Genomic DNA, 144,179 nt, shown 5'->3' with positions numbered 1-144,179 from the left:
TATGTTTATTAAATTCTTAAAAAGATAATAAAGAGTAACAAGTACAAGAAAATTAGTAACAAGAGCAAATTACGACAAAGAGCCAAAAAAGAGTGAAAATGGGGCTTGATTGTCAAAAATTGAAGCCAAAGTAGATTTCTCCTTAGATATTGGGAACATTTCTTCAAATATAATTACTTCAAATTACATTAAGCCACTAAGAAGATTAATCAAAAAAAACAACCAAGACCTAAGGTAAATATTGAAAAAAGTTGATTGGTTTTCAAAAATTAAGGGTAAGTAATCTAGGTGAAAGGTTGCAAATTATAAGAACTCCATTTTGGAGGCTATGTGAAGTGGACTCAATTTTTTTGACTATCAATATACTAGATTCATTTTTACACCTAACAATAAAATACTTGAAAAAGACCCTGATAATTGTGAAGTTCATTAGCATTTGGCCTTTAATATAGATGGGATTGAACGCTGAATGGGCCAATTCTATCCATATTTCCCGTAGCCAAACATTAACTTTTTAGCATTAGGATTTATCAAAATAACTTTTTTAATAGAAGCAGATAGAGATAAGATACTTATAAGGTGATCTTTGGTTCATGGGAAATTTAGAGAAATATCTTAGAGGCTAATTAATTAAATTTAATCTAATGAAAAAATTGGTGAAGGAAACCTTAATTTGGATTTGTGTATAAGATCCCTCGTAAATTATGCTTAGAAGAAATTCACAAAGCAATCAAGAATTCCCTTGGTGAATATTCAAGCATATTTCCTCTATCATGAAGGAGAAGGAATTGGCCACATATGTGAAGATAAATTTTAGGGAGTTGATTTGACATGTAATCAAATTTCAATCTTCAATGGGCATTAGGGTGCAACAAGTGGATTACAAATGTTTGTTAATTTGATGCTTTAATTATTGGAGGGTGGCCACATACAATTACAATTACATTTAATTCTCACATTCTGGTGAGTCCTCTTGACACACCTTTGACATCAATGACAACATATGTTCAACAAGCACTACACAGTGGATCAATTTTGAAGATGTTTTGATGTTATCTATTCACTGATATTTTCATTTTATCTATTTATGGGTTCCTCTTGATTATGTTACTTTTTTGAACTTCTAGAAAATTGGATATGAGGTGATTTGGTTTGTGATTCATTGGAAACTTACATGTATATCTTTGATTATCCTTATTTGACATTACTGCCAAAATATTGTTGAATTTGCATGTTGCATTGTGAGATCTATAAATTATGCAAGTTTGTAGGTTGTCCATACTCATAGGTTGCATATATGAATCAAATATGGGTTGTTTGTACCCATAAATGTTCTAGTGTGGATATAGATTTTGATTTGTGTCCTATTTTGGTCACATTTTTCATTATTTTGATTGTCATTATGAGGAGGAGAGATGGTGTTACCTAATACAATTATTTTGATTGACCTATAGTTATTGACTATGTGATGCAGACAAGTGTGACTTGATGGGAGGTTGATGTTGGAAAATTTGGTGTTGATCATGGTGTCATGGATAATTCTTGTACCTTCAAAATTTTAACATAAAACGGTTATTTATGCACCTGTGCATTTTCAATAGTATTGGATTAAAAATTGATTCTTTGTGGTGATGTATCTTCTTGTTTGATGATCATGATTTTATTTTCCCCTTAGGATCTCTTGGTTTTCACATGAGTTATTTGAATATGCAAGGGCCATTAGGAATTTCCATTGAGAAAATTGTTCTTGTGATTTCATGAATTGCTTACTTACATGGTTCAATGGGAACTTTTCATACTAATAGTTTAGCAGTGTTATATCTTCTTGGTTTAGAGATCATGGTTGTACTCTACCCTTTGGGATCTCTTGATGTTGATTTCTTTGATTCATTGGGACCATGAAGGATCTTCAATTAGGAGATGGTTGTCATGATGACATATGTTGCTTGATATCACATTTTAATGAGATAGTTTGGTGATGATTTGGATTCATTGAAATTAATGAAGGATGTTGTCCTGCAGTGGTTGTTTGTGGCATGGAAGAGTCATTGGATCACTAATATTATGTGTTGTAAGATTTCATTGAAATCTTGGGTTCTATTGACAAGATTGTGCAAAGATGGCAGGATGGACAAGGCTTGGGATTGTTTTCATAACATGTCCAGAAGGGGTTTACAGCCAGACGTGTTTACTTATAATTCTTTGATACGCAGCCTATGTGAATTGCATGAGCTGGAAAAGGCTCAAAAGTTGTTTAAAAATATGCTAAGCAAAGGCTGCTCCCCAAATGTTGTTACCTACAGCACTCTGATTGATGGTTTATGTCAGAGTAACAGGGCAAAGGAAGCATTTGCACTTATTTCTGAGATGGAAAATAGGGGACATCTTCCTAATGTAATTACATATAATTCACTAATATGTGCATTTTGTAGAACGAGAGAAATGAACATGGTAGGAAAGATTTTAGAGGAGATGGCGACAAGGGATTTGAAACCTGATGAAGTGACATACAACAAAGTCATTGATGGCCTGTGCAAGGCAGGAGATTTTTCTAGAGCGCATTCACTCTTAAATAAGATGCTAGATGAAGGCTTGACTCGTGATGTAGTCACTTATAGCTGTCTGATTGACGGCCATTGCAAAATTGGTGAATTGGATAAGGCCTTGAAGTATTTTTCAAAGATGAAAGTGGTTGGTATTGCTCCGAATGTTGTAACCTATACTATATTGATTGATTCTCTATGCAAGGAAAACAAACTTGACATGGCTCTCTCGATGTTGAAAGAGTTGATTACAAAAGATTTAGTTCCAAATGTTGTAACATACAATACATTATTATACACCTTCCGTAAAAGACATGACCTTGAAAAAACGTTTTTGGTGATGGATCAAATGAAGAAAGAAGGTTGTGCTCCAAGTGATGCAACTGTCAGGATACTTGACTGGCTGGTTAAAGATGGTCAAATGCAAAAATTAAAGGACTTTGTAAATGATGATTCTTTTATTATTTCTAGGGCAGCATAGTTCTCATGTTTTGATGAGTGCCAGCCATTCAAAATCGCTCTTGGATTTATATTTTCCCAGTTGTAGAAATTGATATTTATACATTAATTTTAGTGTTACTCATGTATAGAAGAATTCTCTTGTAAAGGGTGGGAAAGTTATTTTGATAATGTTGGTTATAATTTTAGTTCATAACTGAATTGTTCTTTCTTATTATTGAAGATTATTTTTAATTATAAGTAATTTCAAAATCATACTTAAAAATTATCAGCAATTTAAAATATTTTTATGATTTTATAGGTATAACAAAATATTTTAAGATTCTTCCATAATAAATGTAAATCTATAAAGATAGTTGTAAGGGTGTTTGTGACATACAGATCATTATTTTTCTGATCTTTGAAATGGTTTATGACAATCCATACTTTCTGTTATCTATTAAACTTGTCTATCAAGATTTCTTATTTGGATGATACGTTTTTGCTGACTTTGTAATCACATGTTTATCTTGAGGGAACTAATATAATATTTGCTGCTAACTAATCTGACAACAGAAACCAGATCGTGATTGTGTTTGGCCCTTATATTTCCTGCTAGGGCTGGATTTTGGTATTTTAATCTATCTGCTAAAGCAGAAATTGATTTGAGTCCTTTCTTTCTCTTTGTTTGATAGGAAAGATGTAAAATTGTTTCCTGATATAGGGGAAAGGATCCAGTAGTTGAGCATGTACCAATTGTTGTGAGGGTTGTTGATACCTTTTGTTCCAAAAATTGAACAAATAAAACCTATTGTTTGAAACAAAAAATATCAATTTTTGTTAGGAAATGTACCAATAGTTGTTAGGAAATGTACCAATAGTTGTTAAGAAATGTACTAATATTGTAAAAAGTAACTAATCAGATGATGCCATGTCAGTTGCACAACTATTGGGGTCTCTTTTGGATGCCTATTGGTCTCACTTTTTGGGGGGCTGTTTTGGACACCTTGGCAAAAAGCATGCTTATGTGGCATCATATTTGATGATGTGACCCTGAGACCTTAGTTATAAGCAGGGGACTTGCCAAGTAAGCTGCTGTAAAAATATCGGAGTGATTTGAAATTTCCAAGTAAGATTTTGAGAAGCGCGAAGTTAGGGTGCACAACTACTGAATCATTTCCCCTATTTTCATAAATCCAAGTAGTCTAGTTTGATCTCTTGTATTATGAATATTCTATTTTATTATTGTCTGAAATTCACAAATTAAATGAGGGATGTTTAAGCTATTCTGAATATGGCTGCACCTTTGACTTCAAAGAATTCCATTTAATGCTTCTCACATAGTTACCATTGAGCAGCTTTCTCATTAATATTCTGTGTGCCCAATCTTTTTCCTTCTTTTCATTGACTAATGAGTCAGGGATATAAGAATTTTAGTAAATCTCATTCCATTCTTATCCAGAACTGAAACTGACAGTTGGTCAATAGCTCTGCATTTTCTGTCTCTAAACCTGTCAATATGAAAAAGCTTAGTATTGAAGGAGAAAGTTAAATTTTCGGGCTCTAGAGAATCAATTAAATCTTAAGTTGATTCAACCATCCATACCTAATTTTTCTGACTCTTCACGAACAATATGAGGCTTGGATATAGATATTCGAAGCAATTTGATTTTTTTCACTAAAAATTTCAATATTGAGATTTATGTGCCAGCTGATTTAGGGAAAAACAACAAAACCCTATCCCATAAAAATTTTCTTATCCCTAAACTATAATTGGATGCCAGCTGATTGAAGGAAAAACCACAAAACCCCATTCCATAATTTTCTTTTTTGATAAGTGCCAAAATGATTATTGGTGTCAGGTGGAAACCCATTTATGTGTGATTGTTGGCCAACGAATGTTAGTTTGTGGTAGGATGATAAACCATGGATTGTCTTAGTTTGGTGAAAGGTCAATCGCATGCAATTATTGGCCAATGAATCAGAGCTTGTAGTAGGTTATTAAATCATAGGATGTTAAAGCTACATTTTGCTTTAATCAAAGAGCAAGAGGGAGTTGGCAATACAATTGAGAATTGAGATCAAAGTCTCATCTTTTTGGTCCATAAAAGATCTTGCAGGTCACTTACGAGAGATCAAAGATTGTGGTAGATAATAAAGAATGAGTTGTCAAAGAGACATTCTTCCTTATATAAAAGAGCAAGAGAAAGTGGACAATGCAATCAAGAAATTTAGATCAAAATTTCATATTTTGGCCAAGAAAGGATCTTGTAGGTCAATCATAACAACAACATCAAGCATTTTTCAATCTTTGGTGACATTGTCTTTAGAATAAGGCAAGAGCCCTTTTTCTTATAAAATAGCCAAGGATTTGGGCCCATGAGAAAGGGCATTTTAGAGTGAAGTGAGAGAGAATGTTGATGAGCATATTGTGTGTTGTATTCTTCCCTTTGACCTCGTAAAATTGCACTGTGTAGGAAATAATGAGAGGCTATATGAAGCACTTTCAACTTATATAGGTCATCATTATGAAAAGTTACCTCAAATAGCCTCTCACTATGGATGGAAAGGTTAAAAAAACATATGAGTCACCTTTCAATTTATAGAGACTATATAAAGCTAGGTCATCCATCATTTCTATGGATGGAAAGATTGCAAAAAATGCCTCAAGTAATTTTATTGCGGTGTGCCTTAAAGAGAATGTTTTAAGGGCCAATATGTGTGAGGGTAAAGTGAAGCATGCAAACTTTATTGTGAACAACTTAATGGAGTAGATTGAGACAAATTAGGCTTAAAATGTTGTCCAATTTTTAATAACAATTTTTAAAAATGGCAAAGTTGTAGGGTGGTTGTTCAAGGGGAGATATGACACATGTTTTGGACACCATGTGTCATTTACTTACTTAATTGGTGATACATAAACTTTTACATAGATAAGTGGATGAAACAAATCTACATTGACATTGATGAAATTCATATATGTGTAATTAATCATCATATGCCACAAGCCATTTTCACATCTTTCTCTAAGTTGAAGTCATCAAAGATAATTTTATGAAATTTTAATATATATATTTTTCTTTCTTTATGGTATAGAAGCACCTTTGGTAGTAAGGCAATATTGCATCGCAAAAAATAGTGTCAATTAGTTAAATAAGCTTGAAATTACTAGCATTTTTGTTTTGTTTATCAATTTCTTAATTGAAGAGCGCAAGATTACTCTTGTAATCATTCATTGGAGTCACTTGGAATCTCCCACCATCCTATTCCCTCACTTGTTGCTATTAATCGATTATAACAAATCTATTGTCATGATAGTTAGTCAAACCACATGAAATAGTTTAGTTCCAACCATATAGTTGAATTTGTGCTATAAATCTGCAAAGATGTTAACAAAGGGAGAAAAAAGAGAATGATTTGAAGTGGGGTTAATGTGAAGAAATATAATCTAAAAGTAAACTAATATAATCAATCCATTTGTGGTTTGCAACTAATTTTTTCTTCAAATAGCATTTTGGAGAAATTAAATATATATAGTACTACATATTCTATATCCATAGCATCTCTACCGTATGTGTATACACCATAGAATTAGCAAGATGATTGAGAACCTATTGATGTTCAATATTGTTAGATAATATATGTAAAATAAAATTATTAGTATGAGTTTACAAATTTTAATTGGTGGAGAAACCAAATGGTTGCCCCCATTATTCGCACCATTAATACAAATCATATTTTAATGAGAGTGCCATAAAAATTTGAGTTTGGTGTCAATTATACTATAGAAATTGTGAAAAGCATTTGCATTAGAACCCTTACATAATCTTCTAGAGGAAGTGTCCTGATACACATACATATTAACAAATAGCTCAATGTTATGTGCAGTTGAGCTTATTCTCATAACCTTTATCATTCTTATACATACACATCCTCACAAGTTTAGTCCTTACCTTGTTCTTATAATCATATATCCTAATACATTCACCTTATCCTTCCTCTATCAAGTTTTGTTTTGGATTTATCACACTTATTTGTTCACCTACCTTAATACAATTGTTAACAACTTAGATTTGACTATTTCCTAGCCAAGGTAATTTGCATGGTCATTAGGTTAACCCGATTGAAAACTCAACACTATCTTTTATTTAAACAATAAAATTTTAAAAATGAAATCTAGCCACATGCTCTTTTTGTTCTACTAAACTAAGTTAATTAAGTATATGTTCATGTGATCTGAAGCTATGTGCCAATATTAAAAGCCATTTTTTTGCCATCATTTCATGAATGTCGAGTATCATTTCTCATCTTAAAGCATTAAAACAGAAATCAATACACAAACATTTGGATTTGATGCACTAAAAGGAGTAACAAATTTGCATAAATCACCCTAGGAGGTTTGCATGCTATATTGATTTTTTGTATATATTTTAAAGGGTTTAACTAGGAGAATATGTCACCTTGTCGCATACCAATATCTCTTCTAAGTTGTTTTCAAATACTATCAACCATTAGATACTGGAAATGACTGAAATAGATATAGGTATATTAGCTGAATAGAGGAGGAGTAGCAAACATTGTGTAGGATCATTCCTAAACTTAGAGGATGAATATATGGTTACAAACTAACCCAGACCATTAGGTTTGATTCTATGCAGCGTACAATATTAGCATCTAAGGTAAGACATTCATCTAATATAGAGTCACATTTTAGAGGGAAAATAATAATAATCTAGAATTTTCATTAAGTTCAACTTATATTATTCAATATTTAAACTAAACATCTTTATCTTTTATTTACTTTTTATAACTTTATATTAAATGATATAAAAAAATAACCCTTAGGCTTACTTTATCTTATTTTCTAACATATATGCATTTTATTAGTTTAACCCTAAAAGGAAACCTTTTTTATAATTATATGAACACATCTTTTTCAATAACATTTTTTTTAAATGATTTTAAATATTTTAGTGAATATGCCATTGTAAGTGAATGTATCTTGTAGCTATCAAAATTTGGTAATCCTTGGTCCTATTAAAAACTAAAATCTTTTAGTTGTAGATAATATTTGTATGGATATTTTTTCACAAAAAGATTAATATTTAAATAATTATTTATCTTATCATGTAAAAAATGCTTTATTTAATGTTGAGTAATCAACATACAAAAATTCCATTTTTTCTTGAAGAAACATGATATACTAATTTAAATGATGGAGGGTCTAGCATCTATAGCTAGGGTTGTAGACTATGGGCAACAAGTTGGTGGTGGGTCTATGAATGGGGTGAGTGTGATACGTGAGACTAGTGGTAGTACTTTGGGTTTGAGTGATGATGGTGATTAGATGCCAAATGGGATGGCAAAGGACAAGGAAGATAGGTTTGTGTAAGTTTTGGATAAACCTCTCGACCTAGGACATATGTTGCAAGTGGCAAATGCTTGGTGATAAGACTCTTAGAGGGAGGCCCAAGACTTTTGTCCCTAGTTTTGAGGTTATTCTATCTAAAGTGGGTTAGGTTGTGGGCCTTGAAGTATTTAGTGGTCAATCCTCATCTATCCACACAACAAACAAGGTGGTTCCCTAGTGTTGAGTTTCCTTCTTTAATCCTAAATTGGAATAAAAAAGTTATTTTTCATGGATCAAGGTTTCCTCTAACCCTTGTTCAAGTGAATTGTTCATTTCTATTTGCAATGGTATTGTTGAGAAAAGTGTCTCTGAGCTAAAGATGACTCTAGTCAAAAAAAAATTGGGTCCTAGATTGAATATTTAAATGGTAAGAGCCTAGGCGGGCAAAAAATGGAGAACGAAAAGTCAACTGAAGATCACTACCCTTACCAAAGTTTATTTATCACTCATCTTTGCTTGTGAAGAAGACCTCTATAAAATCCTATCTGATGGGTTGTGGCTTATCACGAAATGGACCTTCGCCCTCAAGAGATGAGAGTCAAGGTTTGATGCCTGAAAAAACTCTCTTAACATGGCATCAATGTGGGTTCATGTGTCTAGTATTCTAATAGAATATTGCAATCAAAAGGTCTTGAAAGGAGTTGTCAACTATTTTGGTCAAATAATTTCCATTAATCCTATGACCCTCACAAGAAGATAGATGGTCTTTGCTAGAACCTATTTGAGGCCTCTTATTGAGTACTTAGATGACCCAGAAACACAAAGGGCAAGTATGGCTTGTGAATATTTGAAGGACAATCCTCAGGGGGAGAAATTGGGTCAAACTTAAGGCAAGAAGATGTGTAACGGATAATCTAGAAGGAACATCCTTTTGGGGGATCTAATAGAGATGTCATGGAAAGCCTCAATGATTCAACCTAACCACATGCACCACCTTCGTTAAGGAAAATCCCCCTTCAGATATTTTTCTTGATTTAGAACAAGGTGCTAAAAAATATAAGTCCCTAGTTTTCCCTACCAAATATATGGAGAATATGGAGAAACTTGTGTAGGGTTTAGCTAGAGAAGCAAGATAGTCATTCATCTCTCAAGGAGAGAAAACAAAATAATAGAACCTCTCCTCTTCCTAGTGGGAACCAAAGGATCCACACTAGGAGTAGGAAAACGTAATTTGTGTTGATTTGTTTTTTAATTGTAACTAATTGTCTAAATATTTTAAAGGTTAGTCATGTCTTATCATGGAAAATTTCAAGTCAGTGGCCAATAAATAGAAAGTAATCATAAAATTACCTTCCTCTACACTTTAGGCTCTGCAAGACCTAGGGGTAACCATTTGACAATACCTACTAATTTCTCCAATTAACAAGAAGGGTATTGCATAACAAAACTGTTCTCATATGAATGCTCCAAGAAGACACATAAACTACTTAGAAGGCGGTATGTTGCTCCCAACAGCTCGATTTATATTTTCCCCAGTGTAATCGGCTCCCTTCTCTAGTCACCATGAGTCTGTCTTCGTGGCCTCAATTGACCGACGCTAATCATACGAATTCTCTTCTCCTTCTCTACTGAATGCTAAGTGTGTGTATTTACCTGTCTTTCATCTGATTCACCTTGTTAATCATGAACTGCATTCTCTTTTCTCCCTGCAAACAATGGCAGGTTCGATTCAGGTCGTGTGGGAAAATAAAGAAGCTTAGACTAAACTTAGCCAGGGAAGGAATTTCATCCTTACCCTGTTGTAGAATATCGGGGTATCGTCCCAACACTCCTGCAAAGCAAATCTAATCCAAGCATCCTAAAAACAACGACCTCAAGCCCTTTAAAAGCTGGTTGCGCCAATTTATTGCATAGCCGACCATAGGTTGGTGAAGAAACACAAAATACAAATAAAATTAAACTACTAAGCAAGTCGACCCAGGGAGGTTGACATAGTGAAATTTATAATAATTTTATTTATTAAAATTTCACTTTATTTAATTGATAAAAATTAAATAAAAGGGTGTTATCCAACACCGCTGATTGAGCCAGTTGACCCTACTTTTTCGGGCTCATCACAGTCCTCCCTTCCTCTAATTGCTTGACCACAAGCAATTGCAGATTAGGATGGTTAAAAACTTCTACTCCTTCCCAAGTGGCATCCCCCAATGATAGCCCCTTCCATTTGATCAGGTATTCTGGAACGATCTTATTTCGCAGTTTGTTCTCCCTTACGGTCAGTATAAATTCGGGCTCTAGAATCAACTTCCCCTCATAATCGAGTGAAGGTAGCTCTATTGAAGGTGTGATTTTCTGCCCAAAGGCCTTCTTCGAACAGGAGACATGGAATGTGTTATGGATCTTGATATTTGGTGGCAATTCCAATTCATAGGCAGCATGTCCTACTTTCTTAATTACCTGATAAGGTCCATAAAAACATGGTTTCATTTTTCAGCCCCGCTGCCTTTGATAGTCGATTGCCTATAGGGCTACAACCTTAAATACACCATGTCTCCTTGCACAAATGACCTTTCTGTCTGATGCCTCTCAGCATATAACTTTTGTTGATTTTGGGCTTGACGCAGGTTTTCTTTTAGAGCTTCCAAAATACCTTTACTCTATTGAACAACATCCTTAGCACTAAGAACTCTACTATCAGTCAGTATCAGATCCAAAAGAGAGGTTGCATCATACCGTTTAGGTGCTTTTAATGGTGACATTTTAATTGACATATGATAGGTCGTATTGTAGCAATATTCCCCCAGAAGTAACCATTTGACCCATAATGTTTGTTGCCCTGTCACATAGTTCCTTAAATAGCCTTTTATCCACTTGTTCACTATTTATGTTTGCCCATCTATCTGTGGATGATAGCTGGTTCTAGGGGTTAATTTTGTCTCAGTCAAACGAAACAACACTTTCCAAAACAAACCGAGAAATCCACTATCCTTATTGCTTACAATTATTTTCGATAATCCATGGAGTTTGAAAATATCTCTAAAAAACAAATCAGCTACCTGTGGAGCTTTAAAATCTGATGAAATGGCATGAAAATGTGCATATTTGGTGAGCCTGGCGACTACCACTTACAAAGAATCCTTACCTTGAATCTTTGGCAAATCAGTAATAAAATCCATGGATATACTTTCCCATTTTTTATTGGGGATTGACAACAGTTGTAATAACCCGGCCAGAAACACATGCTTTGTCTTATTCTGTTGACATACCTTTCATTCCCTCATATGGTGCATCACGTCCTTTTTTAATCCCTTCCATGAAAAATGTTCTTGCACTAGTTTATATGTTTTATAGAAGCCTGGATGACCGGCCATTGGGGTATCAATAGAAGCCTAGATGACCGACCATTGGGGTATCATGGCACGCTTTTAGAATCTTCCCCTTCATTTTTTATTCAGTCGTGATATAAACTCTTCCTTTGTAAAGAATTAGCTCATTAACTAATTTGAATTTATCATCTTGTACCTTACCCTCCATCACATCATTAGTGAATGGATTTTTGACATATTCAGCTATAATCAAAGCCCTCCAATCAGCAAAGATATCAAAAATAGCATGCAAATGTGGTTTTCTAGATAATGCATCAGTCACTACATAGTTGTTTCCCTTCACATACTCAATATCGAAGTCATAGGCCTAGAGTTTTCTTACCCATTTCTGTTGTCTATTATTCAAATCCCTTTGGCTAAGAAAATATTTCAAACTATTATCATCGGACTTAACTAAAAAAAATTTGCACACCAAATATTGTCTAAACTCAGCCAAAGCATGCATTATGGCCAACATTTCTTTGTCATATATGGATAACTTTCGCTCTCATTTTGTAAGCTTCCTACTTTCAAACGCTCTGGGATGTCTATTCTGAATCAAAAAAACACCTATCCCTTCTCCGGAAGCAACACATTATAAAACAAAGGGCATTAAGAAATCAGGTAAATATTTCTTAAATTGGGCATGAACTCATCACCTCTTTGAGCTTATCAAAGGCTTGTTGAGTTGTTTGAGACCAAACAAATGCTCGCTTCTTGGTTAAACTCATCAAGGGTCCAACGAGTTGTGAAAAGCCACTCACCAACCTTCTATAGTAGCTACATAACCCAACAAATCCTCTCAATTGTAATAGATTACTTGGTCTAGGCCATTCATGGATGGCCTTGATGTTTTCTTCATCAACACTCACTCCCTGCCTACTGATTTTAAATCTCAATATAATATTCCTGAAGAGGATAAAAATCTAAGGCCTTATGGTTAGTGTACAACTCAAATAAAACACAAACAAAGCATTCAAATGCACAATGAAACCATTATACCTTATGTCTCTCACTTCTTCCTCGGATTGAGCTTGATGAAGTAGAGGCACCCTTGTTGCTCCACTTGATTTGCTCCTCGGATGATGGATTGTGGATTGCTCTCCACTACACAACAAGAGGGGATATTGGATAGGTTTGATAGAGGATGGATTTGTCTTAGATGAGGAAAGATTTTGGCATTGTGAGGGTATGAGGGGAAGCTACTGCAGGGAGAGCGCATTCATTCAACCCCTATAACCAGGTCAGTGAACTATAGTTCAGACCCATTATTTGGTTTGGTCGGTTCATCGACAACTTGGCATTTCAGACTTGGCTGAGTACATTCCAACAAACTCTTCTCGATCTTTATTTGGGAATTAAAGTCGCACTCAAATATTCGTCGGGAACTGATGGAAGACTCGTCAAATACCCTAGTGCCAAGTAATATCTCTTAAAAGGAAGACGATTTGCTTCTGCACCCGACCGACTTTATCTCCCCAACATCGAAAATTGGGCTATCTTGCACCCCTACTATAATTCCCAACCCAACCAGGAACGTTAGGACTAGGATGAAGGTAATGGCGGCAACCAAATATTATGGACTCAACAAATTTCTAGTTTAGTGGGGGTGTGGAGGGGGGGGTCTGGTATAGTTATTCACTGATTAGTAAAGGTTTATTAATGAACGCATTAATGAACTGATGCCATTAAGGCTGATAAATGGGGTGGGTGGTAGAAGTGAAGAGGTTGATAAATCAGGAGGAAGAAGCTAAGGGGCATTCGTTCGGAACCGCCCTATAGAGATATGGTATCCCGAGTTCTCATTCTGGTTGGATTTAGAGCATCAGGCGATCTTTGTTCCCCACTAAGAACAGACTGCTAATTGAATAGGTAGTCTGGATGATAAGCAGCAATCGATCACAGTCCGCAACCGTAATATTACTCTCCTATTGGGTGTTGTATTTCGGATCACTTTTTTTAGAACATGAAAATAAAGCAGGGACGGGGGAGTGCCCCATATCATACAATAAGGTTCCTCTCCCGACGGGCTACTTTATAGAGATAGAGTTTAACTGGGGGAGTAGTATATATAGTCCCCTCTGGGGCTCGGCTCACCCCACTATATCTATATGGCAATGGCGCCCTCTCTTTATATTGTATACGTTATACGAGGCAGGGGTGGGAGGAACCATAAAGTTGGGTGGGTGGGAAGAAGGGCTAGAATCGAGGGGGGATGGGTTAACCATTAATTGTAGGGCCAGATTCTATATGTAACATGAGAGTGAGAAACTAGTGGCCCAATGAATCTACCTAAGGTGAGGGCAAGCTTCCTAATCCAGGCAAGAGAGATGAAGTTAGGGTCGGGAGGCAAGAGAGATTAAGTTAGGCTCGGGAGGCAAGAGAGATGTTACTTTCATCTGACCATCCTTTCTTAAGCTAGACTAGATTCCTATACCCCTGATAATTCTAGTTTTTTTTCTATCCGGAAGGAAGGTAGTAGACAGCTCAGGTTACCCGGCTCCTTCATTGGATTGTTGGGGGTGCCCTTCCCACACCCTATAACTCCTCTTTCCTGGAGGTGGGGGATAGCCCCGGGTGATGAAGCCTTGCCCCTGGGTTCAAAGCCTTAACTGGAGGTGAGGGATGGAATAGCTATTATGGTTCGTTCAGGGGAGCAGTCCCCCCTCCCATATCTATATAGAGGGTGCCCCATACCCAAACTCACACTTAGATGCCTTGGCATAGAATGACTATTATTCTAAAACACCCAACACCTCATCCAAGGGCTTTGAATTCTCTTCCTACGTTTTGTTGTAAATTAAGATGTCATAAAAAAAAATCATTTAACAAACTTCCTTAATTGTCAAATAAATACTTGATTCATACATGATTGGAAGGTTGTTAGTGCATTTGTTAATTCGAAAGGCATCACCAATAATTTGTAATGTCTATAGTGATATCATAATGTTGTCTTGTGCATGTCCTCCTCTCTAACCTTAATTTGATGGTATCTGGAGCGTAAATCAATCTTGGAAAAATATTTAGCACCATGTAACTCATCAATGAAGTTATCAATTTGTGGGATTGGGTAACGATTCATAATAGTTCTCTTGTTGAGTGCATGATATTCGATAGACATTCTCAAAGTACCATCCTTCTTAACCAGCACTACAGAAGATGCAAAGGGGTTGGAACTAGGCCTTATGTGCCCCATATCCAACAATTATTTGATTGCCTTTTTGATCTCTTCCCTAGATACCAAAGGATCTCGGTATGGAGTTATCATAACAAGTTTTGCTCCTTCCTCAAGCTCAATAATATGTTAGAACCCTCTATTAGGGGGCAACTCTGGTGGTATGTCTTTGAATACTTGGTTGTTCTTATCTAGAATAATTTTAATCTCCCTATTAGTAGCTTCCCCTTTCTGGGAGGTACTCACATTCGTGACAAGGAACTCAGCAGCCCATGTTATCTATTTTTTTCGAAAAACCATTTCCATCCTTTTAGTTGATATCTCCATCTTTTCTTTGCTATTTAAACTATGAAGGGTTACCCTTTTCCCATTGTGTTGGAAGGACATTTCCATCTTATGGTGACTGATCTCATACTTATCAATGGTATGCAGTCATTTTCACCCCAGTACTACTTCCATATCCATGTCAATCACATAAAAATTATCCTTCAATTTATAGTCTCCCATAGCCAACTCCATCATGGGAACTTTTTGTGAGGAAGAAAATGTGGTTCCACTAGCAACTTTTACTTAGAATCCTTCAATTGGAACTATATTCAACCCAAGTCTTCTCACCACTGCTTCATTAACGTAATTGTAGGTAACTCCACTATCGACTAGTATAAGTACTTATTGTCCTTTCAAAACTCCTTTAATGCGGAATGCAATATAGTGGGGTGCACCAGTGAGAGCGGCAAGTGCACCTCCCTCAAATTCCCTAGCTTTTACTATTTCATTCTTAAAATTATCCTCCTCACACTCAGAATAATTGTCAAAAATTACCTCAATATAGTGCACTTGACCCTTTCCTAAGCAACGGTGCCCCGGTTGCCATTATTCCTTGCACATAAAACACAATTTCCTTCTTCTTAGTTCGTTCCTACTAATATTTGATTGCTTCAATTTTGGTAGTGGCATCCTGGGGGGCTAGGACTCCTTTGGAGAGGTTTTTTGACCTGCAAGGGTGCATCTATCTTCTTATTGTTGAAGTTGTCCCTTGCTACCGAGTCTTCTAAGTTGAGAGCGGTTGTGATGGCTTCTTGAAATGTTGTAGGGTTTAAAGCTTTAAGTAAGAGGTTCTGACGGGCCTTTCATGAAAAGAACTATAAGCCTTCTATTAGTCACATTGGGTACTATAACCGCAAGCTTTTGAAATTCTGATACATACTCCTCCACTTTATCTACTTGTTTAAGTTGGGAAAGGTTCCTAAAATGTACTTCAGGGGCTATTCTATCGAACCTTTCAATTAGCCTTTGACTGAATTCTTCCATAGAGGTGATGGTGTCATGTCCTTGAGCCACCATCCCATGATACCACCATTCATGGGCAATTCCTTTTAAGTGCAACGTAGCGAATTTAAGGTATTCTTCTTCCAATATGGGGTTTAAGGAGAAATAAGTGTCTAGCTTCTGCAGTCATGCTCTCACTGATATATCCAATGAACCATCAAAATTTGGGATGGCGATTTTTCACAAACGATGTAGGATGTCTTTTCTCTCTTCTAGCCATTTTCTCTTATATCTTCCCTTTGATTTTAGACCACAGTATTCAGCGAAAGTAAGGTCATTTCTAATTGCTTCACTCAAGGAATGATATTCTACATGTAAGTGGTTCATTCCACTAAGAAGGTCTAATTGTTCATTATTGACTTCTTCATTTGTCAAGAACTTCACCCTAAAGGACCTGGTATTGAGTGAGATCCTCTCTTTGTCTATACCCACTTTCCCAAAAAGAGTTACTATCTTCTCCTCTCTCCTCGGTTGGTCTATCGTTATTCGACTGTTGTTTAAAGTTCTTCTGCAGTCGTGCTACTTCTCTGAGGGTGTCAACCACGGAACTATGGATCCTTTTCATCTGTATTAGTCATGTTGGACTCTTTTCTTTTCTCCCTCCCCAAATATCTTTGTGTCCTATCACTCATTCAATCTCCCACTAGCTGGCAAGAACCTGGCTCTGATATCAAAACAAGGTTTTAGAGGACAAGGACTTGGAAAATTTGAACAAGGAATTAGTCTCTCTATAAACCCTCCTACTCAAATTAATACTAAAGGTCTAGGACATTATCATGAGTCTCCTATAGATTATCTCCTTAGGATTCAAGACTTTAAGGATCATCTTGCAAGACAAAAGACTTGTCATTCTTCTAAAGGTCCTTCTTCTTTAAATACTCTCTTTTGTTCATATCATCAAACTAATGATCATACTACTAATTTTTGTCCTCATTTTCAAAATGGAATGCAAGGAGTTGTTGATAGTGGCATAGTTGAAATCATAGATGACAATCCTTTGTCTTCTAACAACCCTTGTACTATAACTCAAAAGACTAAATCTACACCTATTTATGATCGGGAACAACTAACAACTAGGATCTTTTGGAAATTGAGATATGACAAGAATATTGCTTTTCCTTTTGTAAAGTTCAGAAATAAGCATAAAGAAGGTAGTGAACGTTGTCTTTTTCATCATGGTGGTTATCATTCTCTTGGAAAGTGTAAAGCATTTAAAGGATTTGTTCAAGAACAACTTCATAGGGCTCGCTTAGCTCTCTCAATTGATATTGCTCTCTTTCTTGGTGAGAAAGTAGTGCCTTAGCACTCTTTTCACCTTCATGTTTCTTATCACCCTATGACACTAGTAGTTAACTTAATTTGGGGCTCTTTGTCATAAGAGGTGACGCTTTTTCAATATCAAACATCTTGGATCAGCAACATCATTCATTTTTATCTTTTTCTTATTATCTTTCCTCTTTCTAATGTTTCACTACTTCCTTTATGGATTGCATTCTCTGTAACTTGATGTCCTTTCCTACATGGAATTATGGACTTCATGTGAGTACGTGTGTCCCTTGGTTAGGACCTCTATATGGTGAAAATGGATAACAATAATAACGATATTGAAAGGCTAAATGAATTCAACCACAGAACCCTAGCCTAACAACAACAAAGATCCACCATAACATACGAAGATTACCTAAGACAATGCAAATCAAATGAAATCACAAAGATTATACCATCACATGTCCAATAGGGTTTGGATCTCCATTCTTCCTATCTCCATTGATCTTGCTTGATATATTTGCTCTCAAATTTTATGTGCACAAGAGCTCAACAAAGAACGGAATGTGGTTGCAAGTAGGATCGCATATGCCAAGTAGTCAATTGATCAAGTAGTTAGAATGATTGATTAGCCAGGGTTTGATAATGAAGGAAGCATCTCCTTATATAGAAGACACAATATGAAATGGAGGGATAAGATTGAGAGGTGTAAAAGGAGGTCGGCTATGATTAGAGGGTAGGTAGAGGAAATAATAAAATAATGAAAGGGTAGGTAGTGTAGGAATTAAGAGATGAATGACATGTGTCATGGGTAGAAAAGGTTAATGAATTAATTAAATAAATAAAGATTCATTTAATTAATAGAAGGAGTGAGATCAATTAAATAAATAAGATATTTATTTAATTTATGAAAAGGATAATTTAAATAAATAAATGTATTTATTTAAATGAGAAATAAGGCTAGAAGAAGATAAATGAATTAATTAAATAAATAAAGATTTATTTAATTGATAGAAGAATTAAGCTTAGATAATTAAATAAAATATTTATTTAATTAGACTGGACAATTTTGGGTGTCTACATTTTGCCCCTCTTTGAGACAATGCGGCTTGTCGCGTTGTTTCAAAGAAGATAAGATGAACTGATACAGAGTTGCCCCAAGATGGGAATGATATGCCCCCTTGAGAGATTGGATGAAAAAAATGTCTGAAAAGATCGCAGATAATCTCTCGATAAGAAAGACGGGATAGAATGGACTGACCGGATAAAGTGACAGAGTCACGGGATAATGAAAACTGACTCGGGAAACAAGGGCTAGGGCAGTCTATAAGATAGACCATGAGGGAAATACATCCTCATTGTCATCCACACATCCACGAGAGCAAAGTGCAGAGCGAAATAGAGCAGCAGCAGTCAGCAGCGATGGCCTTTGTTCATAGATTTGTTTGCGTTCGCCGATTTCAAAGGCCAGCAGAGGCAGGAGAGCCGATAAGTACCACAAAACCTCCTTATACTTGGATGCATTTATTGTTGTCATTAATGCATGGTAGATAGGGCAATAAATGCGCTTTAGGTTAGAGTCCAAAAATGTCAAAAAACGTCCAGGCACGTCTGTGTTGGTGCCAGGTGCGTCTATGTTGGTGCCAGGCACATCTATGTTGAAAAACGCGTCTGTGCAAAATGCGGCCGCGTCTGTGATGTGTAGGCGCGTTTATGCCAAGAAGGCACATCTGTGTCGCCCAAGTGTGTCTGTGTAAAATAGGAATGTCTATGTAGTCTTCAAGCGCGTTTATGTCAGGTAAGCGCATTTGTGTCCAAAAATGTGAATTTGTGTCTTCAAGGTCAAATCGGCAGTTCTGTGATGAACATACGTTGTCGATTGGATAAGCTTCTGAGAGGATACACTCAAGCAAGTCTTCTAGGGAAGACTAGGATAGATCAAGGCACTTTGTGATGAATAGTGAGTACCAAGATAGAGTACTTTGTGATGAACAGGGAGTACTAAAATATGAGCAGCACTTTGTGATGAACAGGGAGTGCAAATGTGAGCTACACTTTGTGATGAACAGGGAGTGCAAATGTGAGCAACACTTTGTGATGAACAGGGAGTGCCAAACACGTAGTACTTTGTGATGAACAGGGAGTACCACTAGGATAAATAGCAACACTTTATGATGAACAGTGAGTGTCACGAGGATAGATAGCAACACTTTGTGATTAACAGTGAGTGTCACTAGGATAGATAGCCAGATGCACTTAGATAAAAAGTAGCATTTTGTGATGAACATTGAATGCCACGATGACTGACATGATTGATTTGCTTGACTGTAGGAGTATTTGCCTATGCTGGAGTCACGGGAGAGATTCCCGTTGACTCAGAGGTTGCGACCTGAGTTGACAGCCGAGGACCGAGCTGTGATTGAGGCTATGGGATTGAGACATATTCTGTATGTGCCTGAGTTTCAGGCAAACATGGGATTGTTGACTGCACTAGCGAAGAGGTGGCACTCTAAAACTTGTACATTTCATTTGTCGATGGGTGAGATGACAGTCACCCTTGAGGATGTATACAGGATCCTGAGGATACCGATCGACGGGGAATTGATTCCGTACGATCGAGATGGAGACAAGGAGGCCCTGAGACGAGTGTTCCAAGACCCAGGACTGGAGATGAGGGCTGGACATGTGACTTGGGACAACATGACAGCTACAGGATTAGCGTTGCCAACAGTGATAGGAGGAGCGATCAGTGGGTTCTTGTGTCCTGATAGAATGACACGAGGGTTGGCTGTAGAGGACACAGGGGCCAGGAGAGATGATCTTGGGGCAGGTCCTTCTAGGGCTCAGACTCCGTCGAGGCCAAGCGGCTCTGAGGGAGGGAGTTCATCATAACCGTAGAGGGCTCCCTATGTATCAGTATTGTACCATTTTTGTATGATGATGTAGACACCTACGGGTGATTGTAGCCATATGATTTTGACATCATTGTATCATGACACTTTATATATATATATGAGATGATTCATCTTTGCGGCAGCTATATGCATGTGTACCTATGTGATGAGATGTTTCTATGTGATGCTTATGATATGGATGCAAATATGTATATGATGCAATGCAATATATTTTTTTGTTCTTTTATGTTTTATATGTGTATGCATGATGCAAATATGAATGTATGTAATGCAGATGAATATGATAATGCAAATGTAAATTGTGCTAACAGGTGTTGTGTGTAGGATGTGATGCAGTTGTGATATCTATATGTATGTATGAAATGCTTATATGTGGTAATGCAGGGGAAACTACATGAAATGCAAATGTTTTTGGTGTCTCATTATACTTAGACATGTGATAGTAGGCTATGCGGACTCGAGAAGGACGATGGAAGTCAATCAAGAAAGGGGGATGGAAGATAGAAGATATGAAAGTGAAAGAGCTTCTTGTGCGTTATCATCATTGAGCTTTATTATGGCAAGTAGGTTATGACAATCGAGGCATATGTTCGACCCAGAAAGTCATTGTACCTATTTGCATGGAGATAAGATAGTCACAAACAAGGAATGCCCTAGTTCATACTAGACTCACAGTGTCCTCATATCCTTGGACAAGTCATAGCATTACTAAGAGACAATCCACAGACAGCAAATACAAATAGGTGACGATACCCCATCCTCGCCTTTCTAGTCAAAGACATCCTGGAGATAGAATCTCTAGTCAGAGACATCCTGGAAAAGCTAAAAGACATGTCACCAAAAGATAAAATCAAAAGAAAACCAAGACTCGACACCAACATCCACTGTAGTCCTCAAGTTTAGTGTCTCTTGTCACTTGTATAAGTCTTATTTGATTGTGGTCACAATGTTTACTTTCACAAAAAGGATAGATAGCATGGAACCATATGTTGTCTGAGTCTGTTGAAAGATTTGATTTGTTGAAGCCCATTGTTGCTACTATGTCTCATCTGAAACTGACTGAATCCATGAAACTGATACTTTATTGCAGAGAAGATGAAACTTTATTGTGGATCTATGATGCAAATGTTGCTTTATTGTGGATTGTGCGCGGATAGACTAAAGGAAGCTCGAATAAACTGTACTCCTCAAAACATGTGATGTTCTCAGTTCCACACCCATCACTAGACGTAGGATTTGCCTTAGCCACAGATAGGATCTGATTTATTATGGATGGAAAGGGATGAAAAAGGAGGTTTATTATGAATGGCTAACCAATCTTGGGTAGATCAATAACAAGCCATGATGGGAATGGGTAAGTTTATTATGGATGAATTGGTCATGAGTGTGTGCAAAGTGAAGTGATGAAAGAGAATCTTGAAGGAGGGAGGAGCAATGTCTCTACGCATGGCGTTGGTAACTCAGTTTTCACCATGGTACTTGCCCAGGGCGCCACCGAAGTGGTTTTCACCGTTGGACGAAATGTTTTTCTTTACTTTTTTCGATTTTTCAATGTTTTTTTGTGTCACAAGGCGCCTGTTTGCCAGGTTTTCACCAAGTAACAATTTTTATATTTTAAAATTTTTTTGTATTTTTGAATTTTTTGATTTTTTTTGTATTTTTGAAATTTTTTATTTTTTTGTATTTTTGAAATTTTTTATTTTTTTGTGTTTTTGAAATTTTTTATTTTTTTGTTTTTTTTGTATTTTTGAAATTTTTAATTTTTTTTGTATTTTTTGAATTAGGATATTCCAAAGAGCTATGTGTAGAACTTGTGAAGGTGCATGTTGTTGATAGGATCCTCCAAAGGTTCACCTTCTGTAGTTGAGAGCTGATATGCCCCAAATCCATCTGTTGTTGTAATGATGTAAGGACCAAGCCAATTTGGTTCGAACTTGCCCTTCTTCTCTCTGTCTTGCTGATTTTTAGGATTTTCTCTGAGAACCAAGTCACCTACCTCAAATGTGTAAGGCTTGACTTTATGATTGTAGATGCATTGTTCCTTGACTGAATGATGTGTAGCTCAAGTGATTGTCTTCCTTGATGAAGGAACTGAGATAGAATTACTAGTGTGTGGACTACACAAGCCCGTATGCGTGTCACCTGAAGAAGTTTGGGCATCCCTGATAACAAAGTCCCTTGAGGAAGCTCCATTAAAGGTCCATGATGTATCACCAGAAGGTAAAGGATGTGTGGAACAAGTGGATGATTGATGAAGGCTTATGATTGTGAAAAGAAGTGAAAGTAGGATAGCATGATGGAGACTTAGGATCAACAAGTATGCTTTTTGATTTAAAATTGTAGAACTTTTGCCCCCAATTATTTTGATATTAGGGGAGATCAACTCTTGTTCTTTTTCTTTCATAGATAGGATTTTTATCCTTGACTTTGATTTTTGCAGAGTCCAATAGCTTCTGATTTTGATTTGGACTGAAGGAATTTTCTTTATTTTTGACTTTTAGGTTTTTCTTTTCAAAGCTTGATTTTTCATCCCCAATGAGTAAGGGATTTTGTAATTCTTGTTGATCTAAGTCTGGAAGTGGAGTGGAAATGGAATGAGTGGATGAAATGGTAAAGCTATGTGAGTTTTCAAGAGGGCTAGCAATACGCTCAATAGATTCTTTGTTGGAACCACTCTTAGGAGTATTGATATCAAGAGTTGCTTGCACCACTAGAGGAGATTTGCATTCGGACTTAGTAGCCACAACACTAGGTGGTTCACACCCAATTCCTTGGTCTTGCATATTGCTTGTAGATTGTTCTTGTCGACAAAATGTGTTAGGAGATAGTGGGAGTTGATCAACATGAAAGATATGCTCACCACATCCTAGGTCTTTAATCTTGAACTTTTCTTTTAGCTCTGCTTGTTTTGATGTAGAAGCTTTCAAGGATTCTGGATCCACATATGCTGAAGAAGGAATAGCTTCTCGATTGACTGGGATTGTTATTTCTGACCGAGGTTGCAGATTGTTGCAATATATGAATGGATTTGGGTCAGCTTTGATAGTCACTTCAACTCCATTGTGTGGAAACTTGATGCAACGATGATATGTAGATGGGACTGCGCTCATCTCATGAATCCATGGGCGTCCTAGCAATATGTTGTATGTGAGATCAAGGTCTAGGACTTGACAAACCACATCCTTCGTAACTAGCCCAACTCTAAGAGGTAAGGTGACTGTGCCTTTGGATGAGCGTTCTTCATCATCATATGCTTTGATGGTAATTTTGTTCGTAGAATTCACAGCTTTGTCAGAATATCCCAATTGTTTAATAGTGCTCAATGTACAAATGTTTAGACCTGCTCCTCCATCTATCAGGACTCGTTTGATTCTATGTTTGTGTATGAAGGCTTCAATGTGTAAAGGTGCATTATGTGGCTGACTTACAGAGGCGTCATCGGCTTTTGTGAATGTAAGGAAGTGTGGAATGGAAAGGTATCCCACCATGGCTTGAAATTGGTCCACGTTTAGATCAGTAGGAATGGCGGTGTCTCTCAAGATTTTGTCAAGAATAGCTTTATGTGCAGGGGATATGCGTAAGAGCTCAAGAATGGAGATGAGCGCGCGTGTCTTCCCTAACTGTTCTACAAGGTCGTACTCAGGTTTGGTTGATGAAGAAGCGGTGTTCTTGGCTGGAGCACCTTGCAAAGTGATTTTACCTCGACGGGTTGTAACATGACATTCAAAGGTAGGTTCGGAAGAAGATCCAACACCTTTTAGGACAATCTTGGGTCTCAGGATAGAATTCTCAGGGTTTTTGTCCTTGATGATAATGGTAGAGATGTAATTGTCCATTGAAATGTGATTGATAGTTGAATCATGGTTATAAGATGCTCTGTATAGTTGGTTTGGTCATCTGTGGCTGCAGCTTTTCCCTTGTCATGCTTTGGGAATGGTTACTTAAACATTTCATGTTCTTGATTGGATGAGTGTCCTTCAATCTCAATGTCACCTCTATCAATGAGATCTTGTATGATGTTCTTCAGTCGATGACAATTTCCTGTTTTATGTCCCTTGCTTTTATGAAATTCATAATACTCATCATCATTCCACCAATTTGGTTTGACCTTTGGCTCATATGGAGGTAGATCTGGAATTGTGATTACTTTGTTTGCCACTAGCTTTTTGAAAACTGACTCAAGTGGTTCTCCCAATGGGGTATACTTCCTTCGTGATTTAGAAGTTGTTTGAGTATTCACTTAATTGTTTGTAGAACTTGATCCAGAAAAAATGAATTTGGGTCGCACTGTGTTGGCATCAACAACACCATCATTGACTGTGTTCTTGTTTCTATTCCAAAATCTCGGCTTGTCTTTTCCCTTAAAGTCATCTTTGTTTTCCTTGAATATCTTAGTGACTCCTTGTTCAATTAGGACCTTCTCTGTTGCTAAGCCTTTTTCAATGACATCCTTGAAGGTGGACAAACAAGCTTTCCTTAGATCATAGCCAATGTCTTTGTTAACATTCTGGGTGAAGATCTCTACCATTTGTTTTTGTGGAATTTCACAACTGCATCTGTTGGCTAGATTTCTCCATCTTTGTAAAAATGATGCAAAAGATTCTCCATCCCTTTGCCTAGTGTTGCACAAAGTAGTGACTGATATGTCTATCTCTATGTTGTAGGAGAAATGTTGAATAAATGCCTCTGCTAGGTCACCCCATGACTTAATGCTAGGTGGAAGTTGGAAGAACCATTCCATAGCTTGATCACCTAAGCTTTGTGGGAATAATCTCATCAATTATGTCTCTTCTATTGCTACCTCAATGCAAGCTATGAAAAATTGTCTTATGTGTGCCTTAGGATCCCCTTTTCCTCTATACTTATCAAATTTAGGTGTCACAAAGTGTGTAGGAAAAGGAGGCATTGGAATGCTCTTGTCAAATGGATAAGGACATATGTCTCTCACTGTGTATGTTGGCTTCGGTGTATTTATGTCCTCCATTTTCTTTTGTAAGTCTCTGATTTGTTGCTCCAAATTGCTCTTAGGTGGAGATCGACTTCTTGGACCATACCCCATGCTTGAGGCACCAATAGGAGGAGGAGCATGTTGCATATATGGATGATATTGATCATACACATGTTCATATGGAGGAGGTCTATAATGATGTTGCGTATATGGACCACTTGGGATAGATTCATGTTGAGGAACACCATATCTATTTTGTCCCTATATACCATACTCTATAGGCATGTCATGTTCTAATGTGTTGCCCCCAAATTTAACACGGGGTTTCCTTGTGTCCAAATTTTGAGCACGCCTTTGAATATCCAATTGCTTTGGTGGTTGATCCTTAGCATTGATATGTGATTGATCATATTTCTCTGCATAAGACTTCCATAATGGTCTACGAAGGTGAGTATCATATGCTTGACCATGTGTATATGGGACCTCTAGTTTTTGAAACAAAGATGATGTGATTCAGGTACCATATGTGGTCCTCTATTGCCTCCACTATTAGGCCTTCTTTGATCCATGTTGGAGTGAGTTTGTTGCAAAGGCCTATTTTCCATTATTTGAGACATGTCAAAATCATGAGGTATCTTGGCTCCACTTTGTGCCATCATTTGTGAGAAGTATTGTCTATCCCTCCTCATTATTTCTTCAATCAATCGATTGAAATGGGGATTCATAATGGATTCTTCCACATCCACTGAATGTACTGAAAAGTTGTCAATATCATCATTGTGTGTATCATTGTTGTTTGTAGTGTCCATGTTCTCAACATTTGGAATGTTTCTATAGGCATCCATGTCAGGTAATGTAGTATGATCAGAATTGAAAAAGATATCATTGTCATACTCATAAGAACTCATGTTTGCGAACTCTTGAGCCTCTTTAGTTTCTCTCCTAGATTTTTGAAGACGGGTTTCAACCATGAACTAGGTATTGATCGAGATGTGTGAGACTAGATGAAAAATGGAAAAAGTATGGAAGACCAAGAAATGGATGGAATGTAAATGAATCTAAGGTGTACTTGCAATGTCCAAAGTGTAAGACCAAGTATGTATGTAGTAGAGTAGGTGTGACTTCCAAAGAGAGGATAGTTTCTCTTGATGAGGTAAGTTGACCTTGACTCTAAGTACGATCAAATGAGACCCAAAGGTGATAGACCTTGATTAGGGACCACTTAGCAAAGTGTTGTTGTATGTAGTGTGTTGACAAAGTATGATGAGGACAAGCAAGTGACCTTTTGACTCAAGTTTAGACAAATGTGAATGTAATGTAAGGTGTGAAGCAATGATGGACTTTGTGAGACCCAAAGACAAGTTGAATGCTAAATGAAACCCTGGAGAAATGACCTAGGAAGCTCAAGAATTCAGAAATTGATTGTGTTTGTTTGCTGGACTGTAAAACTTTTTCAATTCTAAACGCAGACGCACATGTATACTTTACAGACGCGTTTCTGAGATTTTTGTAAAATGCACTATTGATTATGGAAACACAGACGCATTTATGCCCTTCACAAACGCGGTTATACAACACAGATGCTATTATGTCAGACACAGGCGTGTTTCTGCAAAATTTGTGCAATTTTTTCCAATCTGTGAAGTTGTTTTTGTTGTGACCAAATCTGATTGTTTAACTATTTTTCGTGACAAGAGGACACAATGTTGGTGAAGACCCAATGTTTGCAAGTGTCTAGACTCAAAATGACTCCAAGAAAAGTGTGTTGTTTGATGTAAAATTGCTTTGCATACACTTGAAGACACAAAAGACACTATTTTGTTGTTTGGTCTTGAATGTTTGAATGTTTAAAATAAGTCAAGCACAATTCTTATGGCTAGCCAAGACAATAGTTGTTGATCCCACATGGGGTTTTACCCCCGAGGCTATGCTATTCAGAGCGGATACTTAGATGCTTGACCTCACTGGCTCCACCCTCGGCACTTACTTCTTAGGTCAGCCAAGCATCAATCCCCACGAAAACTCCCCGTGAGGAACTTTGTATCTCTACTAAGAACCATATGTGTGTGGGCCGCTACCAGAGGTCCGACCTCCTACCCCAACAACTAGAAGGATTTGGGCTTCTAAAATAAAAAAAGGTGCTAGTAAGGGCATCCGCTCGTGTGGCCATACATGCGGCACTTTCAGCTCTGTAAATACAGAAGGCTCCCAGCCGGTAGGGGTTACGCCCTACAACTGATCAAATAAATTTGATCAAATGGGTTTATGGGGAGACATAGTGTCGGTATGAACTAATCAGCACACATTATCCATAGTTTTCACCATGAATACAGTTGTTTATAGTGGTTTGGAAGAGGTGGGTTTTCCTCGCTACCACTTGGGTCGTTCTCTTCTCACTAGTAGTCCTAATGACCACACGGGAAGACAGACCCTTTAAAGATTAAACAAAAAAGAACCTATTGCTCAAGACACAAAAGACAATGATTCAATTTTAGTGCACCAATTGAAGTGTTTGCTAGTCTATGAAAACAAGGCACACAATAAAAATCCAAAAACCCTTGCCAAGGACCTGCAACAAAGATTTGTTAGCAGTTTGGATTGTTTGAAATAATCACCCCTTCCTGCAAGCACACAAGTTAGGTAAATTTTAGATCCAAAAGACTTTGTGAAAATAGGGGCCTTCAACCAAACGATTTTGCTTTCAAGACAAGCTGCACCAATTTCGTTAGATCTGAAAATGTTAGCTTGAAATAAACCATATCTGAAACCCTAAATGCAAAAACCCAAAACTAAATCAATAACTCAAAATTTGAAATCGGTGCACACAGATGTGATTACCCTCGACACAGACGTGACTTTGTGATGCAGACGCGGTTCTGTGAGACATAGATGCAGCTCCAGAACGCAGATGCGACCTCTGGACACAGACGCGGATAAAAACACCGCAGACGCGACTGAGGAACTCAAACACGATTTTCGGAACCTACAAAATTAAAATACTGACGATAACACAGACGTGATTCCAAACGTCGCAGATGCGCCAGAAAATCAAAAACACGATCCTAAAGTACGCAGACGCGAGAATATCAAAATGTTGTCAAAAACGTCAGATCTGCAACTTCAAAATACAAAATCTGCAACAAGGATGTTAAATGCAAAAAGGGACAAGAGTCCCACCGGGCGTGCCAAAATGTATATGGTGAAAATGGATAACAATAATAACGATATTGAAAGGCTAAATGAATTCAACCACAAAACCCTAGCCTAACAACAACAAAGATCCACCATAACATACGAAGATTACCTAAGACAATGCAAATCAAATGAAATCACAAAGATTATACCATCACATGTCCAATAGGGTTTGGATCTCCATTCTTCCTATCTCCATTGATCTTGTTTGATATATTTGCTCTCAAATTTTATGTGCACAAGAGCTCAACAAAGAACGGAATGTGGTTGCAAGTAGGATCGCATATGCCAAGTAGTCAATTGATCAAGTAGTTAGAATGATTGATTACCCAAGGTTTGATAATGAAGGAAGCATCTCCTTATATAGAAGACACAATATGAAATGGAGGGATAAGATTGAGAGGTGTAAAAGGAGGTCAGCTATGATTAGAGGGTAGGTAGAGGAAATAATAAAATAATGAAAGGGTAGGTAGTGTAGGAATTAAGAGATGAATGACATGTGTCATGGGTAGAAAAGGTTAATGAATTAATTAAATAAATAAAGATTCATTTAATTAATAGAAGGAGTGAGATCAATTAAATAAATAAGATATTTATTTAATTTATGAAAAGGATAATTTAAATAAATAAATGTATTTATATAAATGAGAAATAAGGCTAGAAGAAGATAAATGAATTAATTAAATAAATAAAGATTTATTTAATTAATAGAAGAATTAAGCTTAGATAATTAAATAAAATATTTATTTAATTAGACTGGACAATTTTGGGTGTCTACAGAACCTATTCCTTGTTTGAAATGGTATGTCTCTTATGAATAATCTCTCTTTGGAAGTTGTGTAATCCTTCTCATTGTCCCTACACTTGGGAGGCAGTCATTTCTCTCTCCTATCCTTTCTAAAGATCCACTTTTCCTTTGTTGAGTGATGTTTGCTTATGATTTGATGTAATTTCTTGTGTCAAGTTGTTTGTTTGCTCAAGGATTCCCTCTTATACAAGCGGTGTGTATCCTTGATTACAACCTCTTTTTCACTTGGCAATGTATATCTATTATAAACTTACCCTTCACATTGGGTCAAAAGTGTGTTATCCTTCATCAACAATCCCTTTCACCTAGCAATAGAGGGAAGATATGCATTCTAGTTTGTTCTCCTTCCAATCTGTTGATATAAGATGTTACGTTTTTTCAAGCACTCCTCTCGGAGGTAGATGTCTTTTGATCAAATATCTCTTCTCCTACAGAATCCCTTTACACTTGTTGCAAGATATCTCTTTTTCAACTATCTTATCCTTGCTTGTAAGAGTATTGTCTCTTTAGCTTCGATTTATGGCATTGTTCATTAAAGGATATTTCCTTGGTGTTGAAGGTGAGGTATCCTTGTTTCTATCTTCCTTAAGACATCAACATAACGCTATGTTGACATCTTCAGGGGGGGTCATACATATTGCCCTCTTTGTATCATATTGTATTATATATTTGCATGTCTTAAATGTGATGTTCAAACTTGGAACCAAATAAAACAAACTCTTATATGAGATGCTTCATGCATGAAACCAGACACGGCATTGATATATGTCTTAGACTGGGTGCACATTCCTTAAACCAGAGAAAACAAACTCTTATTAGGGATGTCCTCGAAACCAGGCATGTGTCTGTCTTATATGAGGTTACACATTCTTGAAACCAAAGCAAACAAACTCTTATGCAATATTCTCCTGAAATTACAAATTCACCCCTTGGTATTTGTATTTTCATTATATGTCTTAAACAGGTTGAAGCACACTCGAAACCAGAGAAAACAAACTCTTATACGGGGTGTTGTATACTTGAAACCAAACATCACTTGCACACATGCACGAGGATGAGTGGAAATAGAAAAACACAACTAGACTATTCCTACTCCTCTCCCCAACATGGATCACCTAGAAAAACACATCTAGAATGTGTATCCATGTTCTCTCTCATCATTCTTCTCATGGATCACCTAGAAAAATACATCTAGGGTGTATTCATGCTCCTCTCTTCTCTTCTCATGAGCTCATATCTTGGTTATTTTTATTTCATGGATGATGTATGCTTTTCTCTTCTATGTGATTGCTTGTATTCTTTAGATGGCATTTTTCAAGAATGATATTAGTGGTTGACATTTTGATATCTAGGTCTCTTCGACTAGTTGACTTGAGGTCTTGTTTTAGGTTTATAGCTTTTTTTATGTGTGTCTTTTTCCTTTTTGTCTTTGTTTACCTTTCTTTGCCTTTTTCTTTTTGTCTTGTTTTGTGTGCCCTTGCATGTGTTTGAGTGAGTTAAGATTCTAAGATTGGGGGCTTGGTTCCTCGGAATTAGTGATGCCTTATACTCCTTGTGATTTTGTTCCTTTCTTCCATAACCTTCACCTCCCTTTCGTCTACTTTACTATGAGTTTGCATAGGCTCATACTCACATTAAAGTGGGGGCTAAATCTAGCATCTTAAATTGTCACTGCGTCAATTTACACCTCATGTATATGCCCCTACTTTAGTGCGTCTCCTCGTCATCTCCTATTCGGGTTCGTCCAGTGCCTTAAATCCTATTTTGATGCCATATACACCTACCAAATGACTCTTTAGAGAGGTATCCTCCTCTTTGGGCCTTGATTTTGGTCCATGATTAGTGCCCTGGTCCTTGACAATGAGGCCCAATTTTCAAGAGAGGGATGAGACATATCTCTCTATTGGGAAATGAAATTGGTGGCATTATATGACCGTTAGAGGTCGGCCTAATTGGTAAATTGACCTAGGATCTCATATATAAAGGCATTAATCAATTCATTTCAATCTAAGACAACAAGCATCATAAGTATTTAATCTAAAGCATTCAAACATTGAATTATTCATCATCAAGCACTTCCACGGGTCTTCAAGGTTGCATGTTCTTGATTCATCCATTATGGAGCAAAAATACATCATTCATATGCAATCATGTGTGTGTGATTAGGGTTGTGTCATGTTCATTCCATTTCATACAACATATGTGATTAGATTTAAGAAGTAAATTATCATTATCAGCCATTGCAGATCTAAGGCATATCTATCCATCATTTATTTCAGTATATGCAATATTTCATTCAAGATTGATTCCTAAACTGGGGTTTGACTTATGTAAAACCCTATTCCAAACATATTTCCCTTCTCTATTGTGTGCAGGAATAGATATCAAGATTCAATCTTCAGAATTAGCTTTATTTATAGTGAGGAATCAATCCCCCATTGGAGTACAAAAAAATGCAGAGAACCAGGGCGACCACCATCCCGGTCCCAAAAAATTAGGAGGTCCTTCTGGGAATAGGTATGTTTACTCTTTACAATGCTCATATCCTAGTTCATCACTCAATCTGAGATTGTAGCTCATTGTTTGTGCATTTTTATCACAATTCTAGAACATTTACTCTAATTTCAGCATCTTCAACAATTTAATTCAACTCAAGGGAAAGAAGAGACATCTAAAACCCTAGGTTTTAGATCAAAATATAGATCTATTAGGTTTATATCCATCTAATTTCTATATTTCATTAATGTAATTGTTCCCTAAGTAAAAATTAGTGGTTTTCATCTTTCTTGTAGTGGAAACCCTAATTTTGCGCCATTACACCATGTAAAATTGTAATGATATCGTGTGGAACACTTCCTTGATATCTCCATATAATAACTTTTTCTTCACCATCATTTTCTCAAACCTTGGCTCAAATTCATCAACAATCGATAAAAGAAATATTCAATGAATGTAACATTTGAAACTAGCCAAAATATCTTGACAAAATATATTCCCCCTATTTAAGAATATCCCTTTGCAACCAACATTTCTTAGTACTTTTCTACATTTCTCTCAAAATTAAATTTCTTATTGTAAATCCATTCATATCCAACATTTTTCTTCCCTTAGAAATTGAACTAAGTTAAATATTTTCTTCTTAAGTGCTACCATTTCATCGTCTATGTACATCCTCTAATAATCACTAGCATTCAACTTCATTGCCTCCTTCACAATTATAGGATCATAAAAATTAGTAATCAAAACAAAAAAATAATAAAAAGCGCAGGTTGCACCTTTTTGATTGTCTCTTCTACTAATTAGACCTCCTTACAAATTGAGGTGGAGGTTCTTCCTCTTCTAAACTCTTGAGATTCACTATATCATCATCTTCATTGTGTCTAGCCTAAACCTTTTGTCTCACCTTCTGTGTACCTACCTCAATCTTTTGTTTTAGTTGCACTCATAAATAAACATCCTTTCTTGGTTTTGAAGCAATAGGAAACCAACTAATATCCTTAAGGATCACATGTTGACTATTTATTTATTTTATGTCAATTTGTTCCAAACCTTGTATCCCTTTACCCCATCAATATAACAAATGAAGATATAGTTTACCACTTCGACCACTTCTCCTTGGGCACATATGCATATGTCTTACAATGACAAAAAAAAAAATTCTAAAGTGAGGGCTTCTTACTCATTCAAAAAACCCATCTTAGGTTTCTACAATAAGAGTTGATATAGAATGTATATTTACTAAATAACAATTTGTATTAACCAATTTTCTCTTAATTTCTAATCCAAGCCAACTCATTTAGCATACCTATTTCCCTTTCCATCAAATTCATAATCATTCTCTCTGGAACTTCACTCTATTGAGGTGTGTATAGGTTTTTCATATGCTACAAATTACCATTGTCACTATAAAAACCATAAAACTCTACTTAATATAATTCCCCACCATTACATATTCTCAATATCTTGATCTTTCTTCTATCTAGTCGTGTAGGGGAAAAAGTGAGACTATGTATGGAAACCCTAATCCCACTCCCATACACACTCACGGAATATGAAAGAGCCTAGGGAGGTGACACACTTCGGGCTACTTCTTGTGTGGAAGAGAGAGCCAAGGATCACCTCTTAGGTTTTCTATTCCCTTGTTGTAAATGAGAGAGAGGAATGATTCAAAATGCAATCTAACCTAGAATGCAAGTAAGCAAGAAAACCCTAATTTGTAAATGCATATCAAAGGACAACTGATACACTACTAAAAAGTACAGATTAGGAGGCAAAATCAAAGGTGCACCTATGTCTGAAATTTGAGCATAAATGTCTGGGACAAGGGTGCCACGCCACTGTCCTAATTCTGCAAGTATGGAGCTGCAACTAATAGGGTGAGTTATGAGGCCTACAAAACACTGCTCTGCCAAATCCTACTAATAGAGGGTAGGACAAAGGAGCCATGCCCCTTTCCTAGGCAGGACCAGGGCGCCACGCCGCTATCCATGGGGTTTCTAGTGAAATTTGCACTCCCGTTTTTGTGCACTCCTCCAGTCTCAAAACTTCTAGTGACGCTCAAATCCGAACTTGTATTTGAATCTACAAAATAGGGTTTTGGGTGGCTATATGGGGTTTTTCCTTAGTCAAACCCCTATGTTGATGATTTTCACCTCCACAAATAGCTGATAATGTACTGAAAATGTGTGTACAATAACCTTGTTTCTATGCAAGATCCTAAAATGAAAGCAAACAAAGTAGAGTAACCCTAAAGAGTAAACCCTAATTCCTTATGATTGACAAATAAAATGCTCCAAATCCGTTATGCAAAGTGATCTAAAGCATGAATATGAATCAAAATAAATCTTATGCAAAGACATGAAAACAACATGAAACCATACCCAACCCCAAGGGAGGGATACAAGCCAATCTTCAGTCAGTGATTTCCTATTGTTCTCCTACATCTTCACAAGCCCCCAATTGATGAAATGATGATTGATGAATTAATGTTGAATGTTGTTGATGATTTCAAAGATCTACTATTTCACTACAAAGAAGGCTCTTTATGCTCCAAAAACCTGCTCTTAGATTCTTTGAAGAAGACCCCTTCAAATGAAGAAAGAGAGCTCTTAAGTATGAAACCCTAGATCTTAATTTTGTCTTTAGGCCGACCTATGATTTGAATTCCACGCCAATATTTTGGGGCTAAGCATTATTATATCATAGGATTATGCTCCCGAAATTTCGGGAAAAAAGTTGAGGACCATGTGCATTCCCGCCACGGTCCAAACAACTTTTCACCAAATTTTTGGGGCCATTAGATATGATGATATTATAGCACATCCCAAAGTTACATCTGATTTCAAAATGTTTTGATATGTGAAATTGGTCCTTAAAGGTCCCAATAAGACACAATTAGGGTTTATGATTAAATGATTCGTTGGAGGAATAAAATGAAAAGGGGCACACTTAGGGTAAAGGGCCCAGTATTATAACATGTAAAGTGATGGAACATGACCTTAGATTTAATTTAATTAATTTATTAAATGCTTAAAGGGGAACTAGAGATACAAGATGCAAGACACACTAAGGCGGGTACTAACCTAAGTGTGAAATTGTACCCCCTAGCAAGGGTGTATAATTTACGACACTACATTTAGCCCCCACTTTAGCGATCATATGAAACTACGTGCATATGCAAGGTAAAGTGCAGAAAAGGAAACATCATTTAAAAAAGGATATATCCATAAGTTGTTGGACAAAGCCTCCAGTGGTATCTGTAGTACACAGTTAGGACCCACACCATACAAAATCACATCTATTAAAATCATCTAATTCTTACTAAGGAAGGTGATGAAATTTGCGGGTAGCTATATGCCCCTCTTATTTCGGCTTGCTAATTAGTGAGATGAAACAGGGTATCATGTTTACCACAGCGAATTGTGATAAAGATTTTGATGAAGCAAGTTCACAACAAGGCTTGATTTCTTATCCAAGCACATTATGGAACTAATATGGAGCGGGAGGGCGAACTTGTGATTCCAACACCACCGACGGTGCGAGAATTAAAGCACCCTAGCTCAAGATATGCGAGATTGAAGGAAAAGTGCAAAAATTGGGGTTTTTAACTTGAAATCATAAAACGAAAAAAGTGCATAACTCATAAATATGAAAGTGACACCTTTATTTGTCACTTTTTGACTTTTGGCACTATTCATTGCAGAGGAGCCCACCTATTAGCCACCATGCCTCAACATCGACCTAAGCGACCTACACGGATGGAGATCCTGCAACAGTCCGTACTCGTCGACCAACCACTCGACAAGTTGAGTTGACCTTCCATTGACTCCATTTGACTTTTTCATCCTTTCGTTGATTTCAATATTATGATGTCATCACCAAAACCGGGTATGTGCCCCCTGTTCGGGAACCTAAGGGTCCTAGGGCACTCTGGTACCCCTAGGGCACCTTGGTCCCACCTGGGCACCCTAGTCCCAGTAGGGTGCCCCGGTCCTTGTCCAGGGTGACCAGTGGCGACATGAGATTGGGCAATTGAATGTTGAAATAGATAGAATGAATGCTTTGATTAGGTGATGATGATGATGATAGATTACTGATGATAGAATATTTCACTTTTGCAGACACTATCATACATATATGAGAATACTACTAGGCTCACCTTCTGAAGACTTCAGGAGAAGATCTAGAGGCTGAAATTGGGGGAGAAGGAGTTGCTACGCAAGGTGGGCTTGTTGTATGCAATGATTATGTCGGCCATCAAATTCCATTATGTGATGCTTATGGCATTGATGGAGAGGTGGAATGCAAACACCTCAACATTCCTGTTGCATGTGGGGGAGATGACAGTCACCCTCGAGGATGTATACCGCATCTTGCACCTTCCCATCAAGGGGGAGAGCGTGAGATATCAATTTGACTGCACTGAGGAGGATTATAAGAGAGAGCAAGTATATGATGCTTAGTGAGATGAGAGGTCGTATCGTGGTCAATTGTCTCCTACACCCAACCGGCGAGGTTCCATTACATAGGTGATTGATGATAGCTTCTATCGCATTGGTCGTGTGCCCTAATGGGTGCAACACACACATGCACGGAGGCCTCATGTACACTATCTGAGCGATGGAGAGACACAGGAGATTATACTCTTGGGGTTGCAGTATGCTTGCACATATATATCACAACCTTGGGGAGTATGTATTTGGACCGGGATGCATCCTGATGACATGCACACTACTACATGTGTGGATTTTTAACACATTACCTGTACTAGGCCCGTTGGAGTCCCTATAGACTTAGTCTTAAAGAAGCCTAGGGTATTTGCTTATCCACTTACCCATGAGTGGCAATTTGGTGATCTTTTGCATTGGAGATTCATCTTAGATATTGACAGCAAACGGAGTCGTATGTAGACCCTACCTTACGATGTACATGTGGGCAGGGATACACCAGCAGATGTTCTGCATGTAGAGGAACCGTCTACTAGAGTGATGGTACAGCCACATAGTCGTTCCCTTCTACTTCAACCAAGTCTGGCGGCAATTTGGGTTCAAGCAATTTGTTCCTACTGATGTGCCTATGTACATCCATCATTCTCACGTGATGTCGAGCCTCGAAGCCATTCCTAGGCCCACTAGTATTGAGATCGACATCATGGATTCAGATGAGTCAAATTGAGATGTTGTGACAGACTATAGGGATGATGTGGGTGCACACCAATGGTTCATCACATGGTGGGGGAGGACATATACTGGAGCCATCTTCCCACACATATCGCTGGAGGGAACCTCAGACCATGGAGAGAGATGGATGATGGAGGAGGACTTGATACATCCAAAGAGGGCTCAGATGATCAAGCAGATGATGTAGGAGAGTAGGAGGCAAGTGGAGATGGAGATGATCCTGATGTTGTAGAGAAAGCTCAAGATGGAGACGAGGAGGATGAAGAGGATGACGAGGAATAGGATGAGGGGGACAAGGAGGACAATGAATCAAATGCAATTTCTCATCACTTCAAGGATGACACCATAGCACTAGATCCATCGAGCATCCCATCAAAGGTGGAGAAGGACCCTATAAGGGGTCCTGATTCTAGTCCCCATTGGCCCATGCGCACTGTACAGAGACAGTATGAGCATGGAGAGCCTAGTGGGTCCCAGTCTCAAGTGGTATTTGTCCACGATCCCTAGTGGCTAGAGGGAGATCCAGGTAAGATGTTTAATTTATGCATCTTATTAGTTTAGATTTGATGATATAAAATGTTACTGATGAAAATCTCTCCCCTTTCCCTACAACTACTATCCAGTAGTGGTGCTCTCTCATTCAGAACGCGGTGACAGACCTCGTCATGACCGCACACATTCCCAGTTCCTTGTAGATAGCACATAGATCACAGAGGAATGTAGGACGGCATGAGGATCCATTCACCCCATTTTGGATGGAGATGGAGGTCATGTGAGAGAGATTATAGTGGACAGAGCGCGATCTAGTAGCATCGCAAATAGAGGCAGCCACATATCGCAGAATTATGATGGAGAGGGATCGCAGGAGCTCCTTGCAAAGTCACTCGTGGTCTGTATCATGATACACACCCATGGGCCCACGTCCACAGCCAGATCAAGAGGGGACATCTAGTCACCATCCTCCAGCTACTAGTCCTAGGGATAGAAGATGATCTTACGATGTCATGAGACTTTTTTTTTTTTATGTATATGTATTGATTTATGCTAATCAAACGTGTTATTTTAATACTTAAACAATGTATGCATTGCTTTGATCAAAAGTAACACATTTGGTGGTGAACATGTATGTCTAATTTAATTTCCATGTGATTGATTTCTCAATGCTTCATGATTAAATTGATACACGTGTGATTTAATTAAATTACTAAGTTTTTAATTAAATGCTACTTTGTTGATATAGAACAGGAATGTGTTAAGCTTAATAACTATATGACTAATGTGATTCAATTGATTCTAATTAAACTCAACATGATATAATCCAACTTAACACATAGGAAATTGTATAATATGCTAGCACATACAAAATGTAAATCTTTTACAATTTACATAAATGAATCCAAGACAAACAATAAAGTAAAAAAACAAGCTTGTCAAGAACGAAGTAATGTAGACTAAAAAATATAATAGCATTTTATACCACATACTTTAATGAAGATATGCTAACACATTATCCAATTTAGAAGAAAGAAAAGGTACAAAAAGAGAGAAGATAAACTAGAAAGAGATAAAGAGGGATAGAAAGAAAGAGAAAGAGGCTAGGCATGGTATCTACGAAGGTGCATAGAATTTATAGGTTCCTTTAGAGGTATACCTTCCACATATGTTATCCAATAAGCACCTGATCCATAGACCTTGACAACGATGTATGGTCCAAGCCAATTAGGGCTGAATTTCCCTTTGTCCCTAAGTAAAGCATTTGATTCTCATAAAGCACTAGATCACCTATCAAGAAGGAACGTTGAATAACTTTATCATTATAGCCCCTTTGAAAAGTTTTATGATATGCTTGAATATGCTCGAGAGAGTTTATATGTCGTTCATCAAGAATTTCAAGTTGTTGAAGTCTCTGTTATCTATAAGAATCATCATCCATTATACCCCTAAAAGAAACTCTCAAAGAAGGGATTTCTAACTCCAAAGGCATAATGGCATCAGCACCATAAACAAGATTATAAGAAGTACAACCCATAGCAACTTGTACACTTGTCCAATAGGCCCAAAGAGAGCAAGTTAATTGAGTATGTCAATCCTTACCATGCTTGTTCATTGTCTTTCAAAGAATCTGTTCAATTATTCTATTCGAAGACTCGGCTTGAACATTTGATTGAGGGTAATAAGGTGTAGAAAATTTATGTTGAATATGATATTTCTCGAGAAACTTCTACACACCCTTATTTTTAAATGATGTTGCATTATCCAAAACAAGGCGGAAGGTATTCCAAATCGGGAAATAATGTTTTCAAAAATGAATTAACAAATTACTTCAGCGGTAGTGGATTGAAGAGGAATAACTTCCACCCACTTTGTAAATTAATCAGTAGCAGTTATGATGAAGGTATGTCCTTGAGATGAAGGAGGAGATATTTTACCAACAAGATCCAAACCCCATGTAGAAAAGGGCCAAGATGCTACTTGAGATCAAAGTTCTTGGGCAGGGGCATGGATCAAATTGCTATGTTGCTGACACTGATGACATTTCTTAACAAATGTGAAGTCCTTTTCAATGGTCTTCCAATAATATCCCATTCGAAGTAACTTTTGAACTAAGGATCTATCCCCAAAATGCCCCCCACAAGCACCTGAATGTGTCTTCTCAAGCGCAATAGGGATTTTGGTTTTGTTGAGACAATGGAGGAGAAGACCATTATAACCCCTCTTATAAAAAACATTAGAAAGGATAATGTATCTAGTAGCCAACTTGCGGATCCTAGCCCTAGTATTCTTGTTCGAAGAGTCAAGAAAGGTATCATCATTCAAATATCTCATTATATGCAAGTACCATTCATCAAAATCTATAATGCAACAATATGCCATATCACTAGGATTATCAGCAATATCCGGGGTAGTGAGGTTGTGAATAGTGAATTTAAGATCTACCAGGGGATCCTCTAAAAATACAAGAGAGGCTACACATGCCATTGCATCAGCGTGTTGATTATATTTTTGAGGAACAGGCTCCATGGTATAAGATTCAAATTTATGTAACAATGACACAACTAGATCTCTATATTGTGATAATTTATCTTGCTTAGCTTGATAAACTCATGTCACTTGTCTTATAATTAGTTGGGAATCTCCATAGATATGTAGATGTTTTATATTTAATTCTAAGGTTGCTTTAATTCCCGCTATAAGAGCTTCATATTCAGCAATGTTTTTGGTACACAAGAAATTGAGATGATATGATAAAGGGATAGGATTCTTCTTATGAGAAATTAAGACCACCCCTGCCCCCGATCATGTACGACATCTAGAGCCATCAAATTACAATTCCCAAGACTCATCAATCTCAATAGAGAAAATGTATTTATCGAGAAAGGACTCCGGATTAGGTAGGGAGAAGGGTGAAGGATCCTCAACTAAGTGGTCAGTCAACGCTTGACCCTTTATTGCCTTCTGCGAGACAAACTTAAGGTCAAAATTGGTCAACATAATTACCCACTTAGCTAAGCATCTAGAGAGGTCAGTTTTAGAGAAAAGATGCTTGAGAGGTTCAAACTTAATGATAACATGAACTTCAGCATTCAAAAGGTAATGCCTTAACTTTTGCGTTGCAAAGACCAAAACAAGGCACTGCCTTTCTATTACAAAATATCGGACTTTGTAATCGAGTAGAGTGCGGCTTATATAATAAACTGGACATTCTCTACCATCCTTATCATGTTGTGCCAACAAGGGTGCAAGGGCATGAAGGGAAGAAGTTGTGTATAACAGAAAAGGCTTAGAAGGATCAGCAGGTCGAAGAATAGGAGGATTGGTCAAATAGACATTTAGGTCTTCAAATGCTTGACAAGAATCCTCATTCCATTGGAAAATGGTATTCTTTTTAAGAAATTGATTAAAAGGAAAGGTACAATCCGCAAGTTGAGAAACAAACCTACGAATAGCCTGGATCTTTCCCTGCAAACTCTTTAGTTGGGAGATATTCTTAGGAGGTGGCATATTAACAAAAGCATCTATTTTTTTCGTATCTACCTCAATGCCATGATATCAAACTATGAACCCTAATAGTTTTCCACTATCCACACCAAACACATACTTTCAAGGATTCAAGCACATGTTATACTTATGAATTCTCTCAAAGATTTGGTGAAGGATCTTAACATGATCTATACGAAGAACAGATTTAGCTAAGATATCATCAACATAATCTTCTAAAGTCTTATGCATATAGTCATGGAAAATGAGAGTCATAGCATGTTGATAGGTTGCAGTTGCGTTTTTCAATCCAAAAGGCATCATAACCCAACAAAACATGCCCCAAGGGGTAGTGAAAGCAGTTTTGTATTGATCCTGAGGATTAATGAAGATTTGATTATATACTAAGAAACCATCCATGAAGCATAAGAGGGCATGACCTGCTACGGAATCCACTATCATATTGATATTCAGGAGAGGAAAGTCGTCTTTTAAAGAGGCTTTGTTTATATCATAGAAGTTCATACACATCCTAATTTTAATATCAGGCTTAGCCACAACCACAATGTTTGAAATTCATGGAGAATAATCGATAGGACAGATGAATCCAACATCCAACAATTTTTCAATCTCAGCTTTAACAAGTAATGCCACTTTAGGATGAATTTTACAAATCTTTTTCTTCAGAGGTTTAGCATCAAGAATTAGGACAATGGTATGAGTGACAATCTTAGGATCTATGCTAGGAATATCAGAGTATATCCAAACAAAGATTTCAGGAAATTCAAGTAATAACTCAAAATATTATTTTTTCTCTTCTTCATCAAGACATCTCCCTATCTTAATGATTTTATCTTTAGCATAAGGATCTACCCTGATATCAATAGTGTCAATTATTAGGAGATTTCTTTGATGAGGACCATCTTTTAACTGAGGAAACTCTTTAACTATCTCATCATTATTTCTTTCTTTCCCAAAGTAAGCTTCCGCATTTAGACAATAGGGAAAGCCATGATTATAGTGATAACAAGGAAAGTTGTCATAAGCTCCTAAGAATTCAACTAAATAATCATCATTAGGAAAAACATCCAAAGCTAGGACACTAGAAGATTCACAGTCAATATACTCTGGATATTTTAGCGAAAGAGAAGCAGAAATGACATTAACACTAATGAATGATTTCTTAGAGGTTTTAGTACGCTTAAAAGGATCATAACCAAGCCCAAATGTCATATCACAGAAGTTGTTTTCCAAGGGAACCTTGATCCCCTGTTCTTGAACACCACATCCATTACCATTGTATCCGCATCTAGCTAGGATGTGAAAACCGGTACCATAAAGATTAGCCATTTCTGCAGAAGAAGGAGGATTTTCATAAAGTGAAGAGTCAAAGTCCTCCAAGTCAGAAATGGGAGATTAAGTCTAGGAAGCCGCCACAAAATTATTACTCAATGGTTCATACAAAGAAGATGCACCTTAGGTTCTCTAGGGGGAATTTTTTATTCCCCTATAAAAGTAGGATTGAAATCAAGGGATCCCCAATCATCTTCTGCCACAACCTTCTCAGGAGAAAAGGTATTCTCAATAGTAGAATCAGGCTGAGAAGATTCTCTCTTAAGAACCTTAGGTTCACTTGAGGAAGTATTGGGAATCGATTTGGATGTAGGAGATAAGTTTGATGAGGTGGTCACATTAGTAGGAGCAGAAGCTTTAGAGGAATTACCTAAGATATTAGGGAAGAACCAATTGAAGAGGATTTAGAATTTGATGTTTACAGACAAGCCTGGAGACTTGTGTCACCTAGAAAGGTATATGTTTTATTGTTGTAAATGAATTTAATTTGCCTATGCAGTGTAGAGGGGAGAGCTTGCATGCTATGAATCCAAGGTCGCCCTAACAACAAGTTATACGTCAATTCTCCAAACATGACATGGACAGGTGTGGGTAAAGTAACAAGACCTACCTTAATAGGTAAGTTAATAATACCTAATGAAGATTTAGCCACATTTTCAAAGCCTCAGATAGTAAGAGAATCGGGCTTAATAAGAGATGTATCAACATTGATCTTATGCAACAAGTTAATGCTATAAACGTTAAGGCCAGAACCGTTGTCCACTAGTGTTCGCTTTATTGCACTATCATTTATGATAACTATAATCATCAAAGGATCATATTATTGTTGAATTTCATTAGAGGGTAGCTCATCTCGTGTAAATATTGTAGACACTCAAAATTAATCATCATTCCTGCATCGTTAACCTAATTTTTAACATGTCTTCTATGTCGCATTTGATTTTCATCATATGTTGACATTATGTCATTCTTCTCATTTAAATTTTCTATTTTCCTAATCATTTAAACCATTTCATCATTAATCATTAATTTCCTAACATTAATTGAATAATCTTTATTATTTGATTAAGTTCAATCCAACTTTAATTAAATAATATTTATCATTTAATTAAATTCAATTTCATTTTCCTAATAATTGAATAATTTCTTTAAATTATTTAATTAGCTAATTATTTCATCATAATTAAATAATTTCTATTTATTTAATAAAATCTTAATTATCTTCTTCTAAAAATCAAGAATGGAAACAAATCTTTATTTGTTTTTATTTAATTAATTTAATTTCTAATTATCCTCATCCAAATTCAAAAATGGCAATAAATCAAGAAAATGATTTAAAAATTAAAATAAATCATTATCCATTTTAAATAAATTATTTTCTCATATTCTCCCAATTTTAAAAAATGGAAAGTATGTCATCATCTGCTTTATATGATTTTCAAAAATCCTTATCATATCTTCCTAAAAATTGAAAATGGAAATAACCATTTAGCTCTTATTTTCTTGATTTATCTTCTTGGAAAATATCTCTTTAATCTCAATTTAAAATTCAAAAAGGAGATATGTCCAGTCAAAATCCGCTTTATGCCATCTTTTTTAATCCATCTTGATTCTCCAATCAATCTCAATTTTTCTATAAATTTATCCCTTTTCTCATTCATTTTTCAACCACATTTTTTAGTATCCTTATGTTGTCTAATTTTCTATCATTTTGTCATCAACTTTCTTTCATTTGCACTTGTATTTGTAGGTGACGTCCACGTAATTTGAAGGAGAAAGAAGAACAATGAAAGGGAATGGAGGAAACATTTGTGTTGGTTTGTATTTATTTTAAATGTTTTGTTTCCATAATTTATTGAATGTGTTAGGAATATTCTCATAGCATTTAGCTTTGTGGTTGGCTAATTTGTGTTATGATGTACTCCTTAGTTAGAGATAGCAAGTTCTTGGGAAGTGATGCCCCTTGAACTCGAAGCTTGGTATGCCCGAGAAGTGAGTGCATTGTAAGGGGGAGCCAGTGCTACCAAGCATCTAGCTATCCGACTGAGTGTTGTATTTTATGGTTAGAGGATTCAACAGATATTGCCCTGGCCAGGCATATGATATGTTGTGAATGAGCATGATTGTCTTGGGTCTAAGTCCAAACATCTTATCTTTTGTGATTGTCAAAAGTTGAATCATATACAATTGTCACAAAACATCATTTGTCAAACATGTCCAAACATTGTCCAAACAAGGTTAAAAAAACAAGAGCATTCATCCAACAAAGTTCAAAACATGGCTTTCAAACACATTGAAAAACTTTGTCTCAACATTTATGTCACTTAGGTTTAGGTCCTTCATAGTCCATACTTAGGTTTTAGGACATAGTCATTGCACTCGATTCAGTCCATTTCATTGTTAGGTGTCCTCATTTTGAACATAGGTTTAACACCATTTTACTAAGTTTTGCATGTCATTATTAGGTCCTCTCTTAGGTGTCCTTTTGCATGTCATTATTAGGTCCTATCTTAGGTGTCCTCTTGCATATCATTATTATATCTTCTCCTAGGTGTCATTTTGCGTACCAAAATTAGGTCTTCTCTTAGGTGTCATTTTGCATACCAACATTAGGTTTGTATTTTTTATAATCATTGTCAAATACCAAAGTTAGGTTTCAACTAGGTCATATTCTTTGCATATCAAAAAGTCATTCCTTGCCTATGTCCTTTTGCACGTAGGGTAATATCATTTCATCGTCTAACCCTAAGTTTGGTCTTAGGTTAACATTATCATACATTTGCACCTACATCTTTAGTGTCATATCATTGTATCATAATCAAATTGTGTCCATATCATCATATAAGGTCACATTTGCATACCCTAGGTCTCTCTTCATAACTTAGGTCATTATCATATCATATTGTAGGCTTGCACCTTAGATCATTGTCCTTTTGCATTTAGTGTAAAAATTAGGTTTTTGTCATACTTGAGGATTCAATTCTTTAGATTAAACCCTAAGTTGTTGTTAGGAAGTCTTGACCTCGTCCAATGTTTTTATTCTATCAACATCATTTTGTCAAACCTAGATTAGTATCCAAGCATATAGGTGAGACATTGTCATTTGTCCTATTGTCATTTTGTCTTTTGTCCTTTTAAGGTCTAGACTTCATTTCAATATCCCAAGTGTCACATCTTTAGGGTTGCATTTCAAAGGTTTATCCAAATCTCAAAAACAACAAAAGCATAGGTTGCATTACTATTGCTTAAGATTGCATATCATTTCTAAAAATTCTTGAAATAATAACAAAAAAAGAGGTTGCACTTAGTTGCATAACATTATCAAACCATAAAAATTCAAAGGTCCAAAGCAAGGTCACATTTTCATTGCATTTAGTTGCATCTAGTTGTCATTCCAAAAATTCCAAAAGTCCAAAAACATAAGTTGCATTGTCATCCTTTTAGGTTGCATTTGTCAATCCTGTTAGTTGCATTGCATAGTGACATGTTTGTTGAAATGAGGTCTCAACCTTCTTATGAAGCCATGACATCACAATTGAGCAATCAATCATGTCAATCCAATTTCTACATGTCTCAGAACTTGGATCAAACTTATCATTGATGATTTAAATGTCCAAAAACAAAAACTAGAGGAGAAACTAGCTCAAGAAAAGGAGATATTGGAACTAAAAGTGAAAAACATTGAGAAGAATAGATCACAAATGTCCAAAATGTTTCAAAAATTTCCAAGTCGAAATCCAAATATTGAGCCAATTGATGTAAGATCTCTTATCGAACGATCAAACATACCAACTCTCCTCTCACAAATAGAGACAATGAAGCAATTTCAAGAAAACAGACAACAACATTATGTACCTCCACAACAAGAACAAGAAGGTGTTTACTATCAATCACATTTTCAACCATCACAACCAATTGTTCAATAGTTCCAACATTTCCAACAAACACAACCAATGGTCCAACATATACAACCAATGGTCCAAATTCACCAATATGTCCAACCAACTATTAATTATCGACAACAAACTCAGTATCAACAACTACAATCACAAATTCAAAAACAAAACTTGCAACATGTACCAAGCCAAATTTTAAACATGTCAAACCAATTTGATCAACATCTAGTTCGAAATCAAAACATGACATCTGTCATGCCCAAACTTTTGGGCACAAACGGAATTTTTTTTTATTTTTATTTTTTAAATACATAACCTAGTACGACTAACTTAATTAAAATAATGCAACTAGTTTAATCTTAACTATGTTTTGAGTGAATCAAACAACTAAATTTATTAGGCAATAAATAAACTAAGTTATAAGCGAGCTAATATTTCTCCAAGAGAGTTACTACTATCTTCTATAAATAAATAATTAAACTCTCTTAGCAAATAATCTCAAACTTAATTGATAGGAATATGTTAATGATCTCCTATAGTTCTTTAATTACTGAGGGTCCAAAATTAATTTACCCTAACTCTTGATTTAATAAATCTCTTAAATAAAATTTCCATTAATAAAAGGGTGTCTAATAAATTTCAAAATAAAGGGGCCAACTTGACATACATGGGTCATTTTAATCTCCTAAGATTCATCCTCCTAGGAGTTTAAGTTTAAAATTTCTTATTAAAATGCTCCTTCACTCCTATAACATTAGAAAGTGGATTATAAATGATTTGCGATTAAACATTTGGTTTTCAAGTATATATATATATATATATATATATATATATATATATATATATATATATATTCAAGGGTTGAAGTGATGGCCCTCTTTTCCTTTTTTTTAATTACTTTACCCTTTTTAAAAGAAAATTATAAAAGTCCCCATGATAACCCTAACCTTTTAAACACCCATCCCACACATATTTTATTTTAAAATCTATGTGTGTTTGCCCTAACCCGAAATTAGGGTTAGGGCATGTGTGTATAATATACATTTTTTTTTTTTTTATGTGGTGTGTGTGTGTAATGACTTTTTTTTTTTTTTCTTTTTGTGTGTGTGTGCGCGCAGGTGTGGGAGCGGTGGCCATCGAGTCCCCGAAGGGCAGCGGCCAAGAGAGAGTCGGTCACGAAATGAAGAACGGCGGCGGGTTTTTTTGTTTTCGGGCATCACTGTGTTTAACCATAGTGCGGCCGAGCACCGTCCACTGTGGGTAAACACAGTGGCGGCCGGGAGCCACCACCACTGTGGTTGCCCATAGTGGGGGACTTGGTGCCGTCAACTATAGTTGCCCACAATGGCGACACGATCGCGCCATCCTTTGTGCTTAAGCACAGAGGTTCGGCTTTCACCGAACCCTATGGTAATATTTTTTTTTTGTATTCATTAAACATATATATATATATATATATATATATATATATATATATATATATATATATATATATATATATATATATATATGTATGTATGTATGTATATATATGTATGTATATATATATATATCTATATTTTATTTTTTTTGGTTAAGAAATATATGCATTTCAAAAAAAATGACTTATTTATATATATATATATATATATATATATATATATATATATATATGTATGTATGTATTATAACACACTTAAACAACCTATGATTTTTTTTTTGCCTTTTTAAATAAATCTTAAAACACATACAGAAATTATTACCATTAGTTACAGCAAGGGAATGGGTGACATATTACTTTCTATTAGGCTGAAAATATGAGATTTATATTCTGTTCTTTTTTTTTTTTTTTAAACATTCTGAAAACTATTATTTAAAATACACCTAAAACAACAACTTAAATGTAATCCTTCATGGTAAACAAATTAAAACTAGGACTATATGCTAATCTTTTTTTTTGATAAAATAAGCTACTACAATAAGATTTATTTTCTGCATTAAATGGAAAAATAAATGACAGATTTACTTTATTTGCAGCAACATAAATCAACATAATGAACATGTAGTAACAGAATTAATTTATTTGCAGAATACACATAAATGCAACAACTTTATTTTCTTTTTTTTTAAATGAAGGTTTAAATACAAGTTCATATATTTCATCATCCCTTTTTTTTTGCAAAACTAACCAAATAGGAGAAATACATTTCTTTAGCAAATTAAAATACAAAGTAAATAATAATACAAATGGGTTTGAAAACCCAACTAGTATTTCCCTTCCATAGGAATATGAATGAAATAAATACACTTCTTTTCTTTTGGAAATTAAATACAACAATAGTTTTTTTTTTGTCACAAAATAACTACATTCTCTTTTTTTTTTTGAAAAACTTTTTCTGCAACTTAGAACAGCAACTATTCCCTTCCTCTTTTCTTTTCCATCCCAAGCAACCTGCAATAAAAATGCAACTTGACCATGGAGAGCTCACCTCCCAGCCTAGGCTTACTAGAAGCCACCCCCGAGCTTGGAGAACCAAGCACTAGACGGGTCACCAACAAACAAACAACACAACAACAAAGGCAAACACTTCAACATGCATTTTCCCATCCCAAGCTACACTCTCACCACAACTTGTGTTGAGCTTTCCACGGGTGGAAGTGGACCAAGTACCATTGGGGAGATTGCAAGCATAATACAACTCAAGCCACCTCATGGCAAACAAAATACAACAAATTTCATCTCCACACCTTATGCCCCCCCCCCCCCAAAGGCATAAAAGCCATATTTTCTCCCCTTATGACCCCCAAATGTATACACAAGGCTATGCAGCAAGGGTCACAAAGGGCACCCTTGAGATCACTCTCCATAAGGAGAGCCTCTCACCCAAGGCTGTCATACTTCTTCCACCCCAAGACCATCCTACTCTCCCAAGAGTAGGAGGCCTTGGACACTCCCCAAACAAGAACACATCAACAAGAACAGGGAAATGAAAATTTACATTTTTCTCCTACAAAACAAATTACATATGCACGTCTCCTCATACAAGCATTTCTTTCTTTCAAAAAAACAACATAAACAACATAAACAAAAGGAAGTAAAACCAACCTTAATCTGCCAATAGGTATGTTAGACTTAGTTGGGGATGAGTTGCCCAAATCCACACAAACTTTCCACCAACACTTCACCAAAATTTTGTCCTACAACTAATTTTCAGAAAAAGCATAATCTCCAACAATGGAGAGTGGGTGATTACTCACTAAGTCCCTAATCCATGCCTAAGAAGGCTTCTCTCACACTTCCCAACCCCTTGGGTAAGGTGAGAGTTCCCATTGGTTGCTCTTCCCAACCTCTTACATGCTGCTAAAAATGGAAAGGGAAAAGGTGAGAGAGGATGGGGAAGAGAGTTTGACATCAAAAGGGAAGGTTGTCTATCCTAGGAGGAACCTTCTAAGTTGAATTTTCGCTCACCTTGGGAAAATCACTTTTGGGGGTTACTAAACAGTCACGTGGGAGTAGTCACATGGTTAAAAATACCCCTAACCCATACGTCTACCCTTTGGACCTTTGGAAAAGCCCTAAAACTGACCCTAGGAGTCCATTTGACCCCTTAGAAACCCAATTGAAGTTAACCTACGGGTCAAACCTGAGTTGACCACTCCCAAGACTCCCTACCCAAGGCAAATTTGGGACCACACTCATGTGTTTGAATGGCTTTGGTAGAAACAAAACTCCCTCCAAGAGACAAGTCAAAATCAATGACACTAATCATCACATGTGTCAAGTGACACAATAAAATACAATATAAAAAATCACACATGGAATTTGTCTCTTGTAGGTTTACACAATTAAATAAAATCAAATTAACACACATGCATCATTTACTTTCACAAATAAAATACATTACAAATGGGGTGGTGTCTCTCCAAATAGACAACCCCTAGCTTAACAAACATACATTGGTCTAGATTTGGTTCTCCATATTAATTCCATGGTCACATGGGTAATTTTCCTGCGCATCTCAATTAACACATTAGTAATTCCAAATAATCACAATTATATATAATTAAATACATGGATTTCATTGCACATCAAACACTCATACATTTGACAATAATAATTCAATATCCCATTCATTCAAATTCGATTCCACATAAGCAATTATCATAATTCTCAAAATTCAACCATTCATAAAATAAGCATCCTTTTTCTATCATCAAAATGAAGTCCTGCAATTCCAATAATAGCATTCTCCATTTCAAAGTAGTTCTATTCTAGCAACATATAAAGTTTCATAATCATAATGCATAAAATGAAGCATCAATATACGTCAATGTGATCCAAATCATGGAATCATATAGGTTCTAAATCCATAATGCATAAAATAAAGCATCCATAATAGTCTCAATATGAAAATAACTGAAAATGTCAAGCTGAGTCGAGGTAGGGCCTCACAACATCAGACCAGAACCAACTCCTTGCCAAACAAGTTCAAATTCCAGATACAACTATGTCAAAATCTTGAAAGAAAGGTGGTCGTATTGCAAGGATCTTAAGGAAATTACCAAGTGAGTTCTTTGAGGAAGATCAAGATAATACACTTATGTCTAGAAATGCCTCATCCCCCCACAAACAAAATGACTCTTCAGTGGCATATATCCCTACACCTTTAGAAGTTTCACAAGAACCTTCCATATTATCCTCATCAAACACTACACCCAAGGATGAAATTATCATAGGGCTATCCATAATTGATTGCCAAGATAATCCAATTCATGATGCACATCCTTATCATGTTTCAGAAATACTAGACCCAATGCCACCATGCACTTTATTGCCATTACCTGTTTTAGAGGACCCCATTCGAAGTCCCTCTTCCTCATGTTCAAGTATTGATTCCTTGCCAGAATCCATCACAAATGTTCAAAGTGCATTTCCTTCATGCCAAAACATTGATTCGTTGCCAGAATCCTCCATGCATATCCAAAGTCCAACCTCATGTCAAGAGGATAATTTAGAGCATGAAGAAATGAGTCCTAAAGAAAATCAAAATCAAGATCCTGAAACCTTATCATCCCATCCAATTGTTGACCAGGATCCCATTTCCCCAGACACTCTCAATGATTCCCTTATTCCTGTCCATTCTATCCAAGACCACAATATCCTTTCAAATCCCATTGACATTCCACTTCCTAAGAAAGATAAAGATATCCCTTCCATCCTTTCTGATGATCCCATTGAAAGTCAAGAGCAAAGAACCTTTAAAAAGGATTCCAATGATCTTCCTCCTTGTCAAGATCAAATTATTCATTTAAATCCTCCACAATATCCTTTTGTTCCTCCATCTCCTTGTCTTAATCCTCCATATACACTCCAAGATCTCATTTCTTTTGATGATCCCATTATTTATCCCATTCCATCTCTTGAAGAGTCTATCATTGATCCATGTCCACCACACAATCCTAGTTCCCCTCGTGATCCTGATCCCCCTAGTGATCCTAATCCCCCTCATGATTCTAACATGTTGGTGCAATATTTTCATGAACCCCCTATATGCACAATGGGTTCTTCCACTTTGGTCCATTCTGATCCACTTTATGATCTCAGTATTTCTCTCATGTCATGTCCACCTAATAATGGACTTGCATCTTCCTCTAAAAGCACAAAGTATCCTACATGTCAAAATTTTCATAAAGGCGAAGGGGTAGACCTTCATGAGAAAGAACCCCTCCATATAAAAGATGATCTTAAGGGTCATGTCTACACAACTCACTCTCAAGATGTTGGTATCCCTCCATCAAAATCAAAACATACACCTTCCCCATCATACCTTCCATCCATCTTAGGTCCTTATCTCCCTTCGTCCTCTATGCAAGGTCAGCAAAGGCACACATCCTTGAGTAAATTTCATCAATCCAAAATAACTCCATTTCATTCATATCCATCTATGCATTCCTTTCCCCCTCCAAGCAATTTGGATGCCAAGTATAAAAGTCATAAGTCTAGCAATCCACATGTATTCAAGGATCAACATGTCCAATATAATCGACATGTCAAAACAAAGAACAATATGATCTATAAAGAAAAATAAATATCCAAACGGCCACAAAGGCCCACTAAGAAAAATAAAGGAAAGTCAAAATCTATATGGGTTCCTAAATCCCTTATGCAAGCAATGCACTCCAAGGAACTACAAAAAAATGAAACATCAAAAACCATGTGGATTCCCAGGAGGCTCCTTGAAGCGAAAAAAGAAAAACCCAGATTGATATCTGAAATTGCTATTCCTTCATCTAAACTTTCCAAGTCTATTCCTCCATCACCTTCTTCATCCGTTTTGGACCCTTCTGTACCAAAATCCATAGCCTTTCCTTCGTCAAAATCTCAATATCCAAAATACATTTTTCCTCCATTAGTCCATCACCCCTCAAGGTGTGTGCCAATGTCGATCTTGACAAAATTTCCATCCACTGAAGCCCAATTCTTCCAATACCCAATCCATTATCCAATGCATATTTTCCATCCTTCCATCCCTTTGGTCCAATCCTTTGCATAAATCCTTTCCTTAGTTTCATCTTATTTTCCATGTCCTTATCCTACCAACGTCTTTGATCATGCTTTTAAAGGTCATGGTCCTTTTTTTTCAAGGCTACTATCCAAACAACAAGATGCTTGAGTCCTTCTTCCATCCCCTATCATGTCTCCATCTTCTCCTGAAAAAGTCAAAATCCAAAAAAAAAAAAATTGAAAAGAAAGAAAAAAGAAAAAAACTAAAGCAAAAATAATTCGTCCACTGGTGAAAACCTAGCAAACGGGCGCCTTGGGCAAGTACCATGATGAAAACCTGGCAAACAGGTGTCATGCATAATCCATGAACTTCTTGCACACCACACTTGGGCGCAGGTTTCATTTATTTTATCCTATCTTCCTACTATCGTCCTTCATTATCCTATTGGCCTTCATTATCCTTTCACCCTTCATTATCCTATCATACCCCTGTCATACCCCTTCCTTGTCCTATCATCCCTCATGTCCAGTTTCCCTTTCCACCTTTGATCTTGACAAGGCTGAGAATCGTCATGAGCATCATGCAACTTGTTTGCAGCTTTTAGTCTATCATAGCTTTTGGTATTTATCCATTTGTTTATTACAACCTTTCATCCGTATTCCCTGGCTTATTGCAACTTTCTGCCACTATAACGTAGCCTATCCCAACCTTCAGTCCATGTCCCTTATCCATTCTTGGTCTTGCTTATCCTATCCATATCTTATCACTATCCATAATAAAAAGTCTTTGTCTTCCCTCTATCCACCAACATTTTAGCAAGCCTATTTATTCACCTGTCATATTCTTTGCCTTGCTAGACACTAGGGGCAAAATCATAAAAATCCAAAAAAATCAAATAAAGTCCTAAGAAAAAACAAATCCTAAAAAAATTGAAAAATGTCCTGAAACAATCCAAAAACATTCAAAAAATGTCTTGAAATAATCCAAAAACATCAAAAAATGTCTCGAAACAATTCAAAAACATTCATAAAATATCCCGAAAAAAGCCCTAAAAATCAAACTGTTCAAAAACCCTAAAAATTTCAAAACATTAAAAATTCAAAAACATTCGCTTTTGTTTCATTTCACCAATAAACTTTCCCCTTTGTACATAGACAAATATTTGTGTAGACAACAAACAAATAACATGTTACAACACTACGCTTAATGAAATCATGCATTAATAGATGAACTTTTCAATCAAACCAGGCATTCAAATTGATCAAAATTGTCATGTCAACCAATCAACATCAAAATTATCAGTCATTGTCAACATTATCATTGGTCTTATACAGGGTGTGGTATACTCGAAACCAGACTGTGTCCTGTCTTAGATGGGGTACTGCATTCCCTGAAACCAGGCAGCATGATCGTCCTTTTATCACGACACTATCATTTTGGCAACGAAGATTAGAATGTTTGTTTGACTTGTTTGAATTTGCGAGTCTTATCTTTTTATTGATTTATTTTTGGCTTTGACCATGTTCCTATGTTGCTCGATGATGTCACTAAGTGATTTAGAGTGGTTGGGATGGCTCATGGTCCTTTATTGTTTTGTCTTCTATCTGTGGAGTGTTTCATAACATTTTGTGACAAGTATGTCTTAGGATTTTTGAACCATTCCTTGTCTGTGAACATGTCTGTCTTACGCAAAGGGATTGCATTATCGCCCTAGCCTTCATTGTCATGGTGCGTCGCATCCATTTTGCCATATCAAATAAAGGATCTCACCTACTTGTTGCATTTGTGAAAGCAAGATTTCATCATATTAATCATTCTTAACTTCTCATTTGAATTTCTTTTGGCTAGCATTTATTCTACCTCATGAATCCTTCTATCTATTCATCAAGTCAATTATTGTTCTCTTTGATCAATTGAGAATTTCTTCATTTGATATCAATCATCCCTTGTCTATAATCAATTAACATTCTTCACTTCTGTCTAATCATTCTTCTCTTCTTTCGAGAGATCATATATTTCTTTCATACATAAACAATCTCTCGAGGGGACATCCTACCTCCATTCCTTATTTTGTTGGGGCATGATCATTTTTTCAGTTTTCTTTGAAACAATGCTCAAAATCACATTGTCTCAAAGAGGGGCAAAATGTAGACACTCAAAATTGGTCATCACTCCTGCGTCGTTAACCTAATTTTTAACATGTCTTCTATGTCACATTTGATTTTCATCATATGTTGACATTGTCATTTTTCTAATTTAAATTTTCAATTTTCCTAATCATTTAAACCATTTCATCATTAATCATTAATTTCCTAACATTAATTGAATAATCTTTATTATTTGATTAAGTTCAATCCAACTTTAATTAAATAATCTTTATTATTTAATTAAATTCAATTTCATTTTCCTCATAATTGAATAATTTCTTTAAATTATTTAATTAGCTAATTATTTCATCATAATTAAATAATTTTTTATTTATTTAATAAAATCTTAATTATCTTCTTCTAAAAATCAAGAATGGAAACAAATCTTTATTTGTTTTTATTTAATTAATTTAATTTCTCATTATTCTCATCCAAATTCAAAAATGGCAATAAATCAAGAAAATGATTTAAAAATTAAAATAAATCATTATCCATTTTAAAAAAATTATTTTCTCATATTCTCCCAATTTTAAAAAATGGAAAGTATGTCATCATCTGCTTTATATGATTTTCAAAAATCATTATCATATCTTCCTAAAAATTGAAAATGAAAATAACCAGTTAGCTCTGATTTTCTTGATTTATCTTCTTGGAAAATATCTCTTTAATCTCAATTTAAAATTCAAAAAGGAGATATGTCCAGTCAAAATCCGCTTTATGCCATATTTTTTAATCCATCTTGATTCTCCAATCAATCTCAATTTTTCTATAAATTTATCCCTTTTCTCATTCATTTTTCAACCACATTTTTTAGTATCCTTATGTTGTCTAATTTTCTATCATTTTGTCATCAACTTGCTTTCATTTGCACTTGTATTTGTAGGTGACGTCCACATAATTTGAAGGAGAAAGAAGAACAATGAAAGGGATGGAGGAAACATTTGTTTTGGTTTGTATTTATTTTAAATGTTTTGTTTACATACTTTTATTGAATGTGTTAGGAATATTCTCATAGCATTTAACTTTGTGGTTGGCTAATTTGTGTTATGATTTTCTTTGCATAATTTCCTACATCACAAATGCAATCTGAGCCTTAGGTGTTGTGATATAATTAATCAAGTTATATTATTAGATATCACAGCAGGTGGGACATTTAATGTTTTCAATGCATCTTGTACCATTCCATGATGAGTTGAAGAAGTTTTAATCAAATCCCAAAGGGATATCTTGGCAGGAGTAGGTTTAAGTTGTTCAACTAGGTCATAGTCCTTACCAAGAGTTTGTGAAATGTGAGGTGCTTGAGGCAGAATAGGTTGAGGATCAGGAAGAGAAGTTGGAATAACTAGAGGAGGATAAGGTTGCCAATTGTTTCTCGTATTATAGGTATGGGCAACTGCATTATAACTCTCCTTAGTTAGTTGTTTAGCATAGTTATAAGGACTCTTGGTGGGATTCCTTCCTTGAACTGTAATGATGGGTTTGTTTGGAGTACTAAAGGAGTCATGACTATATCCACCTTGAACCGTGAAAAGAGGTTGATTAGGAAGAGATGAAGTTGGAGAAGGACAAGCACCTTGGACTACAAAAAGAGGTTTGCTATGTTCATTCACATTGATCATATTGATTAACCTTTTAGATGTATTACTCATGTTTGAAGGTATAGACAAATACATAAATTCATTAAGGGCACCATCCAATAAAGCATGATCATGGTAATTGAAAGGTTTATCTTTGGACTCAAAAGGAGACATAACCTCATAAAGGGAATTGTGAAGGTCAACCATGTCATTAGATTTAGTGGAGGAGTTGATAGGAATGTACCCATGAGAGGAATCATTCAACTTATATTTCTCATCACCACGAAATGGCATAATAACAAGGTTGATAGGTTTTTGGTAAAATGAGGGTTTAGAAGGCTTAGGGTTCAAAAACTCATCTAGAGTTTCATCTAATTCGTCCTTACTAAACTCATAATCAGAAAAATTCAATACATAATCAAAAGCATGAACATCTTGCAAATAGAAATCTGATATTTTGAAATTGAAATGAAAACACACAATGCACGCAAATAAAGGGAAATCACTTTTTTTTTCTTGAATTTTTTTCACTTTTTTTTTGGACTTTTATGTTTATAAAGAAAAATGAAAATATAATAAATCTAGATCTAACAATGCAACGTAGTGAAAATGCAATTGTATTCACATCGGGTTCACCAAAGATGTGTAGGGGAAAAAGTGAGAATAGGTATGGAAACCCTAATCCCACTCTCATACACACTCATGGAATACGAAAGAGCCTAGGGAGGTGAAACACTTCGAGATACTTCTTGTGTGGAAGAGAGAGTCAAGGATCACCTCTTAGGTTTTATATTCCCTTGTTGTAAATGAGAGAGGAATGATTCAAAATGCAATTTAACCTAGAATGCAAGTAAGCAAGAAAACCCTAATCTGGAAATGCAGATCAAAGGACAACTGACACACTACTTAAAAGTATAGATTAGGAGGCAAAATCAGAGGTGTACCTATGTCTGAAATCTAAGCATAAATGTCCGGGACCAGGGTGCCACACCACTGTCCTGATTCTGCAAGTCTAGAGCTGCAACTAATAGGGTGAGTTCTAAGGCCTGCAAGACATTGTTCTGCCAAATCCTGCTAACAAAGGGCAGGACCAAGGTGTCACACCCCTATCCTAGGTAGGACCAGGGCGCCACGCCCCCGTCCTTGGGGTTTCTGGTGAAATTTGCACTCAAGAACTATTTATGTGCACTCCTCCGGTCTCGAAACTTCCGATGATGCTCAGATCTGAATCTGTACCTAAATCTGCAAAATAGGGTTTTGGGTAGCTATATGGGGTTTTGCCTTAGTCAAACCCTATGTTGGTGATTTCGACCTCCACAAATAGTTGATAATGTATTAAAAATGTGTATGCAAGAACCTTGTTTGTGTGCAAGATCCTAAAATGAAAGCAAACAAACTAGAGCAACCCTAAAGAGTAAACCCTAATTGATTATGATTGACAAAGTAAATGGTTCAAATCAATTATGAAAAGTTATATAGAGCATGAATATGAATCAAAATTAAGCTTATGCAAAGACATGAAAATAACATGAAACTATACCCAACCCCAAGGGAGGGATACAACCCAATCTTCAGTCAATGATCTCCTATTATTCTCCTACATCTTCAAAAGCCCTCAATTGATGGAATGATGGTTGATGAATGAATTTTGAATATTTTTTATGACTTCAAAGATCTACTCTTTCACTGCAAAGAAGGTTCTTTATGCTCCAAAAACCTTCTCTTAGATTCTTAGAAGAAGACCCCTTCAAATGAAGAAAAAGAGTTCTCAAGTATGAAACCCTAGATCTTAATTTCGTCTTTAGGCCGACCTAGGATTTGAATTCCCCACCAATCTTTTGGGGTGAAGCATTATTATATCATAGGATTATGCTCCCGAAATTTTGGGAAAAAAATCGAGGACCATGTGCTTTCCCGCCACGGTCCGACCAACTTTTCACTAAAATTTTGGGGTCATTAGATATGATGATATTAGAGCACTTCCCAAAGTTACAATTGTTTTCGAGATGTTTTGATTATGCGAAATCAGGCCTTAAAGGTCGAAATAAGACATAATTAGGGTTTATGATTAAATGATTCATTGGAGGAATGAAATGAAAAGGGGCACGCTTAGGGTAAAGGACCAAGCTTTATAACATTTAAAGTGATGGAACATGACCTTAGATTTAATTAAATTCTTAAAAGGGAATTAGAGATGCAAGATGCAAGACACACTAAGGCGGGTGCTAACCTAAGTGTGAAATTGTACCACCCTAGCAAGGGTGTACAATTTACGACACTACACTAGTTCTCCACAAGATCCTTGGCCTCTTAAAACATAAAAATTCCTTTTATTTATGCCTAAGAAAACATACCCATGTCTTTTTAGCAATATGATCCATAAAAAAAACCATATTTCATGAATTTAACAAGTGAAGATAAACCAACAAGACTCTAATCAAATCTAAAATCCATATAGATCTAGCAAAGATCAAGTAAAACTATTTATAATTTTTTCCATATCTAACATTCACAAAAGCTTATCTGACCACACATGTGCTCAAACAATACATGTGTTTTAAACTTTAGCATATGAACTAGGTTTTTCTTTATATGCATGCTAGGATGAACTTCAAGACTAAAGCCAATACATCGCAATGTTTAGATCTCCTACTTTCAAATGTGTTGAATATGCTCAAAAGTATAAAATTTTAGTACTTATCAGCTAACCTTTCCCTTTCTCCCACCTTTAGACTCTCATGCACTCATTGTAGTGCTTGTGGATTGGTACATGCTCCATTTTTCTCTCAAAGGTTCTCAACTCACACTAGAATTTACTAATAGTAAGGGTGAAAATAACATATTTTACCACCTCAAACTATTTATTCATACTCCTTCAAATATTTTTCACTGCCTTCATTTTGTTTTCTTAATTTTCACCATTTCATCATTTTTCACCTCCAATATTATTTATCATTTTCATAGTTTCTCACCTTTGTCCATCATTTTTATCCATTTTTCACCCCTTTTTAACCATGTTTTCTCCTCTTTTAGAGAGATCGCCCATGCTCTTTTATCTTGCCTACCCTCTTCAGAGGGCATCACCTACTCACTTTCTAACTTTATTTTTCTTCATTTGATTGTGTAATTTTACCTCTCTTCACCTAATTTACTACCTATATTTTACTTTTTCTAAAACAACACTTCATTCAACCACAATGCCATTTCAAAAAGGGGCAAAATTTAAACACCTAAAATCCATTTCTATGTTTTAATCAATTCTATAATAAATCTCATAGTTCCTCCAGCACTAATTGATTAATAAATTATCTAATCAATTAGCTTCTCTTCTTTCACCAACTAATTAAATAAATATACTCATTTAGTTAGTTCATTTTAATATTTTGTAATTAGATAAATTATTTTATTTCATCAACCAAGATAATGGCCCTCATCCTCCATTTCATTAAAAGATAAAAAATAAAATAATATATCCTCATCATCCTCTTAATTATATTTCTTAACATTCCTTAGGAATAATCTCTTCTACCGAGTGTTGAAAAAGAGATTTTCCTTTAACTACGTATATAAGCTTCAATTCCATACTCAAGGATCCTGGTAATCCAACCAGTTCTATTTTTATTGATATCCCCACCTCGGATGTATCCTCCTATGTTTAGATAGTGTAATAAGATAAATTGCACAATAGAAGAATATAATATGAAATGTATTGTAGTTAATTGATAATATTTAGCCACTTCAAGGGGGAAAACCTCTAAAAATATCCAAGAAGAACACAATTCATAATTTATTTGCCAAAATCTCCTATATATACCTTACTTTTTCTTTAGATGTCACCCAGGCTAACTTAAACACCTAATTATAACATATAAGATGAAATAAATATATATAATAATATAGCTTAATTAGGAGTTAGGTAACACAAGTCGGCTACACATAACCTTATTAACAATATAGAACTAAGGGTATAGCATGTCTTCCTCTTCAAAGAAGAACTATCTTCGAAGTTGATTAATTGTGGATTCTTCTACACAAAATCTTCATCTTCCCACATTCCATCTTTAATTGGTAAATTATTCTATTGAACAGAATATTCGATAGTCTCCTAGTTCTTAACTTCTTTGTCCACCTTCATATAGATTAGGTAACGTTGTTGTGTACACCTAAAATAAATCATAATTGACCACACTTAATTTCATCTTATCCTGGCCATTAATTAAATAAATATTATTATTTAATTAGTTAATTTACTCATCACCTTTATCCCACCTTGTCATAGCCATTAATAAAATAAATATTTATAATTTGTTCAATTAATTTATACATCCCCTTTATCCCCCACCTTAATAAAATAAATTTATATTTATTTAATTCAACCAACTTTTTATCCCCAAGATACTTTAACTAAATGAATTAATTGATACATAATTAATTGACTTATTTAGGTTAATTGATCTCTAATCTTGTCCATATGTGACAAGATTATCTTTTCAATAAAAAGCCAATTTTCAATTCCCATATCCCTTCAAAACTGCAAAAAGTCAAATCTAGTCTTTTCTAAAAATTAAATCTTGCCTCCCAAGATACCCTTTTTAACTAATCCCACCAAATATTTTGCCACCACCTTTTCCTATGTCCAATCCCTATCATGTGTCCTCTTAAACACCTTTTTTCTGATTAACCCCTTTTTAACACCTATCTAATCACCTTGCTTGACAGCTCTCATCAATAGTGAGCCCTCCAATCCTTACACCTATTCCTTATCCCCATGGGACACCTATCACATGACTAAAACATTACTACAAACTTGAATCCTCAATCAATCCTAGTCATCCATCAAACGATGCATCTTGGCTCTTATTTTTTTCTTTAAAAGTCTAAAACAAGAGACTTCTCCCATTTGAGCATCCAATCTTATGTTACTATTACATTTTTAGTTTGTCAATCTATCATCTCAATCATGTCATCATTATGTTGGATTTATCAGAAACTACACCCAATCTATCAACACACAATATAAGATTATTCTGAGGTTTAAATGTATTTTAGTTGATTTAGGATTGATTTCATACATATTTTTAGTTATATCACTTGCATTACACATTGTCTTTGTCGTTGTCTTTGTTTTCCTTGGTCTAGGTGTCCATCTCTATGTCAATATTTCCACCTAACTATCCCCCATCCGACATAATCATCTCCACCCCACACCCATATCAACTAGTCAATCTAATCTCTTATTCATCCCCTCATCTTGACATAGCTCATAAGTTTCATCTAGGCTATCCTCTCTTAGAATTCATCCATCACCTTATCATTACAACACTATACCTCATTCACATTGCATACCATACCCTAATATTGTCTTAATCCTATCTTTTCATCCTCATCATAACATTATATTTTTCCAATCCTAGGTCTCATACCCTCATTCTAATCCATCTCATATTGTCAACATGTTCTCATCCTAAGTCTACACAATATCATTCACATTCTAAATCCCCATCCTCACATCTAAGGTTTGATCATTCATTCATAGTGTCGTCGTCTCTCTAGTCATTCATAGCTTCATATCATAGACAACCATTATCCTAAGTCTATTTCATCATTTACATCATAGCCTAGAACATCATTTTGTCATTACACATAACCATTATCATAGGACTAGACTAACATCCACCCAGATCATCCAATTCCCATTATCTTTCCCATATCCTAGGTTGACAACCTTGCATTCCTATTATCACATAATCTTGATCAACCACCCAATCAAAATCGTTCTACTTCATTCCATTCTAATCCACTTTGTTCCATCCTAATTTTATCCAACATCATGACTCCTTGACCTCCCCAAATAAGACCAAAAGTCATAATTAAGGGTCAACCTAATAACATTTCTCATGATGAGGTTATTCTTTTTTACCAACCCAATTATGATCCCTATGGTGATAATAAGTCGTGTGGATCTTTATGTCATCAATTCTAGCAAACTTGCTCCAAGATTCCACAACTTACCCATCCACAATCAAATATCTTTTGCCTAGGAAATAGTTAGAACAAGTTGTCCCCTCCCATTTACACCCCCATATATTGTCACACCTCTCCTACTTTTCATGGGTAATCTACCTTATCCCTCATCCCTATATCCCTTTTATCCTTCACCTATATATACCTCCTATCCAACATCCATACCTTCATCTTCATCATTTTACAACATCCTCATCACCTTCACCCATAATCTAAATCCCTTATACTATATCCCTCTGAGATGTAATCGTAATCCTCCATTCAATTATAGTCCTTTGATACAAATTTTTAATTCTAAACTATTCCTAGAAGCAATGAATCCCAAACCACAATCAAAATCAACATCCAAACTTGCTAATACAAAAGCTTTCTATTCTCTTAAGTCCTCCAATCCTCCATCCAAATTTTCTACAGCATCCAAATCCATTTTGTCCCTTACATCCCAAAATCCACTATCCTAAGTCATCCATCATATCCTCGTTCTATTTTGGGCCCCTATATCCCAAAATCCATCCCTCAATCTAATTCAAAATCCACTTCTCTGCAATCCCACCACCCTTCAAGGTGTGTGTCAATGTTGATCTTGCCGAAATGTCCATCCATATATCCACAAGAATTCTAACCCCCCATCCATCATCCAACATCCATCCCACACCATCCTCATTCAATCCAATCATTTACATAAATCCTTATCAATTTCCATCATGCCATCATTCTACCGTCTACAAGCATACCTTTAATTTCCATGTTCCATTATAGCACATCTTCAAGGAATACCATCCATGGAGATAGATGTTGATTCCTTACTCTTATCACCCATCCATTGTCTTTCAAATATACTTGTTTGTGCCTTTATACCCATCCTTCTCCATCCATACTTTTTCACAAGTTCAAAAATGAAAAAAAATAAAAGAAATATTTCATCTAATGGTGAAAACCACTTCTTGTAGCACCTTGGGCAAGTACCATGATGGAAAAAAAAAACCCTCTTTATAATTCCTACTATAAATCATAGATTTTCCAAAAGATTTTATAAAAGCTTGGGAACATAAACAAAAGTGATTGTACTTATTCATATCAATCATAAAAAAAGATGTCCTCCATGTTCCATTGTGACCTCAAACAACTGAGTGACCAAGTAGATCCAGTTATCCATCTTCAACAAATTCATCAGATGAATGAAGTTTCTCAATTGCCTTTGTTGGCTTCATTAATCACCCAATACATAAAATAACAAGTGTTGTCTTTCATTTAACTTTTATTTGTTTTCATTAGTGTTTCTCTTTAGTTTTTACTTTAAAAAACACGCCATAATAATTGTTAAATAAGATACTTAAGTTACAAGGTTTCATTGATTTATAGAATTTTTCATTAATAAACATTTCTTTGATGTACAATCTTGAAGGTAATCTGAAGCATAAGGGAGAAGGTTTTCATTGGTAGATAGCAACAAAGGGGAAATGTTGAAATGTTACAATAACAATGAGAAACCAAGTTGGGAGGATGTCCACACTTCCAAGTTACAACTATTGCAATATGAAAAACAATTATGGAAACCTTGAAATAATTATTCATGTTCAAATCATGGTTTGGATTGTTCAATGTGTAGTGGGAGTCCCACTTTGTGTTTTTGTAACATAAGCCTATACAATGTGTCTGTTGGGACTAATTAAAATTGAGTCGAGTTTATAGGCCCATTTCAAAAATTTGCCCGGCATTTCCGAATGATTAAAATAAGTCAGTTTGAATGGCCTAGTTAGCAAGGGGGTAAAATGGAGCCAGTTGATTTTCATAGGGTAAGGCTCGGGATTCATGTCCTACACCTTTCATTTGGCCTATTCAGCGATGTGCAACTTTCAGAATTCAATTTGGATAAGTTTATGAGGTACCCATTTTTAGGGGTGAGCTGGAAGTGCATTTTAGGCACAAATGCAGATTTTATTGAGTAGCCTACTTTGAGCAATTATATCTTTTTCCCTGATGATCTTCATGGAGAAATTAAAAATGGATTCAATTGTATGCATTAATGTGAGTCAGCCTGCAAAATTTTAGGTCTTTACGAATCCATTTGCTCAGTTTTTGAAGCCAAATCCATTTGCAGTTTGTGTGGTTTGACTAGTCCCTGTTTCGATAGCTAGTCGGAGCCCTGTTTCGCACAAGTGTAAAAGTTGCCTCAGTAAGCGTCATGTCAGAATGTTTGTTCTGGGCTAATTTTGGTATAAATGATGAGCTACGTTTAAAATTTCAAGCCTTTATCAATCCGTTTGATCAATTTTCAAAAGGGTTCATTTAGCCATCATTTTCAGTTATCCGCACTTTCAGTGTTAGATTAGTTAATGTAGCCATTTTTGTAAGCACCGTTTGCATCCTGTCAGTCTGGTGATCGAACTGAGAATTCAAAGATTTAATATGTACTTTAAGGTACCTATGTTCCGAACTTGAGGACCTACGGAGGTCGTTTGATATTTTTGAGAAAGGCGTCATGTGTTGCCAGGACATTGACTTCATCAGGTCCACAGTGTCGACAAAGCTAGTTGGGCATTTTCGAAAATTAATATCTCTTCGCTCGGGACTCGTCTTGAGAAACCGTTTGGTAGAAGTCATCCTTGTATATTAGAGTACACACTTGTCAGATGGCGAGCTCCAGAAAGGTGTTTTGACATGTTTGAAAATTACGTCTTCACGATTAAATGCGAAAATTGTGGCATAATTGCCTGAAGGTTGTAAAATGTGGATTAATGATCCGAAAATGATGCCGATCATTTCTAGAGGTATGTTTGAGGTCCGTGAAGCATTCCAGGGGTCAGTTGCGTGAAAACGAAAAAAAATTTAGTCGGACCCACTTTGGGGCCCGACCTGGCTCATGCCTGTGCATTGTTATTTTATTGGCGACTTGGCCTTATGAGCATTCCCAAAATAATGTTGACATCCACGGTTGGAGTTGAATACTTATATGTTTCCCACCAGATAATAGTGCAAAATGAAGATGCCTCTTATGGTCAAAACAACCAAGGCATTTTACATGACAGATATGAGAAATGGAGGAGAAGATGTACTGTCAACGTGGAGTTCAAAAGTAGAGGGATTGGTTGTATAAAAGCTAGATCTTCTTGTGATGACATTAAGTTAGCAAATGAATTCAAACTGGATGGAGTTAGTCCTCACTTGCCAAGTGAATATTATGCCTCATGGATGGAAGACTATTCTTCAGCATTAAATGGCACAAAGAATGGCTGTGTAAGAAATAGAGACCAAATATCCTCCTTGTTGTGGTATGTAGGGTTTTATGTTTTCAAATTAATGCATATTGGCAGCCAATGTTCTTCTTGGTGGAGTGGTGAATGAAGAAGCAATTAAAACATTCACAGCAAATGCAAATCAGATTGTGTCTTCCCTCTCTCACGTGCCCTCCTTTCTCATCTTCCCTCTTTGTTGAATGTGTATTGTTTGGATGGCAAAACAGTTACAGCAGCAATTAAACACATTCAAGCAAATCAATCTGGCACATGGTGTCTGTGGAGGGAGCAGCAATTAAAGCTTTCAAGCAAAGTGCAAGCAGCATTCAAATGTTTCAAGCAAATAAAACCCCAGCATTCTCCCCCACGTGACTGGTGAAAGAGGGAATTTTAAAATCAAATGGAAACTTCTGCAGTCTCCCCTCGCTCACGTGGTGTTTGGGAAGCAAAGAAAAAAAACTAGCAGCAAATTAAACTTTAAACAAATGTCCAGCAACCAGATGTATAATGTGGGAAAGATGTTGAAGTTCCAGCCAAATACATTGGCAGCTCCTCCTTGTTTATGGCACGTGGTAGCTGGAGAAAGGCATTTGTAATGCAAAGTTCTGGTTGCAGCAGCAATATCCTCCATTATGTGCTTTCCCTCTTGTTGCAGCAGCAACAATGGTAGAAACCATCAGTAAATGCATCATGGCTGGTGTAAAGCCATCTTCCCAAAATCCATGTGATGGGTGAGTTGTTGAAGCAAAATGTAATTTTGAAGAAGTTTACACAGCAAATGAAATCAGCTCCTCCCTGCTGGACGTGATTGCTGGAGGGCATTGAAATGTTTTTTATTTTTAAATAAAGGCAATTGGCTGGTATGAAGCCATTCCCCCCTTGCTACCATGGTGAAACAAATAATGTGCAGCAGGCTTCGCGTGGTATGAGGAAGAGGCAAACAGAAAAACTTGCAAGAAAGGGAAAATCGCCATTAAAACTCAAAGAGAACCCTCTAAAATGCATTCTCAGGCTTAATGTTATTATCCCACATTGGTTGGGCAACAGCATTTTTTGATCTTTATAAGTAAAAACAAACCCATCTATAATGTCTAAGCCATAAAGGCTTTTGATAGATAGTGCCTATGGGCATCCAAGTGGGCCCACGCGCGAGCACGCATCCCGAGGCGACGGAGGAGATGACTGAGCGATGACCAGGTGGACCCCACGCATGCACGCTTCCTGAGGCAGATAGGAAAAATTTTGCAGAGGAAGGTCGGCTTAACGAGTGAGCAAGTTCGAGATGGATCAACAGTGCGCGCTATTTCGCGAAAGGAAGATGCACGCGAGTTACACCCCGCAAAGTTGCGAAAGCCAGGTGGCGGGTACAGTCAGCGGTCCAGCAAGCGGGTCCTGGTGAGGTGGTAGTGACGTGGCACATAGTTGGCGCACAGGTGGCAGTCCAGTGGCGATGACATGGCGTTGAGTTGGTGTACATGTGGCGGCCAAGTGGCAGTGACAAAGCAGATGACGTGGCAGTGATGAGGTGTCATCTTAGGTGGCGTCTGATCAACCCCATCGACCAATCGGAGGCCACCACGTGGCAAAGCGTCAGAGCACATCAGAGGCAAAAAATTAAAATTAAAATTGTTTATTATATAGTTTAAACTATATTAATAAATGAAAAAATTAAATGATGGTGCACATTGGGGAATTAATTCGCCCGGGACTCAATTTTTGGCCAAGGTATAAAGTGTTATATTTTCGGAAAGCTCTCGGAATGAGGAATCTGATTATGAAGTTAATTTTGACATATGTGGGATATTTTGGAAGCAGTTTCGCCAGGATTGAAATTCAGTTAGAGAGGAGATATTTGATATTTTCAGTTGCAGATTTGATTTTCTTCCCTCCTCTTCTTATTCCCCAATTCTTCTCAGTTGTAAAGGTTCCAGAAATTTGGAGAATGGCTCCATTTTTTCATGGCTTCCAATTCTGAGTATTCTTCTAGATTGTACAGAGAAGGGTTATCCTTTCAGTAATGGAGTTCGATTCTTTGCTATAGGTGTTCTTAGCTGCAGGTTCTTTTGTATGTAAGGCATGCCAATCTGTAGTGTGTTCCTAATTTGGTGAGCTTGTGGAATGGTTTGTCTGCTCAGTGTTGATGCAGTCTTATGTTTGTGATTGTTGTATTCAATGCATCAAAAGGGTGTCCCCCCCTAGGTCTAGCAGAACCTGAAGTGCAGGAGGATCATTAGGATCCTATGTTATGTTGTCCAAGCCCTGAGGTGTTTCATTGATTGAGATTGGCTATCTCATAAATAGATTTACAGGTATCTTGGGTTATCACTTTTGGTGAACAACAGTGTCTAGGATAGACATTATCAATCCTTTGAAAGAATTGGGTTTGCAATTTACAAGAATGCAACATTTATGTTGCACACTTCATATTTTTTAGCGACATTGGGTTTGCATTTTCAATCAACTAGAATTTAACTTTGATGTTATTTAGTGCATGGATGATCTTTGATGCAATTTTGGATTCTATACCATTTTGAAATTCCTTCATATCTATTAGTCCCATGCTATAAGATACAATTCATAAAGGAGCAAGTATTTGAAGAACATAATATGCTTTCAATGTAGATCACGACCTTGTGGAATATGTATGTCGATGATAACGATGTTTAAAACAAACTATCGGCCTTTTGATAATACATTTGCTTTCCTAATATCTAGATCAAAATTTACTACAACCACAAACCAGAGTTAAAGAGTAAGCTAGCAATGGGGCCTCTTATATTATGCAACAACAAAATCAATCAAGATCTAAGCTCCAATTAATTACCAGTCTTTTTGTTTATTATGTGGATAGTAAGCAAAATTGAACTGAGTTATGTGTCCAATTTTCTCCAAAGAGTTTGAAAGTGACTAAAAACCACTTATCCTAATGTAATGTTATGTTCTTTTTAAAGAACGCAAAGTCTCACAATTTCTTTGAAGAACAACCCTAGTAACTTTGGATGTGTCACTTGTCTTCTGACTTAGAATAAAGTATGATATTTTTGAAAATTTATTTACAACCATAAAAATAGAGTCATGTGTACATTGGGTTCTTGGCAAACAACATATTATCTTTGGAATCACTCCACCTATCAAATAAGAATGGTACAATGTAATTTGAATATTAATAAATTTCAATTCTTTGTTATGCTTTAATTTTAAAAACAATTTAAAGACATACTTATGACTATTGTTAAAATCTCCAAATCCAAATATTCATGCATCCCTTTGAAATTCCTAAATTAATTTCATTCATATCTTTAGTGATCTTTGTTAACATTAAATAAGATTCTTTTAATGTTTGTGTTAAACTGATTTCTTCTAATCCCTTTATCCTATTACAATTTACTTGCAAAATAAGACCAAGAATCAATGTCCTTAAATTCAATTAAATAGTATATGACATTTAATACAATACAACCAAGAATCAATTTGTCCCTAAATTCAATTAAATACTATATGGCACTTGATAAACACCTACATCCACAACCAAAAGCTTAGTTCTATAGAGCCACTCCATTAGGAACCAACCACCCCTATGAATAAACCCAAGAAATATCTAAACCTTTAACTATAAAAGCAAAGAATAAGTAGAATAATTACTTATTCTTGTTTAAATTTTGAAGATAGATGACAATTATGCTCCATTGAGCACCCTTTCCACTAGGTTTTCAAATATTATTCCTTAATTTCAAGAATTAATCTCAAATTAACAAGTCAACAAATATTTTTTTTAAATCTTTTACAGAATTATCAGCTTCTCTATTGGCTCAAAGCTACTCTCAAATTTATAGAGCATTTTATATTTATTGCAATCAAATGTAGCTGTTAATTTATTTGTTTTCTACAATCCTAAAATTATAATCATATATCTAGAATTAAAAAATAAAACATTGTTTTTCTGCAACACCTATCAAACCCTCTTAGAACTACAACGATTCAATTCGCAGGCCACATTAACAAGCTTATTCTTAGTCTTCTTAATAGAGTTTTTAATTTGATTCAAAATTAATCTCTAAATTTAGTCTTCTATGAATGTAATTTGATATTTATTTTTAAGTGAAAAATATTGAAAATTTTGAATTAATCTTCATTTATAGGATTTGCTTTTGTCAATAATATCATCATTCCTCCAAACATAAAGCTACATATATAATTGCTACTTATATAATTTTCTATACATGAGATAAAATAAAATCATGCACCATGTTTTAAACATCAATTTTTGGTACAAATTTTGGTAAATAAAACTAATGTAACTTCTATGCACAGATAGAATTATACTCTAGCTTACATATAGTTTTCTATCAACACAATTACTACTACTGCACCTCCTCCTTTCAATGGAGTGTGTTATGAATTCTTTGAGTTCATAATATTTTTTATTTTCTCTTTCTGTTGATCCGAACAATTATTAATTTATTTTCAGAGTACTATTTGTGATGTTAATCATTAATAGTAAGAAGAAGAGAAGAAAAAAGAATTGATAAGTATGAAAACAAATATTGGAAAAGAAAAATGAAAGTATGAGGCCTAAAAGAATGCTGGTTTGCAATGGGGGCACAAAAATAGGAGCTCCAATGTGAGTGGAAATGTTAGGGCAGCAAAAAGTTCAACTTCCTCTTCATTAAATAATTTGGAATAATCTTTGACTACCAACTGATGAAGGAAATTACTTCTCCCAAATCAGATGGAAAGCTTTGGTATGTCAAGACTATACAAAAATGCAACTTGGCAACAAAGTGGCATTAAATTTGATAAGATAGAGCGCACAGATTTGTTTCAACAAATACAATGATGGCTCGAAAACTTTTAATCAAAAAAAAATGGATACACAAAAACTCAATTTGTCTCTTAATAGAATGTCCTTTATGAAAAGGACCACAAAAATATTTGAGAACCAAATGCTTGACTACCAAGAGCCGCAATGGAAATCTGTTAGAATCCAATCGTTCAATGCACTTCAATTCCAACAGCTAGTATACTCTTAGATTTGAAGATTTGGTTGCAGCTTCAATAAGGCGATACATCCACCGATCCAGCATTCCTATTCAAATGAGAAATTGAGAAAACAATAATTTTGTCTTTCACATATTTTAAATGTTATCAGAAAAACCATCAAGAGATTAGGATCTTAAGTACCAGAAAATGCACATAAATTTTGGAATGAAACTTATTTAGATCAAATCAATACAGGCAGTGCGTTAAGTTTAAAATAAATATAAATAACGCTTCTTTTGTGTTTACAAACCTGTGAGAGCAAATGTGCCCCCAAGCACAGCACAAAGACGTGTAATGAAATGAGTGAAACTACGTCTTTCCTCTCTGATGGTTACAGTAATTGGAGAAAGATCATACAAAAAGTATACAGCTGCAAAAAGAAACTACATTGGTCAGTCATACCTTCGCAATCTCAAAGCAAACAAAAAAAATTACATTAATAGATGTGCTAGTAACCTGGCCAAGACTTCTCATACTCCTTCATTGGAACAAAGTACTCTGTCACAGAAAATTGATTGGTTGGTAAAACTTCCCGAGATAGATATCTGTATTCGGTAGGTACAACCTGTATAGAGATCTTGAGGTCAAAATTAATAGCCCAAAAGATGCATCATAAATTTTTTGCATGCTCAGTGGAGAAGTGTGTTACTTATTTTACATGCCATGTAACTATAAAGCCAATAAGCATTACGTTCATGACACACCGAAGGTTTTCTATGCCTTCCTTATGTAATCGAAATGTCTTAGCGTCTTGATGAGCAGAAACAAAAATGTCTTATGAAATGGGCTATAAGAAAATAGGTTAACAATAACGCAGGATTAACCTTCACATAATATTTAAAAGTTCCACTGGTATCTCGAAGAATGCGAACAGTTCCATCCAGTGGATTGTGTATTCCAGGGTATTTTGGCCCAAATGATAGATCGTGAACAATGTGACTCACATTAACATGTGTTGCATCCCCAAATATCTGATAAAATAACCACAAAATTGTGAAATGAGTTACATATTGATGAAATACAGAACTATAATTAAAAATATTGGAACATTAAAAGGTGAAAAACAAAAATATGAGATGGGTCATCCAACAATGTCAAAGCCAGAGTTGCATGGAAACAGATATGAATACGGCAAATTTTCAAGACCCCCTAATAAAAATATATATGGCTGGATACGGCAATTATAAAAAATACACACACAAACATATACATATGTTTATAAATGTATAAACATATGTACATTTGTGTGTTTGTGTTGTGTGAGAACAAATTGTTTTCAATGTTCTTCTCATTCATTTTTTGAATGTTTTTTCATAACCTAAGAAGTGGGACAGTCCCAAATATGGCCCAAATAAGATTCTTCGTAACCTTGGAGTGTGGTACAATATCTCGACTTATTGGATATGGCCCAAATATTAGCTCATACATGGATACCTCTGGATATGGCATGCATACCATATCTGGGAGTAGCATGTACATATGTGGTACCTGATATGCAGATAGATACACTTATCTGGAAACTTTGCTTGCAGCATGTCTGGTTACATGTTTGGAACTCATGTCTAGTTGTCCACTAAAAGTTTATAGACCAATATACAACTTGTGCTAATTCACAGGGTCTGAACTACATTTATGATTATGTTTTCATTCCATTCTTCAACAATAGGGAAAAAGAGAATAAACTTTTCCATACTAAGTTGAATCATGTAACATAAAATGAGAGTATCTACACCTATGTCTCAACTTCTGAATCTAGATCGCCATTTTATTAAGGGAAATACTAAGTTAACTCGCATACCAACTGAATGGACTGATGCCTGTCATAAGGCTTTCAACTCAAATTTATTTTATTTTCTTAAGTTATGCATGAAAATATTGTTGTAAGACGAATTTCCCTCAACCAATATGAACTTTGATAACAAACCATAAGTTAAATAACATTTCTTTGCATGATAGAGACCTGCTGAGCAATAATAATATTCAGACCATGCACTGAAATGTGGAAGTTTCCAGCAACCCTCTGAACATCCAGAACACCGAAAACCTGAGAGTACACAAAGCAAGTTAGCTCATGTTTACCATAGTATATGCACATTAAGAACAGAAACTAAAGACATTTAAGAAGGCTATAAAAACTACATTTACATAAATGCCAAAACTTAGTTATCTAAAATCTTTCTAAACATCAAAAAGAGAGTATTTTAGTACTAATTGTGAAACATACCCGACATCCCTCACCATCATTTAGTGCACGCTTGACATCTTTTACCATATTCTCAGGATCATTTCCAAATCCATGTAAGTGTTTACTATCCTTATGATGATCACTTGCACCACCTATTACAAAAAAGCATGTTTTTATCAATCTCTTTCCCTCCTTTCTACTGAACTACCATTGAAATGCCAAAAATGTTTAGCGCTCATGCAGTATTAAATACAATTAACTAGGATGCATAAGAAACAAGAACTGAAATTGCATAAAACGGATCATTATATATCCAGTTCTATTACAGCCTGCCTTCTTATAGCCAAGGACACTTACAAAGATCAAACGGACATAACTTTATATAGATATGCAATATATTGTTAATATGAAGCTGTGAGTCGCTTAGAAAGGTAAGGCATATAGATGTTTAAAAATTCCTGCAAAACTGTCAAGAGTAAGCACCAAAGTTACAAGATTCACTCGGACTTAACAAGTCTCGAGGCAGGCAGAGTGAACCAAGGCCCAAAGACTGAAGACCTGAGTACCCGATGAGTCTAATCAGACTCACCAAATCTACCAAACTCACTAAACCTAGCAAGTCCTCTTGCTGAGACTTTACCATCTATGACGGGCATAAAAAATTAAAAATAAAATAAAACAATATTTGAAAAAAAAGAATAAAAATTAAAAAACACTCAAACCTAATAGTCTAAAATGACCTCATTTGCAAGCACAAGGAAGAGAGAAAATAGATATTGAAGCCTAGATTCCATGCCATTGAAATGAAGCAAATTTGAAAAGATATTTTCCCATTTTCAGTCTTTTATTTTGCTTTTGCTTTGTTAAATTTCATTTGTCTTCCACAATTTTTTTTCAATTTTAGATTCATGAAACAAACCCTAGTTGTTTTTTTCTTTTCTATGAACAACCTTTGCTGCTTTTCTAATATTTTTTACTATTTTTTAACTACAAACCCTAACTATTTTTATTTTTTCCTGATCTTTTTATCTTAGTATATTTGAAAACCCCATATATTATTTTACTTTACAATTATTTGTAATTGCAGCATACTTCACATATATAGATTGTTATAATGTCAGCCCCAATTAGAAAGAACCCTTGCTGGAAGCCTAGAAACATGTCATCCCAAGAGCAAAGAAAGGAGAGTTGCTATGCAAACATTGCAAAACAAGATTAATGGAGGAAGCATCAACCAATCGAAATATCTGCTGTGATGCTATAGTGTGTTGAGCTGCACCTCTTGATGTTACTGTGAGGCATAAAATCAATTAGATACCTCTGACCAAAAAAAGTAACTAAAAAGGAGGCAAGGAGAAGAGATGGCCGCAATTCATGGAGATTCTTCTCCAATTCCTCCATTCCCTAAATCTTCCACCATTACTAACAATGCTAGTGCCAATGCTAGTGTTGGGCCTAAAGTTTGTGGATCCAAATTAGATTCATATATTGTGCCATGCACTACTCCAAGTACGAGTATAATGTAGGAAAAAGATCAATGATTTTTATTATATTGTAAATGTAGGAAAGAGTACAATCATAACTTTTGATTTTATTGTTCCATTCTATTAAACAAATCCAAACACTTGATTATTATTTTTATTTCAAAATATGTTGTTTGATTCCTTTATCTCTTGAATTTTCCAATTTCGGAGTTTGTAGAATTTAAACCGTAAATTTATAATATTTTGTTTATCTTATTTGTTTCTAGGTCTCCTTATTGGAAAAATATAGTAAATGGCCATTACTATTTGTGAGGTAGGGTTAAATGCCCATAACGAAGAGGAGATTGAGGTCTCCATTTTTTATTCAAAACGAGGCTGATGCGAAGGCCCAAATTGAGGAGCAGTGTCAGATATGGAGGAGAAAGGGTTGCAAGATCATCACCAATGGTTGGATAGATGGGAGGAATAGAACATTTTTTTAAGTCCTTGTTTCTTCCTCAAGTGGTTGTAATTCCCAAAATTCATTGATTTCATGATTAAGATTTCTGACTTCTACTTTAGAGATTAACATTAACATTTAGAATTTCATTATTTTTCTTCACGAGACACAATTTTCCTAAAATATGTTAATGCTTCATAAAAGACCAATAATTTTGATTTCAATTTAGGCAATTTTCCTAAAATAGGTTTTAAAGGAAGTTTTAGTCAATTTAGGGAAGAGAATGTTGTGCAAATAGCTACAAATGATGTAGAAGATGATGTTGTTGCAACTTACAAGTAAACTTCTCTTGGCAAAGCAATAAGCACCCATCCTTATTCTAAACTCTTTGTAACTCATCACCTTGACCTCATAATGGAGGATCTTGGCAAATATTCCATGGATCAAAGCATATGTGGAGCATAGTAAAAACATTTACAAATGCATACAGAACCATGCTTGGGTCCTCAATTTAATGAGGAAATACACATACAAGAGGGAGTTGGTTCATCCTATAATAACCCACTTTGCAATAAACTTTATCACCTTGTAATATTTGTTTAAGTTAAAGGTTGTGTTAAGGCACATGTTTGTTAGTGATGAGTCGTCTAGGCCTTCACATGCTAAGGCCAATGTAAGGATTGATTTAGTCAATTAAGTTTTCAATGAGTAGAGCTTCTAGTTTCTAACAAAGGAGATCGTAGATTTAAGTTCATATATCTAGTCTACTTTTGTTCATCTTTCCATTCTATTTTTATTCATACTTATTTATGTTAATGTTTAATAATAATTGCAATTTACATAGCCGTTAAATGTCCGTCAAGTAGCTAATGGGGAGATGTTTGTCATGCCCCCAATTATGAATCCAATAAAATAAAATATAATAAATAAACATTCATTATCATAACAATGAAATGAGAAACAAATATAATAATAAATAAATTCAATAAAAAATATATATAATAGAATTGCATTCATCCTGAACAATAACCTGCAAAACAAATAAAGTTAATTATTAAAGCAAATACTGAGTGGACTGCAGGTGTCAGAAATTGTCCCCTCAGCAATAGACAGTGATAATCAGCCTTTAGTGTTTATCGGCAGTGATAGTAAACTGATCAATGTTATGTCAAAAACGATTTGGTATGCCTTAACATAAAGAACGATTGGCCTTAACAAACCGTCCATAATTAATAACTTGAATACACTAAAGGATGCGATTAGTGTATATGAAGAGCAACGATTAAAGAAAGGGATATGTCTACTCCAAATGAAGAGATGCAACCGATCAGCCTTTTGAGATATTTAATACATAACCCATACTCATACAGCATCATGGAATCTTTACATCTTTTAATATATCCTATTTGTATCGCTCCATCTAAGCATTAGGCCTAATGTCAAGAATCGGTAAGAATAAGACAATATCAACTAAGAATCAGGCTTGAGTCTGAACCAAACTGTACATCATCATGGATCAGATCAGATCAGAACTGTTATTAAGTTACAGGCAGTAACATCCTTATTCTTGGTGGTATACATGGGGATGTGTTTAATAAGTATGCTTAATATATGAAGCCCGATAATGTTCTTATGCAGAATTAATAGTAATATTAATATGGACTGCAATATGTATGACAGTCATACTTAATTTCGTATATATTCATAATACATAAGAAATTACTGTCAGTATTTAAGAAGATGGGAATGAGATGTTCCAAAGAGGGGTAGTCTAAATCCAAGCAACAGGTTAAGTCCCAAAATAGGGTGGGGATCAGCGACCCGTAAACCTTGAGGGTATAGACCCAATATAGGTAAGGGCTTGGATCTGTAAATTTTGTGGGAACCTATTGTATTTGGTCTCTAAGCGCTTTGGTAACATGCATAGAACTATGAATAATGGAATCAATCATCTAATGATATCTATATTAAGAACTATGAATAATGGAATTAATCATCTAATTTGGAATATTAATAAGCACTTGTTAATAACTAATAAATTGAAGAATATCAATGACTAGCTTCATGATTAGCCTCTCAATCAATTTTAGTATATTGAAATATATTAATTATGTTAATCAGGTAGGGGACATTACAAATGGCATCAGAGCACCGTTCCTACCAACCTGTGGGACAAACCTACTTTAACTGCCATTCAATTTGGGTTAACTATTTAGGCCTCCTCTTAAACAAGTCAAAAATAAAATCAAGAAGGCCAACATTGAATTTCCATACGTGTATGCATTTTGCTACTTCTTGTCTAAGGTATGTTAAGCATGTTTACCTGTATATATGGGTGCTTTTCTCATGTATGCATTGTGTTTGCTCCATGTTTGATATGTTTTCAGCATGTATGCCGTGTATCTTATGTGCATTCAAGTGTTGCCTCATGACTGATGTGTCTTCAGCGTGTCCATTCCATGAGTGCCTTTCACAAATATGCTTTGTACCTTGCATGCATTTATATGTTGCTTTGTGTCTTATGCATGCCTTTGTGTATTTTGTGTATTACTTCAAGTCTTACATGTATGCTTCATGCCTTATGTGTATTACTCCATGTCTTACATGGATGCTTCATGCTTCTTGCCTTGCATGTAATCAGGTGTATGCTTCATGACTCAAGTGAATTCATGCTCTACATATATTCAAGTGTATGCTTCATGACAAGCGGATCATGTGGATGCCTCATGCTTTCTATGCTATGTGTATTCATGTGTATGCTTCCTGCTTTATGCACTAAGTGTATTCATGTATATGCTTCATGTTCTATGTTCTACATATTCATGTGTATGCTTCATGCCTCAAGTGCATTTATGTGTATACTTCATACTTTACATATATTCATCTGTGCCCTACATGTATTCATGTGTTGATGGCAACCTACAGGCAGCCACCCGGCATTCATCTGGTAAATCACTGGCAGGCACCGGCACCGGCAGACACTTCACCGGCAGCAACAACAATGTATACCAGCAGCCTAGCCGACAGGAACAAACTTTTGTTTATTATATTTAATTGTAAATATCTTTTGTAAAGCCGATGTGGCATATTGTAATAGACTCATATATGTATGAGATCTTGTAAATCATTTACATAAGTAGTATGAATGTAAAGAAGTGATGAGCGAATATTAAGGCAGATTTTGTATAAAGTTTATGGTTATAGTATGAGCTTAAACCGGTACCGAACCTGGCATAGCAAATGCTGAATTGTAGCAGTACATTATATTGGATTCTCATAATCCATTTTGTAAGTTAGTGAGAATTCCATTTTGTAGATTGAGCAGTGAGCTCTAGGCAGTTGGCCTTCTTGTATGTGCAAGCCCCTCTTGTAAGTAATATTTATTCATTGGCCAATGAATGAATATTGTGGGTCACAAATCCCACCGAGGTTTTTTTCCACACCGGGTTTCCTCATTAAACATCTTGTGTTATGGTGTGTTTTCTATGTTGTCTTTAGTGTACCTATTTCTGCATTAATTCTTGTTTACCGGTACACTGTTTTGGAATGCAAAATACTTAATAAGGTTAAATGTTTTGTAAACCAGTCAGAAACCTAATGGAGATACTAATGGACTTGGATTTGAAGTTGGAGAAAGTTTCGGTACTACAAACAATCGTGATCACAGTAAACCGGTAAGACAACCTAATGCTTACAAATTTAATGGGAAATGCTTTAACAGTAACAAGTATGGTCATAGAGCAAATCAGTGTAGATCTAGAAACAATCAGAACATTAATTCACCCACCGGTCAATGTTCCAAATTGTTGATGTGTATTTTGTACACGACCAAACAAAAGAATAAACTACCTAAAAGGTACCTTATCCTCTCTTGATTAAAGTCTCTGAATGCTGAAGATGTCGCGAAAAGGATCAATCGGGATGACTTCAAGGTTCTTTGTTGTAGGATCTCTACGTGTGGATAAGCACCAGTGGTCGTTGTATATGATGTTTCTTCAAGGGGCCTTACGTACTTTCAGAGAAAGCTTGTCCGTGTTACTCTCTTTCCAAATGCAGGAACAGGATTTTCCTAACACTAACAGATTTTCAAAAAATGTCAAAAGGTAAGGGTTTCAAAGAAGAGATACTTAAACTATTCCTAAGAATGACTCAATGAAGACTAGACTTGATAAGATTCTACCAATTTCAGTTTCTCCAAGAAATTACAACTCTACTGGAATTGATGCAATCTTCTAAGGGGATTCAATAATTTTTCAAATCATCAAGGATATAGATACTATCATAGAGATACATATCAATACTTCCAGAAATGATTGAATTCTTAATCAGTCTCAAGGTTTCCAGTTGACCACACAAGGCGTCCTTACAATCAGTAAGAAGCTAGTGGTTTGGAATGTGAATCTTACCAAAGATCAAGCACAACACTTAGTCTTTCAAACTTAAACTTAAATTCTATTTCAACTGAGAGTGATTCAAGAAGATAAACAATCATGAAGATAGCCACAAGTATTGCAATAAAACACCATAACTTCAATATTTTATTGATCTCAAAGCCAAATGGACAACAATTGTTCAAAATTCTTTCTTCACTACTCAATCTTACTAAACAATAACTTTCTTCTCTCTAAGCTCTCTCTTTTCTCTAACTTTTTTCTAACTATTCTCTTGAAATGAAATGAGTGAGGGTATATATAGCATCCTCAAATACAATGAGTGGCCCAGATCAAAAGAAGATGAACGGCTAAGATTTTGACACCTAAACCCTAATTAGGGTTTGTTACAAAAAAGTCCCCATTTAGATAAACATTGTTAATCCATAGCCAATAAAGAATTGGCACAAAAACCAAGGAGACATAGACCAATAGGAATTAAGCTGCCACATCATCTTATAACAACTTTTCATCTAGAATGTTGTTCCCTTTCCTCTGCTCTTTCTTAGCATATTCAATGAATCTGGACACAATTCACTCAATCTCAGCAATGGGAATCTCAAAAGCAGTGAGAAGAGTTGTCTCCCATCCAGGTTCAAGTTCTTTGGTCTTCTCAATCAGGAACATAGTAGTGTACATCCGATCTCGTTGCTTATTTGTGATGACGTTCTGCTCTTTGCAAAAGATGATCTTGACTCTCTCCTCCAACTCTTGGATGTCCACATCTGTCTCAATCTCGATCCGCCTATCAAGAATGGTACACAACACCTCAAACACCTTATCTTCAATTAGATAAATGATACCTTCAACTTGACTACATCTGGTGTTGATGTCTTCAAAAAGGACCTCTTTCATCTGGAGCAGAGCTGACCACTGTAGGAGGTTATGGGTTCCTCCATCCATTATCTTTTCTTGTGCCAAAATCCATCTTGGTGTTTGTCTTATCACTTGTAGGACAGGAATGATAACATCTCTAGTGTGAGTGAATGCAGCTACAGTTATCATTAGATTATGGATAATCTCAAGGACCTGGATAGCTCGATGAACTGTCTTCTTCATTCTTGTTGCAAATTCAATGGCTACCGTGTGGGATTTATCAATCCAAGAGCTCATAAGCTGAACCAAGCTCTTCACCCTCTCTGCCCCGTCTACTAATTCAAGAGGGAGTGCTTGTAAAGGAGATACAGTTGGATCCTGACGTCTCAAGGGCTAATTAAGGTGACTAAAATAGTTCCTCCAAGCACTGACCTCCCTTTCAAGCCTCTTATTCTTTTCCATTTCTTCTTTGAGTTTATCTTTAAGTGCTTCAAATGAATCAGTTGCTTCTTCCATCGCTTGTTCAGAGGTAAGTGGACCAAGCTCAAATGTTTCTAAGTCATACTCATCTGCAAGAATCTCATCTTCATATTTGTCCACCACTGGTGTAGCTACTTGTACTTTCCTGGATCCTGTCTCATCTCTAATTACCTTAGACATCTTTGTGGCCTTCTTCTCCATTACCTCATGAGAATTTCCTATAGGGCTTTCCAAGTCAAACACATCTTCTTCTTCTTCAACCACAACTACCCTTGTCAGTCTCTCTTTCAGCCAATCAGGAATGGCAGATCTTGTTTCCCTCACTTGTATTTCTTTAGGTAGTGGTCTATCTTTCTGGAAAGGAGATGTTGCTTCATCATCATTCTTTTCTTCGTGTTGCTCATTAGCATCAACTTGGGGAGATTGACTTGATGAATGTTGAGGTGTCCGTCGTTTCTCTTGCTTATCATTATGTACCATGGATTCCATAGACTCATCAACTTCATATACTATCTCCCTCTGATCTTCCCCTTGACTCGCCTCCTTTTCATGCCTGGAAGATGTGCTTGGTGGGTGATCAGGGTTTGTTTTCTGCTTCTTCTTGGAAGGTTCTTTCTTATCAGGTCCTTCTTTCCTCTTTGAGCCTTTGGAATGAGAAGTATTCTCACTCACACTTGCTTCTCCTTCTTCTGGTCTTGCCTCCAAAGTAAATGTCATTGATACATTCTGCTCCTTCAACTTTTGATGCTGTACATCCACCCATTTGCGAGTGCAAGATAAAACGGGAGCCATCAAAGCTCTCAAGTCTAAAACCTCGGGCTCATTCCAATCTATCTTCACTTCTTTGTCTTCTTTCTCATAGGACGACTGGAGGCATCTACCATTATATCCTGGGCTTGATCAGCTACTCTATAAACTTTGCATTTCCTAATGAGATCTAAGCGTAGCCCGGAATGCATCTTTCTTTTAACCTCTAAATCACCTAGGAGATTCATCCAAAAGTCCTCCACCTAAAACTCATGCTTGTACTTCCTGCCGACAGTCTCTTCCATATAACCATGAGGGTCAAAGTTTTCTCGCGAAGCAAAGGATGTGAATGAGTATAAAGATAATTCCTTCTCTGCATCTTCTGTGGCTTGAGTATTAGGACACACCTCAACTGAGTTCCCTAGTATGATGGGCACGGGAATCCCATTTCCATGCTTGTGTCTGGATGCCTTCGCATAAGCTGCCAAATGTCTAGTCACCTCAAGTAGCACTATCCTGTCTGTTGGATATCTTGGCAACATGTAGGGAGGTGAAGGACACCCCTGAACTCTGATGTAGGTGAACTTTTGAAACTGGATGAACCATGCGCCATACTTCTTCACAAGCTCCTGTGCATCCAGAGACAGTCGATTGTGAATTCCTCCTTGCAATATCCTAGTAATGTTCATCGTGAAGGTGTCATTGACCAACTTGTAGTCACTTCTAGGCGGATGATGCAGATGAACATAAGAATCACAAACCCTTATTTCTCTGGGTCCTCTTCCAATCGCTCCTCTGTGAGGTAACCCTGCATATTCGAAACTCCTGATCAAGGCATATATAACATATGAGCTCATGTGGAATGATTTGGTGGGTCTTAGCCTTCTTAACTGTGCGTCCAGACAATTGCTAATGATTCTGGCCCAATGAAGCATTCCCTTTCCTTGGACTATCACTTGTATGAAGAAGAACATCCACTTTTCGAAGAAGGCGGCTTGAGAAGCACCCGTAACTTGATTGAGCAAAGTTATCAAGTCTCTGTATTCCTCTTGAAAGTCGATCCTATGTGGTGTATTGGGAATCTTGTTCAGACGAGGCCGACTTTTGAGCAACCAATTCTTATTAATGAAGTTTAAACAAGACTCAGGATCATCTTCATAGATCGACCTGGCTCCTTCTAAGCTTTTGTAAATCATATCTTTATGGTCTGGAAGATGAAGAGCTTCGCTTATAGCTTCCTCTGAAAGGTAAGCTAAGATGTTCCCATCTTTGGTTACGATCGTCCTTGATTGTGAGTCATAGTGGCGGGCACACTCGATCATCAGCTCATGACACTTGACTGCGAGAGGGAAACCTGCAGCCTTGATGATGCCACTCTCGATTATCTTCCTTGCAACAGGTGATGGCTTGCCAATGTAGGGGGCCTCTCGAAACTTCTTCACATTGAAGTTTCCTAAGTTGATGTCTCCAATATTACTCCACTTGGACACGATCCTAGTCTCCAATTCGTCGTTTCTCTGATCTTCCTTGATGAGAGCCTGTCGGCTAGTAGATCCTCCAGCTTTGGGGGTCGTCATTTGATGCCTACACAAACAATTTAAGATTAGTCTTTAAGCATCATACCTTAAAGCATAGCTTTTAAGAACTTCCAAAGGAATAATTCAAAACATTAATTTTGAAAATAACATGATAACTCAAGAATTATGAATGAAAATCAGATTGCACAAGACTTAGATTTTCAAAGGATTACTATGAGATCAAAATAATCCTTGAATAGAAACTTCAAAAGGATTCTTCTCACCTTCTCCTTGAATGCTAACTATGAACCTTGAAAAATGAAGAAAGAAGATCAGACTTTGCTGGATGAGGATTGAATTGCTCGCCTTCTTGGATGAATTATGTCTTGACCAACCTTCAAAAGAATGTCACCTTCACTAGCCTCCAACGCTTAGTAAATTCTGGAAATTTAGCCTCCAATCTGCTGGGATTTGCTCCTTTAATCTGCTCCTCAAAATTCGCATAAGAGGTAATGAATGAATGATTTGAATTTTGGAACAACACTCCTTTATATAGGGCGCTCACCCTAATTTAGCATAAGGCCGACCTAGCAAATAAGGCAAAAATAAAATAAAAACCACTAAAAAGGAGGCCGACTTGCTTGTAAAGGCAAGTAAATATGTTTTGAGCGCTCACCTTTATATTTTAAATTTTAAAATTGATTTTGATGCCTTCAAGGTGGATTTTTCAATTATTTCAAGGCCTAAAAATTAATTAATTAAATTGCAAATGCTTTAATTCATGCGAATTTAATTCAACCTCCCAAATGTCTTGAATTTGGCAAATTTGGCGAAATTTTTTTGGAATATGGAGGTTTGATTGAGGTTTAATGAACCTTCCTGATGACTTCGCCCTAGACCCTCTTGAAGGGTCAGGAGCGATTTTTTCAATTTGGTCCTGAATCTCTCATTTCTTGACTCCAAAATCTCTTGGAAGGTGAGTTCATGCGTGCTTTGGCCTACTCCAAGTCTTGTATTCTGAATTTATATCATTTTTCATGCAGGAATTAGGTGAAAATGTGAATTTCGCCCTGGACCCTCTGGAAGGGTCAGGAGCGATTTTTGCTTATTAGGTCAAAATTCACCTTAATTTGATCGTTGACCTCTTCCAAGGCAATCTCCAGGGTTTATTTCTCTCCATCACTAGGTTAGCTCATCAAAACTTTGAGGGAAATATTGCATTTTTGGGAATTTCGCCCTGGACCCTCTAGAAGGGTCAGGAGCGAAATTCTCTCCTGAGCTCAAAATCCTCATTTTTGTAAGTCCAAAACCTCACCAAGGCTTTCCAAATGGCATCTTTTACTGAGGTCCAGGCTTAGTCTCACTCAAATCTTGGAGAAAAAGGTGAATTTAGGGTTTTTCGCCGTGGACCCTCTGGAAGGGTTAGGAGCGATTTTTCCTCCTTAGGCTTACTCCTTCATCAGCTTTTGTTGAATTTTTCACTCATGGCTAGGCAATGTTCTTCCTCATTCACTCCACCTAAGTTTGGCTTGTTCTTGCAAGGTAAAATAGGGGTTTTTTAGATTTTCGCCCAGGACCCTCTGGAAGGGTCAAGAGCGACTTTCCCTCTCTGACCTAGAATCATCAACTTTTGAAACAAACAATTACTCATCAATGGTCTTAAAGGTCATTTCCACCTTGGTGTATCCTTGCCTTAGCACAAACTTAAAAGGAATAAGTTGATTTTATATTTTCGCCCTGGACCCTCTGGAAGGGTCAGGAGCGAATTTTGAGTTTTAGGCCTATTCTTTCATGCTTTTTAACTTCAAATCACTTCTAAGGCATTGAACATCATGCCTCTCTCCCATCCAAGTCCTGAAAAGCGAAATCTTGTCTAAAATTTGCAAGAAAAAGAGAGAATTTAGAAATTTCGCCCTGGACCCTCTGGAAGGGTCAGGAGCGAATTTCTTCCTTGGCTTCAAAACTTGTATTCATGGCAATCCATTTCCACTCTAAGGCAATCCAAATGCCTTCTCATACCCATGCCTAAGCTTAGCTTTGTCCAAACTTTGGAAGCAAAGACAGGTTTTAGGATTTTCGCCCTGGACCCTCTGGAAGGGTCAGGAGCGAAAATCCTTTTCTAGGCTTGGTTGCTTCCTCTTCACTATCTCAATTATCTTCAAAGGGCAAAACATACCTTCTCACACCCATTCAAGCCATAAAATCTAAAAAGTTGCCTTGTCCTTGCAAGAAAATAGGTGTTTTTTAGGAATTTTGCTTCGGACCCTCTGGAAGGGTCAAGAGCGAAATTCACAATTGTGCTCAATTCCTTCACCTCTTGATAATTTCTTCCAACCTCAACATATTCCCAGGGGCAATTCCTTCTATGTTTCACCTTATCCCTTATTTGACTTAGCAAAATTTGATAGTAAAGAGTGTTTTTGAGAAAATTCACTCTGGACCCTTTGGAAGGGTCAGGAGCGATTTTCACCATTTTGACCAAAATCTTTCATTTTCTACCTTGAAACTTCTTTGCTGAGTGGGATTTCATCTTGCACTGTGCTAGGAATAGGATTTCATGTCCAAGAAAGGTTCAAAATGAGTTTATAAGGAATTTTGCTCTGGACCCTTTGGAAGGGTCAGGAGCGAAATTGCCTTTCTTGGCTAAAATCTCCATCACTCAATGCTATCGAACACTTCTCAAAGCAAGATCATGTCCATTCCTCTTTTCAACATGCTTTGGGCACTTCAATTCAACTAAACCAAGCAAGAAATAACTCCTATAAAGTTTTTCGCCCTGGACCCTCTGGAAGGGTCAGGAGCGAATTCCTCAATTTAGGCTCAATTCAATCATCATTTCATGTTGATTTTACCTCTCAGGAAAAAGACACTACTCCTCCTTCATCCATGCCAAGCTTGACTAGATTTTTGCAAAAAATAGAAGGATTTGAAAATTTTCGCCCTAGACCCTTTGGAAGGGTCAGGAGCGAATTCCCTATTTTGGGCAAAATCCTTCATTTCTTCATGACTTCCAAACATATCTAAAGGTTTCATCCTGCTCATTCTTCCTTTCATGATGCCTTAGGCTCCTCAATTTGATCAAACAAGGCAATAAATGTCTCCTACAAAGATTTTCGCCCTGGACCCTCTAGAAGGGTCAGGAGCGAAAATTAGGTTTTAAGCAAAATTCTTCATTCTTCAAAGTTGAAACTTCTTCAAGAGGCAAAAGGGAGTTGTCCTTGTTTCATTCATGCCCAAAACTTGACCTTTTTCATTGCAAGATGAGAGCTATTCAAAATTTCGCTCGGGACCCTCTGGAAGGGTCAGGAGCGAAAATTACCCTCCTTGTCCAAAATTCTTCATTTTGCATGCTTCCAAATCTTCAAATGTATCAAATGATATCCAATCTTCATTCCAAGAGACCCTGCACATAAAAAATTAGCCAAAATTAGTGACAAATAAGCTCAAATAAGATTTTCGCTCTGGACCGTCTGGAAGGGTCGAGCGAAATTTTCATTCCAGGCTAAACTGCTCAGTCTTTAAGTTTCAAACCATTTCACAAGGCAAGGTTAGATAATTTTCAAGGCCAGGAACCGGATTGCAAGTCGACTCAAAGCAAGAAATTGTATTTAGGATGAAATTCGCTCTGGACCCTTTGGAAGGGTCAGGAGCGAAAATCCTCTTTCAGGCATCATCTTGCTCTCCAAAATCAATCAAATCCCTCTCTAGGCAAGAACACATAAATTCATCTTCAAACATGTCAAAACTTAGCCAAAATTGTGAAGGAAATCCGGTTTACAAAGATTTTCGCTCTAGACCCTCTGGAAGGGTCAGGAACGAAAATCAAGCTTTGAGCTTAATTCTTGACCTTTTAAACTCCAAATTTCCCTAAGAGGTAAGCAAAGACCTTCCTTCATGCATCCCCATCAAAATCCTGTCTTTCATCAAGCGAAAATGAGAGCTTTTCAAAATTTCGCTCTGGACCCTCTGGAAGGGTTAGGAGCGAAAATTAGGTTTCCAAGCTAGATATTACCTTGATTCACTTCATTCTCCCTTTAACTTAACCAAATCAACTCCCTTTCTTCACTAACTATGCTTAGCTGACTCAGACTCAGAAACAAACAGGACCTTGCCAAGAAAAGACCTTCTTTCAATCTAGACCTGACCTGAGACCTATTCATCCTGCCTTTGACCTAACCAATTTGACTCTCCTGAAAGGCATGTTTCATTCTGGCAATCTTGAATCCTCAGGCAGATGACTAACAATTCCCCAAAATTTGGCTAGACTTAGCTTGAAAAAAAAACAAGCTTCCAAGGTTTAGCCCTAATCCAGCCAGCCCAGGCAGACCACTCACTCACTCAAAATCCTAAAAGTAGAGAGAAAAACAAGCAAAGAGAAAGCAAAACCAAAACAAAAGAGGGGGTCCCCATTCTAATGGGGCGATGTGTGAAATGGTCACAACACAAATGCAACAAAATTGGTCACAATTCAGAAAACTGCAGAATGAATGTAAGATGTTATGTTTGTGGAAGATTTGGGCACTTATCTAATCAATGTAGAACACAAACCAGCATAGGATATAGAAAGGCTATTCAGAAGAACAATGTGACTTGTTATGCTTGTAATAAGATTGGACATATTGCAAAATTTTGTAGAAGCAAGCCTTCACCGGGCAACAATAAAGGACCCAGTTTGAAAGGCAAAGAGAACGTTGATGAGGTAAAGCAAGAATTTTCAAGACAATGGATTACAAAGACAGATCAGAATGTTGATGAGACTATTCCTTCACCGATAGAACAGAGTATTACTCCACCGGCAGGAGATTCTTCATCCAACTGAGAAGTAACCCTTTGGGGGTATTGCAGCAAGTTGAATATCATGCAAATTACCCTCGGTAGATGGTGAGAAGATAGATTTCTTCTTTACCGGCAGATGTGTTAAGTTTCACTTAACTGACGAGCATTTAATGCGGTTGTTGGAAGAAAAGACATTATAAATCATCGGTTTTCTCTCTTTTTCAATTCACCGAGCATTCAAACTTTCAGAGAGCGTGAAATCCGAGCGAAGGCATCCAAGGTAAAGAAGTGAAGCAATTCCTTTCAAGCACTTAACCGTTATCAGGCAGCTTAAGGTATTTTTCAATGGCTTCCTCCTCTGCTCTGGAATTTATTGCAAACCCTACTGTTGTAGAAGTTGTGAAGCGCCCTAGACCCGTTTTTAAAATCATTCCCGAGATAGCAAAACAAGATGATTCCATAGGTGCTTTTTCAAAAATTCCAAAAGGTGTTGCTTATGCTGAAGACCCTAGAATCTATATTAATTGCCATGTTGAGGAATTAGGTTCTGAGGAAATATTGAAAATGTTTAGAACTGTTATCTATGATGAAAATGGAAATGTAAAACTCGAACACAAGGTAATTGAAACTTTAGGTTTTGTGGAAATCTTGGACATCCCTGATTTTCCTAAGGAGGTAGTGAGGATTGTCCTTAGCAGAGTTCATGGAGAATTCTTTTGGCTAGATTCAGTTTGCAAAATCACCAAAGAAGCAATTAGGGCAGTGACAGGTTTGCCCTCCACCGGTAGCAGGCCAAATAATACTAAGAAGTTTCCTAATAACACTGTCATGACATTAACAGGAGCAACATATGACAGCAGATCCTTGAGAGTAAATGATGTCAAAGATGAAAATGTCAGATTCATAAGCATGATCCTAGGTTATAAGACCACACATGCAAACCGACTTAACTCAGTTTCCAGTCTTTGCATTAAAAGTGCTTATGATATGGTGAATAATGATGCAAAAATAGATGTATGTGAGTGGTTAAAGGATGAGTTGATAGACAACCTGAAAAAGATCAAAGGTGATAATAAAGGAACTTTTCGTTTTGGCAATCTTTTGGTATGTCTTATGTTATATTTCACAAAAGAAGTTCCAGGTATTGGAAAGAAAGACTTTGGATATGATATACCGATAGGCAAACAACTGCTAGAAATCTTCACCGGTATGGGCACTGACAAGGAAAACAATATAACAGAGTATTTCAAAACCTTCAAAGCAAAAACGAAAACAAGAGAGAGACTACCACAAAGTATTGTAGACAAATATGAAAAAAGAAACATGTTTTGTAATCAGAAAGGATGAAATCTAGATGGAGGCAGTTCTTCCTAGAACTCTATGGGTAACAGAAATAGGGTATGAGGCAGATGTAAATATCATTGAAACTTATGCTAAAGCCTTGTTAGAGGCACCTAGAGAACCAGAAGAAAAGGTTTTTGGAAATGTAGAATCAATAGAAAGTGATGTAGAAACATTGAAACAGAGAAAAAGAAGAGAAAAGTACATAAGAAGTGCATCTAAACAAGTTAAGGAAATAAAAGAAAATGCCATGAACCTAACCGGAATAAAGGGAAGGGACCTAGAAGGATTACAACCGGAGGCACACATCTCACCGGCTGATACATCATCTGACAGTGAGATACCTGCTGAGTTTAAGCGAGTTGATAGGAAGAGAAAACCTTCACCGGTATCCTCTCCTCCACCCAAGAAAACAAGAACACCAAGGCAGAAGCAACAGGCAGTGAAACCATCGGCAAAGAAGTTGACACCCAAGAAAAAGCAAAAACAGGTTATACCACCATTGGACAACTTACTGAATGAGATAACTGATGATGGTAACTTAGCTAATGTTAGCAAACTGTACAATACATTCACTAATGAAGAAAAGGAAAGTATTGAGAATAGCATAATTCTACATCTTGACATATACAAGAAAGTGTTGATAGAAGTTGTAGATGATTTACCAAATGAATTGTACAAAAGGTTAGATGCTAAGAGGATTGCAGTTATGGAGCTAGATAAGAAACTAAAGATTGAAAACCTTCTAGATGTCCATTCGGTTAACTTTGTAGAGGAAATTGATGAACTAATTAGCGAAGCTAACAAATCAGTTTTTGCAAGTGGACACCAGCATGTAAGCCTAATGGCTGGTAGAGTCAATGAAATTGCAGAGGAAACAGCAGACAAGTGGGACATATTTTTTGTAGAGAAGGAAAAACAGGAAGAGCTAAACAGACCTAAGAAAACTTTCAAGGTTTATCAAAAGGACAGAGACAAAGGAAAAGGTAATGTTGGTGGATTCCAAAACATAAAAGTTACTGACAACCTACCACCACCTTTGGTTACTCCACAGGTACATACTAATAACACACCGGCTACTAAGAATGTGGACACAACACATGAGGACACTAACCCTGAGTCAAAAATTTTGTACACTATGAACATTGATACTCAGGAAGTAAACATTGTAGTGGATAACGATAACACAGAGGTAAAGAAAGATATTGCTACTGAGCAACCGACAGAACATATTGAGGTTGAATCACAAACAAGGAAAGCAGAGCAAGCAGAGCATTCAGTGGAACCCTTGGACAGTGGAATGGTTACTGGTAATACTGATGCAAGCACAAAGAAACCCATAGAGATAGTAACAAAGATACCAACAACAGATAGTGCAGAGAAACCAGCTGAGAAACCGGCTCATTCACAGCTACACATTGAGGTAGTGCAACTGGCAATCACTGAGAAACCAAAACCATTGCTAGTAGAAATGCAAACACAGACTGATCCACCAGAGGTCGATACAAGCAAATTGGTTACTCCCACTAGAAGCACTGAGATAGTAAAGGTAGTTGGTCAGACATCTGGTACTTCACTGACCGAATTTAGACCTACTAATGTGACTGAAGTACTTCTGGATTCAATAAAGAAAGTAACAGATTGTAATGCATTGGCCTATCAGGCGATTGATGACACAATACCCATTCTTAAGATGATTGCACCCAAATGCAATGTAGATAATGTAAAGGATTCTTTAAGTCAGTTAGACACATTGTCTAAATATATTGCTGGTAATATACTGATAGTTGATCAAATTAATGAGGAAACATTCAAGGAGAAAATGGAAAAGGAAAAAGGAAAATTCTTTGAGGAAACAATAAACAAGTGCACGGAACACATCAATACACTTTTACCAGCACTGAATACAACAATTTTGGAGTATAAGGAACTGTACAAAGATACTTTCAAGACAAATCTGTTAACAGTGGACATTGATAAGGAAATAAGCAAAGTTCAAAAGGAGATAAATGATATAGCTGATAATATCATTGGTTCATCTGAACCTATATCAGTTATTGAACAAGAATTTGCTAGATTTGAGGAAAAATTGGAGAAGTTAGAGAAAGAGAAAGAAAGGATCAAGGCAAAAGCCAGAGAGCTTAAGCACAAAGTCCTAAATTAGACAGCCTTGTGAGATTTTGCCAAGATCAAGGGCACAATGAAAAGCATAAATAAGAGACAATAGAATGACAAGAACAAACTGTATTCTCATCAATATGCAAATGATCAACTGGATTAACCAATACAATGAAAATAGGTCTGCTTATATAGGCAAGGCCATATGGATGTATGAGCACACAATCATGACATGTGGCTCAATGAGAAACAAGGGTAGGTAAAAAATACTAGGGGTAGGTAGGAGAAATAATATAATATTCCACAAGAGGTGGATTACCCACCGAATGTAGAGTGTAACAACAAAACAAGACCACAAAAGTTGGAATTTCTCCTACAAGCTCTATCCCTATGTGCACACTTCCCTAAGTGTCTCAAATCCAAACTACGAAGAGATGCATTGTCCTAAGTTAACTTACGTAAAGTGTAATAATATCATAAATGAATATTTATTTACACCAACACCCCCCCTTAAGTGCAACTTAGGGGAATGAAGACTTAAGTCAACAATGCAAGATGGGTCCCAGCTACTAGGCCATGATAGGTACCCATGTACAATATGCAAATGCAAGCAAAACAATACTCTCAAAGAAGGAGGACAAAACCTCAACGAGGAAAAAGTCCCCCCCATAAGAGAGGAATGAGAAGTCAGTTGACCCCCCGTAATGACACATCCCGCACCCCCAAGAGAGCTCGCAACTGCTGGAACTTACTCTCGGTGAAAGGTTTGGTGAATATGTCTGCAACCTGCTCCACTGTAGGACAATACTGCAAATCAATGACCTGCTCCTGAATCAGCTCTTGGATATAGTGCATATGAATCTCGATGTGTTTGGTCCGCTGGTGCTGGATCGGGTTCTTTGAGATTGCAATAGCACTATGATTGTCACAATGTAGAACTGTTGGCCGTGGAGTGGTGAACCCAAACTCTGTGAGAATCTGCTGAAGCCAAATGGTCTCAGTCGCTGCGTTAACAACTCCTCGATACTCAGCCTCAGTCGAAGAGAGAGCAATAGCATGTTGCTTCTTGCTCTGCCAACAAATGGGGCCCGAACCAAGGTGAAAATTGTAACTTGAAGTAGACTTACGATCATCAAGATCGCCAGCCCAATCGGAGTCTGTGTAACCAACCAAGCGAAGTCCTGTGCCTGCTACATAGTGAATCCCATAGTGATGTGTACCTGTTGATGTGTATTTTGTACACGACCAAACACAGAATAAAATACCCAAAGGTATCTTATCCTCTCTTGAATAAAGTCTCTGAATGCTGAAGATGTCGCAAAGGATCAATCAGGATGACTTCAAGGTTCTTTTTGTAGGATCTCTACGTGTGGATAAGCACCAGTGGTCGTTGTATACTAAGTCACCAGGTTCGACCGAATTTGAACCTTGAAGTTCGAAATTCGGCGAACTTGAAAAACCATTAAAAAAATCGATTAAATTCGATTTTAGGGTTTGTTAAAGTGTTTTTTTAATTTTTCGGGTTTGCGTTTTAGGGTTTGTTTTGGCGGATTTTATAAATAGGCGGCCGCAGACGTTGCAACCACACCCACGCGAGCTGCTAACGCCGCCCGCTCTGCCTGACCGCCCGCTCTGCGACCACCGCCCGCTCTGCGACGCCACCACCGGTGCTCGGCCGCCACCCGTCTGCGACGCCGCCACCAGTGTCGACGCCGCCTGCACTCCGCGACGACGCCGCCACCAGTGCCGAGTGCCGACGCCGCCACCAGTGCCGACGCCGCCTGCACTCCGCGACGACGCCGCCACCAGTGCCGACGCCGCCTGCACTCCGCGACGCCGCCTACACAGCCGCACACGTCCGCCGCACAGGTATTTTTTTTTATTTTATTATTTTTTTTTTTTTGTTTATAATGTTAAATAGTTAATAACTAATGTTTAAAAATGTAATTTTATATAATAATAATATTATATATTTTATGCTTTATATTTATATTTTATAATATAATATTATATATTTTTATATTTTATTAAATTTTTTTAGGTTTAATATTTTTTATGTTTAATAATTAATAATTTAATATTAATATGGTGTTAATTTTTTTTATTTTTTATGATATTAATATGATATTATTAATTTATTATTATATATCTCTGCTTCATTTTTTATATGATATTAATATGGTGTCAATTTTTTTTATGTTTATAAATTTATAATATTGTTTAATATTATTATTATATAATTTATAATTTTATATTAATGGTTTTTTATTATATTGTTTAATATTATATATTTTTAAAAGGTTGAAATAAAAATAGTGTGTTTTTTAAATTTTCTTTCCAAACATGCAGATTTTCATTTAATGGCTCCTCCCAAATCAACTTCTGAGGCATGGAAGCATGTGACCCGAAATGGAACTCACATCAAATGTAACATGTGTCAGGCAAATATCATTGGAACTTTAACAAGGCTTAGGGACCACTTCCTTGCTAATAAAGGGGGTCCAGGTGGAGGTGTTCAAGCATGCACAGGTGCGACTCCAGAACTTAAAGCTATTCTAGAGAAAGAGTTGGCTGCTTCAACGGTAGGCAAAATGAAGAAGGCACAAAAGAAACAGAGAATTGAAGGAGATATATCTAGATTCACATCTGCCATGTCTTCCTCTTCTGTGCAATCCGAAGCGGCGAGTGTACCAAAACAGAGTGGAACACTGAACAACTTTTGGAAACCAGTAGAGAAACAACAGGTGGATGATGCAGTTGCTGATTTGTTTTACACAAGTGCTATTCCATTCAATGTTGCGAGAAATCCTCATTTCCGCAATGCAGTTCAGAAAATTGCAGAGTTTGGCAAAGGGTACACACCCCCAGGTTCAGAGGCTATCAGGACAACTCTTTTGCAGAGGTCAAAAGATAGAGTGACTGAAAAATTAGCTGATGTCAAAGCCACTTGGAAGGAAACAGGTTGCACTATATTGAGTGATGGATGGTCAGATATGTGTCAAAGGCCATTGATTAATGTTTTGGTGTCTTGTCCTGAAGGTGTTGTGTTTTTGAAAGTCATTGACACCATGAACCACAAAAAAACTTCAGAGTATATTTTTCAAATATTAGAGGAAGCCATTCTTGAAGTAGGGATGGAAAATGTGGTTCAAGTGGTAACTGATAGTGCAGCAAATTGTGTGGGAGCTGGGAGGCTGATTGTAGAGAAGTACCCACAGATATATTGGAGCCCATGTGCAGCGCATTGTCTCGATTTGTTGCTTCATGACTTGGCTAAATTCCCATGGATAAATGAAGCTATTCATAGAGGGAGAGCAATTGCAAATTTCATACGGAATCATCGTCTCACATTGAGTATTTATAGGCAGCATGCATCAAAGGAATTGTTGAGGCCTTGTGAAACAAGATTTGCTTCATATTATATCACTTTGAAAAGAGTGGTTGAAGAAAAAGCAGCTTTGAGGTCTATTATATGTTCCAATCAGTGGGAAAGTTCAGTGCTTTCTAAAAGCCCCAAGGGGAAGAACATAGAGCAAATCATCCTAAACAGCAATTTCTGGGAAAGTGCAGCAAAAGTCTTGCTTGTATGTGAACCAATTGTTGACGTGCTTCGTATGGTTGATGCTGACACTCCTTGCCTTGGCATGCTTTATGAAAGCATGGACCGGTGTAAGGAATCTATTCAAAAAGCACTAAACAATGAAGAAGCAGAATATATGCAGATATGGGAGGCAGTTGATTGCAGATGGAAAATGATGCACACACCTTTACATGCAGCAGCTTGCTTTTTGGAGCCTAAGTTGTTTTCTATTGATAGAAGGGGTGATAATGAAATCATGGCAGGGCTTTACCAAGCCATTAGCAGGTATGTACCAAATCCAGAAATTGCAGCACTAATCAGAGATCAAAGTTGGCAATACAAGAGAGGAGAAGGGATGTTTGGAGGGGCAGAAGCCAAATATGACTCGCCACGTATGTCTGGATATAGATGGTGGATCGCTTATGGATCATCAGCTCCTGAACTGCAAGAGTTTGCTATTCGAATTTTGAGTCAGGGAGCAAGTTCATCAGCTTGTGAGAGGAACTGGAGTTGCTTTGACCACATCCATTCCAAAAAGAGGAACAAATTGCTGACTGGAAAGTTGGGAGATCTTGTCTATGTTCGCAGCAATTTGAAATTGCTGATGAACAAATCAGCAAAGAACACTTCTTTACAACAAACTCTTGAAGGCATGGCAATGCCAGATGCAGATGAGCCTGACTTTGCAGATGATGAACTGAGTAGTGATACAGATGATGATGATTCGGCATCCCAGCCAAGTGCTCTTGATGACTTAGAGTTATTTTAAAGTTCTAAAGTTTTTGACTGTTATTGTACCTTTTTGACAAAAGAACATCTTTGCGATAGTGAAAGCATATGTTTCCTACGGTTTATATTTTATAAATGTGTCATCTTTTTGTAATGATTTCAAATCTATTTATCAATGTTAAACTATTTACGCAAATTTATAGATATATTACATATATTTATTAAAAAAAAATTTAAAAATTACATATGGCGAATTTAATTCGAATTTTATACATTTCGAATTTTTTCCGCATCGAACTTCATCGAATTTCAAAGCTGTCGAACTTCGAATTCGAATTTCTTCAAGGGGCCTTACGTACTTTCAAAGAAAGCTTGTCCGTGTTACTTTCTTTCCAAATGCAGGAACAGGATTTTCCTAACACTAACAGATTTCAAAAAATGTCAAAAGATAAGGGTTTCAAGGAAGAGATACTTAAACTATTCCTAAGAATGACTCAATGAAGGCTAGACTTGATAAGATTCTACCAATTTCAGTATCGCCAAGAAATTACAACTTTACTGGAATTGATGCGATCTTCTAAGGGTATTCAATAGTTTTTCAAATCATCAAGGATATAGATACTATCATAGAGATACATATCAATGCTTCCAATAATGATTGAATTCTTAATCAATCTTAATGTCTCCAGTTGACCGCACAAGGCGTCCTCACAATCAGTAAGAAGCTAGTGGTTTGGAATATGAATCTTATCAAAGGTCAAGCACAACAATTCGCCCTTCAAACTTAAAATCTAAATGCTATTTCGACTAAGAGTGATTCAAGAAGATAAACAATCATGAAGATAACCACAAGCATTGCAATAAAACACCATAACTTCAATATTTAATTGATCTCATAGCCAAATGGACAACAATTGTTCAAAATTCTTTCTTCACTACTCAACTTTGCTACAACAATAACTCTCTAACTTTCTTCTCTCTAAGCTCTCTCTCTTTTTCTAACTTTTCTCTAACTCTTTAAAATGAAATGAGTGAGGGTATATATAGCATCTTCAAATACAATGAATGGCCTGGATCAAAAGAAGATCAACGGCTGAGATTTTGACACCTAAACCCTAATTAGGGTTTGTTATAACAAACTTAATTCTGACCAATGAAATAATTGGATTATTTGGACATGTCTTCTCTGGATTATTCGACCAATGAATAGCCGGGGTAGGTACATCGAAGTTTGTGCCATCTTTAAAGAGCCAGGTACATTGAATCTGGACATACTGAGGTGGACCAACCCGACTGGAGGAGTGATGACTGGGATGCCACCTTGTCTAACACCTGGTTAACACTCAATTTGGTGATGCTTTTCTTCAAATGCTGGATTGGAAAACAGATGGAGAAGGTCGTCCTTGATGCTGTTGGACTGGAGGAGGTCGTCCTTGTCCTGGCTTGATCTTGTTTGATGAGAGTCTGCCAAATAGTTGATCCTCCGGCTTTGGGGATCGTCATTTGATGCCTACACAAAAACTTAAAATTAGTCTTTAAGCATAGCATTTAAGACCTTCCAAGGGAATAATTCAAAACATCAATTTGAAAATGACATGATAAATCAAGAATTCTAAATTTTCAAATTAATTATGAATGGAAATTAGATTTTTCAAGACTTAAGACTTTAAAAATTTGCCCTGAAAATCAAAACAAGTCTTGAATAAGAACTTCAAAAGGATTCTTCATACCTTCCTCTTGAATGCTTAACCATGAACCTTGGAAAATGGAAGAAAGAAGATCAGATTTTGCTAGACAAAAATTGAATTTTTGGCCCTCCTTGGATGAATTATGTCTTGATTAACCTTCAAAAGAACTTCACCTTCACTAGCCTCCAACAATTAGCAAAAATTCGCCTCCAATCTGCTAGAATTCGCTCCTCTAATCTGCTCCTCAAATTCGCATAAGAAGGAATGAATGAATGATTTGAATCCACCACAAAGCATCTCCCTTAAATAGGGCGCTCACCCTAATCCTCATGAGGCCGACCTAGGTTTTTAGCAATAAAATAAGGTAAAATCCCACTTAAAAGGAGGCCGACTTGCTTGTAAAAGCAAATAAATGTATTTTAAGCGCTCTCCTTTTATTTTTTAAATTTCAAAATTAATTTCAAGGCCTCCAAGGTGGATTTTATATTTGCTTTAAGGCTTAAAGATTATTTAATTAAATGGTAAAGGCCTTAATTCATGCGAATTTGATCTAGCTCCCCCAAATGTCTTGAATTTGGCAAATTTGGTGAAAATTTAGGAAAATGGAGGTTTGATTGAGGCTTTATGAAATTTCCTTTCTCCTTAGGCTTTGAAATATTTAAAGTGATGGAGGTCTAAATTCACTTCAAGACTTGTTTGAACCCCTTATCCATGCTTGTTCTCTTGATGAAATTGAAATTTTCTCAACCTAAATTTGCAAATTTCCATGTCTTTGTCTTTACAATCTTGCAATTTGCCCTAAACTTAATCAATCAAGGTTGAATGATAGGTTTTTTGATGATTTCGCCCTGGACCCTTTGGAAGGGTCAGGAGCGATTTTTCAAATTAGGTCTTGAATACCTTATTCCCTTCATTCCAAAATCTCCCGGAAGGCGAGTTCATGTTTGTTTTGCCCAGATCAAAGTCTTGCATTTCAATATTTAGTCTTTCACATGAGGAAATTAGGTGAAAATGTGAATTTCGCCCTGGACCCTCTGGAAGGGTCAGGAGCGATTTTTTAGGCCAAAATTCACCTTAGTTTGATCATTAAACTCCTCCAAGGCAATCTCCAGGGTTCATTTCTCTCCATCACTGGGTTAGCTCATCAAAACTTTGAAGGAAATATTGTATTCTTGGGAATTTCGCTCTGGACCCTCTAGAAGGGTCAGGAGCGAAATTCTCTCCTGAGCTCAAAATTCTTATTTTTGAAGGTCCAAAACCTCTCCAATGCATTTCAAATGGGTTCTTTCACTGAAGTCCAGGCTTAGTTTTACTTGAATTTTGGAGGAAAAAGGTGACTTTGGGGTTTTTCACCCTGGACCCTTTGGAAGGGTCAGGAGCGATTTTTCTTGCTTAGGCTTATTCCTTCTTCATTTTGTCTTGAATCCTTCACTCAAAGCTAGGCAATGGTCTTCTTCATTCACTCCACCCAAGCTTGGTTTGTTCTTGCAAGGCAAAATAGGGGATTTCGAGATTTTCGCCCTGGATCCTCTAGAAGGGTCAGGAGCGATTTTCCTTCTCTGACCTAGAATCATCAATCATCTACTCACAAGTGGTCTCAAAGGCCTTTTCTACCTTGGTCTAGTCTTGCCTAAGCACAAACTTGAAAGGAACATGTTGGTTTTAGGATTTTCGCCCTGGACCCTTTGGAAGGGTCAGGAGCGATTTTTAGGTTTTAGGGCAATTCCTTCATCCTATCAACTTCATATCATTTCCAAGGCATAGAACATCATGCCTTATTCCTCTTTGAGTCCTGAAAACCAAAATCTAATCTTGAACTGCAAGGAAAATAGGAGGATTTGGAAATTTCGCACTGGACCCTTTGGAAGGGTCAGGAGCGAATTTCCCTCTTGGCTTCAAAATTTGCATTCTTAGCATTCCAATTCCACTTCAAGGCAATTCAAATGTCTTCTCACACCCCTGCCTAAGCTTAACTTTGCCCAAACTTTGAAAGAAAGGATAGTTTTGAGGATTTTCGCTCTGGACCCTTTGGAAGGGTCAGGAGCGAAAATCATGTTCTAGGCTTAATTGCTTCCTCTTGACAATCTCAATCATCTTCAAAAGGCAAAACACACTTCCTCACACCCATTCAAGCCATAAAAACTAAAAAGTTGCTTTGACCTTGCAAGAAAATAGGTGTTTTTAGGAATTTTGCTCTAGACCCTCTAGAAGGGTTAGGAGCGAAATTCACCATTTGGCCCAATTCCTTCACTTTTTGATGATTTCTTGGAATCTCAATTTACTCCCAGGGACAATTCTTTCTGTGCTTCACCTTATCCCATACTTGGCTTAGCAAAATTTGATATCAAAAGGTGCTTTCGAGGAAATTCGCTCTGGACCCTCTGGAAGGATCAGGAGCGAAAATTACAATCTTGACCAAAAATCTTCATTTTTTCACCTTAAAACTTCTTTGCCAAGTGGGATTTCATGTTTCATTATGCTAGGATTAAGGTTTCATACCAAGAGAGGCTAAAAAATGTGTTTATAAGGAATTTCGCTTTGGACCCTTTGGAAGGGTCAGGAGCAAAATTTCCTTTCCTGGCCAGAATCCTTCATTTTCACAACTTCTAAACATGCCCAAGGATTTCAATATGCTCATTCTTCCTTTCATCATGTCTTGGACACCTCAATTTGACCAAACAAGGCAAGAAATGACTCCTATAGAGATTTTCGCTCTGGACACTTTGGAAGCGTCAGGAGCGAATTTCTTAATTTGTGCTTATTCCACCATCATTTCAAGTTGAATTAACCTCTCAAGGGAAGAAGACACTACTCCTCTCTCATCCATGCCAAAAACTTGACCTTCTTCACTGCACAATAAGAGCTTTTTGAAATTTCGCTCTAGACCCTTTGGAAGGGTCAGGAGCGAAATTTCCCTCCTTGTCCAAAATTCTTCATTTTTGCACGCTTCCAAATCTTCAAAGGTGACAAGAATGTTTAATCCTCTCTCCAAGATACCCTGCACATCAAAATTTAGCCAAAGTTAGGAAGAAATAAGCTTCAAGATGATTTTCGCTCTGGACCCTTTGGAAGGGTCAGGAGCGAAAATCGCATTCCAGGCCAGATTGCTCACTTTTCAAGCTTCAAACCACCTCACAATGCAAAGTTAGATCATTTTCTAGGCTAGGAACGGGATTGCAAGTCTATCCAAGGCAAAAAATAGTGTTTAGGATGAAATTCGCTCTGGACCCTTTGGAAGGGTCAGGAGCGAAAATCCCTTTCAGGCATTATCTTGCTTTTCAAAAAACAATCAAATCCCTCTCCAGGCAAGAACATATCAATTCACCTCCAAACATGCCCTAGAAAGCATCATTCAATCAAAAAATGAGAAGAAAAGGAGGTCTACAAGGATTTTCGCCCTGGACCCTTTGGAAGGGTCAGGAGCGATTTTGACATTTCCAAGCTAGATGTTACCTTGATTTGCTTCATCCTCCATCAAACTTAATCAAACCAACTCCTTTTCTTCGCTGGCTCTGCTCAACTGACTTAGACAAGGAAACAAACAGAACCCTAACAAGAAAAACTCTCTTTCAATCTAGACCTGACCTGAGACCTATTCTCCCTGTTCCTTGATCTAACCAACTTGACTCTCTTGAAAGGCATGCTTCATTCTGGCAATCTTGAGGCTTCAGGCAAACGACTAACAACCTCCCTAAACAAGACTAGACTTAGCTTGAAAGAAACCCTAAAACGAGCTTCCAAGGTTTAGCCCTAATCTAGCCAGCCCAGGCAGACCACTCACTCACTCAAAACCCTAAAAGCAGAGAGAAAAACAAGCAAAGAGAAAACAAAACCTAAGGCAAAAAAAGAGGGGGTCCCCATTCTAATGGGGCGATGTGTGAAATGGTCACAACAATACCCTGGATGTAATGAAGGATGCATTTGGTGGCTTTCCAATGAAGCTCATGTGGTTCCTGCATGAAGCGGCAAACCAGGACAACTGCAAATGAAATATCGGGGCGTCTATGAGTCAAGTAGATGAGACTTCCCACAAGCTGACGATACAATGTGGCATCAACTGGTGGAGAAGAACACCAAGCCTCAAGCTTGACTCCTAAAAGGAAGGGAGTCAGGGCAGGCTTACAATCAGCCATATGAAAGAGTGCAAGTAGATCAAGAGCATACTTGGGCTGTGATAGTGTAATCCCGGAAGGTGACTGTGAAATCTCTATTCCGAGAAAGTAGTGCAAAAGACCCAAGTCAGTCATAGCAAATCTGTCATGCAAAGCAGATTTGACCATGCTAGTGATGGATGCGGTACTCCCGGTAATGATCAAATCATCAACATAGAGCACAAGTATCAAATGAGAGTCATCCTGTTGCAAAATGTAGACATTCGGATCAAAATGACACCTGGTGAACCCTGTTGAGAGAAGAACGGAATCCATCTTGGCGTACCAAGCCCTGGGGGCCTGCTTAAGGCCATAGAGAGATTTCCTTAGTCTGCAAACCAAGGAAGTATCCTGGATGAAACCCTCTGGCTGCTCCACATAAATCTCCTCATCAAGATCACCATGAAGAAAAGCACTCTTCACATCCATCTGATGTACAGCCCAACCACGAGTTGCAGCAATAGTAAGTGTCGAGCGAATGGAATTCATCTTGGCTACGGGGGCAAAGGTCTCAATACAGTCAACACCTGCTACCTGTGAGAAACCTTTCGCAACAAGCTGAGCCTTATACTTATCCACACTACCATTTGCTGCATACTTGGTCCGATAGATCCACTTACATCGAACCATCTTTCTCCCCTTAGGAAGATGAACTAAATCCTGTGTTGTTCCTCATAAAGGAACTATACTCTTCCTCCATAGCTTGATCCCACTCAGGAACCCCTGATGCTTCCCGAAATGTCTGTGGATCGGAAGCGGTAGCAATGAATGCATGTGGAAGATCCTGATGTTGTGATCGAATTCTCCGTGTGTCTGAAGGATCCCCAACAAGAGAACCCGCGGACTCAAGTGTCTATCGAGCCCAACGAGGTCTAGGTGGAGGTGGAGAACGAGGCTCCTCAACTGCAAGTGGACCCTGCGGAGGTGTAACCTTGCGAGTCGGAGTTGAAGGAGTCTCATCATCTGAATCACTAACATCACTATCCATAATGGAGGAAGGTGGAGGAGGTACAGAGGCTAAGCTAGGAGAGCTTTCCTCAAAGTGCACACTCCTCTCAATGAACACCTCATGTGTCTCAGGATCCATCAATCTGTATGCCTTAACACCCTCAGGATACCCAACAAATATACAAGGCCGACTCTGTGGTTCCAATGCCTTGCGTTTCTGCGGAGGTATGTGAGCCCATGCTAGACATCCAAATACTCTGAAATGTCTCACAATCAATTTCCTACCAGCCCAAGCCTCAAGGAGTAATACCGTGCAAAGCTTTGTGAGGAATCCGATTCTGGATGTGTGGCACAACTGATAGCCTCTGCCCAAAAAGCGGGATCAAGAGAACGTGCATGTATCATACAGCTAGCCATTTCTTTGAGAGTTCGATTCTTGCGCTCTGCAACTCCGTTCTGATGTGGAGTGTATGCGACAGAATGTTGAAGATCAATCCCCTCAAAGGTACAAAAATCCTCAAGTCTTTTGTTCACATATTCCCTTCCATTATCTGTACGAAGAATCTTGACCACTTTCTCGGATTGCTTCTCCACACGAGTCTTGAAGTCCTGAAATCTGTCAAATACTTCACCCTTATGAATGAGAAAGTAGACCCAAGTGAAGCGGGAGTAGTCATCAATAAAGGTGAGGGCATAGCGGGCCTTGCTAAATGAAGGTGCCGGAAATGGACCTGCTACATCGTTGTGAACAAGTTGAAGAACTTCCAAAGCTCTCCAAGCTTTCCCCTTATCAAACTTCTCCTCAGGATGCTTGCCCATGGAACAACCTGAACATACACCCTCTGAAAAACTGATTCGAGGTAGACCTGTGACCATGTCTTTAGTGCTGAGCTGCTGAAGATAGCAGTAGTTGAGGTGACCAAACCACTCGTGCCATAGCTTACTTTCGGAATTTGAATGAGTAAGCAAGGCCCTAGAAGGTGAACTTGGCACAAAGTGGGAGAATGAATAAAGCCTTGAGTTGTCATTGACTTGTCCCACTGCTACCAAGGCATCATCATCAAGTTCCTTTACCACAACTGAATCTGGTGTAAACTCATCCTTTTTCCCATTCCCACAGTGAGTGATTTGGTAGATAGAGAGAAGGTTAGTAGACAAGTTAGGAACATAGAGAACATTCTCAAATGTTCCATCATCCATGTCAACTGAACCTTTCCCTTCAACTTCTACGTGTGTATCATCACCTATGTAAATGTGAGGTACCTTAGATGGCTCCAATGAAGAAAATTGCTCCTTTGTAGAACCCATGTGATATGAGGCACCCGAGTCAAGTATCCACTGCTGTGAAGAACCTGTTGTAGCCACAAATGCTTGCCCTTTTCCCTTAGAATGTGAGGAAGAGGAAGGAGATGAATCCTTCTTTGTGTAGGCGGATGGCAAGTTGATGTTGTTTTTCTTAAGAAGATTTGTCAACTCATCAACTTGCTTGGTGTAGCATTGATGCTCATCATGACCATACTTCTTGCAATATGCACAAGTTGGTTTATCCTTCTTAGGTGGTGTCCCCTTCTTGGAAGAGGATGAAAAATCGCCTTGTGATGGAGAGGATGATTGTCCTTTTTCCTATTGTGGCTTTGACGTAGAGTGCTTCTTTTTCTTGTTGGAATCTTTGCCTTGACCTCCTTGATTCCCTTGATTCCCTTGATTAGCCACCAAAGCCTTGGACTTTGAAGACTTGAGAAGCCCCATGTTCAACAACTTAGATTGTTCCAATATCAACATTTCTGTGAAAGCATCAAATGAAGGCATAACACAGGAACTCCCCACTGTCAAACGATGAGTTTGGAAGCTAGACACAAATGCTGCATATTCTGGTGCAAGCTTGTCCGACAAGTTGAATATCAACTGAGCATCCTTTTTGTCAATTCCACAATCCTTAAGCTTTGCTCTTAGCTCATTTGCTTTGGTGACATAATCTTGGATTGTATCAAAACTCTTGGGATCCAAGTTGGTGAGCTCATTGTCAATCTTGTAACCTCTGATTTCATCAACTTGACCACACAATTTCTAAAACATATCCCAAGCATCTTTGATTATAGTACACTTTTCAATATGACAGATGAGATCATCTGATACATACTTGCGCAAAGTTCCAAGAGCCATGCAATTCTTAGTGAGCCATTCTAACTGAGCATTAGGATCAGCCTTAGGATCAGGTGGTGCTGCTATTGTTCCATCTATGTAATGCGTGAGACCTTTTTCCATTAATTTGCTCCATACTTTAATTTTCCATGATACATAATTATGTGGAGTTAAAGGTGGAAATTTATGAGGACTCATTGCAACAAAAATGAAAGAGCACAAGGAAAGAGAGGCACAATCACACAAGACACCCGCCCAAATTCACTCAATCAAAAAACCCCCCCAAAAGTGATGATTTGGCACTTTATACTTAGTGCGTGTACAATGGGCCACTTGCAAAAAATGGCAAAGTGGACTTCTGATTTCAATTTTACAATTGCCTCAATAAGGCCAAAAGAGACTCAAACTAATAGTGCAATCGATCTAAACTAAGATCCAAGCAATTTACAAGTACCAAATAGGCCAAATAAGACCAATATCTGAAAGTACAATTTCCACTTAAAAAACTCTGAATTCTGATCATAGATTATGAAAGTAGACGAAAAAACATGCACTTTCAAAAAAACAACACCTGAAAAGGAGATCGTATGAGCTCAAACGAGACCTTTGAAGTTGCAGAATTGAGGATTGGACAGGTACAGCTGAGAGAATCGGAACATTCCAAAAAACCTGTGCATCAAAATCAAAAAATAACCACACCACTGTGAAGAGCACGAAAAATTAGCTCAAATCAAAAAAAATTGCACCCAAAAAGGAGCAAAATTGAGCAAGTTATGGGCCTCCAAAGTTGACCCAAAAAACCAAACAACTCAACGGAGAGGGGTATGAGAATTTCCAAAAAAAATGCTGACTATGCGCTGCTGATTGGGTAGAAGGTACGGATCCCAAAAACAATTTCAGCTGGAAAATTATTTTTCAGAAAAAAAAAAAAATAATAATTTCAAAAAAATTCCAAAAATTCCGTACCATACCGCCCAAATTGGGCAGAAAATTTCCTCCACACCCACATATTGATTTTCGCCAAAGTAGGTAGAGTTTATACTCGATTTTTATGGAAACGGCCTGCCAGACACAATGGTGAGGTCGAAAACGCTCTAAGATGCCTCCAAAAAACGCTTATTCCTCAGATCCGAAAATAGAAGCCTTCCAAAATGTCTCCAAAATCCAATCAATGAAAGCCCCAATGGCTCTGATACCATGTGAGATTTTGCCAAGATCAAGGGCACAATGAAAAGCATTAAAAAGAGACAATAGAATGACAAGAACAAACTGTATTCTCATAACCGATTTGTTAAGCCTTAAAAAGAGACAATAGAATGACAAGAACAAATTGATCAATGTTATGTCAAAACCGATTTGTTATGCCTTAACATAAAGAACGGTTGGCGTTAACAAACCGTCAATTAAAAACTTGAATACACTAAAGGAAGCAATTAGTGTATGTGAAGAGCCACAATTAAAGAAAGGGATATGTCTACTCCAAATGAAGAGATGCAACCGATCAGACTTTTGAGATATTTAATACAGAACCAATACTCATTCAGCATCATGGAGTCTTTACATCTTTTAATATATCCTATGTGTATCGCTCAATCTAAGCATTTGGCCTAATGTCAAGAATCGGTAAGAATAAGAGGATATCAACTAAGAATCAGGCTTGAGTCTGAACCAAACTGTACATCATCATGGATCAGATCAGATCAGAACTGTTATTAAGTTACAAGCAGTAACATCCTTATTCTTAGTGGTATACATGGGGATGTGTTTAATAAGTATGCTTAATATATGAAGCCCGATAATGTTCTTATGCAGAATTAATAGTAATATTAATATGGACTGCCATATGTATGACAGTCATACCTAGTTTCATATATATACATAATACATAAGAAATTAGTATACTTATAGTCTAAATCATGTTATTACTGTCAGTATTTAAGAATATGGGAATGAGATGTTCCAAAGAGGGGCAGTCTAAATCCAAGCAATAGGTTAAGTCCCAAAATAGGGTGGGGGTCCCATAAACCTTGAGGGTATAGACCCAAGATAGGTAAGGGCTTGGATCTGTAAAATTTGAGGGAACCTATTGTATTTGGTCTCTACGCACTTTGTAACATGCATAGACCCTTCTCCCTTAAAACTGAAGTAGTAGCAGGGCCTGATATCTATATTAAGAACTATGAATAATGAAATTAATCATCTAATGAGGAAAGTAAATAAGCAATTGTTAATAACTAATAAATTGAAGAATATCAAAGACTGGCTTCATGATTAATCTCTCAATCAATTTTAGTATATTGAAATAGATTAATTATGTTAATCAGGTAGGGGACATTACAATGCTTGCAATGGGCTATATGTATCAAGGCATGAATAGGGCCGAGGAGGCCATTGAATTCATCTAAAATGGGATTGAGAATAAATATTGCCTCATATGAGACATCATTCATTGATGATAGTGAAAAATAAATTGAATGAATGATTCAATAATCGGATAATCTATTCGACAATATACAAGCGTATATAAAGAGATTGCAAGGACGACATTCTAAATTAAGAACAAGTCGTTTAAAGTGAACTACTAAAAAGCTAAACGCTAAATAAAGCTTAAAAGCTAATTAACTAAAAAGAAAAAGCTAAATAAAGCTTAAAAGCTAATTAACTAAAAAGCTAAATGACAATTAAACAAGGAACTAAATATAGGTGACTAAAATATAATTAAATATTCTAATACCCTCCCTTAACGGTCATTCTATCTACTAACTACCCTACAGAAGACACTGCAGGTCTTTTGATCACAAATGAAAAGAACACTTTGCTGTGGTGGAGACCCTCCCTGGATCTGAAAAGTGTTAATGACCAAGAATACCAAAATCCATCCAACCTAATGTTGGGTAACCAAACTGAAACCTGAAACCATGATTTTGAGGAAAATCGACAAACCCCTTTGCAGAAGAGTACCAACTCCAAAATTGACTGCAAGATACCACGGTTGCAGATGTTCGCCCTGGCAGGTGCGATCCAAACTAACTCCAACAAAGCATGATTTTGAGGAAAAAACCGTCAAACCCTAAAATAGGAACTCTCGAAAAGAGAATTTATGATTTTGAGGAGAAAATCGAAAAACCAAGAAATTTGAGGTTACAAATCATCGTTTTTGTGGAAAAAAAGGATAAAACCCAGATAACTAAAATCTTACGTGAATATCGCGGATTACAAATGAGATAATTTTTAAGGAAAAATTATAAACCTCGTGAACAATTTTTGAGGAAAAAATCGTGAAACCCTGGAACCTGTAAAACGAGGTCTGACCTAAATCAATCTGATAAAGGTAACGATATTCAAATATCATGAACATGCACTATTTCCAGGTGTTGTGGTTGAGGCCACTAAATTTCTGACTCTGTTCCAACATGATGTTGGTCAAAGATGCCATCACGGAAATCGAGGTTGAATGAGGTCAATCGAGTAAAAGCAAGAGACAGAAGAATCTGATTTTTTTAAAAATCAGAATAGAAGTAGCTGCACAAAAAATCCGAAACCCTGGAGAAGAATTCTGACACGAATTCCAAGGCACAAATTTCGAGGTTTGGAAGAAAACCAAAAATTAAAAATTTTCTGCAAACTTAAAACTTGAAATTTTTCTTGAAAATAATCAGAAAAAATAATAATTTGCAAAAAATAAAAAAATACCCATGATTTTTTTTTTTGTAAAAAAAGAGAAAAATATTGACGATTTCTTTTCCAAAAAAACACAAAAAATAGAGCAGAAACCCTAGGTCGGATGTACAGCATAAACAACGCCCACAAAATTAGCAGAAATCGCTGACTGTTTTTAAATTCCAAGGCAAATTCGCTAGCACAAAATTTGAGGCATGGAAAACGAGGCAACAAGAAAAATCTGAGATCAACCCAAAAAAGCTCTCGAAAAACCCACCAAGAATCTATAATCAAAATACAGATCCGACGGCTCAAAAATCAAAGCACAGAAAACGATGCACCCAAAAAAATCTGACAACGACCCAGTTGAGGTCTCAAAAAACCCACCAAGAATCTGCAAGCAAAATAAAATTTCGACTTGAAGTGAAGGGTCAAAACCCTAATCGAAAATTGCAGAAACCCTAGGAAAATTTTCAATCTGCAAAAAAAACTCCAGGTTGTAGGCCCAAAAATCTCCAGAACTCTAAAAAAAACATGAACTGCTGCCCAACACAAAAATTTGCCCACAAACCAGAAACCCTCAAAAAGCCTTCTAAAAAAGCAAAATCGTTTTTTTTTAATTAAAAAACAATAAAAAAAATCTAGAAAATATTCCAGAAAGAAGGGCATGAATTTTTATTAAAAAATTCGCCAAAATTTAAAGAATGTCATTGACCCACTCTGATACCATGAAAAATAAATTGAATGAATGATTCAATAATCGGATAATCTATTCGACAATATACAAGCGTATATAAAGAGATTACAAGGACGACATTCTAAATTAAGAACAAGTCGTTTAAAGTGAACTACTAAAAAGCTAAAAGCTAATTAACTAAAAAGAAAAAGCTAAAAGCTAATTAACTAAAAAGCTAAATGACCATTAAACAAGGAACTAAATATAGGTGACTAAAATATAATTAAATATTCTAATAGATAGCACCATCAACTTTACAAGCCCTTACATGCAATACTTATTTCTTGAATTTAGAATTTCAATTCTATCGCGATTTCTAAGCATATGAAAAGGTTTTTAGTGGGCTCTACATAGTAATAGAATGAATAAACCTTCATCCTCAACTTGAAGCAAAGATTCTCTCTAAGATTGAAATCCACAAACTTGCACAATGAGACCTCTTTGCACAAGATATATGCGAGACCACTCAAACAACATTGCAACTAGGTAAATGTCATTTAAGTACAAATCTTTTCCATTTTTTACATTAATGGTAAAAGTCTATTAAGGATGCATAGTGGGAAAGATTTGGTGCTAAGGTGACAAAATATTAGAGGATTACAATTCATGTCTTAAGCCAACCATGAAGCACTTCAAGACGTGAGCACATACACTCCAAGAGTCACAATATGTTGTTGGTGCAAAGGTTGAATAATCATGATTATATTCATTATAACTTTTGCTTCCATCATAAGCTAATCCTCGATTCTAGAGGAGGTTGATCCATGGTCATATTTTGATCACCAAGACCGAGGATCCCATCTTTAGTGAGGACCTTGCACGAGTTAATCGGACAAATCCAGAGGCAAAGGTAGTAGACATGTGATAGAAGAGGATAGATATAATATCCCCTTGAAATAGGATTTATTAATAAATAATAATAATAAATTAAAATTTAAAAAAATTAAAACTAAAATTAATATAATTAAAATTTAGTTAAACTTAAGTTTAATGAATGTTCAAAAAGACATGAAATGAAAAGTTGTCTCTCTCAAAAATGAGATGTAAAAGGGAGAGAGCAGAACTTAATATAATAAAAAGAAAGCATTACTGGGAAGCAGATAAGGAAGTGGCTCTTTCAAAGGAGCAGCAATGATGAAAGGTTGTGACCCTTTCAGAGGATGGTACTTGTGAAAGGTTATGAACATTAAGAAGAGGTGCGACTCTCCCTCACATTGGAGGATATAAAGTGGAGAAGTTTTCATTTGAGAAGGAAGGATCCATGTAATAGAAAAAACTATTTGAAGCATTAAAAGCAAATTTAGGAGCAGACCTATATCAGAATTATAAGAAAATCTGGAAGAATGATATGAACATTTATCAAAGAGATCTGAACAAATACAAATCTGCAAACAATAATAAAGAAGGCATCTAGACAGCAGATCAGATTGACATAAACAGCAGACTTGTGCATTTAAAGAGGGAAACAACATCGAATTGAATCTGTCCAAATTACCACAACAGACTAAAAATGCATAACCTGCAATAATTCTACAAGTATATTGGGCAAGATTTAGTGTCCTCCCAAAAAGGGACATTACAATAGAGCACAAGCAACCCCCTCAAATGTTGGTATCACTAATACACAAGAAAATATCGTGGTTGTCCATCTTAGATTCCTTCACAAGACTTGTCATAAAACTACAGATGTTGGTACAAGTGAGATGCAAGCTCTTCTAAGTCATAGCTATACTTTTAATTTTGATATTTGTTTTGATGCCATGGATTTCGTATCCATGAGTTTTGCATACACTTAACAATATTTATATATTTAACAAAATTATTTCCTTAACTAAAATTTGCTTTTGTACTCACGTAATCAATGTATTCTTGTGTATGTGATCAAGTAGCTTCTATTTTATTAGTTTATTGTGCCTTTAAAGTTAATTTATCAAAGGGTGCATGATAAAAACTTTAAATCCTTAAAAGTCTATATTTCATAGTTTTGTCAATTTGTCAAATCTTCACTAAGTCTAACTGCTGAGTCCAAGTCTGAGTCAAAAATTAACTTCTTGTGTCCAAGTCCTGTAACTATGATAAGCGCTAAAGCATGGACATCACTATAACTATAAAAGATGGGTTTCACCTGGCATCCATTGTGAGCATCCTGATGGAAGTTAGAATTAGAAATACATAGCTCTGTAACATGTCATATCCACCCAGCCCACAGCCCACATTAGTAATAACCCATCAGTCAAAAGCTCCCAAGTCCAAGAAGTGAATAATCAAAAATAATTCAAAATGCATAGAGCAAAGAGTTCTCCAAAAGTTGAGCACAAGCATAGTTATTTCTCAAGCCTAACAATTTTTTGTGAATCTGAAACTACCATTCCTTTGGCAAGTTATTTAATGAGGTAGTTTGTTGGGGATTCACCACTATTGGTCACAACACATCATTAGACCCATTTACAAGGTAGGAGAGATCTCTAATCTCACTCTCAAATAACCATAGAACAGTTACAATTGGGACTGCACTGCCAAGCATATCACTGTTTTGGAGATGATATGATTCAATTTCCAAACGAGAATGCTCAAATTCTAATTTGTTTGAGTTGGAATATCAATTTCTTTGTGCATTTGTCATTTGGTCATAAATAACCTTTTGACAACTGTGTTTTATTGAAAATCGAAGTTTCCAACTTTGTTGTTTTGATCACTGACTACACGATTGAAGCCAACCCCGGAACCTTTAATTTTTGAGTCAAGAACATCTGTTTACAACATATTGACCATTTGTAGTGCATTTTCAAAGCAACAGCTTCAAATAAGATTCAGCGTATCTTAAGTTGTCAGTACGCTGGTATGATCACAAGAGATTCACTCAAACTCATGCTACGGGATATAGGTATGCTGGCATGATCACAAGAGATTCACTCAAACTCATGGGATATAGGTATGCTGGTATCCCGTACCCGTACCAACAACTTGAGATACGGACGCTGGTATGATCACAAGAGATTCACTCAAATTCCAATTCGGAGCCCCAAGCCAAAACCAAATAGTACTTAAAAATCGTTGCAATGATGAAGATGATCACTAATTTGTCCATGTGGGAAGCCCTAGCACTTACCAAACAGGTGAAAGTTCTATAAGAGTCCATGAGGCAGCAAAGAGAAAAGGAATTGACAAGCACAAAAAGCACCAAGGAAAATATGCCTACATTTTCAATGAAAAGGCCAATGAAGAAAACAAAAATAAGCAAAATTCTTTCAAGTGTTGATTGCCAATGCCAAGCCAATTCATAAGAATATGATGGAATGTAGAGCGAGCATCATAGGGATTACCTACAAACTAATGGTTTGTTTGGAACCTTCCCAAGCAAATGGGACTCCAGTGAGAACAATGCGAATTGTCAATGACTTCTCACTAACATTGCATGCTTGTCCTAGTGTGAAAATCTTGCAAGATATGTATGTGATCTTCCTCCCTACTTTCTTTGTTATTTGTCTCTCTTAAGACTTTGCAAGTATCTATGGTTATGTTGCACTCAAATGATCACATTTGTTCACTTAAACAAAGTACCGTACAAGGATCCAGATTTATAATGAGACTATCATGACCTATCATCCAAGCCATGATGGGCTTCTAATAACAATGGTCTCAGAGCTCCTCTTGCCAAGGTCATTAGGAATGCAAATATAGAGCTTCCTAAAGTTGATCTAACTATTGAAATATGAAGCCTTGATGAAGATGAGACAAACCAAGTAATTGATGATGAGTTATTGCAATGGCAATTCAATGTTTTCAATTTGTTTGAAGAGACTAGTCTTAGAAAACATTATCTACAAGACGAAGAGGTTATGCCTTTGTTTCCCAAGAGGAAAATCAATCAAATGGCTTATATGAGCTTCATTTTGATAGGGAAAATGCAAAAATGGTGTTGGTGTGCTACTCGTTTCCCCCTCGGAGGAAGAAAATCTTTCACAATAGTAAAATGTAGTTTAATTGTACTAACAATGTTGTGGAATACAAGGCCCTTATCCTCAATCTCCAACTTGCTAAGAAGAGAGGGATCAAACTGCTCTCCATTTTTGGAGATACAAAGATTCTGGTTTGAAAGGTGAGATCAATCTTCCCCACCAAGCACCATTCACTACGAGCTATGCACATAGGATTTGGGCCAGCTCAAATGCTATGACTCAATAAATGTTCAAGCAAAAAGGCTTATATGAGCTTCATTTTGAGAGAGCCAAAAACAAGAATGGTGTCGGTGTGCTATTTGTTTCCCCCTCAGGAACAAATCCCTTTCACGATAATAAAATGTAGTTTAATTGCACTAACAATGTTGCAGAATACAAGGCCCTTATTCTCAATCTCCAACTTGCTAAGAAGAGAGGGATCAAACTGCTCTCCATTTTTGGAGATACAATGATTGTGATTTGAAAGGCAAGATCAGTCTTCTCCACCAAGCACCATTCACTGCAAGCATATGCACATAGGATATGGACCTACTCAAGTGCTATGATGCAATAAACATTCAAGCAGCCTTTGAGGAGTAGAACATAGAGCAATCATCAGTTCTAACTTTGACCCTGCTTTTAATCTCTTTCACAAGAATGATTGGAGAGACATTCCCATATCAAATTGGTTCCCTCCTTAAGTTTGGTGCGAATTTGATATTTTATATCTGCCGTCAAATACATATTGGCAAATCAATATCTTAAGTTGTGGCTCGGTTACAATGTAAAGTCGTGGTTTTAAAATAATTGGCGTAGAAAATGAATTAAGTCTGAATTAAATAAAAAGGAAGGCATTGAATTAATACGAATCTTGACTGCCGTATCTTCTTAAAGGATCTTTTCTGTATCTGATGCTCAAGTGGCTGTTGGTGAATTTGTGGAAGCAAAGAAAGGGGCAAAGACCTTACTTATTGAGCAAATCGTGACCTTCTTTATAATATCAGTCAAAGGGAAGTTCAACGCAGCTAGAAGACAAAATACAGAAATACAAATAAAACCAAACAGGGAAAGAAGCAAGATCAAAGGAAAGGAAGAATCGCAGCTAATGGGAGACAAGGTCTGACATGGTAGCATTCCTTTGTCTCTTAGTTCATAGCGAGAAATACTTTGATGAGTTGAAAACAGGTTGAAGTGATTTTTGTTTGTTTTTTCAAGCTTTACGTGGCAGCCAGGAAGAAGACAATAGAATTCAAGATAAACAAATCAGATAAAAAGACAAATGTGGAGGTCAGATAAAAACAAATCAGAAAAAGACAAAAAGGTGGTGGTCAGATAAAACAAATCAGGAAAAGACCATATAGGGGAGGTCACATTTGAAGGCTACGACCTAGTTTGCAGCTCCAGCAAAAAGGGGTTTGATGGGTCATGAATATAAACTCCCAGGTCTGAAATAAATCATTAAAATCTCTATTTTTTTATCTGAAACATTTATTGTGAAATGCTGTTATTAATCCACTCTCAAAAAGGAAGAATTGTTATGAGAAGCTTGGTTTCAGTACCATGTTGAATGTGCATTGAAGTGGTATAAATATGTAGCTTTGTGTCCTTCAGCAATAGAGCATTTATTTGGTTCAAATTGATGTGAAATTTTCTGTTTGAAAACAAACCTTAAATCATTGCAAAACTGAACTAACTTCAAGGACTCAAACAAACTGTTTGACTTAATGCCATTCATTGAATCTGAGAAAACAAAGGACAGCTAGTGGAAGTTTTATAAAACCATTATATTCTGCAAATAATATCTTTGCAATCCAAAACGTTTCATCTCCAGAAATCATGCAAACTGTTTGACGACTTGTCACTGGGAAAAAAGCAAAAAAAATCTGAAGCAAACTGCCGTAGGACATTACAGTTACAACAAGACTCTAAAGGGTATGATCAATCTGGAGAGCATGCTTAGCCCTAATGATGAATTTACGGAACTCCAATCTATGATTATCAACCTCAGCACCAGAAAAACTGAGTTAGATTTTAATAAAAAAGTCAATATTGGGAAGGAATATGACCATAATTTTAAGAGGATGTTCATCCTCCTCTCACAAGAATTTGATGATAGTGATTGTTGGGACTTGTACAACCTGAACAAATACCAAATAATACCATCTGAGATTTGAGCCAACCAAGTAGTGTTTCAGGTTTTGAGTGCAACTAGACTATGTTTGAGCACATACACTCAGAAATGTGCAATAAGTTGTCTATGCAAAGGTTGAATGACCTTGTATTTGTGTATTACACCTTAGACATCCACCACAAGGGAAATTTATTCAGAGATGAAGAATTAGCTCCAATAGAGTTGAATATGATCCTGTATTTAAGTGGATCACCAAGGATAGCCCTATTTTTATATAGGAGTTTCCATGGATTGATCAGGTTGACCATGAGGTAGAACTTGTAGTGATGAGAGAGTAGGTTTGAGCCCACAAAGCTAGAGACAAAGTAATTGTCCAAAGAGAATGATGCTACCTCATCTACAGATAGAATGGCTGCAGCTACATCTTTGGCATACTCAAGGTGCAGGGCCTAACAACTTGGAGCTAGTGTAGGGGTAGGGGTAGATTAAGTTTTCTATGTATCTTTTTGCATATTAAAACATATTTTATTTTGTATAGGAGTTCAGGCATGAGGTTTGATGCATTTTTTACTTATTTTGTTGTCTTCACACAGATATGGTAGATCTAATTGATTATGTTATGTGAATATTTGAGATCATTTTAAAACAAGATGCAAGACAAATAGCTATCCCATAAGCTTGCCTGTTTTTCAATGTCTTCAATTTGCGAAGTTTTGACGTGTCTGCACCATGTTTTGTCATCAAATTTGAGTCTAAGGCAAAAAACAGCTTGCCTTATCTGTGCCAAATCCAAGTCTTAACATCATGTTGCATTCATACCTAAAATGAAGTGTCAATTTGTTTTTTAATTGTATAACTTTTTAGAAGGAATCCAAATACGCAAAAAAATTCACTGTTTGATGCCAACAAAGACCTGCTCTTGTGGCTGCAAAATAAGTTCTTAATTTGCTATGCAGCAAAACCAGATCCTTTCACAAAGCATTTTCAAGAGAGCATTGTCTACTCCTCGTTGGCGAGTCACAAAACCCCACAACACCTTTCTCAATCATTATTATATTAGTGTCATTTGTGGCCTGCTTCAAACCATAGTCCATAATACATGGAAAATGGATTTCACTCAAACTTTGGATCTTTTGTACTAAAAAATAGTTATACTTCTGTCTGACTGAGTAATCAATATAGATTTGACAATTTACCACTCAATATAAGATGGATTTAGATATATTCTAATATCCATGAAATTAATATGTTGGAATAAAATATGCCTGGTGTTTTAGGAAACACCCATGTAGATGAGTTAATTTTCACATTGGCTTTGTCGAGTCATTCAAGAGTCTGAATTGTGCAACTACAACAATGTGAGTGCACGTACAATACAATTGTAGTTGATGATTTAACTTTCAGCAATCCTTGGTAAAGATTTCAGTTCCACATAACTGAGCAACATTAATGCACACCAACATCCTACAAGCTCCATAATTACAGTCTAGAGGCCAAGTAAATAGAGAAGAAGCAAGTGCAAAAGAAAACATGTCTAAACATTTGAAATCATAACTTCTAATTAATTTGGGAAGAGCCACAATCGCGTACCTGTTTGCAAGAATAACTAAATGATTTATTACTACAAAACATAAAATGGTTCATTTTTCATTTTCTATCAAAATATTTATTCGCTTAAAAAGTAACTTCAAAATTTCTATCCATGTACAACCAAAATAACTAAATGAAGCCAACAAGTATAGCAGACTCCCCCGATACCAGAATACGTAAAAAAAAATAAACATACTGTGATCATGGGATGCATGCTCCCTTTCTACAAGATCTGATATGTATTCAGATCCAATTATATGTCCATCTTTGTGTATTTTAAGCTGCAAAAAACACAAATAGTAAAGTTGACTTCAGAAATAAAGGCCAAAAACATTCAAGACATACTTGAATCAAATAAAAATATTGCAATTGCATCAAATTAAAATACCGCATATCATTATCCAGGGCCATAAAGTTGCTGTAACTATTCAGCAATGAGAGGCGTTTGAACAGATTTAAATGTTTTTGCATAAGATTTGATGAGGTGTTTTTAAGATATAATGAGGTGTTTGAAGAAATTGAATAGATTGAAGGCAATTAAAAATATTCTCACAGCCACTCCCAACAGAACTATCTTTATTTATTTATTGCCAGATAATTTCATTTGTCACATCTGCCTGATGCCCCCAGCCACTGTGTGTTTAAAAACTAACTTAATTTTATAGATGATGTGGTTTACCTGTTTTGGTTGGCATGAAACAAGGATTGGAACAGCATTGAAAAGGCATGTGGCATAGAGAAAATTAGTATTGAAGCATATAGAAGAGGTGCCATGCTGTTGAAAAAACAAAAAATATTATTATAGTTATGAAGCTGGCAATTTTTCATCACTATCAAAATAGAAATTAGGGAAAAGGCATGATAGGTTAAAAGTTTTGATTACAAAGGTGTGGCAAGAGATAAGGTTGCTTTAAAGCAAGGTTTTATTGAGATTATTTTCACCTATTTGAGATTTTTATTAATAGATAGAGATAGGGTTGCTTTAAATAAAGGTTTTATTGAATTTATTTTTTGATTATTCAATTTTTAAATGCTGCCTCTGATGAGATTCCAAATAAATGCCTTAATCCCACAGTCATAATGATAGTTTATGCAGACCTATGCTGCAGATGTTTCCAATCAAACTTTAAAGTCAAAATATCACGTTGTGTTGTGAGATGTTTTAGGTCAGTAACAAGAAGATTCGTGCTTATCTTTGTGTGGCACTTTTTTCCTCTTCTTGCCAGTGGCTTTGTACACTTTTAAGCTATGTTGCCCCAAGTTTCCAGGATGGGGAAAGGGGGAACGGGTTTCCGGGACGGATTTTTTTTTCCCAGAGTAGGGGACGGCAGGGGATGGCAGTGGGGACAGCTATATAAAAAATTGGGAAAATTTAAAATATATAGAGAAATTTTAAAATTTCATATAAAAACATGGATAAAGCATTGCTTATATACATTATAAAACCTTAACATTACCATTTGTGTTAAATAATTTAAATTGAGAGTTTGCATGAGAGTGGAAGTCAAACAAATAATCAAAATTCAATCATTAATTTTATGGGACAGCTAGAGTACAGGTTTCCAAAAGTTTCCGAGTTTCCGGGACGTCCCCATTTCCGGGACGGGTCAAATTATGCCGGAAACGCGTCCCCGGGTAACATAGCTTTTAAGGGATTTATACCTTCAATCTTGCATTGTGCTTCATACTAATAGAAGAATGTTTCTCATGTTAAAACAATACTATTGTTAATACAGATTCATTGGTCTCTGATTTGACCAGCAGATAATGTTTGTTTCTAGTTTACATTATTGTTCAAATATATAACAGAAAATTCTTGTGGTAAGATAAGTAACTTTTGAGTCTTGTGCTCTAATATTCAAGATCAAAAATATAGGTATAGTATGTGTAATGGAGAAAATGTGACTTTACAAAAGGAAAACTGTGTTCCTTTGAGGACCAATTTCACTACATACATTCAGATATCTCCAACTTCTTAAATGAAAACTGCTTGAAATATCTAATAACAGATAAATAAAATAAAGATCCTAAATGCAAAAGTGGAAGATAAAGAGGATAGAGAATATTTGGTCCAAATATGAGTATCTTGGCCAAGGAAAACAGCACGGTGCATAGAAATCCACCCGCAACATTGTAGTCTCATGCGGACAATGAACAGAAAGTTGCACAGAGAACACAAAATCCCAACTTGATGTTCCAACTACCTTCATGAAGTTGAATGCCTTCAAGAAACTTGCACAAACAAAGAACAAAAAATAAGTTTCGTGCTGTTTGGGGACTTGCCTCACTCAAGTCCCTGTTTTGGTATTTGCACTCCATATCAGCCAGACAGATGGATAAAATATAAATAGACACAATGATAAAAAGATTTAATAGACAAGGGATGTGATAAATCCCAAGACGCTCAAAGACATAAGACAAATGGATATTACCTGCATGGCTTGAAGAAACCAAGAGAGTTGTAAAAACTGTTGTGAGAGCATGAGACTGTTGTAGCAAGCTATGGAGAGTTGTGCATGAGCAAGCGAGACCAAGAGAACTAAGTTGCTGAATTGTGGGACTTTTCAAGCAATTCCGGGTATGAAACGTACCAGAATTGGATTCTGAAACGAATCTCCTGTGGGTGCAACCAGGCTTCTTTTTTTTAGATGCCAAAATGTTTAGTGATTCTAGTTTGATCTTTTTGATATTCTTAAGACCTACAGTGCTGATTAGTGAACTCAGAACTTATCTAATATGAGATTCTAGTTTGATCTTTTTGATATTAAAAACTGAATTTAAATTAGTTTGTTATGTTTCAAAATTTGAAATTTGTCATGGTTTTGTTTAGCATACTTGCATTTTATTTTTGTATGAATGTACCAAAAGCGTACCCAACCCCCAAAAAAAATTTCTACCATACGTTCGTACCCACATACCTGTTCCTATTCTCGTACCTAATTCGGCATCTTAGCAAGAGAAAGTTGTGAGAACCAAGATATTTCAACTTCAAGAGAGTATCCGGGAGGGATTGTGTGGAGTGAAAATAGAGATTTAAAAGTGAGACGAGGGAAAGAAAGGGTCGTCAACCTGTATCAAATTATTCTAAGCCATTTCCAATGACCTAGGTAGGTGACAAGTGGCAAAACGCTCGGAAACGACCTTCGAATGATAAAATGTCATGGGACACTAACACAGCAAATGAATGTTGCTAGGTGCTAGTGTCTAGACAAATCACACTAAACAATGGTGGGGGGCAAGAAAAACAAATGGTTAACGCAACACTAATGCAAGAAGGTAGCATCTTGAGAGGGGAAAAGGTTGATGCAAGGGCTGAAATGAACCTACACAAATGCCAAGGGAATGAACACTATTTCCAACACTATAGTATGCTTTCCAATGTTTCATTTTCATGCAACAACCCCAAATGATAAAATTGTGCAGTGTGCATAGTTAGCAAACTTGCTTATTATTTAGAGATTGGTGGTTTAAATTATCCCACTTCCCCTACAAATTTGAAAAAAGGATTTTCCCACATACTAATTAAAATACTAAAAATACTATATAAATTTGATGCCAGACAACTTCATTGTTTACAAAGGCTTATATAGCCTTTTACATTCCCACAAGTACCTAACCTACCCAACCAAACTAACTTATGAAATAGGATTAATAACACTTATTCAAACTAAAACACAGAAAAAAATACTTTTGGATGACAAAAGCCAACAAAACACCTTGATTCAGAAGGGAAAAAACAAAAGATCAAGAGATTCTATAAATATAACTCCCCCTGTTTTTGTAATCTCAATCTCCTATCTCCTTGTAGTCTTGTACTAATCAAAATTGACAGCTTGTTGCAGCCCTATTAAACTTTCAAGAATAAGTCTTTTATTGCATGCTTTATTGTGTTTGTCTACCAAACTGTTGCATGTATAGGTTGAATGTCATGGTTCAAGACTTAATGTATTTCTATGTCATGCCCCTGTCTTAAACCCTCACAGCAATTATAAACCCTAGTTGCAGCAGTAACAAAACCTTGTCACAGCAGTGGTAAAACCCTAGTTGCAGCAGTAACAAACCCTAGTTGCAGCAGTGGTAAAACCCTGGTCAAAGCAGTAACAAACCCTAGTTGCAGCAGTAACAAAACCTAGTCGTATAAGTGGTAAAACCCTAGTCGCAGCAAACTAATCACAGATTTATATGGGTAATTAGAATGCAAGGGCTGACTCTTCCTTATGTGGCACCTTAATTAGTGAGTTCAAAATTAAGAATAAATTGAAGTTGTTTGAAGACCACCTCCTAAAATGCTATCACCATCCATGGAGAATGTAATGTCCCCAAATTACAAATACCCAAATTTGCCCTAATTCTTAATTGAAACATGGTAGAGTTTAAAGATACCTTTCACTTTGATTGAACCCCTACAAATAAGTTAGGAAATACTCAGTCATAATTCATAAGATAGATCTATTAATTAGAAAGTAACAAATATATATATTGAAGTATGGATCTAATCATAGCATTGATTAAATCATTTTTGAGAAGGCTCAACCATAGAAGGGTTAGATAAGGTGACTCGATAGGGTGCCCTAGAGACCCTCTACCCTAGGCTTAAGGCAGACCTCATCCCCTTAGGCGTCATGTGGCCCATGCCATCCATATGAGGTGGAATACCTAGTCCTATAACCATTCCCCTGAATCTTGCCACCCCTATCCTACTTCTCATGTTTGAGCTTTCCCATTACATTCATTCACCATGATAGAGAGTATGAGAGGCACTCACAATAGGGTGCCCTGGAAGTCTATCATTTCTAGGCCCGAAGGCAGTACCCTTTGTACCCCTTTGGCCTCATGGGACTCCCCGGTCACATACCAGGAGGTGGCCTACGTAAATGATAGCCCCAACACCATTCCCCTAATTGTAATTCCCTCTCCCTCTATCATGGCTGGAAACACTATATTTTACATGAAGTAATCTGCAGAGTATATTAGTCTCATTTACATTTACTATTACATACATATATAATAATCATATCAACAGTGTATGATTAATCATAAATATACAAAAATAGTTATGTAGACATTGATATGCAGAAATACATATACAACCTTGTCACAGTGCTTGATGATTTGCACAGAAAGTCCATACCACACTACAGAAATCAGACGTGCTGCCTGAGAATTTGTGTCTTAAAATATATCAGATTCTTAATGGCTTCAATGATCTTCTTGGAAGACGGCATGACCCATTTATATCCCTCCACTTGGTGTGTAGGGTGGTGACTCCTCTTAAGGGATGTGACCAATGGTGGAGAGTCTATCTGGATACTAATGACAATTGGTTGGGGATGATTATTGTTAAGATAAGGGAAGAAGGCGGTGCATACAAGAACCCACGATCCGCATAGTAAAAGAACCATGATCTGCATTATACAGAAACCATGATCTTCATAATAAGGAAATCACGACCTGGTGATGACCACGATCTACCTACTAGAAATTGTGAAGTCTTACTGCAGTAAGACAATATCTCCGATTATATCTGCTGATCAATAAATGTAAGTTGCCAATTGGGGTATTAATTCGGGGGCATGACAGAATTAAAATATATTTAAATTGTTTATGAAAGAGGCCGAAATTTTCGGAATATCAATAGATGGCTCCCTTACAAAGAGACATATGAGTGGATATAAAAGAAAGCGGAAGGGGGGTGAGAAGGGGAGGCATAGAAGAGAAGATCACTCTTATTTAGAACAGATTTAGAAGAGCAGCAAGGACATTAAGCAGAGAAGTGATCATTCATTGGCTGCAACTAAGATAATGTGAATACGATGAAAATAACACATGAATTAAAGAAAATGAAATATTATATGATTTTAATAGCATGGATAGTGATCTGCAACAGCAGACTTGAACCTGGAAGTTGCGATAGCAGATTTATAATCAAGCAGATCAGACATTCTGATAGATATAATCTGCACCCAGAGAATTAAAGACCATGAATACCCCACACACATACAGATGTATGGAGCAGAAATAAAGAAATATCAATAGAGTGAATAGAATAAGAATAATCAAGTGAACTGCATTGAAGACAAGGATAAGCATCCGGTATAATAAGAGTTGCAGACTCAGAAGAGATATATTAAGCAGCAGTTAGTATTTATCAAATATTGTGGCTTTAATTCAAGGTGTTAATCCGTACCTTATTAGGAATTCTAGGGCAAATTAAGTTAAGTCCTAATAGGGGACATTACATTCTAATTGTATGTCAGTCCAAGAAACCATGCGATATAAAAGATGTCTTTGTACAAGTCAAGTTGTTTGTGGTGGAAGTTAGGTTACTAAGTACTATTTTTATGATAGTCTTTAGTGTCAAGAGTGCAATTAGAGGCCACCCAAGAGAGATTTATATCCTTCAAGTGATAAGGGCAGTGAAATTGAGCACTTCCATGATGATTGACATTGTCAGGTGACACAAGTGAGCCAGATGCACACCTAGGATACACTTAAGTGGCACAAGCTAAGAAAAAGTGCACCTGCTAGGATCTGACCAGATTTTGAATGACATGAAGAGGTGCCAATATGTCTTTTTGGTGACAAGTGCAATTGCAATGAGCACCTAGAAGATAGATAAAGCATTAAGTGTCAGTAGTAGCAAGAATAGGAACCTTAAGTGTAAAGAAACACAAGTGGCAAAGACAGATAAAAAGTGTGCCTTGAAGGTAATGTATGTGTTTTGAGTGGCAGATATGATCTAAAGCACACCTAGAGTCTCTTTAAGTTTCAAATGATATATTTTGACAATCATTCTGCTCTAGTGATCAAATTTTGTCCCATTTTCATCTACAAAAAATGAACTATTTAGCATTTATGAGCATTTAACTGTTGAAGAGCTAAAGAAAAATATAAAATTAAATAACTCCACACAAAAGGTTTAATATTGTCTTCAAGCTGCAAAAAATTTGACAACAATTAGTGGAAAATCTTCCAGCAATTAATAGAAGAAATGCCAAAGAATGTTGTTAAATAATGAGATCTATCAGTCTAATGCAAGTAATATGCCTTATTCATAATTCCAGGAAGAAACTCTTACTTTCCATATATTTGTATCCAGATCTACTTCATGCTTGCCAGACATGTCAATTGCATCAACACTCAAAACTGCAATACAGCATTTAACAAGACAAAGTTGAGCATGGTATTAAAGACAAGTAATCAGAATTCTATATAGAAACTAATTCAAATGTATCACAAAGGGCATATTAACCAGACTCTAAGTACAACTTGGGAAAATAATTCAAACATAGAAACTATCAATGGAGATATAATTCAAATGTATCACAAAGGGTAGATTAAAATAGACTCTAAGTACAACTAGGGAAAAAAATTCAATGGAGAACTATTGAGCTTGGGAAGCTATAACAAAGAGTCAATGCTTGATAGGGATGAAAAAACAAAAGGATTTAAAGCAAATCATATACATTTATACTCAAGGAAATCATTATAGATATATCATCGACAAACAAATTAAAATAAAAAGTTTGTCAAAAATCTAATCCACCAACTTGAACAAAAAGCATATCACTGTCATGCACTTAAATCAATTTATATATTTGATTTAATAAGAACTCATTATGCACTCAGTAATTATAAGATTAAAATCTCTAATAGCAACCACCTAGAAGTATTAGAATTTAAACAACCCGATATATTTTCTGGAGAACCTTAAGTTATGTTTTAATCCTTCCAACCCGGTAACAAAAATATATTTTAGACAAGGCTAGTCACAAAAACATGATAAGCAATTTTTCAAATTTTTCTCTAACAAACTTCTGAATATACAAATGTAGTGAAATTTATGGCTATTTTTCACATCTTTCTCTAATGAACTTCTGAAGACACAAATGTCAAATATATAGATATCGTTTTGGAAGTCTAGCTTACTTCGTAACTACAAGCATCACACAAAGAAAGTTAGAATTCTTAACAACAATGTAACTCATTGAACCCTTCTTCCAAAAAATTAAATTTATAATTAAGAAATTACAAACAGTCAATGATTGATAGGATGAAAAAACAGAAATTATATATTTGATTTAATAAGAACTTATAATGCACTCGGTAATTATAAGATTAAAATCTCTAATAGCAACTACCAAGAAGTAATAGAATTTAAACAACCCGATATATTTTCTGGAGAACCTTAAGTTATGTTTTAATCCCCCCAACCTGGTAACAAAAACATATTTTAGACAAGGCTACTCACAAAAACATGATAAGCCATTTTTCACATTTTTCTCTAACAAACTTCTGCTTATACAAATGAAGTGAAATTTATGGATATTTTTCACATCTTTCTCTAATGAACTTCTGAATATACAAATGTCAAAAATATAGATATTGTTTTGGAAATCTAGCTTACTTCGTAACTACAAGCATCACACAGAGAAAGTTAGAATTATTAACAACAATGTAACTAATTGAACCCTACTTCCAAAAAATTAAATTTATAAATGGGAAGTTATATTACACAAAAAAATAAAATTATAAACCGTTTGACCCTATTGTCAAATACGGTCATGTACTTCCCACTTGACATTTAAAAAAATACAATTATATGAACCAATGTTTAACAGGACTTAAAATAAATATAAACCAGAAAGATCACACAGCTCACTTTCACAAGGGATTGAAGGGAAAGTCATATTAATATGTATAGGAAGTGTCTCTCCACGCTTCACATCTACAGACATCTGCATATAACGAAACTTAGTTATTTAATTATTTAAATACAAAAATCCCAACATTACAAGCTTTTAGCTAATAAAGGAAACCAAGATGCAAGGTAAATTCTATTAAAAGAAACATTTTGCAGAAAAATTAGTCAGTAGCTCTGTTCTAGAATAAATCTTAAAATAACAGATTCACACGTTTAAACTAGTTTTTTTCAAAACAAAGTTATTGTGATCATAATGACCTCAAATTTCATTTTAAAGGGCCTATGCATTCCAGCAGCATAATAATCATAACAAGAAAAAGACAAAAATTTCAAAGGGTAGAAAACAAAACCTCGTGTACAGTGTTAGTTGTAAGATAATATTTCAATTCATGTATGAACAATGTTGTCATAATGATAAGCCCAATAATGGAGACTGCAAAACCAACAAAGCAAGGTGAATTCAAATTTATTAAAATACAATACTAAGATATTTATTATAAGCATGAAATATATAAAAGAAGAAAAAGCAAAAGTTTAACATGTATCACTTAGGTGAAAGCAAACAATTGATTTAATATCTAGCTCCATGATATGTAGCAACAACTACTCAGAAAAATATTCTGAAAACCAGCTTTAATCAAAACAAACACATTACACACTTGCAAAATACCTATAGCAAATAAGCATATTTAATTGAAATAAATACTAGGACAGTCAACCTAACCCAAATTTAATCAATTAAGTTAGTCACTCAACGTTTACATGAATATTTTTCTTCTACTTCAAACTCTTGATGACTCATTCTACAAGAACCATAACTGTGCAAAACACAATTCTTCTACTGAGAGGGCGGACAGTGGGTGAATCAGTAGAAGAGATAAAACTCAGATCTTTAACAAATTAAACTTTTGATGAAGTTTATCAAATTTCAAACTGGAAACTGAAAGGAATGTAACTTGAAACTAAAATCTGAAAAAGATGCAATCACACAATGAAGCCAATGAACAAGAAATGCATGGAAACCCAAAATGGGAAAAACCACAGTGAGAAATGCTGCTAGGATCTACTGTCCTAATCCAGCCTCATAGATGAAAATGATTTACAATGCTTAAGGGCACCAACCCTATGGAATCACCAAATTCCTTGGTAGAGCACCAACCCAACATCCTTGAGGCAGCAACCATAAGGATGTCAAAAATACATGAATCGCTTACTTTAAATCTGAGACATTACAATATTGAAAACATATAATCAAAATGTTACAAAGTGAATACTATATGTGTTCAGATATATAGATCAGTTTTTTTAATTCCACAAGATTATTAATCTGCAAGTAACCTTTTGTATTCTGTCTGCAAAGAAGCCCTATTCACACCAACTTAATACAACTTCATCAAATAAAATATGATATACACATCATTGCTGATGTTGATTATAGTCTGAATCTATTAATCAACACATATACTCACAGCATTACGCAATCTATTATCAGTTGCAGACTCGCAGAATTATGTTCACCTTTCTGTTGACAGCATATCCATTCATACGTTCTCCTTCATTGCATATCCATTCATACATTCTCCTTTCTACTCACAGCACATTCATATGTTCTTTTCTATTCAAATAACAAAAACTCTTCAACCTTTCATCAATCCATTGTTCTCTTAAAATATAAACCAAATAACTATATCGGTTGTGTAGGGGAAGACAGTTTCAACTGCTTGTGCAGTTATAACTGAGTGCTTAACTTAATAATGATTAGTCTGCAGAAAATTGACACCACATGTACAATTCCAAAAACTGATATAACTTCCAAACAAATGGCGACTCTAATAAAGACAAAAACTACGATCAAACATCTTGTTTGAAATACTCTGCCTGCTCTGACAAAATTATATGCGATACTGCACTTGAACCTTCGGATGATAGCAGAGCTTGGAATCATCGAACAAGTTTACATTGTCTCCGCATGACTTCTTAAGCATCACTGTTGTGTTAGCTATCTTCAAAAACATTGTCCTCAACCAGCCCAACTGTTATAAAAAAAAGTTGGAGGCAACTTACATTCAGACTCTTTCCACGGTAATGTATAACAGCACCCAAAAACAAGGTAAATTGCCCGGTTTCTATGAGATGTATTTAGTGATAGAGGACTTGCCACCAGACATGAACAATATATTATTTAAATCCTTTCACTGTCTTACATATGATGCATTCACAAACCAATCCTCTGTTTCTACTTTCCAGTTTCACAGATAATCAGCCTGTTCATTGCTTTTAAAAATTCAACTCCTTCAAATCATGCATATTGATATATTCGATGTCTAAAGACAAATGCAATTTTCACATATGTGCAATGTATGAATCTTTTTGACATCATTAACAAATTTGTCTAACAAACTGAACAGAGTTGCAAATATCAGATTCTCAAGGTAGAACGGAGACAAAGGTGCACCTCATGATTCCAGACAGTCACGGCACTAATATAATACAGATGTAGACATGCTATTATTTCTCCCATTGCTGTGTATGCTATACTATTTACTTATTGAAACAAAGCTTCAATTCATTGTTAATTGCCCTTACATGGGAAATTTTAAGCTACAAATCCCTCCTTATAAAGTAAAAGTTACAAATTATGAATGGAACTTTTGCTGCCTCCAAGCAGGCCAAAAGTACCTTCTACGAGATATTGTTTCAGTTCCTACTCTTTATGGTCAGACTCATTGTATGTAACTATGATAGAAATATAAACTGTACACTATAGACAATCGAGTGAATGGTATCCACTGAGTAAACTAGACAATATATCTCATACCAAACAACCATAATGACCATTTCCAAAATCCTGCATGAAAGTTTTATTGATTCAACCAAATTAAAAATACATCCTGTACCATGGTATCAAACAGTATATTTTATTGTGAATAAGAATAACTATGGTAAGATTCACCCAAGGAAGGAAACAAGTATTGAAATTAAAAAGTGGATATAGAATTATAATTTTCTGATTTGTCTATGCATTTGAGCTTCTATCTATATGTAAAGGGTTCTGAAAGAATTGATTCTTTGAGTTGTTGGCTTAATATGTGTGTGAACTGTTGTTTCTAAATCAACAACTCTGGATTAAATTGGAAAAAGGTTGTAGAAAATTTGGACTTCGTTTGGTATTAACTTTATTTTCATTAATTTTGTACAAACTTTAAAGGCTCTCCAATACTTTTGATAACATGTTGGCTCAATGTGCCTTTATTTGTTTCCTTGGACAGTTTTCTTCCTTTTTTTTTATCTTTATACTCAAAAAATGTAAGTTTATATTTTAGCTTTCATAATTCTAGTATAAGTAACCTGCCATGACCTTAGACTTTTCTTAAAATGAGAGAGTTTGACAACCCTCACTGTTGCTTGCAAATTTTACCCAGAGAAGAAGATCCTACATAAGAATAAGATTTCCAGTATCTGCAAAATTTACACACCAAACATTCAGTCCCATAACAATAATTTAGTTAGTATGAAGAATGTAGGGAAAATGTTTAAGCCAGCCAAAATACACATTCTTCTTTGGACTGACTTTTAAATCTTTTGTATTTTGTATTCATGAAGCCAACAACAGCTTAGAGCAGACTAATCATACAGTCAACAAGTGGAGAGGATTGCAGATGAAAAATGAGATCTGCAAAAGGGGCAGCAAATTGCCTGGACAAGCAGCAGTTGCAAGAAAAGTCAGTGATAAACATGTGGTAAGCACAAGACATGAAGAATACTGCTAATATTGTGTATCATAAAACTATGACTGTCTAATTTAAGGAGTAAGGGGAAGTAAGGGGAAAGGGTGTAGAACTCATAGAAGTATGAATTTGTTTAAGCTCTTGATAAAGGAAGACCATTTCTTTTGTTTATTAGGGTTTATTTCATATTGTTGGATATAGAAATGTCATCCTTTGGTCTCTTTGGATGCTGCACATTGTAATTAATCAGCCTAAACATAATTTCAAATATGAAATGTGCTTAGTAGTTGCAATGATTAATTTTATTCATGTGCATACCTTGTACACCTAATCTAATTGTCCTGAAATTTGAATGCTAGTGCTGCAGACAATTAATGTTTATTTTGCAAGGTAGACAGGTCAAGCCATAAATTCCTTTTAATTATTTTGTACACTAGTGTACTCCATGGTCCCTCACTGATTCTCTATAATAATCAGTGCACATTATTAGATACTCGCTTTCTTCAATGCTTTTGAAGGTACTACTGCAAACTAAGCTATTATGAAGAACAATCACTCAAACCAGTCAAAACACTAGGATGCTGACTGTAAGTTCCCGATTCAGGTCAGGCCTAGTACGACAGAATTGGATGAAAGTTGAGGGATAAAAGTAAAAAACCCTCATTTTTCCAACAGACCTCAAAAAATTCCTATTGCAAACAAAATTTATAGTAGTTAGGAGGCATATACAAAGAATTTACCTATTGCTCCAGATGGTGTCTTTTGAGTGAGGTGCTCCTCAGCACGAGGGAAAGCATCAAGGTTCTTCAATGCTTGTATCTTGAAACCCATATTCGACCTAGAATACAAATGAGGAGTCATCAGCTATAACCATAAGTTTGAACATTGATTGTAAAAATATTTAAATTTTAGTTCAAACTGTGCATGGAGTAAAACAACAAAAAACATTTTAATACTCAAAATCAAGCTATATACAATTACAGCACAAATTCACAAATATGTTTAACTCAACAGTTGAACATGAGAGTTGTGTTGACATCCTAAAATTAAATAAAACTAAACCTCCAACTAATCATAGCAATCTATAATTGTCATTCAGAAAGATAATTGTCTTAATATCAATGATTGACAAACGTACACAACTAATAGATGAAAATGTGGCTTATCTCTAATGTCAAATGGAATTGGCTACACTGGATCAACACAAGAAACCAGGCTAGGGAAACAAACATTAATAGTGGGAGTTGTATGTACGGAAATATTCACTTAAACACCTTTAGAAACTTACCATTATCATATAATAGTTATTTTTCCTTATAGGTTTGGTCTTGGCTCCAATAGATATTTCAATGAATATATCATTTCTCTTTCAACACATTATATGGTTTGTAAAATGCCTATTCAAATTGCATTCCAAAGCTTTCATAAGCTATTAAACCAGATAAAAGAATAATTATTCTCATCAAGCATTATTTTACCTTTGATTTGGACTTTGCACATTTTTCAAAGCAAAAGCAAATCATCCTTCATGTAATTTTAACTTCAGAAATAATTGTTTTACCAAACTAAAAAATACCCTTTACCCATGCTGTGATGAAATTATATGGATTAGAGAGAAAACATGGTATTTTGCCTTTGACAATCACATAGCTAAGACAAGAAAGTGAAGAATACACTATGTAATAGAATTGACAGGGTAAAGTCGAATGCAAATCATCATGTAATGTTCCCAATTTTAAAAGTGACAATTAATTAAATTATTTTTTATTAAGTTGTCCAAAAATAAATATTATTTTAAAGGATGACTTATTATCAATTAATTTAATTAATAAGTAAAATTAAATAGTACATGTCACTTTACTATTTAATTGCCCTAAATTCAAATTATTATTTAAGAGGGGTGATTTATTCACTTTGGCCAATTATTTGTTAATGAACACTTTATTAGTGTTGTGGGCGCCTATCTTCCCTTGGGCAATTTATTTACAAGGCAATTTACCTTCAAGCCTAAGTAATATATTATTTATGTGGTCGATTCATTAACATTGGGTGACACTTTATAAAGGCTAAGTTAAATTGATATGACTTAGGCGGCAGGAGAAAATATTTGTTTTGAGCCAAAATAAGAAGTTTTTCTCCTGGAGACTTCAACATGCGTGAAATATTTCATTGCCAACTATAGGAAAACTGGGAAATATTTTATAATCGACCAATGAGAGGCCGAGTCAAGGATTCACGACAATGGAGAGTTGCAATTGACGCTCAGTCATGGACTTGAGGCAGCTCTTTAATCAGAAGTCGGGCATGATTTTTGGAGGTGATGGTGGATCGAAAGTTCTCCTGGAGAATGTAAGAAGGAATCGCTGAAATGGAAAAATTAATTTTTGGATATTGATTTTGAAGTATTTTCTTCTTCCTGTGTTTTGCCAGGCAGCTTACTGAGGACGAAAACCCTTTGTAGATAATGATTTGGACAAAAACCCAAGGCATTGAAGGTCGGAATCCACACAAGGTTTCGAATAGCACATAAAGAAGCGTTTACAGGTTATTTGGTTGCAAATTCAAGCTGAGATTAGGCGACTAGGGTTGCTGTGCGAAATTCAGAATCTGATAATTATTTTGGACGGACTGATTAAAATCATTACAGTATCAGGTTCAACAACAAATATCAATAATCTCCCAGCGTCCCATTTATTAGAATAATATCTTTCTCTTTGTGTTATTAATGGTCATTTAAGTTGTTTCTAATTTCACCTCTAGTTAACGATTGTTTCTTTTAGAAACATCGTCTATGTAACTCTATTTAAAGGAGTTTTGTCTCCTTGATTAATTGAACAACATCAATTCTTTGAAATCCATATGCTTTTGCATCTATATTATGATATAAGAGCCTTGGTTATTTTCGAAATAATTTTTCAATTAAAAATTCGTCATGAATTTTTAACAGTTTTTTTGAGAAATTTCTTTGTTTATTCGAAATTGCTACTTTGGCAGTTCGTTTTGGCTGCAGCTACTAGGTTTTTCTGGCTATTTTCTGCCCTCTCCCGCGACCTATCTCTCCTGCATTTCACGCAACCACGCGATGCAATTTTTTTCCCGCCTGCAAATTTTTTTCTGCCATTTTTGGACAGAAATCTGCATTTTCGGCTAGGGTTTTGACCCTCCTGATTCAGTCGAAAAAAAATTCTGAGCACAGATTCATGATGGGTTTTTCGAGATCTCAACTGGGTCGTCGTCGAAATTTTTTGGGTGCTTCAATTTTTGAGCCAGTGGATCCAAATTCCGACAGCAGATTCATTCTGGGTTTTTCGCAAGGATTTCTAGGTTGTCTTCAGATTTTTTAGGGTCAGCCGGAATTTTTTTCTTGAAATTCGTGCCCGCCGCACTTCATTTTTTGAAGTATGTACCTGCATCTGCCTCTGTTTCTACATTGGGATCCAAATTTTTTGAATTTCGTGCATTGGGAAACGTGCAAGATGGCGTCATTGACAAACTTGATGTTGGAAGGCAATCAGGGTTTGTGCACTTAGCATCTTCTCAATACCTCGTTTTTCGTGCCTCGAAAAGCGTGAAGATGGCTTATTGGCATCGATGTTTATTTCGGTTTTTAATATTTTTTTACCTGAAAAAAAATTCTGATGGGTTTTAATATTTTTTTCCCTTAAAAAAAGTCTCCGGGTTTTTAAATATTTTGTCCCTGTAAAAAAAAAATCATGGGAGGGTTTATGATTTTTTCCTCAAAAAAAAAAATTGTACTTTGCTGCAGTCTATTTTTCGTTGCACCTGGAGTTGTTGTGCGAACATCTACACTAGTCTCTTATTTGCAGTCTATTTTCGGGCATCTTGCTCATTTGCAATAGTTTGGAGGGTTTGCCGATTTTTTCCTCAATCGTGACAGCTGTTCTTGGTGTGTCTCTGATTACAGGGAGGGACAGTTCTCTAACATCAGGTTGGACGGTTGGTGTTGTTTTGGGTTATCTCCAAAAGTTCTGCAGTTTCTGGGAGGGTTAGTAGCAGACTCATCTCAAGTGGCAGAGTTAGGGGTGTTGGTTTTTTGTGTAACTAGGATAGGAAAATAAATAGGATTCGGATTGCCCTAAGGCATCATCTGAATCCTTATAGGGCAGAGCCCTATCTATTGTATTTATATGTAATGTGTAAAACCATTAAGGGCTGGACCTAACATGTAAAGGGGTGCATCTCTAGGTCCAACGTGTGGACCTATCTCCAGTACACACATTTTGTGGCGTATAGTCTTATGTATTGATCATTTATGATGGGCTGGGCCCAAATGATTGTATTATTAAAAGGACGCATCCCCTCTCCAAACGTGTGGTCCTTTATCTTATTTTAGCACATCTCTATGTAGCGTGGGCTCTTGTAACGTGGAAACTATATTGTTTAGGTCCCATGCTTATGGTGACGTGTGGAACTAATATTATAGTGTTGGCCACAAGGATGGATTGGGCCGACCCAAGATAGGGCTCACCTCTTGTATATATGCACAAGCATATCACTAGTCGAAAATGCAATCAAGCAATCCGAATATTAGACAATCAATGTGAAGAACCTGTGCTCTGCAATAAAAGGTCAATGCGAATTCTGATCAAGGAATCAGCGAATTACTTCTGCCATCAGCATTTGCCATACATGCGATCTTGGACAGTGAATACATTGAAGAGGATAGCGAGTTCCTCTTGAAGGTCTACAAACACCATTAGGTCTGCAATCTTCAGTGAAGAACTACGAAGAGCTGTAAGCTGTATGCTGATGATATTCTTATATAAGAAAGAGATAAGTCTGCTATCTTCTGCTGTTACATTGTTCCCTAGCTGGGTTACGACTGTAACTCAAATTCTGCCCTAGGTTGACAATTATATCAGATAAGTAATCTGATCTTTATTGCCATTGTATTCTACAATTAATAAAAGGATCTAGATCTGATTTGTTGCTGGGTTTTTCCTCCAAGAGGGAGGTTTTCCTAGGGTATGTGTTGTGTCTTGTCTCTTTTGTATTCTTGCATTCACATTGTTCTCTGCAATCTGATCACTAAAGTTAACAAGTGGCAGGCTCTTGTCTTCTGTTGCAGCGTGTTCTGAGAAGAAGGGGGCAACCTTCTCTGTTATTTCTCTTGGTAATTAAAACGATGGCCATTAAGGGAGGGTATTAGAATAATATCTTTCTCTTTGTGTTATTAATGGTCATTTAAGTTGTTTCTAATTTCACCTCTAGTTAACGATTGTTTCTTTTAGAAACATTGTCTTTGTAACTCTATTTAAAGGAGCTTTGTCTCCTTGATTAATTGAACAACATCGATTCTTTGAAATCCATATGCTTTTGCATCTGTATTACCATTGCTTCCAGTGATTCATGATTTGCAGAAGGCGTGGGAATTGTGGAGGCTAATACAAACTGTGAACTTATAATACCAGCACCATAGTAGGAGGGCAATTTGGAAATAGAAGAGTTCGACCAGCAGAGACTCACCATTGTGGTATATGCAACATACTGGTCAACAATCTCAGTATTTTAAGGCATCGAATCCTTAAATTCATTAATGGTTTCTTCAATAAAATTGGCCTGATGTAATAAGAGTATCCTGTGTAGCATTCAAAAATAAGGAGCTGGGAAGTATAACACAGTTCGAACTATCTCTGGTGGCAGACTGGGTGTATTACTTGCACCTGGTATTATATTCATCAATAAACTCCATGTATGGAAGTACTGAAATCTCCGGGTATGAGCATATTTGCCAATTTGATTCCTTCCTAAATGTTAGATCTGAGAATTATTTGAATTTGTCAATAAATCAGAACTCTGAGTTTGTATCAGTCCTATGAAGTTAGTGAAATTGCTCACAAATAATGTTATTTGATGCATGAAGAATAATAAACTCTTGCATCAGTATTTGGTATCAAACCTCTAACAAAGAAACCTTACAAAGACAAATCATTTAACTCAGGCAGCAACTTAAAACAAAAGAAATCAAATTAAAACAAATTTTTACATGCTGGTCAAAGAATTTTATGGAAACCAACCTATCAGTTTTGCCAATCAGAAGTTGGCATCTTTCACATCACTACATTTTTTGACAAAAGGAGACCACATTATTTTTATTGTTAGATTAGAGAGGTTGTATGAAGGAGCATCCTTGGCCTAAAATCAATCCCGTGTCAAAAAATACATGTTGTTTTAATGTTTGTTTGTTTTGTAAGTATTCTAGGTGTATCCCAATTATTTTCCAATCAAAATCATTTTTGTGGGAAAATATTGTGCAAAAAACGAACAAAGAAACCACGATTTTTAAAAAGAAAATCATGCAAAACCCTCCATGAATTTTTGTGGAGAAAAATCAAAAAACCCATCCACTATTTTTAGGAGAATATCATACAAAACCCCCCAATCTATTCAAAAACTTTACACAGCCATTACGAGTAGTAAACAGAATTAAAAACTCCCTAAATTTTGTGGAAAAAATCAAGCAAATCCCTTGAATGATTTTTTGTGGAAAAAACGTCAAAAAACCCACTAAGAAAAAAAATTCGTCAAAAAAGAACCTAAGCTCTAATACCAAGAAATGATAATTCAATGTTGTTATTAATTAAGGAGAGGAATATTGTTTGGGCTGGGGGCCTAGCTCAATTAGCGAGAGCTTCCAATGGTGAAGCACGAGGTCACGAGGTCTAGTCTCCCCCCAGCCCACATCGTACCGAAGGATGTGTTGTGCCAGCATCACCAATCACGTTAAAAAGTTTACCTGACGCACTGCAGTTTATAGGGGGGTGCTATACCCGATTCCAGCAGTCTAAAAAAAATAACTAAAATATTGCAAGGGGGTTTTGTGGCTGGAAGACAAATTTTGGATGGGGTTATCATAGCCGCAAAAAGTATGCATTCTATGGCTGTCTCTAAGGAGAAGGCTATGTTCATAAACCAATTTCAGATAAGCTGCCTTAATGGGGGTTGCAAGAGTTAATGAGGCTACCAATTTCAGATAAGCTATGGATATTTATATGGAAGCCTCTGGACAAAAGACTAATGAAGGGAAGTCTCAATTTTTTTTCCTTAATACGCCTGCTCTCATTCAAGCTAGGATTGCGAGGATTTTGAGGTTTCAAATTGGGACGACTCCTTTTGTTTATCTTGGTATTCCCCTTTCAGCTCATCAACTGCCTAGGGGAATTTGGCAGGAAATTTAAGATAAGTTTCGGATTGAGGTTAGTCATTGGACAAATAGATGGCTCCCATTTGCTAGTAGAGTGACACTCTTGAGGTCTGTGGTGCAAGCGCTTCCTATTTACAGGTGTTTTGTGCAGACAGCCCCTACAAGCTTCATTAAGGACTTTGATGCTCTTTCTAGGCAGTTCTTATGGACAAGCAATTTACTCTCATCCAAGTGGAGCTTGGTTAAATGGGATTCTGTATGTAGGTCGAAGTAGGAGGGTGGTCTTGGTTTGTGACAAACAAGCTTGAATGGCAGAGCTCTGGCTGCTAAGCTTTTTTGCAGATGGTGCATCAATCCAAATCAAGGATGGGCCAAAATCCTCAATGTTAAGTATCTTGGGGGAGTGGAAGGAAAGGATGTGCCTTACAACAATCTGACAGGTAGTGGGTCCATGATCTGGATCTGGAACACTTTAAAGAGAGGAGCGTATTTAATTAAGCAAGGCCTTTTTGGTTTTGTAATGGCAATGCCGACGCTTTGTTCTGGAAGGATTCTTGGGATGGATTTCCTCCTATCCTCTCACAGTTTCCCCATTTGCAGCCTCTTTGTGATATTTTTCTTGCAGCAGGTTGGAGCAAGGTTGAGAATTTTAAAGTTACTATGAGATTGGGGCGAGGAGAAGTGGTTAGATGGAAAGAACCTCACGAGCGGCCTCTCGGAGGTTCTATGGAGGAAAGGGAGGCTCTTGCTAGGATTTTAGCTGGAAGGATGTGTAACTCTCTCAAAGGTGCGGATATCCTTGCTTGGGGTCCTCATCCGAAGGGCAAGTTTTCAGTGGCCTCTAGCTATCAAGAATTAGAAAGAATGACTTTTGGCAAGGTAAATATTCCCTTGTGGAAGCAAGTCTGGAGCCTGGCCCAAGTGTAACTTTTTCTTGTGGCTCGTTGTATAAAATGTGAAATGTGCAAGTTCGATTCATAACAAGTCTTTTGTGCTTCGGAGGATGCTTTCAAACATGCAGATGTCTCAAGCAAATCCTACTCCCCTTTACTGTGAGTCTGTGACAATCAAGGGGTGCTCAAACTGGCCAAGAATCCGGTCTTCCACGAGTGAACCAAGCATGTTGAACTTCATTGTCACTTCATTCGGAAGCCAGTTGAAGACAAATCAGTTCAGTTGTTGTATGTTCTGATGGCGGATCAGACAGCAAATATTCTCACCAGTCTCTAAGCCCGGACAAGTTTGTAAAATTTAGCGGGCAACTTGGTGTAGTTGATAGGTTGACCATTAAGTGAGGGTATTAGAATAATAACTTATTATTTATTATTAATGGTCAATATTGTAACATAATGTAAATATTAGTTAGTTTATAATTTACGATTGTTTCTTTATAGAAAGGTTGTTTTGTAATTCTTGAAATGATCATTTGATCATTTCATTGATTCATTCAAGTTTTTACCAAAACAAAAGAATAAATTGTTCATGTACATAATGGTTTTTGTATCATTTCAATATAGCTACATTAGGATATAATATCATTTCAATATAGCTACATTAGGATATAATATCATTTCAACATAGGTACATATACTTGATAGTTGTATATAGTTGATTGTAGTTGCATGTATTTCTAATATGGGAGTATGTGCATCAGCATTAGGTACTTGAAAAATTTAATAGTGTAGTTGTGTACTTTGTTCATGATGACATTAAAATCAATCATGCGATGCATATAACTGAAACAAATATCATCTCAATGTGAATGTTTTGAATTTCAGCAACGTTGAAAGAGAGAAAGAAAGCATATTAATGTACATGGATAACCAAAAAAATCAAAGGGAGTGGAAATTCAGCAAGCTCAATAGCAAATGATTAGGGCAAAATGCACCCGGGACATGAATCCAAAAAAAATGAGAAGAGCTAGAATACAAGGGTTAACCTAAAAGGAGTAACCCCCAAACTAGTACAATTATGAATAAAAAAGTGGGGGATGAATGCTACAAAGCAGTAGTAACAAAGAGCACCCAAGTGGAGAACCTCAAGAGTCAATATTATATGCCCCATTGGAGGAGCCACCAATGTTATCACCAATGCCAAGTCTCAGAATGCTTGCCAAGGAAAGTCCAAGATTAAGGGGGGGCAAGTTGGACAATCCTAGGAAACAAGTGATTCCACAAGGGACCTATACTAGCATTCAAAGCGCAAAGAACTACTAACGGTGTGAAAGAAAATGGTGTTGTGAACTTGCCCCTAATTTTGAATTATGAAAGAAGGGCGAGAGAGGATCTCAAATGTTAGGATGAAATAGAGCCATGACCATAGAGTTAGAGTTGAGTTGTTTAAGATCCTAAGTTGTAGCACATCATAGGGATGAGTACTGCCTTGCCAATTTGTGGCCATCTATGTGTGAATCAATAGTATCCAAAGGATGTTTAACACCTCCAACATCTATGGTGAGTTCAAAGAAGTAATCTAGTAGATTTGGGACCACCACAAAAAGATCAATGCGTAAACCTAGTGACCTCATAAGGAAAAAGAGCCATGCACCTCCAATTAGAGTAATGAAAGAAAACAAACAAAATTTCTATATAAACAATAGTACCTCCCACAAATTGAACAATAGACTAGACACCGAAAAAATAAATACTTCTCAAACTCCATTTCCTAAAGATAACAAAGGTGGCATAAACTTTCACTTTGTAAAATATGGAGATATGTCTCAACACAAAGTTAATGAGAGCGCACTTGTAATTGTCTAAGGGGAATCCTCAAACCATATGACCAAAGATGTTGAGCATAGGTGGGTGGAACAATGGTTCCAACAACGAGCTATAAGAAATGTCTAGCATAGAAAGCTAGTTTGGGGCGAAGAGAATCCAAAGAGGGGGTCCAATGAACCTACATGTACCAACAATAAATGTCCTCTATAAGGGATCTATTGAACACCTCTTATTGAGGAAGAAAGTGACGAGGGGCACATAAGGAGTATTTGGAAGGATATTGGTCCAAAGAAATGCCAATAGTATGGAAGAGTAGTCATAAAATGGAGAATTGACCATTGGAATATCCAAGGCAATCGCTTATCACATTGTATTATAGTGGTTTTACAAGTTTTGTATAGAGTTGAGGCAAAAATACTAAAAGTTGCCAAGAAGCAAAGCTCCAAGAGTGAGACTAGAAGTGCATGTAATCCAAGAGGAGAACCAAAAGCTGAAGAAAAGATCCAGCACTTGGAGAGGAAGAATAAAGAGTTATGAAATGAGAGGGACAACCTCATGAAGTGTAATATGGATGTCATGGAAAGAGGAACCTCAAATTCATGTGCATCAATATTATAAAAGAAAAATCTAAATCGCATTTGCACATTTAAAAAAAGAGAAAGGAACCAAAATCTGCACAAACATGTCGCCATGGTTGTGTTACTAAATAATTTCTTTTGTTCTATACTTGACTTAATTTCTCTCAAATGAAAAAAGCCTTCACACCTCTTTCAAAAATGCCATATTAATCTAACTCTCATCTTCCAAGCTATGGGTGGAAGCTGCTGGCCATCCAACTAGCGAACAATGTCAAAATTATCAATTGTGTAGCTCCATAAATATAGTACGTCCACAAATCATGAAAAGCCTCATACCAGTTTCAATTTTCTCATTTATTAACCCACTCACAAATAGGTATCTCTCAAACATACAAGTCACAGAAACATTCGCACGCATCTTCATCTCAACTACTTTCCCCTTGGATACATTATTAAACCTGTTAAATAAGTTTCCATCCATGTCAACCAGAAACATGTCAAGAACTAATTCTAGTCTATGACACTTAAAAATAAAATGATATGTAATCCAAAAAAACACTTGCAAAGTTTGATGAAATGAACATGTGCCATGAACATATCACCAAACATCATTATCATGGGTTGTTTCAAGCTTCAGTTTGATTCTAAAGTAAATGGTCTTTCAAATCAGATTTCTTTGTCCAGGGGCATTGCCATCAATCAATTTCCTAAGGACAGTGCTCAATTCCAATATTTCTACATACCTAGATAATGTTATATCAGGATTTAGCAAAGACGTTTGGATATACCATAATGTATGTGCCTCTAGTGAATAAGGCAAGTCAATAAACACAACCATAATATGACGTGAAGAGGATCTAAGCTACACCAAATCCTTATTGCTATATCTAATATGCCAATGGTTGTGTCTAGCCACACATCTATATCTAGTTGTGCATATCTACTTTCACAAGTAATCAATATTCCACCATGCATCTGTTCATAATCGCCAGACTGTGCCTTCAAATTTTTAAATAGGTGATGAACAAAATTACTTTCCAAATTCGGCATTAGGATCTTCCGTATTCTATGTCAAGAATAATGATTTAAAAAGTTTAGAATAAAGAATGAAAACAAACAATAAAAAAATCACTGGGACAAACTGAGCTTGAACACCATATGGTGGAAAATTACTTCAACAGAAGGTGAAACAACGTGCATGAACCATAAAGACCTAGAGAATAAATTCATTACCAGTATAGCTAATAGGAAGAACTTGAAATCCTGTTATGAGTGACTAAAATATTAGCATATGTAATTGCTCAAAGTTATTTACAACCATTCTTATTTTTCACTTCAACCAAGCATGAAAGGAACAAAAACAAATAATGTGCCCCTTGGATTTCTTTGAATACTTCTCTTCTGCAGAGAGGGTATATTTCAACTACATGCTATGAAGAATGCCCTGAGAGATAGCGTTTGACAGCAGAACCGATTCTGAAAATTTAAATAGTACGTAAATTTTGACAGTACGAAAGGTAAATACCCCTAGATAATAAGTATGAGAGTTTTCAGTTTTATTTTGTGTGTTTGTATTTCTACCATGGCTAATGCGCAGTATTGCAAAAGCCCTGTAAGTACCCGAACAGTAGCTAGACACGTGTGTGTCGGTTATAAGTTCGCTGGTGGTTTTCCCTAGTATGAGCCTGGCCATATCATAACTAGAAGTTATTGTGGTTGATTTCTGATATCAGAAGTGTCTGTAGTTGACCGGCCGCTGCCCACTTAAAGGGCTGAATTCCAAACAATAGTCTGATAAACTTAAATTTATTAACCAAAAAGTGACTAGGTGCAGTGGAGAAGGTATGGTGATATAGAAAAGATACAGACACATCAAACTGTGGGTGAAGATAGCAAACCCTAGTTTAAAGCTTCCAAAGTTAAGATTACCAAAGAAAAACGTGTTAGGATTACCAGACCAAGTAATTTCAGTTGCTGACTATATGTTGATCATCGGGATCGTTGACAATTGAATAAGCTCGAGCGGCAAATCAAAGGGGCCTTTCATTGCCGATCACTAGATTCAACTCTGCAGAAGATATGTTCATATATAGAATTGAATAAAACAATCAATTAACGGAGCCAGGAATAAGATGTGGTTGAACTGAATCCGATAGATCTCTCAATTGTGGCATCTTATCCAAAGATTTCCCATCATAATGTAAATGCTTAGAATGACAAGGCGTGTTTAGAATGATGTCAATTATAAGGTTTTAGATGTAATTTTAACAAAACGGATATGGCGACTAATCATATTTAAATACAACTTTTATTTCAAAATTTGAATATGAGCATCACTTGATCCAAATCCCTCTAGCTATAATAGCTCATAACTCCAGGGAACATGCGGCGATAGTGTAATACAGTGATGAAAAAATACAATCAAGAGTGACCCAAATTTACAAATCTTCAGAATGACGTAGAAACTTATCGAACACAGTATTGAAAGTTGCCGCCGACCTTGGCCAAATTTTATAATTTAAATAAAAAAATCACCCTTCATTCAAAGCGTGTACTTGCAAAAACTCACAGTGTACTGTAGGAACCACGAATTCGAAATTTTAGGACTCGAAGCTCGACTCTGTTGATAAAATAAAAGAAAAAAACAAATATATATGAATAACTCCTCGAGGGAAAACAAAGTTAACTGAGAAACCCTAAGTCATTATCGGTATATACATACCGACTCCGAAGCTGGTACGGCTCCTCCGATTCATGCCGATCTTCTCATCTCTGAAAATAATTCAGAATTGAGATATAGCCTAATTCTTTCTAATATTTGACTAGATTTTATAGAAACGATTAAATACTGGATCGGCGAACCATTCAAAACCTCTGCATAAAATCCCAAAATTAAAGTCAAAACAAAATTAAAAATTCCCCCTAAACAAATATTTGATTGCACCAGGTAGTGGTTACCTCGATTGCAATTAATAAATTATTCAAGTAATATGTTAGAAATTAACTGCCCTGTATATACTAAACTAGTAATTGTACCTTAGTCTACAATGTAGAAGAGGTGTGGAAGGTAGGTCAAATAGGAAATGATAGCTTCAAATTAACTATTCAACCAAAGATGTAATCATAATTAAAATGATTACACAAATTTATGATTAGATCTCTGGTTGCATGGTGATTTTAATTATGATTAGATCATTAAGATCTTTATTGTGATTTTTTTTGTACAACAAAGATCTTAATGGAGAAGTGATAGCTTCAAATTAATTATGCAACTAAAGATCTAATCATAATTAAAATGAAACTTTTGAACTGAAAAGATAATAAGTTTCATTACCATCAGTGTTATGTTATATTAAAGAGAGAGAGAGAGGGAGAGGAGGCAGATGATTAAAGAGACAAATATAGAGAAGAAGGTAGGCATATAGATAGAGCTAGGGATAAAAATGGAGAAAGAGAAGAGAAAAATAGGGACAAATATAGAGAAGAAGGTAGGCATATAGATAGAGCTAGGGATAAAAATGGAGAAAGAGAAGAGAAAAATAGGGAGGAGAGAGAGAGAGATAACTAAATAGAGATAGAGGGTTATAAGTGGCCACTTTTTTTCTAAAACAGCTAAACCTAAATTTGGAGGAGCAATTTGAGAGTCTTGCACTCAAAAATTGAAGATACCAAAACAACAAAATTTGTAGTACTTTGAATCTAGTTTTCAAACTACTAAAAAATTTCAAAAATGGATAAGATTAAGGCAATCGAATCCTTCGTGCACACAAAAATGTTCCCTTTTTTTTAGCAAAATATAACATAGTGTTTGGTGTGTACAACAAAAAAGATAGTTATATTTAGTATTTTAAAAAAACCTTTGGTAAAAATATAATTAAGAGTGAGAACTAGAAGATATGTATTTTTTTGTTATTTTTTGTTAAGTTTTTTTCTTTTGATTTTTCGAAGTGGACACATCTTAAAAATCAGGTACCTATTCGAGCACATCACATAACTTGCACCAAAATAATAGAAAATTAATTTTTATTTTTTTTATGAAAGTGTAAAGAATGAAGTGTAAAACAATAATGTATAATTTGTTACAAATTTGGACAAATAGTTAAAAAGTTATTTAAAAAATGGTACACATGTCTCTAAGAACTCTAGGGACACTGGTAAAAGAAATTAAAAAATATTATGTTAATGTTCTTCAAATCTAAGAAAAAATTATATGCTTAGAAAGCTCAGAAGATGTGTGAAATTGTGATGGCAATTTTACAAATACCCAGTTGATAATGTGTAAACTTGATGATGACGACGTTGAGAAACTTGGTTTGAAGAAGAAAATATGTAAAAAGGAGGAAAATAAGGCTCTCAAGCCTTAGCTTTGTCATTCAAGCCTAAGTACAAGCCTAAACGCATACATGTAAAAACTTGTTTGTGGTTTTAATTTTAAAAACCTTATCAGATTTTTATGCATAAGGAATCCGTACACGTTAAATTGACTTAATGCCATATGTATATGTATATGTATATGTATATGTATACATGTACATATATATGCATTATATGTGTATGTATTCATAATCTCTATATAAACTCGATTGATTTTTTATGCATAAGGAACACATACACATTAAGTTGACTTAATGTCGTACATTTATGTATATATGTATATGTACATATATATAAATATTTATATATGTATTTGTATATACATACAGATCTCTCTCTCTCTCTCTCTCTCTCTCTCTCTCTCTCTCTCTCTCTCTCTCTCTCTCTGTGTACATTGATAAATTAGATACCCTTTTTATGACAACTTTAAACTTATATATATATACATGAATGACATTAATTCAACTTAATGTTTATGTGTTCCTTATGCATAAAAACTCAATCAGGTTTATATAGAGATTATGCATATATACACACATA

At 36.2% G+C, this 144,179-nt stretch overlaps 2 protein-coding genes across 6 annotated transcripts; one reads left to right on the top strand and one right to left on the bottom strand.

The window, feature by feature from the left end:
• Nucleotides 1-2,117: 2,117 nt before the first annotated feature.
• LOC131075011 (pentatricopeptide repeat-containing protein At3g53700, chloroplastic-like) lies at nt 2,118-3,098 on the top strand. The gene has a single exon (XM_058011778.2). The coding sequence runs from the start codon at nt 2,128-2,130 to the stop codon at nt 3,022-3,024; it is 897 nt and encodes a 298-aa protein (XP_057867761.1). The 5' UTR covers nt 2,118-2,127; the 3' UTR covers nt 3,025-3,098.
• Nucleotides 3,099-70,326: 67,228 nt separating this feature from the next.
• Nucleotides 70,327-142,211, bottom strand: LOC131075025 (uncharacterized). 5 transcript variants are annotated; one of them, XM_058011801.2, is made up of 13 exons: nt 141,988-142,211; nt 141,835-141,885; nt 129,543-129,640; nt 125,425-125,507; nt 125,033-125,108; nt 123,449-123,516; nt 116,567-116,651; nt 72,969-73,081; nt 72,705-72,788; nt 71,569-71,715; nt 71,201-71,309; nt 70,995-71,114; nt 70,327-70,790 (listed from the first exon to the last, which is right to left on the bottom strand). In XM_058011801.2, the coding sequence occupies exons 3-13, from the start codon at nt 129,631-129,633 to the stop codon at nt 70,720-70,722; spliced, it is 1,047 nt and encodes a 348-aa protein (XP_057867784.1). In that variant the 5' UTR covers nt 129,634-129,640; nt 141,835-141,885; nt 141,988-142,211; the 3' UTR covers nt 70,327-70,719. The 5 variants fall into 5 exon arrangements, with proteins under 5 accessions (XP_057867784.1, XP_057867787.1, XP_057867785.1 ...); XM_058011804.2 differs by having other exon boundaries at nt 141,801-141,885; nt 141,988-142,202; XM_058011802.2 differs by lacking the exon at nt 141,835-141,885 and having other exon boundaries at nt 141,988-142,202.
• Between the last annotated feature and the right edge of the window lie 1,968 nt (nt 142,212-144,179).

This window comes from Cryptomeria japonica, chromosome 2 (genome assembly GCF_030272615.1).
Source record: "Cryptomeria japonica chromosome 2, Sugi_1.0, whole genome shotgun sequence".
Classification (NCBI taxonomy): domain Eukaryota; kingdom Viridiplantae; phylum Streptophyta; class Pinopsida; order Cupressales; family Cupressaceae; genus Cryptomeria; species Cryptomeria japonica.
Note: the sequence above shows the minus strand (reverse complement) of the source record. Positions and strands in the feature narration are given on the sequence as shown.

Coding starts and splice junctions, on each gene's coding strand:
- LOC131075011 (XM_058011778.2), top strand. CDS start 2,128: ATGGACAAGGCTTGGGATTGTTTTCATAACATGTCCAGAAGGGGTTTA.
- LOC131075025 (XM_058011801.2), bottom strand. CDS start 129,633: ATGGGTTTCAAGATACAAGCATTGAAGAACCTTGATGCTTTCCCTCGT. Junction 116,652..123,448: donor TGGATACAAATATATGGAAA/GTAAGAGTTTCT, acceptor TGTTTTTTGCAG/CTTAAAATACACAAAGATGG. Junction 73,082..116,566: donor GCATGCATCCCATGATCACA/GTATGTTTATTT, acceptor TTTTTGTAATAG/GTGGTGCAAGTGATCATCAT.